This window comes from Diospyros lotus, chromosome 3 (genome assembly GCF_014633365.1).
Source record: "Diospyros lotus cultivar Yz01 chromosome 3, ASM1463336v1, whole genome shotgun sequence".
Taxonomy (NCBI): Eukaryota; Viridiplantae; Streptophyta; class Magnoliopsida; order Ericales; family Ebenaceae; genus Diospyros; species Diospyros lotus.
In genome coordinates, this window is record NC_068340.1 from 15,907,645 (window position 1) to 16,051,823 (window position 144,179).

The following is a 144,179-nucleotide window of genomic DNA, read 5'->3' on the forward strand; positions in this document are numbered from 1 at the left end:
AGATTAGTTAATCTTCTTCAAGCAACTCCTTCTCTTATTTATAGATTTCTTGCACTAAATGTTAGCTGTCATGGCAGATTTCAAAATGAATGTTCCATTTTGTCTCACAATTGTCACTTTTTGTTTCTAACAAATTCAAATAACATTTATTAATTTATATAAGAAAGCTCATGTAGTTTGATCAGCATTTAATGAACTCAAAAGTGTAAACTGTCAAACATTGAATGCGCCTAATGGCTATAAATTTCAAATTCAGATGACAATTATTCGACTGGATTAAAAAGATACTTTACTAATGAAAAATCTTCCAATCAATTGAATAAAGCAACTAATCGATTATGTAGAGTTCACTCAAGTATGACCAAGCATTACTTGATTAATTCATAAGCCACATAAAACACATATAAAATACTCAACTATTAGGCTAGATTTACTCAATTAATGGAAATGTATTCTCGAGCACAAATATACTATACTCAATTAATTTTGAAGCATTGAGACATAGCCATATTTAGTCAAAATCTTACTCAACTAACTCAAGAAAACACTTGACTGAGTTTAAAAGATACAGAGAGCATGCATAGCTCACTCGACTGATAGATCCTTAATAGTCGATTGAAATATATCTTTAGAGAGCATATATTATACTAACTTGAAAATCATATAGAAAAATACTTGAATGATTTTTCAAATAATAAAAACAATTGTGTAAAGCTTTTAACCAATAGATACTCGATTGATTCAAGTATATTAGTCGATTATAGTAACAACTTTACTTTATTCAATATATGCTCAAACTTTGATGCTCTTGTAAATATAAAGTTAATCTCAAGGCATACTCAAGTATAAGAATGATTTCCTTATGATTATATGAAGTACCACACTTGATTGAAACATTTAGAAGAGTATCTTGTCCGAAACACATACATATCACAATAACATCATGCATAGGTTGTAAATACCAAGCTGAGACTCTGATACCACTGAAGAGGAATGCCAACATTTGGTGTATCAAGTATCAATGCAAAGGTTTTATTTTTTTTAAATTTTTTTTGAAAACATACAATATATGCAGCAAAAATAAAAGCGAGATCACCTTACAAGACTCGGTATTATAGACCATATGCAATATGAAATGAAACCATTCTATAGGGTATTATAAATATACCTCACAAGAGAGTTTCGTTCTGATGTAGAGTTTGAAAATCCTTCTGTTGTGGTAGCAATGGTTGCTCACCAGACAGCCCCCGAATGACTCCTTGAATGACTGGCTTGGCCTTCGAAAGCACGAGGGCCTTAATTAGTCCACGTTCTGAATAGGGTTTGAGTTCTAAAAGCTAGCCTATGTTAACTTTCAAGTACCTCGTCAATCTCAGTGGCCACACGGGAAAGGACTTGATACACACCTTGGGGTGGTTATGCTATTGAGATCGGATCTTGTACACAATATCTACCTAGGAGTAATGATTGTAGGCATGACGTTAAACTGCTAAAATAAAAATATAGGTATCTCTATGGTTGTGGATGTAGCCATTATGCTGAATTGCCAAAACAAAAGCTCTTATTTCCATGATTGTGGATGTAAATGTCCTGCTGAACCACCGAAATAAAAACATTTATCTCTATGGTTGCAAATGTATGCATCCGGCCGAATTGCCAAAACAAAAACATTTATCTCTATGGTTGTAGATGTAGGCATTCTGCCGAACCTCTAAAACAAAAATAATTATCTCTATGATTGCAAATATAGGCTTTCTGTCGAACCGCTGAAACAAAAACACTACTATTATTATGGGCCATGGGTAGAGCCACCCAAAATAGAAGCATTTATCATTACAGATGTGGGCGATACGTTGAACCATTGAAGTAAAAGTATACATTCATTGATGTAGTTGTGGATGTAGATACTCTATTGAACTGTCATAACAAAAATATGGGTACTTTGATTGCTGACATAAGCACTATGTTGAACTGTTATAACAAAAATATTAGTATCCTGATTGCGGATTGTCGAACCACCATAACAAAAATATGGGTGTTTTTATTGTAGACATAGGCACTCTACCGAACCGCCATAACAAAAATATTAGTATTCTAATTGCAGATGTAGGCGCTCTGTCGAACTGCCATAACGAAAATATTAGTATTCTGACTGCAAATGTAGTCATTACACTAAACAGAGTCAGCTTAAGGCATAGGCCACTAAGGCCTATGCTTAGGGCCCTTAAAAAAGGAAGGGGGGTAGAAGCTTCATTGCTACTAGACGTTGCTGAGTTGCTGACCACCCAGCCAAAATGTAAGAAAAGATAGTAGACTATGAAATACATTGTGAAAATGGAAACGATGCAAACAACACAAACTCAAATTCAATCTAAAAGTGGAGAAATAAATTTAGATCCGAGATACAAACCTTGAAGCAGCGACAAAGACAATAGAAGAAAAGATAAGAGTAGGATATCCAAAATCCAAATCCTTGTTTTCTAGAGAGAAGAAGGGAGGGAGAGAGGATTCTGGTTCTGGAAGCAGAGGTTGGGCCCCCTAATCGTCAGTTTCAGAAGTAGGTTGGGTCTATTTGTTGGTGATGAGAAGTGAATTGATATGACCTAGACTAGGATAAGGAAATGCTGATCGACCAATGAAGATGAGAGGAAACCGCAGATGTCGACAGGATGTGATGTAATGGCCCGAATTTAGTTAAGTAATGTTGTGCCATGCCTTGTGGTTGAATTGGTTAGCTTTGATGTTTAATATATTATTTTTGGTGTTTATTAATTAAGTATTGCATATATGTTTGGAGTATCTGAATGAATTTAATTTGTATTTGAATAAGAGCTTGGAATATTCGAATGCAAGAACTCAGAATTAAATTTTAGCCAAGTGTTTGTGAGGATGATTCGAAGCCTACAATAGTTGATTCGAATGGCATAGTAAGTGATTCGAATCAAGGCTAAATTGGATGAAATTTTGTGAGTTTTGTGAGTATGATCCAAATTGGGAGAGAGTGATTCGAATTGGATGTGTGTGATTCTGATTGCCCATATTTCTAGTGTGTAGTTTTTTCATTGCAACTTGATTTTGACCATGATACGGCCCTAATCTCTCAAAACCCAAAACATGAAAGTTGTATATATTTCTCTTTTCTTTCCATGGAATCTTGAATCACCCCAATCGGAGCTCAAATGAGATATTTATGTCCAAATTACTAAGATGTGTTAGAGCTGTCTAAAAACTCGCAAAACGCTGCGTTTCAAATTACTTTCGGTGGATGACAATGGCGATTTGCTTTTCGAAAATTTTGCAAATTATGGCACGTGTCTAATCCCACTTCCTCTTGTATTTGGCCTATATAAACTAAGAGTGAGTGGAGGAATTAATTTCTCTAATGTTTGGCAATGAGTAGAAAAAGAAGAAGGGTTGCAACAGCTTTTGGGTCTTCTTCTTCAATCCTCAAGCAATCTTCTCTTCTCCTTTGCAAGCTTCTTTCCTCTTGAAAACTCATTTTCCTTGCAAGATCCATTCCTTCTTATTTTCTCAAGTTAGTTTCAGCTTCTTCCTCTCCATTTAAGATACATGTACATATACATACACCTCTATTAAAGCTACTGCAAGTTTTATTCCATGAGTCTTTTATGTATGGTTTAAACTCTTGATTGTGAGATTATGCTTTGTTGAGACATGGAGATTAAATGGGTGGGTAGAAGCTTGGAAATTGAAGCGATTGTGTATTATTTTAAAGAAAATCTTGTTGCTGAAAATTTGAAGAAGATGATGAATAGTAACTATTATTATTTTGCTTCTTTTAATCCTCAATAAATGTTGTTAAATTATTCCTGTCCTTGTACGGTTAAAACCACGATCGGTCGAGATAAGTTTTGATGTGAATAGTAATCGAGTCGTGAATAGTAATTGGGTCATGAATAGTAACTTGGCCTTGAATAGTAAATTGAGTTTTGTTCTTGTTTTAATGGAGAGTTAGTTTTCTCTCATATTCCTTTGTGGAATGAAGCTAAGGCTACATATGGGGTAGGTTTCAGCTTGTGGGTCCCACATTAGAGATTATTGGTTTTACACTATATTTAATATTTTAATGCTTGACGGGGCATGGGATAATACATTTGGGGGTACATGATTGTGTGCTTGGGCACTGGCATGCTAGATTGGTTTTCATATCTAGGATAGCTAGACAAAAGAACTGCATTGTATGTACTTTCCTATGTGGGCAAGCGAGACTTGATGCATGGCTTATGGGGGTTATGTATCACGTTTATGCTCGATATGTCGTTGCATTTTCTATGTGCATTGCATGGTACTTGGCACCGCTCTTGAGTCATAGCTATTCTCGGACAGTAATCCATGCCGAGGTTAATGAACACAGTAAAACGTGCCGGGTTATTATTTATTATCAGGGTGACGGTAGCGCCGACCCGGTGTTGGAGTTATTTTCTTTGTATTGCCTTTTCAGGGCAGTGGCAGGTTTGTAATGGATACTTGGGTGCTGTTGTTTCTTATGTGGGCCCTAAGGTCCGGTATGTGCATATTTACATTATGCAGTTATTTCTTTTTGCATATGATATGCGGTTCATGGACTTGGTAACGCGAGGTGCGGTGTATTTTTAGATTTCCATACTCTTGTCAGCCTTCCTTTCTTATAAGCTTGCTGAGTCTTGTGACTCACTCTTATCTCTCTTCATTCCAGGTGAGGGCAAGGCTAAGATCAAGGGTGAGTCTAGTGGTACTTGACCTGACAGGTAGTCGGTGTATAGGGCAATCCTATCAGATCCTGTTTTAGAGTGTATTTTATTTTTGTAATGCCATGGTTGTTACCTTCTCGGTTGTTGGCATTGGTTTGTATGTATAACCTATGTAACCCTATTGCGTCAGTTATCTTTATGAATGCCTAGAACTGGTGGTTGTGCTTCCGTTACTAGTTATGGTATTAAGGTATTTGTATGTGTTCCTAGTTATAGATGCATGGTAGGTTAAGGTGTTTTTTTTAGTTGTGTTTTCCTTTATTTATTTTTCATGAGTTCTGGCTCGGGCGCACTCGTATGGCCAGGGTGTCTAAGTGGGGGTCTCACACGTGATCATTGGTGGAAGAAAGGAAATGGCAGTGGGCGGCGGATGACGAAAGAGAAAGAAAGGGTTGCTTGTGCCACTGCCCTCTGCCAACACCGACTGTTGACCTCTGGTCGTCGGACTACCTAGGGCCCCACCAATCCTTGAGCTAGCCCTGTCACTAAACCGCTGAAACAAAATAAATTCATGGACGTAGGCACTAGGTTGAACCACTAAAACAAAATAGAGTGCCTTAGTGCACGCCCCGTGCCATTAAGTAGGGCATGTGTCCTCTTAACCCATAATTCTCTTTCATGTGGGCACAAGATATAGCCTGTGAGACAATTCCATTTGTCTTTGGAAGCAAAGACTAGGGTTGCTCCCGCTAATGACTATATCTCTTACCCTGCACAATCGTGCACCAATCAATGGAAGGAACGAGGTTTAGGAAACATTTTTGGCAGGTTCACTAGTACTTACGCCTTCCACTGCACTAGGGTGTCTCTATCATGCGTCTGCTCTCCACTACCAGATCTTTCCACAAAAGGACTATATGGGCTTCGATGTCCTTAATCCTATTTAGCCCTAGGAAATAATGGTGATGACCAGGTTGTGGGGACTCAGGCACATTCATTACCCCTGTAGATTCCAGATGCGGGATGATTTATTTATCTTATTCAGGATGTCTATTGGAATTCTATCTATATAGTTATCAAGGCCTTGTATTTCATAATGCCTTGGCAGTTACATCGTTACCCTTGAAGTCATTTCATTTTTTCCATAACTTTATATATATCCCTACTTCAGCTCCACAAGATGGGATAGGCTGGTACCCTTAGAACAGTTACAATAGGGAGTCGAGTATTTTTTGTGTGCCCATGTGTGTACAAAGGAACACATGTACCAACGAAGTGCGCAGTCCTTACTTAAGGTGAAGGCACGCCTCTAATGGTAACTGGGTACCGTTTTTCATGCTTAATCATTTTATATTCTTGCATCATTCCTATTTGTGTTACATGCATACACGAGATTCATACATATGCTAGGTCCATGCGTTTAGAAAATCAAATGTTTGTCCACAATGTCAATCCATCCTCTAAAAGAATGCATATTCTATTAATATTAATGTGTGTAAGTTTCAGAGTACAAAAAATAAGATAAGCTAAAAAATGTCAAAAGGGGTAAATGTAATGACCCGCTCCCACTTACGGGCGCCACCGGTAAATAATTGACCAGATTACTCACCTAACGAATCACAACTGAAGGGTTGGACTATGTTTCAACAGAAAACACCCTAGGTGGGAACTAGGCTTCGTCTTTCCCTTCGCTCCACTTAGGAATCGGTCCCAACTTAAACAAGAAAACACAGCGGACCGAGACTCGAAACCCAAGTGAGCTTCACCTCTCTTTAGCTCGCCTCATAGCCAGCCAAATGTGACCCAGGCACAAAGCTAGCATCACAAACACTTCGCTGAGTAATGGGGATTTATGAGAACATACCTCGCTGATCTTTACTCGGTCCGAACTTGGCTTCAACAACTAAAGCCACATATACAACACGCAGACTCACAATCATCTATCACACCATTATGATTAGAACAACTAGATACCTCTAGTGCTCAATATCGTTTACATTCAATTACATAAATACATATATGAAAATACCCAACAACACATCTCAAGCAACAATGCTAATTGCCACCACAACCTCCCCGCACCATCCTTGCTTATATCTGGACTCGCATCATCTACACATGAGGTGAAACCTCATGAGTCATAAAGACTCAGTAAGGGTGCAATGCATGTAAATATGAATATAACTATGTTTATGTATGCCAAATGAATGCAAATGAGGCTAGGCCCATTCATCCTCATAACCCACCAAGGTTTGAGGCATCAATATATAAGCCCCCACAACACTAGTCCTCCATATGGCCATAGGTCCACTAGATCTCACATCACGGAAGTGTTAACCACTCATGAAAATGCAACACAAAAACATTATCAAACATATTTACCAAGTTGCAAGGCCACCTCCACATGGGGCCATCCTTTACTTGGCTCGAAGTCTCATCATTGCCTTAGCATGAACTCTAACCCGAACTCTGAGCTCTTCTAGGATCACCGCCTCCTCGGTCGAACCTAGATGCAACCACACAAACCCTAACTCCATTAACATCGGACATTAAACCAATGCCTTTAACTACGCCGTATACCGCAAAACCACCCGACAACAACTCAACAAAAACAACCCCAATCATGGCATAAACCAACCAACTATTCACATTTCATTATCTCCCATAATGAATATAACTAGAAAATAATTAAATTAATTTGCCTCAATTAATCTAAGAGAGAAAATCGGTCAGACGCCTACACCTGCGTTGCCTTTTTCACTGCCATCAGGCACCCAAAACTCTGATGTCAAACCTCTAGCACGCTTCTCGAGTCCAAAAATAATTTCTAAACTTTTCTCCCATTTTTCTGGAATTCTCTAGCATTTTTTCTCCATTTTCCCCTTATTTTCCAGAATTTCTTTTATTTTTGTTTTTATTTTTCTTTTATTTTTTTTCTTTCTTCCTCATTTCTTCTTCACCTCTTGCGCGCCCCTGTTCTTCTTCTCCATGTGACCAGCACCTATGCGTAGCCATTGCTTCCAGCCACCGCTGCTTTGCCTCCACCGACTGACGTCGCTACGCGTGCCGCCTCTGCCGGTCGCCACCATCACGAGTACCAATGGCCGTGGCTATTGCTCCTAGCTCCGCCCGCTGCTGTCGCAGCCGCTATGGCTGCCAACGCCTCACAGCTCATCACGACCACTACCGGTCGCTTCCCACGCCGCTGCTGCTCCAATCAGCCTCCATAGCCGGCCAAGCTTGCTGCTTAACGCCGCTGCCGCTGGTTGCAAGTCGCTGGTCGGCCATTTGCTGGCCACCATCTCCCTCACTCGATCTCCCTCTCTCTCGATCACACGCCTAGCCCCGAGCTCCCTTTCACGATCTCTCACTCTCCTCTGCTCTCTCTCTGTTCGCTCCCCCTCTCTCTCGCTCTCTGTGTCTAATTTCAAAGAAGAAGGCACTGTTTAAAGCTTAGCCTTCAAGCCAATCACACGCGCACACACAAAATATCTATGCATCTTCCTAAATTTACACATTTACCCCTCATTAATCTCATTAATTGCACTTGAGAATTTCATTTAATCACACTTGGACCCTCCAAGCTTTAAGTTAACGCATCAAAGCCACATAGATTATTGATTTTCCCAAAAATTAATAATCGACACTTACTTAGGAATATCGATTTCGTCCATGCGCCTGCGCGGGACCTCTATTTGACCCGAAAATGCTTCAAGGTTGCCTTACTCGCAAAATCGGACCACCCTTAGTGTCCCCTCAGCTTCCCGGAGGTCCCCTACAACCATTCGGTACTGACACTCATTCGGGCTTATACATAATTTATTACAAAATTTATTCCTGATCGGACTGCTTCTAGCGTCATAAATCTCGCCTCGAGACACTCATCAATCTTTTGCCCTATTCCCTGGACATCCAACTCTTGGGGCACTCTCTACTGTCAATTCGATAATTTTATTAATTAATTACTCGAAACCGATTCTTGGGCTTCTCGGACCCCCCCGAGATCCTTTCAAAATAATCAAAAATTATTTATTTTGAATACCATGTAATACCGGGTATTACAGTAAAAGAAACATAGGTTAAAGTAATACCCTAGGAAAATCACCTTCCTAAGCAGATCTGATAGCCTCTTCTATAAAATCAAAGTACGTAAAGTCAATATTGACCAAAGCATCAATCGCTTTCATCTCTTTAGGGGTTGTAGGATTTGCTGGAGTAAGAGAATCCAAGTTTGGCTCTGGCACATATGGGCTCCATGAACTTGCAGGATTAGGTAAATGAAGGGAAACTCTAACTCTTGGTGTATTAATGTAAGGGTTTTATTGTTTTTAAAACTTTTTCAAAAACAAAAATAAGAACACAACTAAAATAATTTCAAGACCACCTTGCAAGACTTGGTTTCCCATAACCATATGCAAAACAAAATTAAACCATGCCATAGTGGATTTAACATATATACCTCACGGTGGTTTGTAGTCGGGTGTAGAGGTTGAAATCTTCTCCAAGATGGCAATGGTTGCACACCAACAGCTTCTAAACAAATAATTGGTTAGACTGAACCGTCCCTCGAAAGCACAAGGGACCTAGTTAGTCCAAGCTCCAAGTAGGGAATGAATTCTACAACTTAGCTTATGTGCTAGCCAAGTTAAGTGTAGGAGATGAAAGCTAAATAGATTCCAAAAAACTAATGCTCTCTATTAGGTTAGATTTGCTACACTAGCAACAATGGAATCAAGAGAAAAATGGGAATAATGATTAAGAGAATTCCAACTACAATGAGAAGGATAAGAGCTTATGGCCAAATGATTTCTCACACTTCCATTTCTCTCTATGATCACTTATTTATAAGAGGAGGATAGCCATATTATTTTCAATATAATATATCACATATATTATCTATAATAAAAGTGCATTTTTCTTTTCAATATAATATATCATATATATTATTTGAAGTGATCTTTCTATTTTAATAAAATATATTATATATTATATATAATGGAAGTACATTATTTCTTTTCAATAATATATCATATATATATTATTTGAAGTGCTCTTCCCATTTCAATAAAATATATTATATATTAAATATAATGGAAGTGCATATTTTCTTTTCAATAATATATCATATATATTACATAGAATGGAAATTCTCTTTTCATATCTATATAATATATTATATAGATGATATAGACAATGGAAATCATCTATATAATATATATGATATATTATATAGATAATGGAAATTCTCTTTTAATTTTCATATATTAATTCTCTCAATATAATATAATATATGTATAACTATTATACATAAAATATTATATAAGAATTAATTATCCAATGAGAACCATTCTCGTTATTAATATCCCGGTAAAAATGATTAACTGTTAATGAAGATTATAACTTTCATCACTTAATTAACCACTATACTTGGATATGCGTGTGACCTTCTAGGTTCACCACTAAGTAGCAATCAAGACACGTCAAACTCTTTGACGCCAATCAAACACTTTGATCTACAATGAAGATCTCTCCATTTTCCCTATGTAACTTGAAAGACCCTGAGTGACAACTAGCATTATGTCAAGGTGATCCTACCAGTAACGAAGTCATATTTCTTGAGAACCTATTTGGGCTTTCGATTCCCGTGTACTATAATCCTTCCATCGATTAACATCCCAATCGAGTGAGAGTCATGGATTGATCAAACTCACTAACTCGATAGCTATGCTTAGATCTAATGTGGTGTGATTAAGATGACACATCGAAACACCTTTTGACATTAGAAACACCTTTTCAATCATGTGTACCCTGGCTATGGATTTATACAATCACAACCACTACTGATCGCATAGGATGTTCATCTCATGCCGGAGGTTGACAGATCCCATTAGCAATCATCTGTCTCCATACGTCATTGCATAGGAACCACATAGTGCATCTCCCACCCAATAACTGAATGGTACTTAGCAATGGAAAATTCCTGACACCAACATACAAAACAACTGTGTTGCTTCTGGTTTAAGGACTAGTAACACGATTGAAGCCTGTGATAGATCATAGATCCTTCGAGCCATGTGATCTATCACTTGCGTCACATTCAGTAAGCGTTCCACTAACACCTACCCACATGTATACTATATCCATCTCATGGATTATAGCATGCGACTCGCCATCCTTTATCATTAGCATCTTATACTAATCAAAGGTAGTATCTATGTGCCAGTTCGTACTCGACTAATCATAGTCCTCATCTGAAAAGTCTAAGGACTAGGAATAACCATTAAGACATCTTTATTACAAAGGTCAATTGTCACATATTCTTAACATTTAAGAATAAGACATTCAACAAGAAATCTAAGGACTCATTCATATTAATGATTGGAGAGTTATAAATGAAGATATGGCCTTAAATATGAAAACATATTTTATTACATATTGCAAGGATTACATCATTAGTCCCTTAAATATAAATGTCAGATGCCATCTAAATCTAGCATTAGGGCACTAACATTAACAGTAAATCCCCCATTGTAGTGTCTAGGTAATCCTTTAACACATCCAAGTCTAGATCCCCATACTCTTACCAATCGTGGACACCTTTTTTAACCGTTTTAGCTAAAAAGATAAGATCCAAATAGTCATCCCCCAAGTGCGTTCTCTTTAGATACCCCTAAGTTAAGTAGAATCCATATTTTATAAAGCTCGTGGCGTACCTCTTCTTTTCCTCAAAACACGCCAGAGAGAGCCGATATTCCTTTATCGCTGTAGCTCAGGTGGCATCAGTGTTTGTCTCCTCGAATTGGCGAGCGATCTCCTTGGCTTGTCTCTTCGCCTCTTGGAGTTGAGTGTATAGATCATTCCTCTTCTCTAGGGTACACTAATGTTCCGCTATCACCAAGGTATTGGTTGCCTCGACTCCCCGCTGTTCTCTCAATCACCCTCAAGCCACTCAACCTCATTCTTTAGGGAATCTATTTCTCCCTTTAATCTCCTAACATCCTGCTCAAGTCTGTGGGTTCGGTCCTTGTAATCTTCAAGGTCCCTAACCTTATGCTCCAAATCCCTGTGCCTATCTTTGAGGCGCAAACAATCCTGGATGAATTTATCCTTGTTTGCCCCCACTTTGGCTAAGTCAACCCAAGCATTTGTCGTTAGCTGTGAAACCTCTCTAACTCAGCTTGTATCTCAGCTTCCTTCTCTGTCACCTTAACAGCCCTGGAAGCTTCCAAAGAAGACTGCGTTCTCGAGCTTAATGGTGATGGCAATGTTGGTATTTCTTAAGTCTTATAGACTATGGTCTCAAGGAGGTTTGGTCAAAAAGGTTTAGCCTAAAAGATCTCCAAAAAATGTTTGTTTTCCTTGGAATAGGCATGTAGTTATAGACACTTGGTGGGGACCATAGACGAAAGTCTATCAACTCTCTGGGGAAGATGCACCGGGTGAGGCTGGAGGGCTTGGAGGTATCTTCGAGGTAAAAATGCCCCGATAAGTATCCTTCGAGTGGGTCCGAAGACTCTTCAGGGCCATTAGGTGAGTTGGGCCCAGAAGACTCCGGGTAAGTCTTCGAGCTAAGCATGATGAGGCTTGATCACCCTAGAGACTTTTCGGAGGACTCTTATCTAGGAGACTTCTCGGGGTCATCTAGGTTTATGCAAAATACTTATCTGATTTTGGGATTTTTAGATTTTCTTAGGATATCCCACAACAATAGTTCCCCACTCTTGCCTTTGGCTGCAAGGCAAAGAGAAAAGTATAATATGAGTGCCCAATATTCGAGAACTAGGATACAGGCTAACCTAAATAGATGTTGGATATGAGTCACCGGGGGACTTTTGGTGACTTTTGGGCTTTTGAAGACTTGGACTATAAATAAGCGGTGGTCTTAGATGGGTTAACTGTACGCCTTTCTCCTTAAGAGTTAGAGTCATTTAGAGCACCCGGAGAGTCTTTTGATTCTCCCAGAGACATACGTTGCTTCTAGCCCCGAAGACTCTTAGTCTTCGGAAGACTTATGCTCTCAAAGACTACTTCATTCCAACCAAAAATTATACACTTTGAGGTAAAGACCCAAATGGCTTCTTCCCAACCTCCTACTGAAATTACCATTTCTCCATGGATGCAACCCTCGGTCCTAAAAGGTGAGATAGTTGATGGCTTTGCATAATCTTTTTGCATTCCACAATCATGGAAACTAAAGGGTCCTAAGGTAATAGAATATACGACCATTGTTGAGGGAGGTGGGATAGCAATTCATTTGGACAACTTAAGAGCGGGGCTTAGGTTTCCATTGCACTCGTTTGGGATGCAATTTTTAGAGGATGAGATGTTGGTGTCGACCCAACTACATCCAAATGGCTGGGCTGTGTTGACAGAATTTTTTACCCTGTGTAAGGAGTGCAGAGTAGAACCCACTACCTCCCTATTGCACTGCTTTTATTACGTCCAGACCACGAGAGTGAAGAAAGAGTTTGTGACGCTCCAAAAAATGCCTATCAAGGTTAGGTTGTTTAGGGGTGGACCTTAAAAGTTGGATGATTTTGAGACTAAGTGGTTAGTAGTTTAGTCGCCCCCAAGACTATTGGAGGTCATCACGATCATGGCATATCGAAGAAATAAGGAGCGTAAGGCATAAGTGGCTGGATGTAAATTCACTGGTGAATGAACATTAGGAAGATATCAATAAACTAGCTCAAGGGGGTTCAGTGGTCTTAGCCAACGAGAGTTTTTCCCTAGTGTGAGTTAAGCTAGATTCCTTAGTTTGTTACTGAGTTACTGCAAGATAAACAAAGGCACACATATAGACATATATAATACACGCCTGCTACAACTACTCTATCTTTTTTTATACAAATCTATTTTGTTTAAGTGGTTCGATACATGCATCTACATTTACGTATTACAATGAGTTAGCTTTCAGTTAGTATGGTCTTCACACGAGTGCTTTGCTTGTAGGCTAGTGCCTTCTGGCTAGCAATTTGGAGTATTTTGTGTCGAACTCTTCAAGTATGGTGTTTCTGAAGTGATCAACATAATGCTGCTAGTGGCTCCAACAGTTCTTTGCCTTTTGAAGCATTTATGGCAAAGGCATATGAGAAACTATCGTCGTCGCTGATTGCTTAGTCTCGCCTACGTAGGGCTTGAAAGGATTGGTGTTGAACGTCAAATATTTTTTGGCAAATGAGGCAGATGCAGTGACTGAGAGACAAGAATAGTTGTAGAATAAGCTATTGCAAAGAGTATTGATAATTAATCTCCTCTTGTCTGCACCTTGCACAGCTCACTAACTCCTGCTTCATCTATTTATGAACTAGTAGGCACCTCTTTGCTTCAGAGTATGCTCAGTCATGGATAGAGCATACTTGAGAAAATTGACAAGCCCGAGGCACTGTCCCTTTGATTCATAAAACCCTCTTGCAGACATACCTCCAAGGGGACTTTACCCAAGGAGGAGATTGCTTTAATTCCAAACTTTGAGGTAGTGCTCTTCCGTGGGAATCAGTAACGCTTGGGGAAATGGCCTTTATCCTCAAGTTTAAGCTTAGGAAGTGACAACCCCCTAAGCTTGGTCTTTAGAGAGTACAATAGGTGGCACATTCCCCTGACCTTCCCACTTTCCTTAACTAGTTCTTTATTTCGAAGAACAGTCATGACACAAGGTGGGGAGGAACGTTTTTTCCCCTAAAGGCCGACATAATAGTAGGGGCAAACCCTTGGAAGACTCATAATAGTAGGAGAAAGGCCTCGTGAAAGCTCCCTAGTGATTCACAGAAGGATTTGGAGACTAAGCCACGGGAAGGCGCTGCATGTCTAGGCATGAATATTGCTGAGGATTGCTAAACTGGAGCGACATGCTTGCTTGAGCAGTCTTCATAAATTTTCTTGAGGTGAATGACATTTCATCCATTTCCCACAGACAACGCCAAATTGTTATTGTCAAACTATAACAATTAAATTTATTTGTCTTGGAAACAACCAAAGTAGAGTACATACGAGAAAGCGAGGATCGAATACCACTGGAAGAGACGAGTAACAGGAGTCCTAACCAGTTGATTGGGAGAGCTGAGGGGTGAAGCATCATAGGAACAATAGGGTCTGCAAAATAGAAAACAATCAGGGGGCCCATGAGAATTGAGTTTACCTCGTTTTTTAGTTTTGAGTTTTTAATACAAATAAAATTCACATTAGGTTCAAGTAAAGTTGAGAATGTCGTAATAAAAAAAATAAAAATTAAAGAGTGAATATATACATTGACCTATATTTTATATGTATTTATGTTTATATATATGTTTGTTTGCATACAAATAGGTATATGTATTTTTGTGTTATGTATAACTAAATACAAGCATGCATATATTTATATGCTCATATACAATTGTTGTAAAAAATAACAAAAAGTTAAAAAAATGGATTTGGATCTAGTGTAGATCCAAGATCCAATTCAATTATAAATGAATGAATACTGGATCACATTCATCTATCGAGAGGCCTATCCACATGGAAACCCATCCTCAAAGAGCTATGTGGATTTTTAGATTATTTTTTATTTATAGTTAGATTTAAAATTAATTAACTTAATTAACATTGTTCTTGACAGAGAGTGCTTGAAGAAAAAAAAACCATAAAAATTTTTAAAAATATTTCTAAACTATCCAAAATCTAAAGGCAAATAATCAAAACCACAACATTTGATTTGAATTTATTTTATATATTTTAAAAATATATTAAAATGTGATTTGAATATTTTATTTATATTTAAATAAAAATAAAAAATAATATAATAATATTATATTATTTATATCTAATAACATAATATTTGTCCAAGAATGACAGAGGAGGAGTGACCGCACCGGTTTCATGCCAGTATTGGATAATCTCATGCGATTAAGAGAATAAATCTCTCTCTCTCTCTCTATATATATATAAATGGAAAATGGAAATGATCTTGATCGCCCTCCTCCTCTGCTCTCGTAACTGTATGTCTCTCTCGCCTTTCAGATTTCTTCTCTGAACTCTGTAAAACAGATATAGAGGGGAGAAGGAAAAAAAAAAAATTAGAAAAACGAATGACTTCTTCAGATTTATCCGGTAATATTTAGCTGTACTTGAATTTGTGCTTCAGAAATCAGATTAGGTACAGTGTATAGTTTTCATCTCCAATTTTTGTATATATATATATAGATATATGTATACACGCTTGGATTGCTCTCAAGATAGCTGTACAGACGGTCTCAATTAGAGTTTTCATCTTTTTTCGGGGGGTGTGTCTTTGTTGGGTATTTTTTTTCTTCATCAGCTCATGTCTGAAACTGTAGGTTCACTTCTGGAACTGTGGTCAGGAGATTAACGAGCTCTGATTTTGTGAGCTTGAGGTTGAATTTTGATTGAACGAATTTCTTGTGATTCTATTGAGAAGTTATATAATTAAGAGTGGTTAGAAGTGGGTAATTTAGGGATGGTTTCTGGGAATGACCCTGTGGAGCCCTTCTTTAATTCAATTAAACTTGTTAAGGATGCCCTTTTGCCGCTTGAATCTGGAATAAGGAAGGCAGCCAAAGAGATTGAGTTTTGTTGGCCTGGACGGGAGAATGGGACTGATAATAATAGCCTTGAAGTGTTTGCAAAACAGTCCACTTGCAGCGGTGCCGAGAATGGGAGTAAGGTTCAGATGTGTTCTGTGGAGAAAAAGAGTTATCACACTGTCGCTAGTGATGAGAAAAAAAAGGGTTTCGGTTTCCTGACAAGGGTTTCTATTAAGGCTCCCTTGGGAATTTTTTCACCAAATTGTGGAAGTAATGGGCAAAAGATTGACACACCCAACAGAGGGTTGAAAGAGGATGTTGGCAATGCAGATGGAACTTGCCCCAGTTGCTTGGAATTTGCAGTCTCATGGTTGTTGCTGTTTAATGGCTTTGTTCAGGCTTTTCCGAGTCCTTTCAGAGCTAGTAAAAAGCGGCTTCACGCAATTGGTGAAGAGGTCAAAGTTTTTTCTTGTTCATGTCCATACATGGCTGAACAGAGTATTTCATGTGAAGTAAAGCAGAAGGAATCAAAGGGGCAGCTTGTTGCTACATTACAGACTGAGGATTTAAAACATAAAAGACATAATTTGTCAATTCATTACTTTATTGGATTTGTGTTTGACCAATTGGCTCAAAATCTTCAGAAATTTGATTCGGGTAATAGGGAAAGTGAGTCTGGAAACAATGATCCATCTCCTTCTCCCCATTCTATCGATCAGGGCAATCATTTGAGGATACTCATGAGTGTTTTGGCAGGTCAAAAGGCTGATGTGAATGAATTTCTGGTAAATTTGAGGTTTGCCAAAGTGGGAGGTGTTCCATCAAATATGGTGGGAGTTACTCCTGTCAAAGAAGAGAGTGACGATAGTGTTAGTGCTAGTGAGAGAGAAGAAACTGGTAGTTCTCCTCAGAACCTGGCCAGTGGATTACTTAGTATTCCTTTGTCAAATATTGAGCGATTAAGATCCACACTATCAACTGTTTCATTGACAGAACTGATTGAACTTGTGCCGCAGTTAGGGCGATCTTCAACAGAGTATCCTGACAAGAAGAAGCTATTCTCTGTTCAGGATTTCTTCAGATACACAGAATCAGAAGGTATGCCTTTGAACTAGATTTATAACTGTTGATATATGATTCAAAATATATTGATACGTTATATGTGTTATTTGATTAATTCATGTAAGTGACATATGGTATATGGTATTATATTTTATGCTAAATAAAATTGACAAATATATAGTTCATGTGCATTTCATTTGCATTGCGTTTGGGTTTAATGTGGCTTATACATATATGTATAATGACCGGTTATATATGGGCCATTGATCATCACCTTAGAAACCCTTGATCCAAGGGCTGCCAGCTATTCTCACCTTTGTATATAAGCCCCCCTTGGCATTTCGATCGTCACTTTTACACACACTGTTTTTCGCACACCCAAACAGATCTGAGAACAGAGAACCCTAGAAGCAAGAACTGAAGAACTCAATGATCGGAAATACAAACAACGTGAGGTAAATCCAATGTTTACTCTCTGTAAGTGTGTATCACCTGTTTATTTGATTGGTAGGTGAGAGATTGGTGAGTTTGAGAGTGCTGGGAATAGCTCCGTGTTTTGTGAGCTTTGTACTCTATTTTGATTCGTCTTCTTGATTTGGTAAGACGGTTTTGTTTCATCTTGTATATCTTTGTAATCATTGTTATATATTTCTAATGGATTGACTAGGGTGAAGACCTACCGTGAATAGGATTCTTTCAAATCCGAACACATACATGCCTTGTCCATTTTCTGTTTTCGTTGAGTTGTGTGTGTGTGTTCGTATTTTTCGTTTCTTCATTTTTGTTCGGATATTCGTGAATCTTGGTATTGCCGTAGGTTTTGGTTGTGCGTGTTTATTTCACAGGTATTCTTAACAATAACTATTCTCACATTCTTCAAAATTTAATTGGCAAGCAAAGCGCCTTAATTTTGAGATGGAAATCCCTTTCCCATAATTTATTTTCTGCCGTCAACATTTCATGTGCAAGTTTCCTTTGTTAATCACAGCTTTACATTGTAACCTTGAAAGATGATCCCACTTTGCACTAGCTGTATTACAATCAAGTGTGAGGATAAGGTTTTTTTATTGGAATTAGACATGATTGATTGTTGTCTGATAAACAATTTTGTACACTTCAAGCATACATCTAACACATATAGTTATTTATGTTTTCAATAAGAGAAGAAAAAGAAATATTAAATAAGAGAAGACAAAGAAAAAGAAAAAGAAAAAGAAAATATTTACGTTTTCAATAAGATTGTTGTCTGGAATAATTTACACTATTAAATAATTGAAGAAAACAAAATGTCGTTATATAGTTATTTATGTTTTCAAGAGATATAACCTTTGTAAAGTTATGACCATTTACAAAGAAACATGTCTTTTGGTTTAAGTCAAGAGACATGTCTTTTGACGTTCTAGGGACACAACTTTTATAAAGTGACATGTCCTTTGATTTTGAAATCAATAGGTATATTGAAGAATAATATCTCTCATAATACCTTTGTTGGATTCAAGAACAATATATAGACAGAGGGAAGCAGAAATTAAGGAAACTATTGACTACACAATCTCTAAACTAGGAAATGATAGAAAAAAGGAATCAAACTATGAATGGAAATACTAAAAAAGGAAACATAGATAATCTTTCCGATCTAATTTTGGGTTTTCCAATCTTCTAGCACTCCTCATCAAGCTGGTGAATAAATATCTATTATTCCCAGCTTGCTAACGTTTGATTCAAAGTTTGTTTTCAGCGGGGCTTTTGAAAGAAGGTCAGTTTCCTGCAACTCTGTTGGCACATAGTGCAAGGTGAATGTCCCATTGTCCATTTTTGACTTGATGAATTTTCTGTCAATCCTCACATGTTTCATTCTATCGTGTTGATTAGGATTATGAACTATACTGATGGCAAATTTACTATCATTGTATAACTTCACAAGTTCTTCTATTGGAATAGATAGGTCTTGCAGTAACCTACTAATCTAGATTAATTCACACACTCCTAGAGCAATTGCCTTGTATTTACACTCAGCACTACTTCTTGCAACCACTGTCTGTTTCTTGCTTCTCTAGGTCACCACATTTCCCCATACTTTTGTGTAATACCCAATAGTGGATTTTTTTTCTTCAATTAAGCCTGACCAATCTACATTTGCATAGCACTCAACACCCTGTTGGTCAATTTTCCTGAATAGTAAACCCTTCTCGAGAGTAGTCTTTGGGTAGCGAAGAATCTGACTTGCTACTTACCACATTGACATTGTAAGCAATATTAGGTTTGGTGAGAGATAAGTAGATCAGTTTCCCCATTAGGTGTTGATATCTTTTTTTCAACTAGTGGATCTTCTTTGGTGATTTTGTGCTTCCAATTTCGGTCTAGGGGAGTCCCTGCAGGTTTGCATCCTAGTTTCCCTGCCTCCTTCAATAGATCAACGGTGTACTTCATTTGGGAGATAAAAATGCCCTTCTTACTCTTAGCAATTTCCATCCCAAGGAAGTATTGTTGGTGCTCAAGGTCTTTTACTTTAAATTATGTCTGCAATTGACCTTTAAGTTTGATAATTTCTTGTGTGTCATCCCTAGTAATCACCATATCATCTATATAGACTATAAGTATAGTCATTCTCTCATCCTTAGACTTTTTTACAAAGAAAGTATGGTCAGACTTTGAGCGTAACCGAACTGCTTCATAGTTGCATTGAATTGGGTAAACCACACTCTAGGGGATTGGTTTAGTCCATATAAGGATTTTCTCAATTTACACACCATGTCTGTTCTCTCCTTTTTGAACCCAGGAGGAAGTTTCATATATACCTCTTCTTCCAAGCTTCCATTTAGGAATGCATTCTTTACATCCATCTGGTGTAAATCCCAGTTCAGATTGGCAGCAAGAGAGATAAGGACTCTAATGGAATTCAACTTGGCAACATGAGCAAACATGTCCTTGTAGTCTATGCCATAAGTTTGAGTATACCCCTGAGTAATTAGTCTTGCCTTGTATCTATCTATATTTCCATCAACATTCAATTTTATGGTAAATATCTACTTACACCCACAACCTTCTTCCCTTCGAGAAAAGGAACAATATCCCAAGACTTGTTCTCATTAAATGCTGTCATTTCCTCCATTACAGCTACCCTCCAATTTTGTTCCTGGAGAGCTTCATACACATTATTAGGAATCTCCACATGGTCAAGTTTTGAGGTAAATGCCCTATACTTTGGAGAGAGCTTAGAGTAAGTAAGATAATTGGGTATGGGGTACTGGTGCAGAACCTTACTCATTTCCTCAAGGCAATATGTACATTAAGATCATCACCTGTATACTTACTTTTCCCAAACTGTGTGTCTTCCATTGGATTTGGCTCTATATTTGGTGGTTTGCTTTGCTGAGGAACGTGGTCTTCTAGAGTAAACCATAAGTTCCTCTTGAGATGTTTTAGCGTCTCCCCCTTGACCGATCACCAGTCTGGGTTCAGGTTCAAATTGTTGAATAAGGAGGTCTTGAGGTGTTGGGTTAGGAAGTGGAAAGGAGATTGGAAGGGAAATAGGTGGATTCCAATGATTTTCTTCGGTTGAGATCTCCCCCTGAAGAGAAGCATTGGGGAAAAGGGTTGATTTTCTAGAAAGGTGGTATCATAGGAAATGTAGAAGTGTTTGGAAGGAGGGTAGTAGCACTTGTACCCTTTTTGTGTAGGAGAGTAGCCAAGAAAGATGCATTTAGGGCTATGGCACTCGGCTTATGTGAATTTCTATGGCTACAAATTGTTCTAGAAGACCTAAAGAATGTTGTTAGTGAGCCAATAAGGTTATTTTGTGATAACCAATCAGTCATAAGCATTGCTCATAATTATGTGTAGCATGATAGGACTGAGCACATTGCAATTGACCAGCATTTTATAAAAGAAAAGCTTGAGAAAGGTATAATTCAAATACCCTATGTTCCATCTGAGAAACAAGTAGTTGATATTCTAACAAAAGGTTTGGCAACTAGAAGATTTGGAGACCTAGCATCCAAGCTGGGAATTATAGATATTCATTCACTAGATTGAGGGAGAGTGTTAACGTGAGAAAATTAAGAAGAAAAGGAAGGCATCTTTCAAGGAAAAAGGGAAAGGAAAGCAGCGTTCAAGAAGAAAAGGAAAGAATCCTTTCCCACGTCTGCTTCCATCATGCTGTTAGGAAGTTTCTAAAAAATCTTCTAAATCTTGTTCTTTTGGATAGTTTCCTAATCTCAAATTAGGATACTTTCCTAAATGTATTTTATGGTAATATTTTTTATGTAATATTTCCTAAAGCTGTAAATATTCTACCCTATAACTAGGGCTGTTTGTGAATAAGATTATTAAGATTTTTGTCCAAAGTTTACATGGTATCAGAGCCAAAATTCTGAAAGAATTTCGACCTTCATTGTCCTTCTAGTTCTTTGTGCTTCTTTCGGCCTTCATTGCCATTTTCCTCAAGTAATACCTACTATCCTGCCTTCACTGCACTACTCTACCCCTATTTTTCTCTTTAAAATCATGTTTGAGATTTCTGAGATTGCCCCATCAGTGAGCTTGGGAGAAACTAACACCTTTGATACTCCATCGGGAGGTCTACCTGCCGGGGATCTACTCGTGATGCACCCATCTTACCGGTTGGATGGATGGAACTATCTGCAGTGGGCTCAGTTGGTAAAAACCTTTCTAAAGGGAAGGGGAAAGCTTGATCGTCTAACTGCTCCAGGTCCCAGTGCATCGAATCCCGGATTTCCAGCATGGGATATAGAGGACTCTATGATCATGTTGTGGCTATGGAATGCTATGTAGTCAGAGGTTAGTAGAAATTATATGTTTTTATCCACTGCTAAGGATATATAGGAGTCAGTTAGACGTACCTACTCTAAAGCCCAAGATGCTTCAGTTATTTTTGAAATCAATTTGAAATTGAGTAGTACTAAGTAAGGGGCTCTAACTATTACCGAGTATTATAACAAAATGAATGGCTATTGGTTGGAACTTGATCACTACCAAAACATTAAAGTGGTATGTGGTAAAGATGCAACCACTCTCAATTCTATACTTGAAAGAGATAGGATTGTAGAGTTCTTGACTGAACTAAACACTGAATATGATTAAGTGAGGGTTCAAATTCCTGGAAGAGAAAAGCTTCCATCCTTCAATGAAGTGTTAGTTGTTGTCCGGAGTGAAGAGAATAGGAGAATAGCCATGTTAATCAGTTCCAAAGGATCTGCCATGTTAACTAATAGAAGAGAGGGATCAAAGTTCAGATTTCAACAAGGAAGGGCAGATGGGCAATCTAAATCACAAGGGAAGGAAGGCCTGTGGTGCTCCTATTGCAAGAAACCTAAGCATACTCGAGAAACTTGCTTCAAGTTGCATGGGAAGGAAACTGTGCTACAAAAGATAGGAGGGTTCAATAACATACCCTCTCAGAATCAAGCATATCTCTCCAACAGACAAGAAGAGGTTGCAGAAAAGACAGATGCAGTGGCTGAACAGGAGCTTAATGCTGAGGAAATCAGCAAACTAAAGGAGTTTTTGAAGACTATCCAAGATGGATCATGTTCCATTGCCCAATAAGGTAGTCCTTTAGGTAACAACTTTCAGTTTTGTTCTTTAATTGCCACAAAAACTACAAAGAATGATATTTGAATTCTAGACTCAGGGGCTACCGACCACATGTCCCATAATTCCCATTTTTTTTATACCTATACAGCTCTTGAAACCCCTAAACAAATCCTCATTGCCAATGGGACATCTATACCTATAAAAGGCTAAGGCAGGGTTACTCTTAGCCCTAATCTTTTTGTCCAACAGGTTTTGCATGTTCCAAACTTATCAACCAACTTAATTTCTGTCCATCAACTCACTAAAGACCTTAATTGTCATGTCATTTTCTCTCCTTACGCGTGAGTTTCAGGAAATGACACATGGAGGATGATTGGTGCTGCTGAGGAAAGAAATGGGATATATGTTCTAACGAGGAAGACTTTGCTGCCTAGTGGGACTGAGCCTAAGCTAGCCTGCACATCTCAGTTTCACCCAGCTCTCACTCAAGTTTGGCTTCATCACTATCGACCAGGACATCCACCTTTTCAACTCTTGAAATCTATGTTTCCTGAATTATTTAAGTACTTAGACTCTAGTTCTTTGCATTGTGATGTATGTGAAATCTCCAAGCATCATAGGGTTTCTTATCCTATTAGCAATAAACTGTCTTCACACCCTTTTGCCTTAATACATTCTGATATTTGGGGGCCATCTAGGATCCCCAATTGTTCTGGGGTTAGATGGTTCATCTCTTTTATCGATGATTGCACTGGAATAACCTGGGTATTTCTTATAAAGGACAAGATTGCTATCAATATAGTTTTGCCTCAGTTTTACTCAATGATTTTGATTCAATTTGGCACTCCCATTCAGAAAATTAGGACTGATAATGCGAGAGATTATTTCAATCAGTCTTTGCATAATTTTTTTCCAAGAAAAAAGGGTTATTCATGAGTCTTCTTGCATCAACACTCCACAACAAAATGGAGTGGCTGAGAGGAAGATGAGACACCTCTTAAATGTCACTAGATCTCTCCTACATCATCATCATGTCCCTGAGAATTTCTGGGGGGAGCAGTCCTTACAGCAGCCTATCTAATCAATAGAGTTCCTTCCAAAATTCTAGGTCATCTAAGTCCTTTGTAGTATCTTTCCTCACACTTTCTTGATCTCAATCAGCATACATCTCTTCCCCTTCGAGTCTTTGGTTGTGTAGCCTTTGTCTACATTCCTAAGCAAAACGGAGACAAGTTGGATCCTAGGGCCCTTAGATGTCTCTTCCTTTGCTGTTCTCCTACCCAAAAAAGCTACAAATGTTATCATCCTCCTACTAGAAGATTCCTTGTTTCGAAGGATGTTACATTTGTTGAATCTTAATCCTTCTTTGGCCCCTCAGTCCTTGGTCCCCAGGGGGAGACTCAATTGATAGGGGACCAAGGCTCATCACTCCCTAGGCTCATCCTCCTGAGACAACTGCACCTATTATTTCTATAGAAGCAGATCCTATTCTTGACCATTTTGATTAGAATTCTACCAATCAAAACAACCTTGATCAAGTAGGTAAAATTGAGATATAAATCCCCAATCAGGTTTAAAGGCTCTCCCTTTGTGTATCATAGAAGACAACAACCCATTTCTCAAACCTAGCAAGGATCAACATCTAATTCCCAGCCAGGTACTGAAGCTATTTGTCCCTTAATTCCTATTCCTTCTAATCCCGATCTTGTTTCTTCTAGCCTGGATGATTTGGACATGCCTATTGCTCTTAGAAAAGGGGTTAAACATTACACTCAACATCCTTTAGCCCATTATATATCCTATCACAGGCTGTCCCAACACACGTAAAAGCTTCCTAACTTCCTCTAGATACCATTGTCATCCTTATGTCACTAGATGAGGCCTTAAAGGATCAGAAATGGAAGCTGGCTATGCAGGAGGAAATGAAAGCATTGGAGAAAAATAACACATGGGATTTGGTGCCAAGACCAAAAGGGGTAGTTCCAGTGGGCTGTAATGGGTTTTCAACTTAGAATACAATGCAGATGGGACTTTGGAGAGGTACAAGGCTAGTTTAGTGGCTAAAGGCTACGCCCAGACGTATGGGATTAACTATTTGGAGACTTTTACTTAGGTAGTGTCTGCTTATTTTATCCCGCAAATGGAAGGATTGTGACAAGTAATATAGTGATGAATAGAGTATTGTTCCCACAAGGACTGGCTAATGATTCATACTTTAACCACTCTCAACTTCAACGAAACACACAGTGTTAATAATGTTATTAACAGTTGGCATTTAAATAACTAGAACTAAAACACTAATTGGAAAAACACAAAAACAACTCTTTTGGTTTTGGAACTCAGAAATCGAAGTCACTAGGGTTCATGAATCCACCGTTGTTCTTTATATGATTTAATCTTTCATTACTCGGATTTGCTAACTCTTGCGTTGGGTTGAAAATCAATGATCCTATGACAACCAAAAGCCTTTCTCGATGGTCATTCGATTCTATGCCTATATATGAGATTAATTATCTCTAATCATCCTGCGAATATATAAGCATGCATTCATCCTCATTGATCATCTTATACTATTTCACAAGACAAAATGGTATCTCTATCTATTATCGGACTTTATGTTGTTTATTACCATGTGCTAATTCATATTGAATCTCTTGAAAGCAATATAAATCACAAACACTCTTTAATGGTGGCCAAGCATCAAAACGGAATAAGAGTATAATAAACAATCAACCTAACAACAAAAATATAGCAAAAACCAATAACTTTGAATTAAACCAACAACGAACGAGGTTTCATCATTCACCCTAACTATAAAACACCTAGCCTAACATGCTTTCAATCAATGGAGGAACCATAAAAATGAAAGTCATGATGTAGGATAGAAGGAAGAACAAAAAAATAAAACCAAAACTTGAGTTCCCCATAAAACTTCTTCTTCCTTCTTCAAGCTTCACTTCGTCTCTGGCAAAAAAAACGTCCCCAAATCCTCTAAGAATCAGTCTTTAAATAGTCATTTTTAGGTTTTCAGAGTGCCCCTTGAAGGAGTCCATTCCCATTCGATTTGGAAGGAAACGAGCTCGGAATGGCCTTTCCGCAAAGCTTTGAGCCCTACCGTGGAATGCATTCCAAGGCAGGACTGTGAGCTTCAACAAAGATGTCCAACCGCGGTCCTACCAAAGAATGCATTCCGTGTTAGGATCAAGAGCTCCAGCAACTTCCTTCCATAGCGGTCCTATCGCGGAATGCATACTGCATTAGGACGGTGAGCTCCAACAACTTGGCCTCTTAACTCTTCAACTTCTATATTTTCATCTCACCGCTTTGTGACTTCCTCAACATCGACCCTGAATAGATGTCCATCCGTGCCTTCCATGCTGGGTTCATCTCCAATCATACACTAAAATAATCATTTTCGCTCCAAATATCTTCAAATGAGTTTATCACCTACATAACCACATATAGAACCAAATTAAGTCGAAATCATGCCCATTAAATGAATAAATGCTAAGTTTATAGGCCAAAATAAGTATATAAAAGACACTTATCAGGTAGCTAAGATGACCACTGTGAGGATTATCTTATCTCTAGTAGCTCAGTATGGATGAAGATCACAACAGCTAGATGTGAAGAATGCATTTCTTCATGGTGATCTAGAAGAAGAAGTGTTTATGGAATAGCCATCGAGATTCAAAGAAGGAAGAGTAGATGAAGTATGTAGACTTAAAAGGCCCTCTATGGCCTCAAACAATCACCGAGAGCCTGGTTTAATAGGTTCTCCAAAGCTATGAGGCTGATGGGTTACCAACAGAGTATGGGAGATCACACTCTCTTCTTTAAACACTTAATGAAATGAAAGGTGACTACACTTCTAGTATACGTGGATGACATCATTGTGATAGGAAATGACATTAAAGAATAGAGGGTGCTAAAAAATCAGCTGGCTTAGAATTTTGAGATTAAAGACTTGGGATCACTCAAATATTTTTTGTGAATAGAAGTTGCTACTCCAAAATAGGTATATTTCTATCCCAACGTATGTATATATTGGATCTCTTGAAGGAGACTAGTTTTCTAGGAGGAAAAGGAGTGGCTACTCCAGTGGAACCTAATATCAAGTTAGGAGAAGAAACCAACAACCTACTAGTAGACAAATGGAGGTATTAAAGGCTGGTAGACTTGCTGATTTACTTGTCACACACCCGGCCAGATATTGCCTATGCGGTGAGCTTGGTAAATCAATTTATGCATAGTCCTATTGAAAATCATATGTAGTGAGAAGGATATTATGCTACCTGAAAACTACTCCAGGCAAAGGATTTTTATTCAAAATAGGTGGTTTTTTGGATATACAAGGCTATACAGATGCTGGTTATGCAAGATCATTGGTGGATAGGAGGCCTACTACTGGGTATTGTGTGTTTTTAGGTGAAAACTTAGTCTCGTGGCAAAGTAATAAGCAGAGCATAGTGGCAAGATCAAGTGTGTAAGCTGAATTCAGGGCTATGACACTCAGCTTATGTGAATTGCTATGGCTATGAATTGTTCTAGAAGACCTAAAGATTGCTGTTAGTGAGCCAATAAGGTTATTTTGTGATAACCAATTAGCCATAAGCATTGCTCATAATTCTGTGCAACATGATAGGACTAACCACATTGCAATTGATCGGTATTTTATAAAGGAAAAGCTTGAGAGAGGTATAATTCAAATACCCTATGTTCCATCTGAGAAATAGGTAGTTGATATTCTAACAAAAGATTTGGCAACTAGAAGATTTGGAGACCTAGCATCCAAGCTGGGAATGATAGATATTCATTCCCTAGCTTGAGTGGGAGTGTTGACGTGAGAAAATCAAGAAGAAAATGAAGGCATCTTTCAAGGAAAATGGGAAAGGAAAGCAGCGTTCAAGAAGAAAAGGAAAGAATCCTTTCCCACGTCTGCTTCCATCATGCTGTTAGAAAGTTTCTAAAAAATCTTCTAAATCTTGTTCTTTTGGATAGTTTCCTAATCTCAAATTAGGATACTTTCCTAAATGTATTTTATGGTAATCTTCTCTGTTGTAAAATTTCCTAAAGCTGTAAATATTCTACCCTATAACTAGGACTGTTTGTGAATAAGATTATTAAACTTTTCGTCCAAAGTTTACACAACTATAAGAACTATTTAAAGTTAAAGAAGGGCTAATAGGGTACTAGAAGGGGTTAGGGTACTGAAATTAGGGTTTTGGATTGAAAAAGTTTAAAAGATATACTGCTGATAGTAGATATCACAGAAACTTGCAGAGGAGGAGTTTCTAAGAATATTAGGCTTCGTTGCGTTATGGAATGCTTCAAACTTTCGTTCTTAATTCCGTTGAGGGAATATTAAAATATAAATAATTATTGGCTGGTGGACATCAACAAATTCTTCTAGGATTTGGGATTTAAAAAATAAGAACTGATAATGTACTACTATGGTAATTTAAGATCATATTGAGGATCCAGTAGGCATCTGAACCAGAATAAGACTGATGGACTAGCAAGTTCATGTGTATGACACTTGGGTTTTGAAACAAAGAACACCATAAATGAAGTTGAACTAGTTGCTGATAAACCTTAGATAAATATTCAACCAATATTGGTAGATAAACTTGATGAAAGAAGGTCTTAAGCTAACTGCTGGTGAGATTAAAATATCTGCATCAGAAATTAAGATATACAGATGGGAAGATACATGATGACAGTGGGAGTAAGTAATCCTGCCACCGGTCTATTTCATTTAACATTCAACCAGTCATTTAATTTCAGAATATGTAAATAACTAAAACACCTGTTCAATTTTATTAGCACCAGGTTCAAGTCTATATTTCCCCATCAAACAATCCTTACAGCTGTTTGACATTTCTCTAAGCCAGTAATGTCACCATACTTAATGTAGATTTTTGTTGCCTTCCTATTGAAGTGCATCCCTCACTGGTCCAGTCACATGTAGCTACAGTTTGATGATAAAAAAAAAAAAATACATACCGGCATGCGTGTGCACGTGCACACACAAAAAGAAAGGCAGCAAATTGGTTTCCTATCTGTTGATAACTTGTTATCATTTCACTACGTTGTGTTTAACACTAGCCACTGTCCTACATTATTCATGTAACATTGTTGATTTTCACCTGTAAAATGGGAAAAGAGAAGTGGTAATGTGATCGGTTATAGGCCAATGAGATTTCAATTTTCTCATTTTCTATGAAGACTTCGTTCCTAAATAAAGCTTGCATACTTATAGGAAGGAGGTTCTTTGAGGAGCTGGATAGAGATGGCGATGGCCAAGTTACAATGGAGGATCTTGAAGTTGCTATGAGAAAAAGAAAACTGCCTTGGAGATATGCACGTGAATTTATGCACCGTACAAGAAGTAATTTATTTTCAAAATCTTTTGGTTGGAAACAATTCTTATCATTGATGGAACAAAAAGAACCAACGATTTTGCGGGCTTATATGACTCTCTGTTTGAGTAAGTCTGGAACACTACAAAGGAGTGAAATCTTGGCGTCATTGAATGATGCTGGGCTTCCAGCAAATGAGGACAATGCTGTTGCCATGATGAGGTTTCTAAATTCAGACACAGAAGAATCTATTTCTTATGGACATTTTCGGAATTTTATGCTTCTACTTCCATCTGATAGGCTTCAAGAAGATCCCCGGTGAGATATTCTTTCAATAGGATGATCTAGAGTTGTGGAACTGAAGCTCAGAAGTTACTTGCATTACCTTGTATTCATTTTGCGTAGAAATGAAATAATTCATAGCTAATTGGGCACATTTGAGTAAATCCTCAGAAGAGTGGGAGTTCAGAAGAAATTTGGTTTGACATGTTTTTACAGTGTCTAGTGCTCCTTTTCTGCAACAACCGTTCTCACATTTTGGTCATTGGTGCATTTGGGTCAGGACTGTAATCATCCTGTAAGATTAGGGAACCAGGGTGATTCTATTAGATCTGAATGGCTTTAAATATTTTGGAGCTTTATATATACCCTTGTTTGAACTTTAATATCATATCTGATTCCTTTTTGCATTGTGCCTATCAAACAAGTGCATGCAAAAAATGTTTTGATATGATATGATATGAAATGAATATTTATGATGCGTGATAATTTTATTTGTTATTGAGATATAGAATGTATATTCTATAACTGAAAACTAGTGTTGTTAAGTATGGAGAAGATCTTAAGATGTAATGCGTAGTTTAAGTACAATGTTAGGCTCCTTTGTCACTTCAAATTTAAGTCATTCTACGGCTGCAAGATCACATTGTGTTGTTAAGTGAGCTAAATATCTGAGCGGTAATCTGTAATTTGTATCTGAGGTTGTGCTTTATTTGCGTTTTACATTCTACTTAAATCTGTTTTGTTCTATGCCTGAGGTTGTGCTCCTCATTCATTGAAGAAAGCCTGGCATCACATGCCCAACATTGCAATGGGAGTTGGTTTAGAGGTTTTGTAGTTCTTCATAAATAACTTAGTAATAACTTCATTTATATAACATGCAGGAGCATCTGGTTTGAAGCTGCTACTGTTGTTGCTGTTGCACCACCTGTGGAATTACCTGCTAGCAGTGTTCTTAAATCTGCTTTGGCAGGGGGTCTGTCTTGTGCACTGTCTTGTTCTTTGATGCACCCTGTTGATACAATAAAGGTGAAGATTTCAGCTTGGTGCATTTGTCTTATCTTCCTCCCTTTCCTTGCCAAGGCCACTTATCCTATTTTCACTTGCTTCAATAAGTGATAAATCCATGAAAGGAAAGCTGTGATGGTTACATTAATTCATTGCCTACAATTCATGCCAGAATGTGCATTTTTTGACTTATCCAATTACAGAAACATTCTATATACAAGCTACAGATGATAATGATGATGCTCCCCATAGGCCAGACCTTCTATTGTGTCTACATTGAATTATGTAAGCGTTCGTAGTGAAGGTCTTGTCTGTTGGCGGCCAAAACTGGATGATACTTTGTCTTTGACATATTATTATAATCTTGCATTGCAAATATTGTCATGTTGAAACCAATTATCCAAAATGAGGAGGTAGGAGGACATACCTGGTGGGGTATCTGTATCTAGTGGCTTGATAACTTTCAGCATGAGAATTAAGAAATAAATATGTGCTATTTTTGGTGGACAGGGTCTTTTTGGTTGAAAATCTTCTAGTTCTAGGTCCATTATGAACATGCAAATAGTTCACCAGTTTATACAAGTACATACTGCCTATGACATTGGATACCAATTTGTCAACTTCACAGAGAAAAGGTTGTGGCTTCTCTAGAATTGTTCTTGCGTTATCTTTCATGGAGTGGAAGGATCTTTATTTTTTCTCCTCAACAGAAAAACAGGTCCATCTTCCTTGATTTCTGGCTTGTTTTCTGTCTAAATAGCATACTAGTGAGTGAACTTGAAATAAATGGAGAAATTGGCCTCAGGCAGATTTGGATATCCTAGTCAACAGATTTGGAAATAGATGATAATCATTAACCTTAGGCTGACCACTAACAAATTACTGATGTAATCCAGCTTTGTAGTTTTTATGATAATTACCATTCTTCCGCATAAGCTTGAGATACTTTGGTTTGTTGCAGGACAAGGACAAAGAAAAAAATAAAAAAAAAAGCAAAGAAAATAATATAACTCTAAACAATTGAAAGGATGTCCACAAAATTGGCCTTGGTATAGTGTTGTTTCTTTTCCAGTCCTTCATTTGTGACAGACAATTGTTTAGTTGTTTTCCAGACCCAAGTACAAGCATCAATGCTTACATTTCCTGACGTTATATCAAAGCTTCCACAAATTGGAATCCGAGGGTTATACAGAGGATCCATCCCTGCAATTCTTGGACAGTTTTCGAGGTTATATTGAATTTGCTCCCCCTTTCTTTGACTCTCTTAGTGATTGTCCTACTTTTCTGAGTAATCTGTTATTCTGCCATTGCAGCCATGGGTTGCGAACTGGAATATTTGAAGCAAGTAAGCTAGTTTTACTAAATGTTGCCCCAACACTTCCTGACTTACAGGTACTACCTATATTTATATTATTTGGTAGTTCTCATAGTTTTATTTTTATTTTTTTTTTCATTTTTCCTTCAACTCTGCTTTAGTTTATGTATACCATTTTGTATAATCTTTTAGGAAATACTTACTCTTTTGATCACTCTGATAGAATGGGAAGTTCTTTCTCTCTTAATCCCTCAACCCAAATGGTCGGCCTGGTAGTATGAATCTTATTTTATCATCACATTGTCTTTTGTTAAGCCTAAGATCTCTAGCTTTTATATGTCTCGTCTTCAAGTTCTTGCAGTTTTTTATTTTTCTAATGCGAGCATCTCAACTTCCTTCCTCAAGAGTTAGGTTAGGACATCTTAGTAACTCCGAAGGGGACGTGAGATATATATTTCATCGACGCATAAGTTCAAATGAAATAAGACAAGCATTAAAAAAGATGAAAAATCATAAGGCGGTGGGACCAGATAATATACCAATAGAAGCATGGAAATGGATGGGAGAAGAGGGCATCTCCTGGCTAACGAAATTATTTAACGCGATCCTTAAAACAAAAAAGATGCCAGATGAGTGGAGGAAGAGTACTTTGGTTCCTATATACAAGAACAAAGAAGATGTTCAAAACTGTGAAAACTACAGAGGAATTAAGTTAATGAGCCATATCATGAAATTTTGGGAGAGAGTAATAAAGCAGAGGCTCAGAAAAGAAACAGAGGTATCGGAAAATCAGTTTGGTTTCATGCCTGGTAGGTCAACAATGGAAGTTATATACCTACTAAGGCGCCTAATGGAAAGGTATCGAGATTATCAAAAGGACCTACATATGGTGTTTATAGATCTAGAAAAGGCCTATGATAGGGTCCCTAGAGAAGTATTATGGAGGGTTTTAGAAAAGAAAGGAGTCCAAATAGCCTATATACAAGCCCTTAAGAACATGTATCATGGTGCAGAGACAAGGGTCAGAACATGCGGAGGGGACACTGAACCGTTTAAAATTATAATAGGACTGCATCAAGGTTTTGCACTAAGTCCATACTTATTTGCTTTAGTAATGGATGAACTCATTAAAGATATCCAGACAGAGGTGCCATGGTGTATGCTATTTGCAGACGATATAGTGTTGGTGGATGGAACAAAAGAAGGAGTGAACACTAAACTTGAGTTGTGGAGAAACAATTTAGAATCTAAGGGATTTAAATTAAGTAGAAAGAAAACAAAATATATGGAATGTAAATTTAGTAAGAATGCAAGAGTGGATGATGTTATAATAAAATTGGAAGACCAAATCTTACAAAGAAAAGAACATTTTCGATATTTGGGATCAATGATTCAAAAAGATGGAGAAATTCACGAGGATGTCACACATAGAATTAAGGCAAGTTGGTTAAAATGGAGAAATGTATCGGGGGTGTTATGTGATGGTAAAATCCCATTAAAAATAAAAGAAAAATTCTATAGGATAGCTATAAGACCAGTCTTGTTATATGGCTCAGAATGTTGGGTAGTCAAATACCAGCATGAGCAAAAGACGAGCGTAGCGGAGATGAGGATGTTAAGATGGATGTGCGGCCATACAAGAAAAGATAAAATTAGAAATGAAGTTATTCGTAATAAGGTAGGAGTAGTGCCAATCGAGGAGAAAATGAGAAAGAATAGACTAAGATGGTTTGGTCATGTGAGAAGGAGACCAAGAGACGCTCTTGTGAGGAGAGTTGATGAAATGGAACAATTAGTCAAAAAAAGAGGTAAAGACAGACTCAAGAAGACTTTGGGAGAGACATTAAAATTTGATATGAAGTGTATGGATCTAAATGAAGATATGACAAAAGACAGAAATATATGGAAGTCTAGAATTCATGTAGCCAACCCCACATAGTGGGATAAAGGCTGGATATGTTGTTGTTTTATTTATAGAAAGGCAGTTTATTTATAAGAATAAAAGCTAACATGGATGATGGACCCTAGATTATTCTTGCGTATTTTTTGCTTCTGATGCTAGGTTTGCTTGTACATTCATCCTTTATTCTTCTTTGGTGAACCTAGATCATTCTTGTGCATTTGTTGCTTATGATTCAAGTTTAGTGTGTTCACCATTTTTGTAGTCTTTTTTATCCATTTTGTTGGAGGAAGCTAAGGATTCATAAGAGACTCGGGATTACAGTTTCATGTAATCTGGAAGTTCAAACAACAAGATAAGGATAGTTTAGTCATAAGTTATCCTAATAATTGTTGATCTAAATCTGTAAAGTAGATAGCAAAGTGTTGTAATTATTCCTATAAAATAGGAGAATAGTTAGGAGGATTTTTAGCAGGTTTTTCAGGACTTTTGTGTATATATATTTTTCAGATCAATGAAATTATCTAGTGTGGTTTTCCCTTAATTCTTTTACCTAGTTTCTTCATGGTATCAGAGGCAAGTTCTTGTGGCACCCAATAGCTAGTGTTCTATTTCAGATAGGACTCTTAAAGCTCTCACAATGGCTAAGATTCCAACAGCAAGTGAGACTTCAACCACTAATCCTCTTCCAATGAAGAACATTCAAGTCCCAATTACTCCAACAATTCTTGACAGTCATTCTCTCCAAATTACTCTACACAAGTTGAATGGAACCAACTTCTGAGAGTGGTCCTAATCAATTATGCTTGTAGTTAGAGGGAAAGGCAAAGTAGGCTATCTAGTAGGAGATATTGCAAAGCCAAGCTTTGAGTCAACAACTTATGGAGTATGGGAAGAAGAGAATGCTATTGTTATGGCCTGGTTAGTAAACTTTATGGCGCCTAAGATTGAAAGAACTTATTTATTCTACAAGATTGCTAGTGAGATTTGGAAGGCTGTCAAGGAGATTTACTCAGATCTTGGAAACACAATCCAAAGTTTTCAAGTCTGGTTTATCATCTGAACCACAAAGCAAGGTAATAACTCTATTACTGAGTATTATAACACCTTGGTTGAATTATGGCAGAAGATGGACATTTTCTATGAGATCACATGGGAGTGTCCTGCGGATGGAAGAAAGTATGATAAGATGGTGGAGAAATAAAGAGTTTTTGACTTCTTATATGGTCTAAACTCAGATTTTGATGAAGTAAGAGGCAGATTATTCGAGATTAAGCCCTTTCCATCTACGAGAGAGGTGTTTGCTGAAGTAAGAGAGGAGAGTAGGAAGAAAGTGATGCTGCCTAATTCTAGTCATTCAAACGACGAGGTATATACTCAGAATTCTGCCCTAAACATATCTCGAGGAAAGTTTCCTATCACAACCAAAGGTGAGATGCAAAAAGATAAGTAGTGGTGTGACCACTGCAATAAACCCTATCATACTAGGGAAACATGCTAGAAGCCACATGGAAAGCCAACAAATTGGAAACCCAGAAATCAGCGAAAGGGAGGTCAGTCCAGATGCATGGTCGAAGCTGAAAAAGGGAATTCAACTACGTTTTCTCTAACAATAGATCAATTGGAGGCCCTATAACAGTTACTAAGTCAAACTAAGGTGCATAAGGCGGTTGAAAGTACAGATAACAATCCAATAGTGTCCTTGGCAGAACAAGGTAATACAAGTCACTCTCTACTTTCTCAGAAGTTTTCTACAAACTTTTTGATAATAAACACTAGAGCATCAAACCACATGATAGGTTCCCTCAAAATTTTATCCAATTATAAACCTTGTGATCAAGGCATTACTGTGTTTATGGCTGATGGCACAACCTCCTCAGCCCAAGGGAGAGGAACAACTTACATAGCAGGCTTAACCCTAAGTTCAGTACTTTATGTTAGTGTTCTAAAATGTAGACTTAGATTTTCTTTATAATGTTTTTGGTATTTTTGATATTGATTTTTATTTTTCTTTTGAGGGGATTTTCTTTTGAATAACCAAATTGTTCATACCAATTTCCTATTTTTTGCTGATCTTGCAATCTTATAGGGAAGGTATTTTGGAGGAAAATTCCAACTATGTTTGGGATTGGTTTGGCTTCATGGTTTAATGTTGGCTGTTGATTTTGGTTGAAGGAGAGGATCTGATGGTTAAGTTGTGATGATAGCTTTTTAACCCATGGGCTATATAGAATTTCAGAGAGCATGTGGGTTAAGTTCTGGTATAGATTGGCTATGTTAGCCATTCTATTGAGGGATTGAAGCACCTGATATCCTTCTAAGCCATCATAGACCCAGTTAACATGAAAGTCTTCTGGAGCATGGTTTTGATAATCAAGGTTAATAACAACAAGGACAGGTCCATTGTAAAAAGTATTGATGGGTGTAGTGTATGATCTACTTATGGGGTTAAGTTGTAGTTGATCTAGAAATCTAGATTCTACTTCTCCTATTTCCTTTGATTCTTTTGATCTAACTTCTTCTGCAGAAGAGAGATCATTTTTAGTTTCTTCTGATTTCTGATGATTTTCTAGGATGTTAATCCTATTTTTTGATGTGTTAGCTTTCATGGATTCTTCCTTAGTGGATTGGGCTGATTCTTCTAAGGTTTTCATGCGATTTTTTAGAATACCGTTGTACATCCTTTGGTTTGATATCCAAGTGAAGAAAGGGATGTTTAATCTAAGAAGTCTCATGATTTGATACCACTGTTCTCTATGAACACAAATTTGTTCCTGAGTATGATGACTATCATAGTACTCTCGGAAGATCTTTTTCTTCTTTGAAGAAATCCTTCTTAAGATATGGAAAGTCTATTTCAAAGGGTTTCTCTAGATCAAGCTGATAAGGTGGAGTCTCTCTATCAAAGGCTGATTTGTGAGAGATCTGATGAGTTTCCATACTAGGAAGTCTTTGGTTACCTACCTCTTTGTTATCCCAATATTGTTTAGATTATCCTATAGTCTGTTTTGATTTAGAGTGCAAGGACTGAGGAGTAGACATCGGCTGGTTTAAGGATTGTGCCATGTGAATCTGTGATGAGTGTTTGAACAAGTCTTTGATCAGTGTTATGGTTTCCCTCCAGTATTACGCAAAAGATGACTAACAACAATCTCATTCAAAATGCCTAAAGCTGCGTACGCTTCGAGTCAAGAAACACGAACACTACCCTCGACTGGTCCCTAACAACTACATGCAACGATGCAGAATGCACACAACCTGCACAAACCATGCAATATCCCCTTGGCTCTGATACCAAGACCTCTCTATGATCAGAACTTATATATGAAAATACTGAAAATAATGTTTAAACGCGAAAGGAAGCAAACTAAAATACTTCTTTATATAAAAACTTACAGAGTTATACAAACATGCTTTGATTTACAGAGACTGTTGCAAGATGATAATAGACTCTGAAGCCAGAGCTGGACACAGTCATACAAATGAAAAGAGAAAGGGGGACTTAGATACTTTCTGATGCAGAGATTCCTTAGAAGAGGCAACTGCAGAGCATACTGGTGATCTAAGATTGAAGTATGGAAGAGAGAGTTGGGGTATCGACCGGTGTCTTCAAACAACCTAGACACTCTCCTTTTATAGACATAAGGGGTTACAAACGACAGAATATTGTACAGGACTCGAACAGTCACTCATTAAAGCTAATTTGTACAGTGATGTGAATAGTGACAATGAATAGTGTACAGTGAATAGTATACGATGAATAGTGAACAGTGCCAAATAGTGCATGAATAGTGATTGAACAGTACGCTACAATAGCGTTATAGTATCCATCAATAATAATGATTCCAATTTGGCACATAGTGGCGTGCATTCTTCCTAGGAAAAGCTGTAGACAAGGGAATTTCGTATGACTTTTCTCCTTGTGACAAAAGGATTTTGTCCTTGGTTCTGAAACATTTCCTTCATAATTGCATGCACTCAAGTCTTCTGGTAGAGGATAATTTCTTCAAGATAAAAGACTATTAATAACCTTTTTTAAAGTATGTCTTTAATGCTGCTAGGGCTTAATACTTTTGCAGGGGCTTCTGACAAGTGTTAAAATAATTTGAATTTGCATGCTTATCTTTTGCAACTTTGCGCGAAGCTATCTGATTGTGGATAAGATTTCTGAAGGATGCTGATAAAGCTGATTCTGATAAGGTTGACAGGATTCGTGCTTATTATCCTCGAGCCAAGAGGACAGATGTTCGTCGAATGTCTGGCAACTTTAGGTAATATTTTCTGATAATCTTGATATTTAGAAGGATTGTTGAATAAGGATGAAGATATATATATCATAAATGTTTTTTTTTTTTATAAGCAATCCTGCTCATTGGATCTGCTAACCAAGCTTTATTTTCTGTCTTTCAGAAGACGGATGACTATCTTCTGTTAAGATAGAAAACTGTTGGTTAATGATAGTGGCAAGCTCAGCTGGAGTAATAAGTCTTTCTGTAAGCTTGTGTTGAAGGCTTCTAAGATCTTGATCTTCTGCATGAGTATGTGTTTCCTGTATAGCTGATAATCTGATATCGGGAATTTTAATGGTATCCCACCATCTGATCTTGAGGAATCTGATAGACTGGTTGGAGGGGTCAGAGGTTGCTGGGAATGTGGTGATGGCATAAGATAATTTAGGTTCTTGGTAATAATAAAATATGGGATAAGATAATGTTGGACGAAAGGTTTTGGTCTGATGATACTGATAATCACCTTTTGATTCTATAGGAAAGGTGTTAGGTAAAGGACCAAGTTTTTCACACCAATCAAGCTGCCATTTGGAAAAAGATGACTGAAGGTTATTATCAAAGTAAAAGATCCATGGGACTTTCTGATATTTATTTTGTCTAAAGAGGATGTTAGTCCAAGCGGTCATGCATTCCCAATATGAGTAATCATAAGAACTGAACTTCTAGGCTAATAAAGTTAAATTTTGACAAATTTTAACTTTAATGAAGGTTATTTGGTGTGGGTGATTTGTGGAGATGGAAATAGATTGGGTATGAGATAGAATGGTTTCATAATAGGTATAGGAAGGATCATCCAGTGTTGAAGGACTTATCAAAGGATAATCAAGCTGATGGTTACTTTGAGGGTGAGGTAGAGAAGTTGATGGATCTGATGGGTTAAACTGATGTTTGTTTGGAGAAGGAAGGATCTTGTTCCTCATAAGGCCAGCACTCTGCTGCTGGTATGTTTCCTTCGTGCATGCCCGAATGGCTATATTGTTGATTACATCCACAGGGAGAGGAATTTTACCTGGAGTGAGTGTCCTGACAATCTAAAGTCTTCTTTCTTCATTTTTCTGATATGCTGATGGACTGATAGGAACTTGGATTTCCTTATACATGTAATAAGAACTCGGAGTACCATACTCAATTAAGAACTGATACCTGGATTCATCTGATAGTGGGCCAACTGTAAGGTTGCCCATTTGATATCTTTCCCGTAGGGATCTTGCGACCACCATTTTACGGGTTGATGGACTTTTTGGCAAAGTCTCCAGCCATATAAACGGATTTGATGGGTCTTTACCACGAGCCGTTTGTTGTGGACTAGCCAGATCATTACCCTGGATCTGATCAGGTTGATGGTCTTTTATGGACTTAGATGTAAAATCATTTGATAAAACCATGTTTTGTTTATAAAAATATTTTTTTAGTAAAAACTTTTGATTATATAAAATAAGTAGGGAAATAAGACGGGTTACCAAACCTTGCTGATGCTAATACTCTAATCTTGATGGAATATAATGTAAAAGGAAGACTGATGTATACTTATGAAAACTGATGTTGTGATGCTTGATGAAATATGCAAGGGTGAGAGTAGTTGGTTGTATAAATTCAACTCCTACCTTGATGGCTTTTATGGAGAAATGATTCAAGGGTTTTTCTAGTATATATGAGATAGATGGAAATGAACATATACCCTTATTACACATGTGACCTAATGGATGTTTATACCTGATGTTAATGTTATGATTGTTTGTTGCTGTTAAAGATTCTTTGGTTTTCACAAAATATTTTGTTGGTACCAAACCTTCTTGGATGCAGTTCATGTCTGCTCCTGAATCTAATAAGGCAACACTATTGATGATGTAGGAATGGATTTTGAAAGTGATATTGATATACCACTTCTGATAATATTTAAGAACAAGGAATGATCATGTTCCTGATCTTGATGTTCTGATGAAGATTCTATTGAAACAACGTGGATACTGGGCTCTAATTTTTCTCTGAGATTAGTGACCAGCATCTGCTGATCTATCATATGGGCTGATTTTGTTCTTTGCTTTATCTTGTTATGCAGTTGAAGGAGAAACTGATGGGTTAGACTAGTGTCTTCCACTTGGTTTATCATTCTAAGCATAACCTTAATCTGATTATCCTTAATAAGGTATAATTGATGGTTGTAACGATAGATTTCCTCGGATGGGGTAGCAGGAGGTACTCTATCCTTGTCTTCTCCATCGGAGCTATTGGACTCTGATTCTTCATCACATGAAGATTCTGATGAGTTATTTAAACAGCTAAGGATGACTTTTTTTATCTTTTTTAGTTAATTTTAATTGTTGTAATTTTTTATTTATTTTGCAAGTAGAGACAAAATGTCTTTTCTGTCCACACCTAAAGCAAGTAGGGTCTAATTTCCTATCTATTATTTTAGGTTGATGTTTAGATTTTTGAAAGTTATTGGGTTTTCTATTTAAGTTTTCCCTATAATATTTTTGGTATTGATTTTTATATTTTTTCTGAGGGGATTTTTCTTTTGGATAGCCAAATTGCTCACACCAATTTTCCATTTCTTACTGATTTGTTCGTACCTTCTTACTAAACCTTTGATGATTGCAAAACTGCAATCTTGTGGAGGTGATAATATTTATCAATTCTCCATAAGTCTAGTCTGCATAATTAATGGGTCCTCCTCCCGTAGGTCTTTTTTCCCGAACCATGTTAGCAAAGAGTATACGGAGACTATTGATAAAGATCTCTTTCCAGCAATTCAAACCGCAATCATTGCGTTCATACAGCCTGTTAAGGAAGGTATCTTTATACCACTTGAAGTCTTCCAGTTTTCTACAGTGTAACCGGGTTAATAATTCTTTGTTCTGGGCACCACGTTAGTATAGGTTCATAGGAAGTGTAGGGTCATATTCTGGAGTAGGGATTCTACTGAGTTTGGGATTGGTTTAGCTTCATGGTCTAATATTGGTTGTTGGTCTGGGCCAGCCTTAACAGAAGAGAGTATCTGATTTCTCTACTTTGATGATAGTTCTTTTACCCACCATCCTTGTAATATTCCGGTAAGCATATTAGTTAAGGTTTGGGTTGCCTCAAGCTCTGTTTGGCCATGTTGTTTATACAGATTAGTTACATTAGCCATTCTGTTGAGGGTTTGAAGCACTTGATACCTTTCTAGGCCATCTATATTCCATTCATAGACTCAATCAGGATGAAAGTCTATAGGAGCATGAGCTCGGTGATCAAGATTACTAATATCAACAAGGGCAGATCTATTGTAATAAGGACTGATGGGGTAGTGTATGATCTACTTATGGGGTTAAGTTGAAGCTGGTCTAGAAAACTAGATTCTACTTCTTCTATACCCATAGAAGAGAGATCATCTTCTGTCTCCTTTGATTCTTCTGCAGAAGAGAGATCATTTTTAGTTTCTTCTGATTTATGATGATTTTCTAGGATATTAATACTATTTTCTGATGTAGTGGCTTCCATGGATTCTTCCTCAACGGGTTGGGTTGATTCTTCTAAGGTTTTCATGTGAGTCTCTAAAATCTTGTTGTACATCCTTTGGTTTGGTATTAGAGCCAAGGGGATGTTATATGGTTTGTGCGGGTTGTGTGCGTGCTGCATCGTTGCATGTAGTTGTTAGGGGTCAGTCGAGGGTAGTGTTCGTGTTTCTTGACCCGAGGCGTACGTAGTTTTAGGCATTTTGAATGAGATTGTTGTTTGCCGTCTTTTGCGTAATACTGGAGGGAAACCATAACAGTGATCAAAGACTTGCTCAAACACTCATCATAGATTCACATGGCACAATCCTTAAACCAGCCAATGTCCACTCCTCGGTCCTTGCACTCTAAATCAAAACAGACTATAGGAAAATTTGAACAATATTGGGATAACAAAGAGGTAGGTAACCAAAGACTTCCTAGTATGGAAACTCATCAGATCTCTCACAAATCAGCCTTTGATAGAGACTCCACCTTATCAGCTCGATCTTGAGAAACCCTTTGAAATAGACTTTCCTTATCTCAAGAAGGATTTCTTCAAAGAAGAAAATAGGATCTTCCGAGAGTACTATGATAGTCATCATACTCGGGAACAAATTTGTGCTCATAGAGAACAGTGGTATCAGATCATGAGACTTCTTAGGTTGAACATCCCTTTCTTCACTGATACCAAGACCTCTCTAAAATCAGAACGTATATATGAAAATACTGAAAAATACAATTTAAATGCAGAAGTATGTAAACTAAAAACTTCTTTATATAAAAACTTACAGAGTTATACAAACATGCTTTGATTTATAGAGACTCTTGCAAGCTGATAACAGACTTTGAAGCCAGAGCTGGACACTATCATACAAAGGAAAAGAGAAAGGGGGGCTTAGATACTTTCTGATGTAGAGGTTCCTTAGAAGGGGCAACTGTAGAGCATACTAGTGATCTAAGAAGATCGAAGTATGGAAGAGAGAGTTGGGGTATCGATCGGTGTGTTACAATGACTCAGACACTCCCATTTTATAGACAAAAGGGGTTACAAACGACAGAATAATGAATAGGACTCAAATAGTAAAAAGTAATGTACAATGAAAAGTGTATAGTGCTTGAACAGTAACGCTATAATGGCGCTACAGTACCCAACAATTATAAGAGGTCTTCAACTTTGTCTTCTTGTGGCCTCAAAAGTCGTGCGAATGGATAGCTCCTTTTGACTTTTCTTGAAAAGCAAACAATAGCTTGTCCTTTGCATGCCATTTTTCCACAAAGATGATAAGGTTGTAGATAACGTGAAGGATTCCTTCTGCAAAAGTTGATTTCTTTGTCAAAATTGCCAAAGCATTTGATAAGGCTGATTGAGTTGATTTACATTGGATCTGATAAGGATTATTAGAAACCTGAGTTACTAAATCAAGTATTCGGATCATCCGAATCATAGTCTGGGGCTTGAGTTTCTTCTTCATCTGTATTAGATTTGGATGTTACGGATTTTGTCTGTTCCTGAATTTCTGATAGAATTCTGGCAAATTCATCTGGAGTCTTGGCTTGGGCCATGCGAGCCATTAACTGATGTTTAAGCATGTCAAGCTCCCGAGTAGTCTTTGATTTCTTTCCTTTGTTGCAGAACTTAGGATTGCAACGGAACCACTCTGAATTTGCTGATTTGCTAATTCTGGATGTATCAAAATTATCCCACCATTTTACTTTGATTTGGCGAGTTAGCCATTTCCTGGTGTTAATGATTGGAACATCTGATGCTGATGGTAATACTGATATGGTGAAGTCTAGTGCCATAATCCATGAAATATTAAATTGCCTGTTATAATACCCCATATTTTCGCGAAGTTGCCACGTATTTTAAGTGAGTTTAAAATACCGAAAAATATGCTTGAAATGGCAACAAGTGATCGAATCAGTCGTAGGGAGTACCCTAGAGCTTAGATACCTAAGGTTAAAGGTATATTTTTGACGAGCGTCTCGAGGCGAGATTTATGACGCTGAAAGAAATCAAATCAGAAATGGTTTTCGGTTAAGCTAAGTTGTAGCCTAAAAAGACCGAATGATGGTAAGGGGCTTCCGAAAAATCGTACATATTGAGTAATTTTGAGTTATTAATTTTGGAATTTTAAGTATCTCGATAAATTTGATGTTTGAGGGTGTAATTGTAATTAGAGAATTATTCAAACGAAATAAGGATAAAATTAAGAGCTTATGTGGTAAAATATTGAAGTTGAGGACTTGAAATAAGGGCCAAAGTGTTATTTGAAAGAAGTTTGGGGTTTTAGCTTGGATTTCAAAAGATCAATTCATTCTAGTTTTGGATTTCAAAAGCCACTCAATTATGGCTTTGAGTCTTTGGAGTCCATGGCTAAGATTTTGACAAGTGGCATAATGTGATTGGTTGGAGAAATCTATAAAAAGGCACCATGGGTTCTTCTCAAATCATTCCAACCAAGTTTGAGGAGTAAAACACTCTAAGAGGAGGAGCTTGCTCTAGAGAGAGAGAAGGGAGTTCGGTAAGAAGGTAGGAAAAAAATGGCGAAGAAGTGGCGGAGAACGAGCCTCGTCGGAGTTGAGAGCCTTCGCCGGAATTCGCCAAAATCAGTCAGCAAAAAAGCGAGGTAAGTCCGATTTTTTTTGATAATCCTGTAGAGGGAGAAGAGAGGGTCGCGTAGGTTCAAACAGGGGTCGAATCAGAGTTAAAACGAGGGAGATATGGCCGAAATACGAAAACGAGGCGTTGTTGTTCGGATTCTGGTGCCTGTGCGTGAGTTACACGCGCCGGAAAATGGCTGCGCGTGAAGGTGCGTGGCCGACCTTCTTGGGGCCCGTGAGGGGTCTATTTTCCTTCAAATTTTTCAGTTATACCCCTAATTTAATACCCTTAAATCCTATGTAAAAATATTTAAGGTTAGGTTTACCAAAACGCATGTTTTCTACAGAAACCTAGGCCGTTTGCTGTGAAATTATACCGTCTAAGAGATAAACCAACAAGGTGAGACTCCATACTCCAAATCCTATTTTTTATTCTCTTATGAGAGACTTCTATTGCATGAAACGTGTTTCGTGAAGTTCTTACACATAAACGCTTGTTATTCTCTTACGTGAAATCATGATGCATATATGAAATGTATTTTTCTGAAAATTATATGCTATTGGCTTTTTAACTGTTGCATTTATAAAATTCGTATGGCCATACTGTTGTACCTATTTGTTGTTGGCCAAGGGCAAAAGTCGGCTATCCCTCGAGAGGCGTTATGCGTGCGCTATCGAGAAAGCTTTCGTGGAGAAGACCGTGAGCCTAAGGAACAATGAATGTGGTGCTTGCATGAGTGCTATGAAGTCGGGCCAAAGTGACATGGTTAGGGACCTCCCGAGAGGCGCTATGCGTGCGCCATTGAGAAAGCTCTCGTTGGAGGAGGCTAACGTGTTCACGAGGCACTTCGGAGTAGTTCTCGTTGTCTTCTCATACATTTTATACTTGATCATGCATTGATATAAACTGTTTTTGGAGTTTCTCACTAGAAGATTCATCTTCTAATTGGATTATATTCCTGGAATATTCAAACGTTCCAGGTTCGACGAGCGGCTCTAAGGGAAAGGAGGTAGCTGAAGAATAAGTTTAATTTGTTGTCTATAGTATGTTTAGAATATTTTCATTTATATGCGAACCTATGTATGTCTTGGATATGTTTAAGACGTTCAGTTATATCTTGCGAGAGATGATGTCCATGTAATTCATTTTGTAAACATCTTGAACAATTTTATGATAAATAAAGTATTATGGTTGTGAACCATATCAGGTTCGATCTAGCTTCCGCATTTAAAATTTTAATGCCTGTCTTAGCTATTCAATAATTGGGTTTGTAAGCTGAGAATGTGAAAATTAGGGTTTTTGGGATGTTGTGTCATGTATGACAGCTATTGAGATATGAAAAATTTTATATTCCCGAAATCCTAAGTTATAACACGCTCAAGAAATTTGAGGTGTTACAGTAATAGCAAAATAATATTGGATAGTTAATCCATGGTGCAGGCAACAAGGCTTCATTCTGAAAGAACTGATAAGCTTCTTGGACATCTGATGGTAGAATATCTAATGTAGGTCCAAACTTTTCCTACCAATCAATCCACTAATTTGGAATAGGAGGATTAAAGGTTTTGTCAAAGTAAAAGAACCATGATAGATTCTGATTTTTATTTTGTCAGAACAAGAGATTAGTCCATGTAGTAACATAATCCCAATAGGCATATTCTGCTGAATCGAGATTATTGGAAAATCTCTTGGTTGCCGATGGGTTAATTCTCCAGTTTGATAAAGTTAACAACTTACGGATCTTAACCTTCATGAAGGCAACTTCACTAGGTTCATTTCTATCCATGACGATAGAGATGTCAATGGATTTGGTGTCTGTGAGGATTTCTTCATAAAACCGGTAGGAGGGCAAATTGGGTGAAGCTTGGTAATTGTTAGGGTTAATGATGGTTTTGGCCAATTTGATTGGATTATTCTGATATGTTTCTAATAGTAATTGGCCTTCCAATGGAATAACTGATATGAAGATGGGTTTAACCTGATAGGAGGACTTTTGGATGGAAATGGATTTTGGTTGTGGTGATGTGGTGGATGATGAAGGTCTGGTTGCTGATAGATAGGACGGAGTCCTTGGTTTCAATGGTGTGGTAGGATTCAAGGGTGGATATTCAAAGGGTATGTTTATTTGATGTGGTGAATCGTCGGGTTTGTTTAATTGATGAAGTAGAGGCTTGAGCTGATGGGATTGGTTTTCTGGCTTCTTTCTGTTTTGCAATATTCATAATGGTTGTCTTCTGATTCCTACAAGAATGACCATAAACCAAATTATCCATAAGACTAGGAAGGTGCTGATCTAATGATTTGACCAAGCAAACTCTGATAGCAATATTATTGATAATATCTGCTAGAAGACTGATATTGCTAGTGCAAAATTCCCGAATAATTCTGATTCTTCTTTTTTCCATCCATTCATATAGGAATGGAGAGATAGTATACTGGATCTCCTGATACAAGTAATATGGGTCAGGTTTCCCATATTCAACAAGGAACTGATATTTGGATTCGTCTGATAGGGGGCCAACTGTTGGATCACCCATCTTATACCTGTCCCGTAGGGATCGTGTGACCACCATTTTATGGGTTTTTGGCAAAGCCTCCAGCCATGCTAACGGATTTGGTAAGTCTTTACCACGAGCCGTTTGCCGTGGACTAGCCAGACCTTTACCCTGGGCCTGATTAGGTTGGTCGTCCTGGATGGACTTTGTGTTTTTGTGAGTTGATTCTGATGTCTGAGGGAATGTAAGAATAAACAGATTGTGTGAGGTTAGATCTGAATATAAAGACTGGGCTTTAGAAAGAGTCTGATCTGCTGATAAGAAAAGTTCTCTGCAGGAAAAGTTAGGGATAAAACATTTTCTAATAAAATTGAAAATAACTGATAATACTATTTTTATTGATTTATAATTTATTATTAAGAAATTCTGATTTGAAATATAAGATAAGAGATAAAATTTTAATAAAACTTTTAAAATTTCATCCTGATGTGCGTGAAACTGATGATGTTCTAATCCTGATTTAACCTCTAATGCAAATGATGGAGAAATGCGGCTCAAGTGCAATAGAGAAGGGTGCTGATATATGTCTGATTTGGGTCCTAAGGGGGGATTCTCTTCCTTAGTCTGATTACCACTTTCCTGATGAGCTGTGTTTTGAGACTGATTGTTGAGATTACCAATTTTTGATGGGTCAGTTAAGTTTTCTTTTGGGTTGATCAAGTCAAAGATTTTGAGGTTATTCCTTTTTGCGTATTTTTTAAGTTTTCTTTCTTATTTTTCTCCTGAGTCTTTTACCTTCTATGTCAGTTTTATTAATTCTTGTTTCACAGTTAGCTGATGCATGACCTAGTTGTCTACAGTAGAAACAAGTCATTTTGTTAAGTTTTTTAGGGTTTATTATCTTTTTGGTGTCTTGATTATTTTCTTGTAGGTTCGTTAGAGGTATCTCGCAGATTTGAGATCTCTCTTGGGTTTGGGTTTGCTCTTTGTGAGGTGGATCTAGGGGTTTTATTTGAAGAGTTTTATTTTGGTATTTTTTGTATGAGACCTTAAAATCTTTTTGTAAGGGTTTCTCTTTTGGATTTTGTTTTATGGTATTGAGGGTTTTGATTGGTACTCCCATCTCTGATAGTTGGATTTCTATCTTTGAGAGTAGGATTTGGTTTTTAATGCGACCTGTAATCCCATCCTCTTTATTATTGGAAGAGAGACATGTATATGGGTCTTGGAGGTTATTGACGGTCTTTTTTGATACTTTGAGTTTGGTTAGTTGTTCTTCTATTTGTTGGAGAATTTTCTTTGTTGAGGTTGTGGGTGGTTTACTAGGTAGGCTTTCTTCAGTTGTGAACCTGTAAGCACTGGTTATGGGGGTAGAGGATGATTCTCCTAGTTTAAGGGATTTTTCGGGTTTGTTCCCTAATAAAGTTATTTTGTTTGATTATTTTATCAACGTCATCCTTAAGTGCTACAGAATCCTTGTTATTTGGTGAGGATATTTGTTTAAAGGGTGAAGCTAATACTCTGGTATTGGCTCCTTGACCTTTAACCACATGTTCTACAAGAGGAGGTTGGGTTCATTCGACTGTTTCCCCTATAGGAAGCTTATAGGTGTCTGATTTTTTAAGAACTGACAGTTGATTTCTAAGGATTGCTAACTGATTTTCTATCATCTGAATATATTTCTCAGATTCTGCTAACCACCAAAAGAACGGGATATTAGTTTTGAGAAGTCTCATGGTCTGATGCCATTGATCCTTATGGGTTCTGATTTCCTTCTGGGTATAACACCTATCATAGTGTTCACGAAAGCTCCTATTTCCTGTACTAAAGAAATCTTTTTTAAGAGACTGAATGTCTATCTCAAAAGGTTTCTCTAACACATTCAGATGATAAGCATTCTGCATATCACTATGGGTTGGTGACATACTTTGGTTATCCTCATAGATTGGTTGTGCCAATCCTTGACTCCTATTGATGTTACTGATGTGAGTTCTAGTAGTATGGAAAGATCTCCTACTACTGGTTTCTCCTGGACAGTCATTCGAAGAATTTACTTCTTCCAGATAAGCTGTCTTAGATCTGGGTATACTCTTAGACCTGTTGAACCTGATGGTTACAGATCCAGAGGGATCTTGACTGATGAACCTGATATTTGAGTTTTGTGGAGGAGGAGCTGGTTCAGTGACTTGGTCAAAGTTCCAATTTTCAGGGAAGCTAATCTCCTCATGTCTGATGGTTTTTGGTGTAAACATGTTTACTCTCTGGTCTGCCTCATAACAGATGGTGTGTCATGGTATTGATGGGGACCTATAATAAGGGTTTAGTCCTGTGGTTAGAACTTTATAATGGATCCTATAGATGATAGAGTACGGAATTGATCCTGAAAGGAACTCATAGTTATGAGTTTGAATGTTAAGGGTTAGGACCTTTTCCACATCTTGATCCATTAGGGAGACGGTAAAATTTGGATGACAGTTGATATAGATCGGACCGTTATAAAGGCTGGTTTCTGCCATACTGATGATAGAGTTCTGATAGTTGGTATGTCTTGCATCTTTAAGGGCAACACATAAGGGGTTGTTAATTCCTCTTAGTGTTAAGGGCTTTAATCCTATTTGGACTAACCCTATGTGCAAGAACCTATAACCAAGATTATGGAATTTCCTTAGGTTTTTTCCAGACAGTAGGTGCACCGTCTGAAAGTGTTCTGAGCCTCTGATAGTAGTAGTAGAGAAAGGAATAACTTTTTCTACCATTCTGATAGCAAGAAGAGATCTGAAATCAAAAGCTGATTTGTGATAGATCTGGTTAGCTTCTATCTTAGGAGGTTTCCAATTTGCTAACCTTTTGTTATTCCAATATTGTTTACATTTTCCTATAGTCTGTTCTGATTTAGAGTGCAAGGACCGATGAGTGGACTTCGGCTGGTTTAAGGATTGTGCCATGTGAATCTGTGATGAGTGTTTAAGAAAGTCTTTGATTAGTGTTATGGTTTCCCTCTAGTATTACGCAAAAGACGACAAACTACAATCTCATTCAAAATGCCTAAAGTTGCGTACGCCTCAGGTCAAGAAACACGAACACTACCCTCAACTGGCCCCTAACAACTACATGCAACGATGCAGCACGCACACAACCCGCACAAACCATACGGTATCCCCTTGGCTCTGATACCAAGACCTCTCTAAAATCAGAATGTATATATGAAAACTGAAAATAATGTTTGAACGCGGAAGTAAGCAAACTAAATACTTCTTTATATAAAAACTTACAGAGTTACACAAATATGCTTTGATTTACGGGGACTCTTGCAAGCTGATAACAAACTTTGAAGCCAGAGCTGGACACGGTTATACAAATGAAAAGAGAAAGGGGAACTTAGATACTTTCTGATGCAAAGGTTCCTCAAAAGAGGCAATTGCAGAGCATACTAGTGATCTAAGAAGATCGAAGTATGGAAGAGATTGATCTTAGGAGCTGATACAACTAATCCATTTTTCCTAATGATATGGATGAAAGTTCTCAAATGCTTCAAATGCTGATAGATATTTTCACTGAAGACTAAGATATCGTCAATGTAAACGATTGTGAATAGGCTATATGGGGTGAAAATATCGTTCATGATGTTTTGAAATTCTGATGGGGCATTCTTAAGACCAAAGGGCATTACATTCCATTCGTACTGACCAAAGGGAACTGTGAATGCTATCTTATACATCTTTTTCTGATATCTAGATCTGCCAGAAACCTAATTTCATGTCAAACTTAGAGAATATTTTTGCCTGATGAAGTCTTTTTAATAAATTTGATTTGTTTGGAATGGGATATTTGATCCATTTCAAAGCCTGATTAAGGGGTTTATAATTGATGACTAATCTTGGGGTTCCTCATTCTTTCTCAGCATTGTTGTTGACATAAAAAGAAAAGCAAGACCAAGGGGATTTTGATTTCTAATAAGTTTTTTATCTAATAGATTACTGATTTTTTTTTTGGCAATATTCCACTAATTCGGGGGACATTTGGATGGGCCTAGCCTTAGTGGGAATATTTCTATCTGTGAAGCCTGATTCATAGGGTAATTCCACAGTATGTTTCTTCCTATCCCAAAAAGCGTTTGGAATGGTAGAGCAAACGTCCTTTTCTAATTCTTCTTGGAATTGTTTAACCCTATGGAGGAATTTTGGGCTGATTAGGGTATCCTCAATTTGCTTGAAAATGAGGTCCTGTTGGAGAGAGCTGATGTGCTTGCTAAGAAGCTGGATTTTCTGATGGACTGATACATTTTGGAGAAGTTGAATGTCACGATGCTTTATTGGATAGGCGAACTTGAATATTATAGGCTTTCCTAAATATTCAGTTTCTACTCCTGATTCTATAACTTTCATGGGGTAAAGAAGTTGAAGGGGATGTTAGCTTATAGAGAGGTCTTGGTATCAGAGCCAAAGGGATGTTATATGGTTTGTGCGGGTTGTGTGCGTGTTGTATCGTTGCATGTAGTTGTTAGGGGCCAGTCGAGGGTAGTGTTTGCGTTTCTTGACCTGAGGTGTACACAGCTTTAGGCATTTTGAATGAGATTGTTGTTTGCCATCTTTTGCGTAATACTGGAGAGAAACCATAACACTGATCAAAGACTTGCTCAGACACTCATCATAGATTCACATGGCACAATCCTTAAACCAACTGATGTCCACTCCTCGGTCCTTGCACTCTAAATTAGAACAGACTATAGGAAAATCTGAACAATATTGGGATAACTAAGAGGTAGGAAACCAAAGACTTCCTAGTATAGAAACTCATCAGATCTCTCACAAATCAGCTTTTGATAGTGAGACTCCAATTTATCAGCTTGATCTTGAGAAACCCTTTGAAATGGACTTTCCATATCTCAAGAAGGATTTCTTCAAAGAAGAAAACAGGATCTTCCGAGAGTACTATGATAGTCATCATACTCAAGAACAAATTTGTGCTCATAGAGAACAGTGGTATCAGATCATGAGATTTCTTAGGTTAAACATCCCTTTCTTCACTTGGATATCAAACTAAAGGATGTATAACAGGATTTTAGAGACTCACATGAAAGCCTTAGAAGAATCAACCCAACCCACTAAGGAAGAATCCATGGAAGTCACTAAATCAGAAAATAGGATTAATATCCTAGAAAATCATCAGAAATCAAAAGAAACTAAACATGATCTCTCTTTTGGAGAAGAAGTTAGATCAGAAGGATCAAAAGAGACAGAAGATGATATCTCTTCTGTGGGTATAGAGGAAGTAGAATCTAGAGTCCTAGACCAACTTCAGTTTAACCCCATAAGTAGATCATACACTACACCCATCAGTGCTTACTACAATAGACCTGCCCTTGTTGATATTAGTAATTTTGATCATCAAGCTCATGCTCCTATAGATTTTCATCCTGACTGGGTCTATGAATGGAACATAGATGGCCTAGAAAGATATCAAGTGCTTCAAACCTTCAACAGAATGGCTAACGTAGCCAATCTACATAAACAACATGGCCAAACAGGGCTTGAGGCAGCCCAAAACTTAACCAATATGCTTACCGGAATATTACAAGGATGGTGGGTAAAAGAACTATCATCAGAACAGAGAAATTAGATACTCTCTTCTGTTAAGGCTGACCCAGACTGACAACCAATATTAGACCATGAAGTTAAACCAATCCCAAACTCAGTAAAATCCTACTCCAGAATATTACCCTGCACTTCCTAGGAACCTATACTAACGTGGTTGCCCAGAACAAAGAATTATTAACCCGGTTGCGCTGTAGAAAATTGGAAGACTTTAAGTGGAATAAAGATACCTTCCTTAGCAGGTTATATGAACGCAATGATTGCGGTTTAGACTGCTGGAAAGAGATCTTTATCAATGGACTCCCAACTCTCTTTGCCAACATGGTTAAAGAAAACATGATTCGGGAAAAAAAACTTATGGGAGGAGGATCCATAAATTATGCAGACTGGACCTATGGAGAATTGATAAATATTATCACCTCCACAGGATTGTAGTTTTGCAATCATCAAAGGTTTAGTAAGCAGGTAAAAACAAATCAACAAGAAATGGGAAATTGGTGTGAGAAATTTGGTTATCCAAAAGAAAAACTCCCTCATAAAAAATATAAAAATCAATATAAAAAATACCAAAAATATTATAGGGAAAACCTAAATAGAAAACCCAATACCTTTCAAAAATCTAAAGATCAACCTAAAATAATAGATAGGAAATTAGACCTTACTTGCTTTAGGTGTGGAAAGAAAGGACATTTTGCCTTTACTTGCAAATTAAATAAAAAATTACAAAAAATAGAATTAACTAAAAAAGATAAAAAAGCCATCCTCAGCTATTTAAATAACTCATCAGAATCTTCATGTGATGAAGAATTAGATTCCAATAGCTCTGATGGCGAAGACAAGGATAGAGTAACTCTTGCTACCCCATCCAAGGAAATCTGTCGTTGCAACCATCAGTTATGTCTTATTAAGGATAATCAGTTAAGGTTATGCTTAGAATGATAAACCAAGTGGAAGACACCAGTCTAAACCATCAGTTTCTCCTTCAACTGCATAACAAGATAGAGTAAAGTACTAAATCATCCCATAAGATAGATCAACAGATACTGGTCACTAATTTCAGAGAAAAATTAGAGCCTGGTATCCAGGTTGTTTTCAACAGAGTCTTCATCAGAACATCAGGATTAGGAACATGATCATTCCTTGTTCTTAAAAACTATCAGAATCTCTTATCAGAAGTGGTATATCAATATCAGTATCAAAATCCATTCCTACATCATCAGTAGTATTGCCTTATTAGATTCAAGAGCAGACACGAACTGCATTCAAGAAGGCTGGGTATCGACAAAATATTTTGTGAAAACCAAAGAATCTTTAACAGCAACAAACAATCATAAAATTAACATCAGGTATAAACGTCCATTAGGTCACATGTAATAAGGGTATATGTTTCTTTCCATCTATCTCATATATACTAGAAAAACCCTTGAATCATTCTCTATAAAAGCCATCAAAGTAGGAGTTGAAGTTATACAACCAATTACTCTCACCCTTGCATACTCCATCAAACATCACAACATCAGTTGTTGTAAGCATACATCAGTCTTTCTTTCGTATTATTTTCCATCACGATCAGAGTTTCAGCATTAGCAAGGTTTGGTAACCTGTCTTATTTCCCTACTTATTTTATATAATCAAAAGTTTTTACTAAAACAGTATTTTTGTAAACAAAACATGGTTTTATTAAATGATTTTACATCTAAGTCCATAAAGGATCATTAACCTGATCAGATCCAGGGTAATGATTTGGCTAGTCCACAGCAAACGGCTCATGGTAAAGACCCATCAAATCCGTTTATATGGCGGAGACTTTGCCAAAAAGTCCATCAACCCGTAAAATGGGGGTCGCAAGATCCCTACGGGAAAGATATCAAATGGGTGACCCAACAGTTGGCCTGCTATCAGATGAATCCAGGTATCAGTTCTTAATTGAGTATGGTACTCCTGGTTCTTATTACATGTATAAGGAAATCCAAGTTCCTATCAGCCCATCAGCATATCAAGAAAATGAAGAAAGAAGACTTCAGATTGTCAGGACACTCACTCCAGGTAAAATTCCTCTCCCTGTGGATGTAATCAACAATATCGCTATTCGGGCATGCATAGAGGAAACATACCAACAACAAAGTGCTGGCCTTATGAGGAACAAGATCCTTCATTCTTCAAACAAACATCAGTTTAACCCATCAGATCCATCAACTTCTCTACCTCACCCTCAAAGAATGAAGGAAATGTCCACTATCAGATGAGTGCATGTAATTATGAAGGAAATGTCTAAGAACCAAGGACATAATCCTTTTGTTACAAGGAGAAAAGTCATAAGAAGTTTCCTCGTCTACAGCTTTTCCTGCGAAGAATGCACACCACTATGTGCCAAATTAGAATCCTTATTATTGATGGATACTGTAGCGCTACTATAGCATTATTGTTCAATCACTATTCATGTACTATTTGGCTCTATTCACTATTCACTGTATAATATTCACTATACACTATTCACCATATACTATTCACTGTCACTATTCACATCATTGTACAAATTAGCTTTAATGAGTGACTGTTCGAGTCCTGTACAATATTCTGTCATTTGTAACCCCTTCTGTCTATAAAATGGGAGTGTCTAGGTCGTTTGAAGACACCGGTCGATACCCCAACTCTCTTTTCCATACTTTGATCTTCTTAGATTACTAGTATGCTTTGCAGTTGCCTCTTCTGAGGAACTTCTGCATCAGAAAGTATCTATGCCCCCCCTTCTCTTTTCCTTTGTATGACCGTGTTCAGCTCTGACTTCAGAGTCTATTATCAACTTGCAAGAGTCTCTGTAAATCAAAATATGTTTGTATAACTCTGTAAGTTTTTATATAAAGAAGTTTTTAGTTTACATATTTCCGCGTTTAAACTTTATTTTTCAGTATTTTCATATATACGTTCTGATTATAGAGAGGTCTTGGTTTGAGGGTGAGGTAGAGAAGTTGATGGATCTGATGGGTTAAACTGATGTTTGTTTGGAGAAGGAAGGATCTTGTTCCTCGTAAGGCCTGCACTCTGCTGTTGGTATGTTTCCTTCATGGATGCCCGAATGGCTATATTGTTGATTACATCCACAGGGAGATGAATTTTACCTGGAGTGAGTGTCCTTACAATCTGAAATCTTCTTTCTTCATTTTCCTGATATGCTGATGGTCTGATAGGACCTTGGATTTCCTTATACATGTAATAAGAACCCGGAGTACCATACTCAATTAAGAATTGATACCTGGATTCATTTGATAGTGGGCCAACTGTTGGGTTGCCCATCTGACAGTGCACCGTTTGAAAGTGTTCTGAGTCTTTGATAGTAGTAGTTGAGAAAGGAATAACTTTTTCTACCATTTTGATAGCAAGAAGAGATCTGAAATAAAAAACTGATTTGTGATAGATCTGGTTAGCTTCTATCTTAGGAGGTTTCTAGTTTGCTAACTCTTTGTCATCCCAATATTGTTCAGATTTTCTTATAGTGTGTTCTGATTTAGAGTGCAAGGATCGAGGAGTGGACATCGGCTGGTTTAAGGATTGTGCCATATGAATCTGTGATGAGTGTTTGAGCAAGTATTTGATTAGTGTTATGGTTTCCCTCCAGTATTACTCAAAAGACGGAAAACAACAATCTCATTCAAAATGCCTAAAGTTGCGTACGCCTCGGGTCAAGAAACATGAACACTACCCTCGATTGGCCCCTAACAACTACATGCAACGATGATATCAAGACCTCTCTATAATTAGAACGTATATATTAAAACTGAAAATAATGTTTAAACGCAGAAGTATGTAAACTAAAAACTTCTTTATATAAAAACTTACATAGTTACACAAACATATTTTGATTTACAGAGACTTGCAAGTTGATAATAGACTCTGAAACTAGAGCTAGACACGGTCATACAAATGAAAAGAGAAAGGGGGACTTAGATACTTTCTGATGCAGAAGTTCCTCAGAAGAGGCAACTGCAGAACATACTAGTAATCTAAAAAGATCAAAGTATGGAAGAGAGAGTTGGGGTATCGACCGGTGTCTTCAAACGACCTAGACACTCCCATTTTATAGACAGAAGGGGTTACAAATGACAGAATATTGTACAGGACTCGAATAGTCACTCATTAAAGCTAATTTGTATAGTGATGTGAATAGTGAATATTATACAGTGAATAGTGAACAGTGCCAAATAGTGCATGAATAGTGATTGAACAGTAACGCTACAGTAGTGCTACAGTATCCATCAATAATAAGGATTCCAATTTGACACATAGTGGCGTGCATTCTTCCCAGGAAAAGTTGCAAACGAGGGAACTTTTTATGACTTTTCTCCTTGTGACAAAAGGGTTTTGTCCTTGGTTCTGAAACATTTCCTTCAAAATTGCATGCACTCAAGTCTTCTGGCAGAGGATAATTTCTTCAAGATAAAAGACTATTAATAGCCTTTTTTAAAGTACATCTTTAATGCTTATAGGCCTTAATACTTCTGCAGGGGGTTCTGACAAGTGTCAAAATAATTTGAATTTGCAGGCTTATCTTCTGCAACTTTGCTTGAAGCTATCTGATTGTGGATAAGATTTCTGAAGGATGCTGATAAAGCTGATTCTGATAAGGTTGACAGGATTCGTGCAGATTTTCCTCGAGCCAAGAGGACAGGTGTTTGCCAAATGTCTGACAACTTTAGGTAATATTTTCTGATAATCTTGATATTTAGAAGGATTGCTGAATAAGGATGAAGATATATATATATATATCATAAATGTTTTTTTTTTTATAAGCAATCCTACTCTTTGGATCTGCTAACCAAGCTTTATTTTCTGTCTTTCAGAAGACGGATGACTATCTTCTGTTAAGATAGAAAATTGTTGGTTAATGATAATGGCAAGTTTAGCTGGAGTAATAAGTCTTTCCGTAAGCTTATGTTTAAGGCTTCTTAGATCTTGATCTTCTGCATATGTATGTGTTTCCTGTATAGCTAATAATTTGATATCGGGAATTTTAACGGTATCCCACCATCTGATCTTGAGGAATCTGATAGACTGGTTGGAGGGGTCAGAGGTTGCTGGGAATGTGGTGATGGCATAAAATAATTTAGGGTCTCGGTTATAATAGAATATGGGATGAGATAATGTTGGACGAAAGGTTTTGATCTGATGAGATCGATAATCACCTTTTGATTCCGTAGGATAGGTGTTAGGTAAAGGACCAAGTTTTTCCCACCAATCAAGCCACCATTTGGGAAAAGATGACTGAAGGTTATTATCAAAGTAAAAGATCCATGGGACTTTCTGATATTTATTTTGTCTAAAGAGGATGTTAGTCCTGACAGTCATGTATTCCCAATATGAGTAACCATAAGGATTGAACTTTCAGGCTGATAAAGTTAAAACTTGACAAATTCTAACTTTAATGAAGGTTATTTGGTGTGGGTGATTTGTGGAGATGGAAATAGATTGGGTATGAGATAGAATGGCTTCATAATAAGTATAGGAAGGATCATCCAGTGTTGAAGGATTTATCAAAGGATAATCAAGCTGATGGTTACTTTGAGGGAGAGGTAGAGAAGTTGATGGATCTGATGGGTTAAACTGATGTTTGTTTGAAGAAGGAAGGATCTTGTTCCTCATAAGGCCAGCACTCTGCTGTTGGTATGTTTCTTGCGTGCATGCCCGAATGGCTATATTGTTGATTACATCCATAGGGAGAGGAATTTTACCTGGAGTGAGTGTCCTTACAATCTGAAGTCTTCTTTCTTCATTTTCCTGATATGCTGATGGACTGATAGGATCTTGGATTTCCTTATACATGTAGTAAGAACCTAGAGTACCATACTCAATTAAGAACTGATACCTGGATTCATCTGATAGTGGGCCAACTGTAAGGTTGCCCATTTGATATCTTTCCCGTAGGGATCTTGCGACCACCATTTTACGGGTTGATGGACTTTTTGGCAAAGTCTCCAGCCATATAAACGGATTTGATGGGTTTTTACCACGAGCTGTTTGCTGTGGATTAGCCAGATCATTACCCTGGATCTGATCAGGTTGATGGTCTTTTATGGACTTAGATGTAAAATCATTTGATAAAACCATGTTTTGTTTATAAAAATACTTTTAGTAAAAACTTTTGATTATATAAAATAAGTAGGGGAATAAGACGGGTTACCAAACCTTGCTGATGCTGATACTCTGATCTTGATGGAAAATAATGTAAAAGGAAGACTGATGTATACTTATGAAAACTGATGTTGTGATGCTTGATGAAATATCCAAGGGTGAGAGTAGTTGGTTGTATAAATTCAACTCCTACCTTGATTGTTTTTATAGAGAGATGATTTAGGGGTTTTTCTAGTATATATGAGATAGATGGAAAGAAATATATACCCTTATTACACATGTGACGTAATGGACGTTTATACCTGATGTTAATGTTGAAATATTCAAGATAAACCAAAGCTAACAACCAGCCGAGATCAAGATCAAGATAATCCTAAGTGATAGATTGTTTGATGATTGTTTGATTGTTTAGATTTGTTTAGATTATTTCAGTTTTACCTTTATATTTATCTTTGTGTTTTTTATCTTCTTGTTGTATTTAAATTAATGTAATCTAGTCCTAGATAGTAGGAATGTAATCTAGTCCTAAAATATAGGAGAATTCTTAGGAACCTCTTGTGTATAAATTTTATCATTGACATCAATAAAATAATAAGGAATACCGGTTCATTTTCTCAACATGGTATCAGAGCTTGCAAATCCAAGCTTGTTTTTCTAAGAAATCGGTGCCTTCATTGCACGATTTTGTTTTTTCAGTGCCTTCATCGCATTGTGCCCTAATAGCACCCGGTTTTCTTCTGCCGTTCCACACACTTTTTTTCATCCTTCTGTTCTTCCTTCAACATCAGCGAATCCATGTCAGAAACATTAGCAAACCCATTGTCTTCACCTACTATCATCACTGGAGAAAATACTGCAGTAGACCAACCTTCTCCTCTCACGGGCGAACTACCAAGTATTCATCAATCCTATTGGCTAGATGGTAGGAATTTTCTTCAATGGTCGCAGCTAATCAAAACCCTTCTTAAAGGCCGAGGAAAGAGTACCCACCTCATTGGGAATCCTCCACCAGAAACCGATCCAGGCTTTAGCGCATGGGATGTGGAAGACTCTCGCATCATGTCGTGGCTATGGAGCACCATACAACCGGACATCAGCAGGAACTTTATGTTCCTTAGTACTGCTCGAGCAGTTTGGGAGACCGTTTATCAGACTTACTCAAAGGCCAAGGACGCATCTGTGATCTTTGATGTCAAAACAAAGATCAATAGTTCAAAGCAAGGTCAACTAACAATCACCGAGTATTATAATCTGATGCTAGGCCTATGGTTAGAGCTTGATCAATACCAAGCTATAAAGATGGTGTGCCAAGCGGATACTACTACTCTCAATCAAATTCTTGAAAGAGACCGGATAGTAGAGTTCCTAGCTGGCTTAAATCTCGAGTTCGATCAGGTAAGGGTTCAAATTCTTGGTAAGGATAAATTACCTAGCCTAAATGAGGTGTTTGCTATTGTTAGAAGTGAAGAAAATAGGAGAGGAGCCATGCTTGGTGGATCCAATATGGAAGGATCAGCACTCCTCTCCAACAACAGATCATGGAAGCAATCAACCAATCGAAATAAATCCGGACGAGAGGGGCAGTGGTGTACCTTCTGTAATAAGCCGAGGCATACTAAGGAGACTTGCTTCAAGTTGCATGGAAAGGAAGCAGTCCTCAATAAACTTGGTGGATTCAAGAATATAAGGACTCAAGGTCCTCCGTAAAACTACCCTCAAAGCTCGCAAAACTACCCTCAAAGCTATCTTTCAAACAAAGAACAAGAGGGAGAAGTAGAAAAAGAAGAAAGGTCGAGTGTTGGAACTGGTATGGACTTCAGTCAGCTCAATAAAGAAGAAGTTTATAAGCTGAAGGAATTTCTAAAAACCATTCAAGATGGAGGGGGATCCTGCTCTATGGCTCAACAAGGTAAACAAATCAGTTTTACTCATTCTTTAGCCTCCAAAACTGGTAGGAATAACACTTGGATCTTGGATTCAGGAGCTACTAACCATATGACACCAAATTTCTAGTTTTTTGATACTTATGAGCCTTTTACATCATCCAAACAGATCACTATTGCCGATGGAACCACAATTCCCATTAAAGGAAAAGGAAAAGTTATCTTTGGTCCAAATTTGTCAATCAACCCAGTCCTTTATGTACCAGATTTAACTCTTAGCCTTATTTCTATAAAACAACTCACTCAAGACCTCAATTGCAATGCTGTTTTCTCTCCATATGTGTGTAAATTTCAGGACATGGACACGGGGAGGACGATTGGTGTGGCTAAAGAGCAACATGGGTTGTATATCTTCCAAGGGGGGAGCACTAAGCCTAAAGATCAGCTGCAGGCAGCCTACTCAACCCAGAAAACAGCCTCTGACCGAGCTGCCATTTGGCTTCATCATCTTCGACTAGGTCATCCTCCTTTTAGTTTAATGAAGGAAATGTTTCCTACTTTGTTTAAAACTCTTAGTCCTAGCAATTTTCAGTGTGATGTGTGTGTTATGGCCAAACATCATAGAACCTCTTATTCAATTAGCAATAAACTATCATCTAGACCTTTTGATTTGATTCATTCGGATGTTTGGGGTCCTTCAAGAATTTTAAATCAATCGGGGGCCAAATGGTTTATCTCATTCATAGATGATTGTACTAGGATGTATTGGGTTTTCCTTTTAAAAGATCAAGCTAGTATTGGGACTGTTCTCCCTTACTTTTGCAAAATGGTTCACACACAATTTGGAACTAAAATTAAAAAATTTAGGACAGATAATGCAAAGGATTATTTCAATGCTCATTTACATCTCTTCTTCCAAAACAAAGGAATTGTCCATGAATCTTCATGCATCAACACTCCACAACAAAATGGAGTGGCCAAGTGGAAGATGAGGCATCTTTTGAATGTCACTCGAGCCCTTCTTCATCATCATAATACTCCTAAATATCTATGGGGGGAGGCAGTCTTGACAGCCACTTATGTCATTAATAGAGTCCCATCCAAGATCCTTGACAATCAAAGTCCTTTCCAAAGTCTAACAGAATTTTTCCCAGACCTGAAACTGCACTCTCCATTGCCTCTTAAAGTTTTTGGATGTGTATGTTTTGTTCACATACCTAAAGTCCATAGAGACAAGTTTGATCCTAGAGCAAAAAGATGTGTTTTCATAGGGTATTCTCCAATCCAAAAAGGATACAAGTGTTATGATCCTATCTCCCGGAAAGTCTATATTTCTAAGGATGTCACCTTCATTGAGTCCCAATCCTTTTTTGATTCTCAGCCTAAGGGGGAGCATACTCAACTAGAAAATATGGATAATTTCTTTCCAGATTTTCTTCCAGAACTCCCTACTTCCACAAATGATTCTGTCCATCATTTCCCTAAGATTTTTCCACCAAATAACACTGATTCAAACCAGCAGCTGACAACCAACAGATACAAAGGCTCACCTTATGTGTATAAGAGAAGACAACCTAATGATGATCTTCAGTCCACACCAGTTGCAGCCCCTAATCCAAAACTAGAAGAGCACACATCTGACGAACAAAACATCAGCCAAACAGACTCAGAATTCCCTGATCTGGACCTGCCTATTGCCCTCCGAAAAGGGGTCCGAACATGCACCAAACATCCCGTTGCAAATTTTTTATCCTACCATCGCCTTTCTCCTACCTATAGAAGCTTCCTAACAACCATAGATGCTAGTGTTATTCCAAAATCAGTGGAAGAGGCACTAAAGGATCCAAATTGGAAAGAAGCCATGTTAGAAGAGATGAGGGCCTTGAAAAAGAATCAAACTTGGGAGGAGGTGACTCAACCCAAGGGAATTAAACCAGTGGGCTGCAAATGGGTCTTTAATTTGAAATACAAAGCTGATGGTACTCTTGAGAGATACAAGGCAAGGCTAGTAGCCAAGGGTTATACACAATCCTATGGGATTGATTATCTTGAGACTTTTGCCCCAGTAGCAAAAATGACAACAGTACGAGTCCTCATATCATTAGCAGCAAATTTGGGGTGGAAACTACAACAACTAGATGTTAAAAATGCATTCTTGCATGGGGATTAAGAAGAAGAAGTATTTATGGAATTACCCCTTGGATTTTCTCATAACAAAGAAGGGCAAGTGTGTAGATTGAAGAAAGCATTATATGGACTTAAACAGTCTCCACGAGCATGGTTTGGGCGATTTTCTACAGCAATGCATAAAATGGGATACCGGCAAAGCCGAGGGGACCACACCCTCTTCCTAAAACACACGAAAGATAAGGTAACTGCTCTATTAATTTATGTTGATGATATTGTTGTGACAGTAAATGATGAAGCTGAGCAAGAAGACCTAAAGACAAATCTAGCTAAGGAATTTGAGATTAAAGATCTTGGAAGGCTAAAGTATTTCATAGGCATTGAGGTGGCCTATTCTCAAAAAGGGATCTACCTATCTCAGCGTAAATACACTCTTGACTTATTGACTGAGACTGGATTGCTAGGAGGAAAGGGAGCTCAGATTCCAGTAGATCCAAACATCAAGCTACAAGAAAATTACTCGGGAGAAGCAATAGATAAAGGGCAGTTCCAAAAGTTGGTAGGAAAACTGATATATCTCTCACATACTAGGCCGGACATAGCATTTGGAGTAAGCCTAGTAAGTCAATTCATGCACAACCCCAATGAGGAACACATGAACGCAGTAAGGAAAATTCTTCATTATTTGAAAGCCACCAGACAAAGGCATTCTCTTTACACCAGGAGCTGGTCTAAAAATTCAAGGGTACACGGATGCAGATTATGGAGGTTCTTTGGTTGATAGACGTTCTACAACTGGGTACTGCATGTTCCTAAGAGGAAATTTGGTGTCTTGGAGGAGTAAGAAACAAGGAGTAGTAGCACGGTCAAGTGCTGAGGCAGAATTCAGAGCTATGGCTCTTGGTGTATGTGAACTCTTGTGGCTGAAGATTATCCTAGAGGATTTAAAGATTCAAATACCATATCCGCTTGAACTGCTATCCGACAACCAATCAGCAATCAATATTGCTCATAATCCGGTGCAACACGACCGAACCAAGCACATTGAGATTGACAAGCATTTCATTAAAGAAAAACTAGAATCCGGGCTGCTACAAATCTCCTATGTTTCAACTAATCAACAGGTGGCAGATCTTCTCACTAAAGGATTGCCTATTAGGAAATTTGAGGAACTAGTAAGCAAGTTGGGAATGGAAGATATCCACTCACCAGCTTGAGGGGGAATGTTGAAATATTCAAGATAAACCAAAGCTAACAACCAGCCGAGATCAAGATCAAGATAATCTTAAGTGATAGATTGTTTGATTGTTTAGATTTGTTTAGATTATTTCAGTTTTACCTTTATATTTATCTTTGTGTTTTTTATCTTCTTGTTGTATTTAAATTAATGTAATCTAGTCTTAGATAGTAGGAATGTAATCTAGTCCTAAAATATAGGAGAATTCTTAGGAACCTCTTGTGTATAAATTTTATCATTGACATCAATAAAATAATAAGGAATACCGGTTCCTTTTCTCAACAGTTAATGTTATGACTGTTTGTTGCTGTTAAAGATTCTTTGGTTTTCACAAAATATTTTGTTGGTACCAAACCTTCTTGGATGCAGTTCATGTCTACTCCTGAATCTAATAAGGTAACATTACTGATGATGTAGGAATGGATTCTGATAGTGATATTGATATACCATTTCTGATAAGAGATTCTGATAATATTTAAGAACAAGGAATGATTCTGTTCCTGATCCTGATGTTCTGATGAAGATTTTGTTGAAACAACGTGGATACTAGGCTCTAATTTTTCTTTGAGATTAGTGACCAGTATCTGCTGATCTATCTTATGGGCTGATTTAGTTCTTTACTCTATCTTGTTATGCAGTTGAAGGAGAAACTGATGGGTTAGACTGGTGTCTTCCACTTGGTTTATCATTCTAAGCATAACTTTAATCTGATTATCTTTAATAAGACATAACTGATGGTTGCAACGACAGATTTCCTTGGATGTGGTAGCAGGAGTTACTCTATCCTTGTCTTCTCCATCGCAGCTATTGGACTCTGATTCTTCATCACATGAAGATTTTGATGAGTTATTTAAACAGCTAAGGATGACTTTTTTTATATTTTTTAGTTAATTCTAATTGTTGTAATTTTTTATTTATTTTGCAAGTAGAGGCAAAATGTCCTTTCTGTCCACACCTAAAGCAAGTAGGGTCGAATTTCCTATCTATTATTTTAGGTTGATATTTAGATTTTTGAAAGGTATTGGGTTTTCTATTTAAGTTTTCTCTATAATATTTTTGGTATTGATTTTTATATTTTTTCTGAGGGGTTTTTTCTTTTGGATAGCCAAATTGCTCACACCAATTTCCCATTTCTTGCTGATTTGTTCGTACCTGCTTACTAAACCTCTGATGATTGCAAAACTGCAATCCTGTGGAGGTGATAATATTTATCAATTCTCCATAGGTCCAGTCTGCATAATTGATGGATCCTCCTCCCGTAAGTCTTTTTTCCCAAACCATGTTGGCAATGAGAGTACGGAGACCATTGATAAAGATCTCTTTCCAGTAGTCTAAACCACAATCATTGCGTTCATATAGCCTGCTAGGGAAGGTATCTTTATACCACTTGAAGTCTTCCAGTTTTCTATAGTGTAACCGAGTTAATAATTCTTTGTTCTGGCCAACCACGTTAGTATAGGTTCCTAGGAAGTGCAGGGTAATATTCTGGAGTAGGGATTTTACTGAGTTTTGGATTGGTTTAGCTTCATGGTCTAATATTGGTTGTCGGTCTGGGCCAACCTTAACAGAAGAGAGTATCTGATTTCTCTGCTCTGATGATAGTTCTTTTACCCATCATCCTTGTAATATTCCGGTAAGCATATTGGTTAAGGTTTGGGCTGCCTTAAACTCTGTTTGGCCATTCTGTTGAGGGTTTGAAGCACTTGATACCTTTCTAGGCCATCTAGATTCCATTCATAGACCCAATCAGGATGAAAGTTTATGGGAGCATGAGCTCGGTGATCAAGATTACTAATATCAACAGGGGCAGGTCTATTGTAATAAACACTGATGGTGTTAGTGTTCGATTTACTTATGGGGTTAAGTTGAAGCTAGTCTAGAAACCTAGATTCTACTTCTTCTATACCCACAAAAGAGAGATCATCTTCCGGCTCCTTTGATTCTTCTGCAGAAGAGAGATCATTTTTAGTTTCTTCTGATTTATGATGATTTTCTAGGATATTAATCATATTTTCTGATGTAGTGACTTTCATGGATTATTTCTCAGCGGATTGGGTTGATTCTTCTAAGATTTTCATGTGAGTCTCTAAAATCTTGTTGTACATCCTTTGGTTTGATATCCAAGTGAAGAAATGGATGTTTAACCTAAGAAGTCTCGTGATCTGATACCACTGTTCTCTATGAGCACAAATTTGTTCCTGAGTATGATGACTATCATAGTACTCTCGGAAGATCCTATTTTCTTCTTTGAAGAAATTCTTCTTGAGTATGACCTCTGTCCTCATACAATAGTCCTCTACCTGGGGCTCCATTAATATACCTGAGAATCCGGACTACCGCATCCAGTGGCTATCGCAAGGAGACTGTAAAAATTGACTGACAACACTGACTGAGAAAGAAATATCAGGTCTAGTGATAGTGAGATAATTAAGTTTTCCGACTAGCCTGCGATATCTCCCAGGATTTGGAAGATGCTCCCTCTGTCCTGGTAAAAGTTTTACATTAGGGTCCATAGGAGAATCTATAGATTTACAATCAAACATCCCAGTTTCTTCCAGAATGTCTAACACATACTTTCGCTGAGAGATAACAACACCAGAACTGGACTGAGCAACTTCAATGCCAAGAAAGTACTTAAGTAACCCCAAATCCTTAATCTGAAAATGATGGAAAAGATGTTTCTTCAACTGAACAATACCATCTTGATCATCACCTGTAATAACAATATCATCCGCATAGATAACTAAGTATATACACCTTCCATGTGATGTGTGTTTATAAAAAACTGAATGATCAAACTCACTATGAGTCATACCAAAGTCTTGAATGACAGCACTGAAGTGACCAAACCAGGCTTGAGGAGACTATTTTAACCCATATAATGAGCGACGGAGTTTACAAATCAGCCCAGACTCCTTCTGAGTTACAAACTCAGGAGGTTGCTCTATATAAATCTCCTCCTGAAGCTCACCGTGTAAGAAGATATTTTTAATGTCTAGCTGATACAACGACCAATAGCGCATAGTTGATATAGAGAGAAACAAACTCATAGAGGATATCTTAGCAACATGGGAAAAAGTGTCACCATAGTCAAGACCATAAACCTGAGTATACCCCTTGGCAACCAAACGGGCCTTAAGGCGATCAACCTACCCATTAGGACCCACCTTGACAGTATAGATCCATCGACATCCAACAAGAGATTTCCCGGGGGGTAAAGGAACCAAATCCCAAGTACCATTGGAATGCAAAGTAGTCATCTCATCGACCATTGCTTGTCGCCACCCTGGATCAGAAAGTGCTTCACGAACAGTCTTAGGGATAGAAACAGAGGATAAGGAAGACACAAAAGCACAAAAAGGAGATGAGAGATGGTGACAGCTAAGAAAATTGTAAATGGGGTGAGGATTGTGAGAAGAACGGATACTTTTTCGAAGGGTAATAGGGAGCGGATCCTCAGAAGATAGGGCCACAACAGGTGGAGAGATTGGAGCAGGATGTGAGGCAGCAGGTGTAACACCCCAGATTTTCAAAATAAAAAATGAGGTAATACCTGAGATTGTTAGGTTCTAATACTTAAGGAAATAGGCCATTTCAAGGAATTGAGGAAGCCTTGAGGGAAAAATTCAGTTTCTGAACCAGTGGCAAAATCGTAAATATTGAAGTCGGGTAAAAGTGTAATTTACCTAAAATATTGGGGTGCTAAGTGTAATTTATCCATTCTCTGGGGACCAAAAAGTGCAATTAAAAATGACCCGGGGACCAAGTTGCAAGGGCCTAAGTGCAAATTATCTAAAAAGTTCGGGCTAATGTGTAGTTCTTGAAACCTTAAAAATATCATCCATGGGCAAATCATGAATGACCAAGTGTCCCCCCTAGGTGTCACAATTGGATTGGTTGAAATGTTATAATTATGGGTGTAATGATGAGCATAGTGTGAACACTCAAAACAAATGAGCTTTGGATTCTAAACTCTATTAAATTCAATTAAGAGACGAGATGTGCATTTGGGTTGGATGCACATGGGAGAAATGATGAAGCCTTATCTTCAATGGCACATGGCAATCAACCATTGGGTTACTTGGAAGTTAGGATAAGGTCACATGATGGCTCATAATGACACTTTGAGGTGGCATTGCATGATTGGTTAGGAAAAAAACTTACTTATCTTCCAAGTTTGCAAAAGTCTCCAAACATTATCTCTAAGGACATGTGGCAAGCATTCATTGGCCATTTGAAGATAGGATTTGAAGTGTAATGATGAGAAATGTGGAAAATGCAATTAACCATGTGGGATGTAGTTATTAATTAAATGTGTAATGATGGGAAATGTAGAAAATGAATTAAACCATGTGGGATGTAATGATGGGAATATTGGAAAATCAAATTAAACATGTGAAGGTTCAAAATATCAGGGACACATGGCACACTTCAGTTGGATGCACATGGTTGGAATGATGACGCGACACGTGGCACGATTTGGTTCGCCGAAGTTTCCTATAAATAAGGGCTTTGGGGTTATTCATTTTGGCACCAAGAAAAGAGGAAAAGGAAGGGAGTTTGAGAGAGGAAATACTACCAAAAGAAGGGAGAAAGTCGATGGAGAATAAGCCTTGACAGAATTTTTGGGTCTTTCTCGAAGTTCGTGCCAAGCAGTAAGAAAAACTACGAGAAAACCCATTCGCTCGTTGTAAACCGTGCTTCCTAAGGTAACCGATCAAGGTGAGTGATTCCTGCATGTTTTGTGGCATTTTGAGCATTTGTTGCTTCACTTGTGTGTTGGCTTGCACATCATGCCTTTGAGGCTTACATGTCATATTTTCCCTTGTTTATGCATATTCCTTCTGCTTTGTCATATATCATGTTCATATTGGTGACTGTGGCTAGTTGTTGGGACATCATGGAAGACCTCGTGCTCTGGTGTTGAGCCAGGAGTGACTATGATGACCGCGGAGGTGATTGCAACACCTTGGCATTGCTACCACAGGGGTGGATTTCATAATGGCATTATTGCATTTGCACGCATGTACTCTCATTCTCTGAGTCACTCACTTAGATGTCATATCTAACTTGGGTTGATGCCCCTGGGACATTCTATGTCCCAGGTATATTAGCATGACAGGTACCCTGAAAACAAGCAGGAGAAAAGGCTACGAGGAGGCCGATGTTTAGTTTAACTTCATGTACTATGGATCCTATGTAACCTTTGGTTTTGTTTGAGCATTATGTACTACAATTGTATAAACAGGGCTTATGTAAGGCTTGGATTTACCTTTTATGCTGTTAAGGGTGTAAGTCAGGGATTACTATGTACTATGAACATGATAAGGGTTGTTTGTTGGATTTCGAAAGTCTTCGAATGTTGCATTGTGAATAGCAGCTAGGATGCTCAAGGTTGTAAAGGGTGTGTGTGGGTATTCTACAATTGTACCTGCTATGATGTGTTGTGTTATGTTTTATGGAGTATTGAAGGTCGTATGCATTTCTTGCACATATAAAGGAAAATCTAGTGGAAACCCATTTTATTTAGCTTTGGATAAGCTTTCAGGTTCGATCCAACGCTTCCGTTGGTAAGGGTTTCCATAACGCCCATAGGTGATGTCTGCTTATATTCCATATTGTTGAGTATTTGGAAAAGTGGGGCGTTACAGCAGGAGTCGCTGAAGTAGTAGGAGACATTGGGGAAGGCTCAGTAACAACATCGCCACCGGAATGAGATCGAGGCTGATGACGCTGATGATAAACCTGCAATGGGGTAGAAGAAGGAACAAGGAGAATAGGAGCACGAGGACTCGAGGGAAGAGAGATTGCCTCAGAAATGGGTTGATGCTCGGAATGAGGTGAAGAAGGTAACAATTGAAGGTAACATCAACCGAAAGAAAATAGCGGCAGGTGTCAGGAGAAAAACGTCGATAACCCTTCTTAAGGTGAGAGTAACCAAGAAAAATGCACTTGATGGACCGAGCATACAATTTATCCTGACCAGGAGACAGGTTATGGAAAAATCAGGTGCAACCAAAGACACGGGGAGGAAGAAGATATAATGGTTGATCAGGAAACAAGAGAGAGAGAGGAATTTGGTGCTGAAAAATCGAGGAGGTCATCCTGTTAATGAGATAGCAAGCAGCGATGACAACATCAGCCCAAAAGTGAAAGGGGACATGATGATGTAGAAGAAGAGTGCGAGTAGTTTCGATCAAATGTCTATTTTTACGCTTAACAACCCTATTCTGTTGTGGTGTATAGGCACAAGACAACTGATGCAAGATCCCTTGAGAAAACATAAAGCTAGTAAAGGGAATAGAAAAATACTCAGGGGCATTGTTACTGCGCAATACTTGAACAGTGGTATGAAATTGCGTTTTGATTTCAGCACAAAAGGATTCAAAAATTGAAAGTAACTCAAAACGATTTTTCATTAAATATAACCATGTGCAACGAGAATAATCGTCAATGAACATTACAAAATATTGAATACCCAAAACAGACACAACACGACTAGGACCCCAAATATCGGAATGAACTAAAGCAAGCAGGGATACAACTCGATTATTGACACACTTTGAAAAAGAAGTGCAAGATTGTTTCCCAAGTTGACAAGACTCACAATGAAAGACGACAAACTAGACAAATGGGGGACCATCTTCTAAAACTTAGCCAAACTAGGATGTCCCAAACGATTGTGGAGAAGAGCAGGAGACTCAGTCAACGAGCAAGCAACAGGAGCTGTAGGAAGGTTGAGATGATAGAGACCCTGCGACTCACATCTGACGCCAATCATCTGTCCCGTACCGCAATCCTAGATACTACATAATGGTCATCAAAGGTGATAGAACAATTTAAGGCACGCGTAAGTTTACTAGCAAAGACAAGATTAAAGGGACAACGAGGAAGATAAAGAACAGAATCTAAAAGGTAAGGGTTTGGCAGTGCCAACTGCTTTAGCAACTACTTTGGACCCATTAGCTAATGTTACAGAAGGTAAAGAAATAGAATTAGTCAAATGAGAGAACAAATGGGGATTACCAGAGATATGGTTAGAAGCACCTAAGTCCAAGACCCACGGTCCTAAAGAGGATGACCGAGCGAAATAGGCAGTGGAATCACCAGAGTAGGCGATAGAAGCAATTGTGGATGAGGATTGCTGGGATGTCTTATACTTGAGATACTCATCATAGTTAGCCCCAGTGAGAAGGACAGATTGCGATGGATGACCATCAAATGACTTAGATCGAGAACCATCAACATAAGCAACATTAACACGAGGAGGGCGGCTATGCAACTTGAAACACTATTCCTTAGTATGCCCCCACTTGTGACAGTAGTTACATTTGGGGCATTTGCCCTGATTACCACGATCTCCTCCTTATTCGCCACTACTCTGAACTTGTGAAGCCATAATAGAATGATCACCTGCGGAAGAGGGAGGCACTGTACTGTAGGAATAGATGAAACCCGAAGAAGACGAGAATACACTTCATCCATGGTAGGTATAGTAGGACTAGCAAGAATCTGATCACTAACAGGAACAAGCTCAGGACCAATGGTAGCAAGAGTACACACCATGAAGAACTTATCCCGTTGAGCGTGACCCTTTATAGCGGTCTTACCAGCAAGTAACAAGAAGTTAAATTCAACTTTAATAGAGGCCATCCGATCAAGAAAATCAGGAAGAGTTAGACTCTACTGTCGTAAACTAAGCAAATTAGACATCACTGAATATAGATGTTGAATGTCATTTGTATATAGCACCTTGGCCTGAGCCCACAATTCACAACACGTGGTATGGTTAGTATAGATCGGATGAAGAGAAGGATCAATTGATTGCCACATGAGACTGCACAACAAAGCATCAGCTCTCTGCCACTCAGTTTTTTCTGTGGTCACATTCTTAGCCTTGGTAGTCAGATGATCCTGTAAACCTTGACCCATACACCATAGTTCAATTGCCTTGGACTAGGAAATATAATTGGAACTGCCCATCAGCTTCTTAGTAGCAATGGCTGGAGAGGGAGACAGAATACCAGAGGAGGAGCTAGATTTACTTGTACCAGCCATGTTGGATGAAAGAGAGCCCTACAAGATCAACAGATTTGAAGCAAAAGGGGGTAAATGAGCCAAAAAAAAGAAAGGCTGGATGATCCATCATAAAGAATGACGTAGTGTAGGCGCGTTGGAGCGACGGCGGACGATGGAGGTCGGCAACCGGCGGCGGCAGATGGCAGTGAAATCGCTGGGACTAGGATGGAATGAAGGAGGCAAGTCCAACGATGAAGACGATATTGCAATCAGAGCACTGGAGAGAGAGATCAGAGCAAAAAAGTCTCCGTGAATAGTGCAAGAGAGGCGGGGCATGGTGGCGGCAACAACGATGGGGCCTTAGGGGGTCGATAGATCGGAGGGTGGCGAACACAACTACGGCGGCTGTGCGCGTGATCGGTGGCTGGACGATGGAGAACCGCTGCAGACTATTAGTGGGAACATGATGGGCGACGACAACGGTGACACGATAGGTTGTGGCGACGCGACCAACGGTGGTCGTCGGTGATGTGGGCAGCGGCGACGGCGGCTAGGGTTTGTATTTTGGCTTTGATACCATGTGAAGTTTAGAGAGAAAGAAAATCCTAGCTTTAGGTATGTATATTCAATTAATTAAACTCATAGACTATACACCTATATGTATACAAAATACTAAACAGGCCATGGGCCACGGGCTCTAACATAAGATTAACCCTAGGTGTACTATATGCACATAACCATACAACTCAACATGGGTGTTCATTATAAAGTACAAATATGATGGGGGTATTGACAAGTACAAGGCAAGGCTTGTAGCTCAAGGATTCACTCAAACTCAATGCTTGGACTACGAGGAAACATTTGTTCCAGTGGCTAAACTAAATTTCATATGGGTTCTATTGTCATTGGTAGTAAATCTAGACTGGAGATTACATCAATTGGATGTCAAAAATGCTTTATTGAATGGAGAGCTGGAAAAGGAGATCTATACGAAAATACCACCAGGTTTTAAGGGAAATGACACGAGGAAAGGTATGGAAGCTAAAGAAATCACTATATGGTCTCAAACAATCTCTCTTAGAGCTTGCTTTAAGAGGTTTAGTGACACCCTACACAAGCTTGTATACAAGCAAGGACAAGCTGTCACACTCTTTTTACTAAGATTGAAGAGGATGGAAGGAGAACAATCTTGATAGTTTATGTGGATAATATCATCATCACAGAAGACGACAGCCATGAGATTGAGAAATTAAAGCATCAACTGAGACAAGCATTCGAGGTAAAAGAGTTGGGGGAATTAAGATACTTCCTTGGATTGGAAGTTGTTGGAATTTTAGAGACATTGGTAGCTATCAAGTTAACGAACAAAAGCTGAAAAAAAACATGAATGTGAAAGGTTGTAATCTCATTTTATTTATTCATATCATCATGCCTTTAAATAGGCAATACATGTCAATTGAATAACAAGAAAATAAGATTTATTGTTGGATTTAAATTTAAAAAACGAAATTATCTAAACCCACTAAATCAGTAAACAGAATTTTGACCCAATCAATCCACTAAATCAGTAAACAGATTTTTGACCCAATCAACCCACTAAATCAGCAATTTTGAATCAATATTCAACATTCCTCCTTGATTCAAAGTTGCAAAACTTCAACTTTGTATGGAGCACTTCTCTCCAAATTTCTTCCCAATTGTAAAGCACTTCTCTTCACTTCTTGATGCACTTCTCATCACAATCAATACTTTGATGCACTTCTCATCACAATCAATACTTCCTTCAAATGTTAAAAAAAAAAAAATAATAATAATTCAATTTCTTGGAGCACTTCTCTCCAAAAAATTCTTCTTGGTGCACTTCTTACCAACTAAAAGAGCGTTTCCTCTTCAATTGCCCCTTCAATCGCCTTCACTGTACTTGCTTGTTCTTTCAAGTTAAATCTGCAATCTTTTTTCAAATGCCCAAATCTTTTACACTGGAAGCATTGAGGCTTCCCCTTGTGCCAACAATCTTTCTCTTCATGACCAAGTTTTTTGCAATGGTCACATTCTGGAATTTTTCCTTTCTTCTTTGACGATGAACTCTTGGCAAGATAAGCTCCTTCCACCGTCTTTTCACTTTCTTCATTTCTCATAATCCTTCTTTGCTCCTGAGCTTGCAAGGCTCCGATTAATTCTGCCAATGTAATTTGGCTAATATCCCTTGAATCTTCAAGGGAGGAGATTTTTGCCTCAAACCTCTCAGGTAGACTTATCAAGACTTTCTCTACGATCCTGCTGTCAGGTAGCTCTTCTCCCATAAGTCTGATTTTATTTACCACCGTCATTAGTTTTTCAGAGAACTCTTGGATTGTATCCTTTTCATTCATTCTAAGGATCTCAAAATTTCTTTTGAGATTCAACACTTGTATTCTCTTCGTTCTAGCATTCCCTTGATATAGCTCTTTCAATATATCCCATGCTTCCTTAGCCGTTTCACACGCCATGATTCTTGAGAAAATTGATTCGGAGACAGCAGCGTGTATTTGAGATAAAGCCCTCGGTGCTTTAGCTTCTGCTTCTTCATGAGCTCTGATTTGATTGAGCGTAGGATTGTTGCCAAGTGGAGGTATCTCCCTTTCACTTTCGACCCACTGCCATAAACTAAGACCTCTCAAATGAGCTTTCATTTTGACAGCCCATACTTGATAATTTTCTCCATCAAAAACTGGTGGTGAAAGAGATGACGTGTTGGTGGAAGCCATAGAAATAAGAAGGCGTTGATGGGTTCTCTCTCACAGACCCCTTAAGATCATTGAATGCTCTGATACCACTGTTGGAATTTTAGAGACATTGGTAGCTATCAAGTTAACGAACAAAAGCTGAAAAAAAACATGAATGTGAAAGGTTGTAATCTCATTTTATTTATTCATATCATCATGCCTTTAAATAGGCAATACATGTCAATTGAATAACAAGAAAATAAGATTTATTGTTGGATTTAAATTTAAAAAACGAAATTATCTAAACCCACTAAATCAGTAAACAGAATTTTGACCCAATCAATCCACTAAATCAGTAAACAGATTTTTGACCCAATCAACCCACTAAATCAGCAATTTTGAATCAATATTCAACAGAAGTGGCAAAAAGTGTAATGACTCGGTATTTTGGAAAAAAAAGAATAATGAAAGGGAATAAGTTAATTGCTTCTATGTGGGCTTAATTGTGGCTCACTAGCTGTTTGTGGGCTTGGAGGAGGATTGCATGTGGAGTTTGAGGATTTAAGTAGCTAAACTTGATGTTGGAAGTTCAAAATTTAAGGTGGAAAGAAATATAGAAAAGCTAAGCAAAAGGGGGTTATAAAGGAGTGGGATGTGGAGTAATCGAAGGCAAAGGAGGAAGCAAAGATGTTGAATATCAAGGGGTCCAAGTTAGAGGGATTGGAAGGTAGGTTGCTAAGGATGTTGGAGGAAATTGGGATCAGTCGGTCGACAGATGGAGGGAAGGCTGTCGATAGATTGGTAGGAATTCTGTCTGTCAATAGATGGGAGAGATTTGTTGACTGATTGTAGGGAAAAGAAGGAATTTGTTTACTGATGGGAGTGGATTTGTCGACAGATTGGAAATGATGGATTTTGACAGTCAACAGAGGTCTTCGAAACTGTCAACTGATTGTGGCTAGGCATGATTTTCTAGGCCATTTGGCTTATAAATTCAAGAGGGGTGAGGGAGAGAAGTCGATGGAAGCTTGTAGAAGGAGGGAGATGGCCGAGAGGTGGTGGGTATCCTTCTTCTTCTCCTTCTCTTCTTCTTTCTTTCTCCTTGTTCTTTCCTTCTTCTTGGTGTATTTTCTGATTTTGGAGTCTTTAGGTGAGGGAAAGCAAGTCTAACAGGTAGCTTCTTCTTTTGGTTCGGCCATCCGAGGAAGAAAGTAAGGCAAGTTCTTCTTCCTCTTTTCCTTTTAAGAGACAAGATCTAATCTTTTTTTGAGCTCCCAACTCTTGAATCAAAGATTCTATGTGGCTTAATCACTAAAAGCTCCTATTTTTGGGGAAGAGTTCTTGAAAAGTATCTATGTAGGAAGGATTGTAAATCTCTCTCGATCTTTGTTTATTCTTGTTTTGGAACTCAAAAATAGGGTTTGTTCTACCCTATAATCCTTTGGGAATGGTGTGGTTTTTGTTAGGGTGTAGATTATGCAAGCATTTTTGGAGAAACTTGCATGTTGGAGTGAAATCTTGGGTGGTAGGGCATTCTCTCGGTCGATAGATGCCTAGGAATTGTCGACCGATTAGCCAAAAATATTGAAACTGTCGATCGATTATGGGAGGTCGTTGATCGATTTTGTTATTCCTCTTCTATAAAAGTCAAGTTGTTTTCTAAGTGTTATTCTCTTGAATTCACCTCTTGGATAGATGTCTTTGGGGAATAAATGTGTACTTAGGCATATCATCGGGTTAATATTAGGGTCGTTAGTAGTTGTGAAGTGGAATGCATTTAATGTGCATGTTTTCATTTGATACGTTTTACATGCTATGTCACATATATGCTATGGTGTTGGGATTGCATTCACTGGGAGAAACATATATTTTGAGTGCTTGGACACGGGCATCTTAGGTTGGCTAGGGTGTGGTCAAACACTAGCATTGCATTGGGTGTGATTTCCTATATGGACAGAGCATGGCCTGATGCCTGGTTTTATGGGGACCTTGTATCACGTTTATGCTCATATTGCCATGCATTTTTCTATGTGTTGCATTGCATGGTTATTGATGCACGCGATGGATTTATCCACAGGGGCTCACTATGTTATGATGATATTATACGAGCATTAGCTTGAGATTGGGTTGAGAGCTTCAACTCGTGCTTCTGTTATGGTGTTGTGGGGGTTGTGGTGGTTTTGATATGAGAGCTTCGACTTCTGCTTTTGATGTGCTAGCCAGTTTATGGTTGCTGCAAGTTTGTATGCAGGACCTTGGGTGCCATTGGATGCATACCTTATGTGGGCCCCAATGACCATATGTGTGCATTTTTGCATTTATATAATTGATTTGACATTGTGGTTCATTTTATAACATGATGCATTGAGCATGACCTGAATTGGATAAGGTTTAGTTCTTGAGTAAGCTAGCTTCCAGCTCTATTATTCTTTTCTTCTACATATACTTGTTGGGCCTTGTGGCTCATATTTGCTTCTCACCATTCCAGGTACCAGTAAGGGTAAGGATGGGGATGGCCCGTAAGGGGTTTGCTTGTTGGGGTAGTAGTGTACAGAGCTCACCAAAAAAAAAGACCTTGGGGTGTCCTCTTGTTCTTTTTGAAGAGGCTAGTTGATCTTTTGTGGCCTAGGCTGATTATACTCTCTGTTTGGAGCCTAGTGTGTTGTAAAGAATGTCATGTATTTTATTTTGAATGTCAAAGATAACATATGGAGGAAAAATGGTTGTGGATTTCTAATGTGTAGTATTATAGAGTTGAATGTCCTTAATAGAGTTCTTATTTTTGTTCCCATTCTTTTAGCGCTCCTTCCTGAATTCCTCGCTTATGGGGTCTCCAGGAATGGGGTCACTACAAGAAGCAAGCAAGGAATATTGATATCTTAAAGGAAATACATCCTAGATTTGCTACGGGAAACCTGCAAACTAGGGTGTAAACCAGCAGTACTCCCCTAGAGCCTAATTGGAAGAATAAGGAAGAAAAAGAAGAATATTAGGTGGACAAAGGAAGATATCAACGCTTAATAGGAAAGCTTATCTATTTATCTCACATAAGGCCGGATATTGCCTATGTTGTAAGTATCATCAGTCAATTCATGCATTTACCAACTAAAAGACACGTTGAAGCAGCTTACCACATTCTCAGGTATCTCAATAGAATACCTGGAAAATGGCTATTGTTCAAGAACAATCAAGATAGAGGAATTACTGGCTATGTCGATTTAGATTGGGCAAGTTCCATTAAAGATAGTAGGTCCACATTAGGGTATTGTACCAAGCTGTAGGGCACTTAGTGACTTGGAGGAGTAAGAAAAAAGTAGTTGTTGCTCATAATAGTGCGGAAGAAGAGTATCGAGCCATTGCTCAAGGGATTTGTGAGATAGTATGGATAGAAAGACTGATGAAAGATTTTTTTATGCCTATATCATCTTCTAAATTACTCTATAGTGATAGCAAATCAACTATGAGCATTGTAAACAATCTGGTTCAACATGACTGAATGAAGCATGTTAGAATTGACAGGCGTTTCGTCAAGCAAGAGATGAAAGAAGGATACATAAGACTCACTTATGTTCCTACTGTATGCTAGGAAGCAAACATCCTAATTAAAGCCATGCAAAAACAAGATTTTGAAACACTTAAGAGGCAAGTTGGGAATAATTGACATCTATTACTCAACTTGAGGGGGAGTGTTGGAGGAAACTAAGGATTCATAAGAGACTTGGGATTACAATTTCATGTAATTCGGAAGTTTAAATAGCAAGATAAGGATAGTTTAGTCATAAGCTATCCTAATTATTGTTGGTCTAAATTTGTAAAGTAGATAGCAAAGTGTTGTAATCTATTCTTATAAAATAGGAGAATAGTTAGGAGGATTTTTAGCCGATTTTTCAAGATTTTTGTGTATATATATTTTTCAGATCAATGAAATTATTTAGTGTGGTTTTCCCTTAATTCTTCTACCTAGTTTCTTCACATTCATTATCCTAAAAAACAAAATATGCAAAAAGAAACTACCGCTGTTTCCATTGCTTGAGATCTCGTGCGAACCATTTTGAAGACAACTCCAATTGTTGTCGCTTGAACACAAACTTCCCACTGGAACGAGCAAAACAGAATGCTTGCTTAATATTAAGCTGAGAGGGATAGGAAATATATATAGGATACAACTCTATCTCTTCCCTATAGAGTAGGAAAGGATTTGGAATAATCTAATCCTAAAAAGTAGGAAAGCTTATCTCCTAAACTTTAGGAGATAAAACAGATAAAAACAAACTTAAACTAATTTAAATACAATTGTATAACAACCAGATAATCTACAAGGATAATTCTCCTATCCTTTAATCTATTTGAATCTTCTCCCCTCAAGTTGAGGAATAGATGCAAATCATTCCCAGCTTACTAATCAAGGATTCAAATCTTGGTTTAACCATGACTTTTGTGAGCACATCTGCTAATTGATCAATAGTTGGAATATAGGATAGAATTATCCCTCCTTCATCAATTTCTCATTTTATAAAATTCCTGTCTATCCTTACATGCTTCATGTGATCATGTTGGATTGGATTCCTTATAATGTTGATTGCAGATTTACTATCACTGTATACCCTTGTAGGTTGAGTCAAGGATATTCTTAGGTCTTCCATTAGTTTTTCTAACCAAATAACCTCACAAATTCCTTGGGCTATGGCCCGAAATTCGGCCTCGGCACTGCTGCGAGCCACCACTGATTGCTTTTTACTTCTCCATGTTACTACATTTCCCCATACTTTAGTGCAATAGCTAGTTGTGGACCTGCTGTCCTCTAAAGAACCTGCCCAATCTACATAAAAAAAACTTTCAATTCCTCAGTCCTTGGTCTTTTTAAACATCAAACCTTTCCCGGGTGTCCCTTTAAGGTATCTTAATACATGAAAAACAACATTCATATGTCTCTTTGTAGGAGAATGCATATATTGACTAATTAAACTTATTGCATAGGCTATGTCTGGCCTAGTAAGAGATAAATAGATTAATCTTCCTACTAGCCTTTGATATCTTTCTTTTTCCACTGGGATGTCATCATCCTTCTCCTCATATTTCTAGCCTTTATCTAATGGTGTTCTAGCTGGTTTGCATGCCATCATCTCGGTATCTTTGAGTAAGTTCATAATATATTTCCTTTGAGAGATAAACAGGCCTGCTTTACTCCTTGCCACCTCCATTCCTAGGAAGCATCACATATATCCTAGGTCTTTAACCTCAAATTTAGCCCTCAGTTGTATCTTTAATTCCTCAATTCCCTACATATCATCCCCTGTCACAATTATATCATCAACATAGACAATTAATATAGACTTCCTTCCATCTTTAGTGGATTTAATAAACAAAGTATGCTCGGATTTCCCTTGTTCATATCCTAGCCGGATTAAGGACATGCTGAATTTTTGGAACCAAGCTCTAGGAGATTGTTTTAACCCATATAGAGATTTCTTGAGTCTACAAACCTTTCCATTGTTCACCTCATTTTCAAAATTGGGTGGAATCTTCATGTACATCTCTTCATCTAGATCCCCATTGAGGAATACATTTTTAATATCAAACTGAAACAAGGGCCAATCAAGATTAACAGCTATAGAAAGACTATAGAAAGAAGTACCTGAATAGAGTTGAGTTTAGCTACAGGAGCAAAAGTCTCCTCATAGTTTACCCCATAGGTTTGAATAAACCCTTGGGCCACTAATCGAGCCTTATACCTTTCAATACTCCCATCGGAATTGTGTTTGATAGTAAAAACCGACTTACATCCAACTGTTTTCTTACTTGGGGCAGCTTAACCATCTCCCAAGTATGATTCCCAATTAAGGCCTTCATTTCTTCCATAATTGCATCTTTTTACTTAGCTACATTCAAAGCTCCTTGGATATTTTTTGGAATTTCTGTACTATCAAGTCTAGCTTATTAGCCTCTGAATTTGGGAGACAATTTTGCATAAGACAGATGATTTGACATACGGTATTTAACACATGACCTTACCCCTTTTCTTAGAGCTATAAGAACTGCTTAATCGAGACCATCTCCTTGAGGCACATGATTGTTCGAGCTATTTCTAGTGCTATTGTTTTCAGTTTCCTCCCTGCCTCCGCTGTTATTTTCAGTTTCCTCCCTACCTCCATTGTTATCTCTTGCTGATGCATCCCCTGAAGAACTGTCACCTTCCGTTGGACTAGCTTCAATGGATGATGATTGACCATGCTGAGTCTGTGGAAGTTCTTTAGGTCTCCTGGAATATACAAACAGTGGGAGATTTTGATTTTTTTGCTTAGGAGTTAATTCTGCTAGTACATTGTCAGAGATAGATACTTCTCCCCCTTGACAAGATGCTGGCAGAGAAGTAGGAAGAGGCAAAGGGAGAGGCACAAGGTCATGGAAGTTGGCAGAAGAAGCTGTTCCTGAATAATAAGAGAGGTTATCATAGAATGTGACATTGGTAGAAGCATAAAATCGACGAGTAACAGGACAATAACACTTGTATCCCTTTTGAATAGGAGAATACCCAACAAAGACACACTTGAGGGCTTTGGATCTAATTTTGTGTGGGATACATTGTAGTTATGAACATACACCACACAACCAAAGATTTTAGGATCAAGAGATTGTAGAAACGGTGCATGAGGATAGATGTCACAAAGAGTCTCAAGTAAGTGGTTGTAAGAACAGCCTCTCCCCAATATGAATGAGGAACATGGGAGGCAAACATCATAGCCCGAGCCACCTCTAATAGATGTCTATTTTTTCTTTCGGCCACACCATTTTGTTGTGGTGTGTAGGGGTAAGAACTTTGATGCAAAATACCATGTTCATTCAAATAATTAGTCAAGTCATGGGAAAAATATTCTTGACCATTATCGATACGCAAAGTCTGAATATGAGCTTGAAACATATTCAAAACAAATTTGTGGAAACGTTTGAATAGGCAGCTAGCTTCAGATTTATCCTTCATAAGATACACCCAACATGCCCTAGAATGATCATTAATGAAGGTAATGAACCATCTAGAACCAGATATATTAGGGTGTTTAGAGGGTCCCTAAATATCACTATGGATGAAATGAAATGGTGTTGAGGGCTTGTAAGGGTGAATAGAATGATGAGTTTTGAACTATTTTGCAAGAGTACATTGCTCACAAGAAAAACTTTGGTCTTTATTGATAAAAATGTGAGGATACAAGAATCTAAGATAAGGAAAACTTGGATGTCCCAACTGTTTATGCCATAACATGGCTTTGGCATTGGTTGTAACAGTTAGAACAGATTTATTCAAAGAGAAAGAAGCTGAAATGTTTCCAGTCAACCAGTAAAGTCCATCCTTAGCTTCAGCACTGCCAATCATCATCCCCGATGCTTGGTCCTGAAATAAATAGTAGGAAGGGAAGAATATCACTCTACAGTTCATGTCATTAGTGAGCTGGCTAACTGACAATAGATTGTAACTCAATCCAGGGACATATAATACTAATTTAAGTTGTAGTTTCGAAAGACAAATAGTTCCACATCCTAGGGCAGGAGAGGTTGTTCCATCAGCCATTTTAACCTCAATTAATGTATCACACGGCTTGTATTCAGTCATATGCCTTTTGGAACTGGACATATGATCAGATGCACCCATGTCTATTATCCAAACTTCCTTAGAAAGTTGTTGTGATAGCAGAGAAAAATTAGAGGTACCTTTCTAGACTGTTGATGCAGTGGGTTGATGAGTAGGACTGGCAGGGGTAATACCTTGGTTTATCAGCCTGTAAAGGACCTGTATCTGTTCTTCTGTTAGATTCAGATCAGTTTTGCTTTCAATCTCTCCAGTTGTTTCAGCTACATATACTGTTCGGGTGTTTTCTTTCTTGTTTTTAGGTTTCCAATTGGCAGGTTTGCCATGGATCTTCCAACAGGTGTCTTTTGTATGGTAAGGTCTGTTACAGTGGTCACACCACTGCTTCTCCTTTCCTACCCCTTTTGAAAAATTGTCCCCCCTGTTTAACAGTTGCAAGAGCAGAATTCTGAATCTATCCTTTAATCTACAAGGATAATTCTCCTATCCTTTAATCTATTTGAATCTTCTTTTCTCATCCAACGCCCACCATTTCAGAAAACCTTGGATTCCAGACCGCTAGGGGCACCCTTTCGCATCTTAACCAGGTGAAAATTCAGAAAGATAGATCCTTTGGACTTGCCACATCAAAATTGTCAAAATAGGCGGAGATCTAATCATGGCTTCCAGATAGCAACTTGTTCCGTTCAGCTTTGCAACTTAGCATTAAGAGAACCAAATTTCCTCCAAGCAGAAGTGTGCAAACCAAATTTCCTCAACCCACCTTGCTTATCTATCTGGTCCTTCTGCATCTCAATTCTTCAAACTCCTTAATTACACTAGTCCCAAGTAGTTTATGTCTAATCTTAATAATGTTTTCTGAAGTCTGTCAACATCCAAGTCTCCTTGACACTTGTTCAATACTGCAGCCTATGGCAACCCAGATTTAGTCCCAGGGCATGTGTTTGCATTCCAATCTTGTCTCATAAGCTTTTGTTACAAGCTTTTTGTACCACTAATTAATTAGGATGCTTTTTGATCTGTCCTGCATGCAATGACAATTTTTGTGACATACATTCTATATGTTTGAGTAATGGGCGCGTTATTATTTCCAGAGCATCTCCTATTCCAGTTAAAAGTAGAAGAATCGTGTTTGTTGCTAAGTAAAATGAACTCAAGCAGTGACTTTCCACCCTCACAAAACTACTTGTCACTGACCTTATAAGTGGTGTTGTACACTTGTACTATATTAACTTGTAGATTGTAAATGTGAGGAGAAGGGACTTTTTTACGGCACATGCCAAATCACATTTCCCAGGTGTAACTTTGCACAGGGATGTGTATGAGTCTTTGAAATAGATAAAAATTTAGACTAATGATTTAATTAGTTTGTAATTTCTGTTACATAGGTGCAATCTGTGGCATCATTCTGTAGCACTTTCCTGGGAACAGCAGTGCGGATACCATGTGAGGTACTGAAACAAAGACTGCAGGCTGGCATTTTTGACAATGTTGGGGAAGCAATTGTTTGTACTTGGAATCAAGATGGTCTCAAGGGTTTTTTTCGTGGGACTGGTGCCACACTATTCCGTGAGGTTCCCTTCTATGTTGCTGGCATGGGGCTTTATGCTGAATCCAAAAAGGTATGGTCTAATTAGATAATAAAAATGCTTTCACTGTTATTTTTAACTTCCCAGCATTTCACTTTTAGTTCTCATTTTTCTATAATTTGTTTATGGTTATTGTTACTCTCTGCACTCAAAATTATTGTTACTATGCACAGTCAATTTATCATTGACAAAGCACACACAAATAATTAAACATTTTTTCTCTTTAATGTGCACATTCAAATCAACAATGTTCTGAGAAAATATTTAAGTATTTTTACTGCTTTTTTAATTAAGTATATAACCACTTAATTGATGGAACTTGTAGAGTCCAGTTTGAAATGCAAATATGCTGTGCTGGTAATCGTACTTTTGTTTGTCCTGCCCTCTTTCTTGCAATTATAAATGAATAGTAATTTATAAAGCAATAGGTAAATTAAGGTGTTCTTATGCTGCAAGTTTAATAGAAATGGAATAGATGAAATATAATTTCAATAAAAGTAGATGCACCGATGATGTTATGGTGATTTGAAGATCAAGTCAATATAAGAAAATATTTGTTCAGATATTTCAAATCAATTTTTCAAAAAAACAGGGAGATTATTGAGGATTTTATCACCAAATCAAGGCATGATGTTTATAGTGAAGTACTTTTAGCATTTTTCTGTGATGATAAGATCTCTTCAAAGTTAAAATGGAAAATTTTATTGACAGATAAGACCAACTTTATTGTGTCGCTCAAAATGTTAGGTAATTAAGCACTAATGTTTTAGTAAATGGGCATTTATATTGTGCTTGGGAATTGTAAATGTTGCTTTAGGAGGATCTTTCATTCAAGAAAGGTCTAAGGAAAGCAAGCAGGAAGATTGGCAGTCGGTAGAATAGTCGACTGTCATGTTAGTTGAATGCCTAGTCAATAGTAGGGAATGATTGTCAAGTCCCAATAAGCCAATGAGTTGATTAGTTAAGAGAACAATCGACTATTGGGATGAACATACCAAGTTTGAGATTTGAGTGGTTGGAAAATGACACTGGAGAGATGAGTAAGGCCCCATTTGGCTTTGAGTTTGGACCTGTGTTGAGTTGAGTCCATGGCCAAACACAGTAAATAAGGTGTTTGGTAACTTCCATTCAACTTATTTCAACTCATATTAGGTGTGTTAGAGGTACCAAACTCAACTTGAGTATTTTGGTGCGTTAAATGAGTTCAAAGTGTTTTACCAAACAATTATAATTGAAATTCAACTCAACTTGCCAATTTACCAAACAGTTTAATATACTCAAACTCACCTAACTCACCTTGATCCCAAAACATCGCCCAAATGATCTCACAATTGACGAACACGAATTCTGTGTGCATTGATGAGTCCAATGGTGTGATTTGCATTGAAATGGGACATGGTTAGCCAATATTACTATTATGACTGAAGGGTACAAAAATGTGATGCATCTTCTTGCTGTGTTGGGTATCACGCATACTGTTTTAGGCCGCCCAGCATCTTTTAGAACGGGATCTGGAGCCCTGGGAGACTATTGCTGTTGGGGCGTTGTCCGGTGGGCTAGCTGCCGTTGTGACAACACCTTTCGATGTCATGAAGACTAGAATGATGACCGCTCCAGGGGGACGCCATGTGTCGATGTCATTTGTGGCTTTATCCATTCTCCGCCATGAAGGGGCTCTTGGATTGTTCAAAGGAGCCGTACCCAGGTTCTTCTGGATTGCTCCGCTTGGAGCCATGAATTTTGCTGGTTATGAACTTGCTAAGAAAGCCATGGTGAGGAAGGAAGACCAAACTGCTGACTAAAAGTAGGCCACTTCCCACCTGGGTAATCATCAAATGTTGCCAATTTTTCCAAAAGTTCTGTTGGATGCTCTGCATATTCGCTATAAGATTCATTTGTTGACATCTCTCATATCTGGTCACTTTTTCTTTTACATGTTTTGATCTGTGAATTGCCTGTGATGGCATGCATACAAGTTCTTTTGTTCCTTCTTTTCTTTTTCGGTGTAATTTTGTATGTTGATGTAACAGTTAAGAAATTTATATTTTTCCTTTTCATGGCATGAACATTCTATTTCCTTCTTGACTCGATTGAAGTTACTTGTTGTATTATGTGTTAAATTCGCTGAATTGAATATCAAAATTACATTTGGACCATTCATGATTACAATGAGATTTGCAATAGTTTCCTTATAGCATTATTGTATGTGGGATAAAAAAAATTGGTGTAATCGACTACTTGTGGTAGTTAGGAGTGTGCAATCCATCTAAATCGAATTGGACCAAGATTGAAATTTTTTTAATTTAAAGATTGGACCGATTACTTAGCGGACTAGATCGGATTGGACAGACGTAGATTGGACTTGGTCCAAATTAGTCTAATTAGTTAGTTTAATATGAATTAAAAATAAATATATACACATTAATAGGTAAATAAATGTGATCAAAATTAACAATAATTTAACCTTCGATTTTTTATTCAACAAACCAAAATTGTTATTTTCTAGATAGAAGACTAGACTAAGATCATTTGGTCTTGGACTACATCGATGTTTTAGGTTCAATTTAATTCAATTTTTTGATCCAAACCAAAATTGATACGCCTATAATCATAATTGATATTTTTGATCAATTATTTTTAATTTTATATCTAATCTTCTATAAGATTATTATAATTGATGTTACTTTACATGACTTCACCAAATATATATATATATTTTTTCATCTTCCTCTATTTTTGTTGTTACAATTTTTTTCATTCTAAATGACCTTGAAGAGAAGAGTATTATATTGGTGTTTTCCTTAATCAACAAAATTATTTTACTTATGTTTTATGTATTTTATCCTGTTCTTATTGAAATAATATTGTTTTAATTTTCCTTTTTATATAATTAATACTAATTGTAACATTTTCATTTTAGTTACACTTATTTGTTTCTATTGTTATTATTATTTCCTAATATTCATATCATGTAACAAAACTGAATTTATAATGGTTTAATAATTTTTTTAACCATTAATGGTGTTGTGTTATAAACAAAAGTCCATTAAAAAATAAAAAAAAGTATAAAGTCTAAGATAATTTTTTGGATTAAAATGTGTAATTTTCCCCAATTAAGGGGTTCGGCATAACATGAAAATTGAATAACTTGAACATTTGAAAATCCCTTTGAGAGTTATAAGAAAACGATAAGACATTATTCATAAAGAAATTTATTTTTGATAAAGGCTCAAAATATCAGGATAATTGTTATTTATAAGAATATAGTTGCAATCAAATTGAACCGAACTGAATTTCGTTGAACTTAGACTCAGTGTAATGGCCTGCCTCCCAGAGCCCCCGCGCACAAAGAGGATCCGTGAAAAAGTCATTATTTGAATGATATCGAACAATAACACAACTAAAACTCATACACAACCCTTATAGACACCTTAACCATTTATGACGTAACATTTCATAATCATTCTTACATAAGCGTTCACACCGTGAGCCCATTTGGCTAACATAATACACATACATCTCAAACATATAAAATGTTGTTTTAACACAAGCACAATGACACCAAGGACTTAGTCTCGGGAGGACTCTACACTGGCTATCGCCTGGATCCAAACCTTGCTGAACGAATTTGACAACTCAGACAAATCGTTGACCTGTAATGATGAAAAGCAAACGTGAGTCACAAGACTCAGCAAGCTCTACAAAGGAAGGCTGTAGGTTAAAGACATAACTTTTCTTATAACATCCTATGCAATTCATGGCAATGCAACATCATATCATGCCATGTCTAATACCTGCCTTATCTCTAGATGCATAAACATATAGTAAACTTCACATAATGGTCCTTAGGGCCCACATCAAACACACACTAGCGCCCAAGTCCAACATACAAACCTGTTAGTAACCCACAATAGGCTACCATAACAACGATCATAACTTGCTATTACCCTCTCATTCATCCATTAGCTCTCCCTGTCATACCATGCCTTTTCCTGTCACTCATCATAACATAACATCATAACCTGCTGTGGTTGTGGGTCACTTCCACGGCATACGTTCCGTGATGGGCCACACTAACCCGTGGGCCACTTCCATAACATACGTTCCATGGTGGGTGCCACCCATCACCCATACTCATCACTTAAAACTGCACATCCTCACCATGCAATGCAACAAATAGGAAATGCAATGGCTTTTGCAGCATAAACGTGATGACAAGACCCCCATAAATCAAGTATCAGGCTATGCTACGCCCACATAGGAATTCACACATGTGATATGCTCTAAATGCATTGGCTCACCTAGAGTACCCAAGTTAGCTCTTAGACCAACCGGGGCATGTAAATGCTCACACATCCCATCACACATAAAGCATGTCCCCCAAATGAATACAACTCAATCCCTATGCAACACACACATCATGATATGCACAAACCAATGCGAGAATTTGGTAGTACCAGTTCTTCTAGCCTGTCTAATGTTTATCGTAATAACCGATGACTAGCGCCAATACATCCAGCTATCAATTGCCACGACCCATGGTCGACAGTCAGTGGCTTTGTACCCCATATCCTTAAGACACACATAGTTATCGTTAAGCTCAGCATTTCATAAACTTCTCTCATGACTCATCATGCACTTGCGACACAATCATCAATATACCACTCTTCATCCCATCTCTTATTATGCTAATGAACCATTCACTTTTTTCATTAAACCCTTTAACATAATCCCATAAACCATATCGACTCTTCTAAGAACCTAGCCCATCAGGTTCGGCATCATTCCCAAGGAAAGCGGAGCGATACAAGGCCCCGTGATAGATGTAATGAAAGATACCAAGGCATCACTGCTTAACTGATTCCATTAACAATAAACCCATTAATAAAATATAAGTCATAGGGTGGTTGCCACGCAGATCATTATTATTAATACGTGGAACCGAGTCACGGTGAGGGAAGGAATAAAATACGAGAAACCATAGAAACTTTCATGGGAAATAAAGAACACGAGGAGAGGGTTAGGAGCTTGCCTTTATTTAGCCTATTCTTGACCTTTTCGCACTCCCGCTGTGAAGTAAAACATTTTCTAGTAATTAATACGACTGTGACTTAAATTAATTAATTCTAACCGCGTAAACTGTATAATCCAAACGTATAAAATCAATAATTTAGGTATATAACACTGAATACTAATTTTATCCACTTACATGAGTATTTTAAACACCGATTAATCCCCAAATCTCCTTGATTCTCCACACTTTTCTTTCTATTACTACTGTTGGCTGCCCGATCTTCTTCTCTCCCATTTCTCCCCGCTTATAGCCCTTAGAATGGCCTTGAAATGGCCAAAATTTGGCAAAAAATGGCCTTAAATAACACCAAGCAACGAAGCTTGGCGGCCAAGGCGGAGGGAGTGACTGAGGGAGTGCCACGTGGCACGGCCAGTGGCTGCCGCGCAACCACCCCGTTCTCCCCGGAAACAACGTCATTTCGGGGGCTCCTTACGCTGGAAAAATTCCAGTGAATTTCCTCCCGCGCGCTTACTTCCACCAAGCCTCGAACTTGCGTCCCTCACTCGGCCAACCTCGCGTGCGAACACTCGTGCTACAACCATCTTCAACATATATACTCTCCCAATCAATTTTAAACTAACCCTCAACCTACTTTCTGAAATTACACCAGTGTCCCAGAATTTTCAAAACTCAGCACATACACCCCTATAACCCATTTTTCCCTTATTTCACTTACACCCTGAAATTTTCAAAAAATCCACTAATTTAGTTTATTTTATTCTTTCATTATTTCCATAAATACCCCAAATAAAATTATTAATTGCCTTAATTTTCTATTTCCTCAAAACAACATAAATGAATATTCTCTCTTAAATCTTCAAATATTCAATAATGACATTAGACACCGAAATTAATATTTATTATGTATCTCCAAATTTTGGGATGCTACACGCAAGTTAATATTTAGGCTTGAGCTCGATTCAAGCTCTTCTTGTCAACCTTTGAACTCAAGTGTTTGTTGATGCAGCAATGGGAGGTGGTGCGCGAGTGATAGTGTCGATGGAGAATGTAGGCAGTTGGAGAAGGTGAATGGTTGTAGGTGGATGCAGCTCGCGAAGAGGGCGAATGGTTGTAGGCATAATTTCAATTGAAAAAGGCAAATGTTCGCAGCCTTAAGTGGTCTCCCTCATCGGAGACGGTTGTAGGCACAGAGTTGCACATAATCGTCAGAGAAGGTGGACGGTTGCAACTGTCTTGCCTATTCTATCCCGCAAGTGGATGGATCGTGACAAATAATACAGTGATAAATAGAGTGTCGTACCCACGATGACTAACGTTTGACGTTTACTCTAACTGATTTAACCTTAACCTAACATACACATTAACAAAGACTTCAACTGTAATGAAAACTAATTTACTAATAAAAGTTGCAAACAAAAGAATTTATTTGATTCAAAAACTCTCAAAGTTAAGGAACTAGGGTTTGTGAATCCACCGTCGGCCTTCTATGATTCAATTATTCATTACTCGGGTCTTGCTATTCCTTATCTTAGGTTGAAAATTGATGATCCAATTACAATCAAAAGCCTCTCTCGATGGTCATTTAGTTCTACGTATATATATGAGATTAACTATCTCTAGTCAACCTTCGAATATATAAACATGCATTCAGTCACGGAGATCATCAAAAAATGATTTCATATGGCATAACGGTATCTCTACCTATTATAGGACCCTACGTTGTTTTCTACCATGTCTAATCCATATTGAATCTCTCGAAAGCAATACAAATCACAAATATGTTTCAATGGTGATCAAGCATCAAAACGACATTATGAACATAACAAACAATCAACCCGAATGGATAAGAAAATAGCAAACCGAATAACTTTAAATCAAACCATTAGAAGTCGAGGTTTCATCATTCACCCTAGCTATAAACACTTAGTAATGCATTCTTGCAATTAAAAGAAAAAGAAAAGAGTTGGAATCCATAGCAAAGAATTGAGGAAGAAAAGAAAAATACAACCCAATAGTGTAGTCTTCAATATTCCATCTGCTTCTCTTCCATCCCAAAATTTCCAAATCCCTTAAGAATAAGTCATTATATAGTGCTTTTTAGGTTATCAAAGTCCTACACCTTGAAGGAGTCTATCCCTCTTTGATTTGGATTGAAATGGGCTTAAAATGGCCTTTTCACGAAGCTTTGAACCCTACTACAGTCCTATCGCGGTATGCTTGTTGCTGCAGACCCGTGAGCTTGATAGCAATTCCTAAAGCGGTCTTACAGCGGTATGCATTCCGTTGTAAGACCGTGAGCTCCAGATAGCAATTCCTAAAGCTGTAAGACTGTGAGCTCCATAAACTAACTCTTATAGCGGTCCTACAGCGAAATGCATATCGCTGTAAACCGCTAGCCCTTTTCTTTTGCTTCTTGCTTTATCATCTTCCACTTTTTGCTCTCAATACTCTTTTTCTTTCTTTTGAATCGATACCCAACCGTGCCTCCATGCTTTATTTCAACTCCCATTATGCACCAAAATCACTCTTTTTGCTCCATGTCTGCTTTACATGTAATGTGTACCTATATTGACAATATTAAGCCCAAAATGAGTAGGAATCATGTTCATTGAATAATTAAATGCTAAGCTTGAACCACTAAATAAGAGTGCAAAATATGCTTATCAAATACCCCCAAACTTAGCCTCTTGGTCGTTCCGAACAAGATTATCACTCACGCACACATTGGATAGCCTTCTCATTAGTCTCAAATTTTGGTATCTTTTAAAATTCACAATGAGTTATCAAGTAATGCTCCACCACAATTGTGGACTCATTCCATGCTTGACGTGTGTGTGTGCATAGTTAGATTCCTTATCATGCATTAGGTTGTTGCTACCCAACCCTTCAATGGTCCTGTTTTCCTTTCCTTCTTATGACTTGTACTCCACCCCCAAACTTAATATTTTTATTCAATCCCTAGGTATCCTATGGTTACTCTCAGGCTTTTTTTTTTTTTTTTTTTGAGTCTAGTTAGGTTTAGCTAGAGGTGATGCTACCTTGGTCTGTGAAGGTTCTCTTTAATTTTGAGTGCTTCGACATTCCAACCTCTACCAAGCAGTCAAACCCACTAGTTTTCTTCATCCCCCACAATATAAGTGTCAGCACAATCATCCTTTACTCATTTTTTTTTTTTTTTTTTTTAACAAAGCCTCTCCCCATCAAGCTTTCTAGAAGAACCTTGTAGCGAGCTTTCAGCCGATGACTCCCAAGTTAGATGACCTTAGGGCACCAGGTGTTGAGACACCCCTATAGACTTAATCACTCGATTCAACTAGGCTACAAAGAGAGGTGCATAATATATACAAGATGATTGATACAGTGTGCATGATATAACAATAGAGGGATAAGATTTCTAGCCTTTGGTCATTGCTTAGCTTCCGTTAGTTTGTCTACACATTCCACACAAATTTTAAACATGCACGAAATCAACACATTCCTCAGTAGACACTACCACAGCTTGACCTTCTCCAAACTTTTTTTTTTTTTTGAATAAGTTACAATACTAAGTCGAATGGGATAGTCCGCTAGCCATCTAGGTAAGTGTATTCAACCTATGCAATGTGTAACCCGACACATGTGCTCAATAGAAGTCATCACATGGACATATGAGTAATTCAAACAATGTGAGGGGTATCACTATCAACTACTCTGTGAGCCATAAAAATACAATGTAGTGTTCATCATTGTTGGTAGAGCTATCCAACATTTTATTTTTATTTCTGAATAAGTGGCTACAACCATGTGGCTAACATATCATGCATGATTGGAACAACCAAAGACTCCCCCAAACTTAAAATGAGCCATTGTCCCAAGGGCTCAAAGAGAAAGATAAAAAAAGAAAAGAAAGAGTGTACCTAGTACGCAATGAAGGTGTGATGGAAAATAGATCAACGGCGCCAAAAACTTGTCCTGCCTATTCTATCCCGCAAGTGGACGGATTGTGACAAATAATACAGTGATAAATAGAGTGTCGTACCCACGAGGACTAACGTTTGACGTTTACTCTAACTGATTTAACCTTAACCTAACACACACATTAACAAAGACTTTAACTGTAATGAAAACTAATTTACTAATAAAAGATGCAAACAAAACAATTTATTTAATTCAAAAACTCTCAAAGTTAAGGAACTAGGGTTTGTGAATCCACCGTCGGCTTTCTATGATTCAATTATTCATTACTCGGGTCTTGCTATTCCTTATCTTAGGTTGAAAATCGATGATCCAATTATAACCAAAAGCCTCTCTCAATGGTCATTCAGTTCTATGTATATATATGAGATTAACTATCTCTAGTCAACATTCAAATATATAAACATGCATTCAGTCACGGAGATCATCAAAAAATGATTTCATATGGCATAACGGTATCTCTACCTATTATAGGACCCTACGTTGTTTTCTACTATGTCTAATCCATATTGAATCTCTCGAAAGCAATACAAATCACAAATATGTTTCAATGGTGATCAAGCTCAAAACGACATTATGAACATAACAAACAATCAACCCGAATGGATAAGAAAATAGCAAACCGAATAACTTTAAATCAAACCATTAGAAGTCGAGGTTTCATCATTCACCCTAACTATAAACACTTAGCAGTGCATTTTTGCAATTAAAAGAAAAAGAAAAGAGTTGGAATCCATAGCAAAAAGTTGAGGAAGAAAAGAAAAATACAACCCAATAGTGTAGTCTTCAATCTTCCATCTGCTTCTCTTCCATCCCCAAAACTCCCAAATCCCTCAAGAATAAGTCATTATATAGTGCTTTTTAGGTTATCAAAGTCCTATACCTTGAAGGAGTCTATCCCTCTTTGATTTGGATTGAAACGGGCTTAAAACGGCCTTTTCACGAAGTTTTGAACCCTACCGTGGTCCTACCGCGGTATGCTTGTTGTTGCAGACCCGTGAGCTCTAGATAGCAATTCCTAAAGCGGTCTTACAGCGGTATGCATTCCGCTATAAGATCGTGAGCTCCAGATAGCAATTACTAAAGCGGTCTTACAGTGGTATGCATTCCGCTGTAAGACCGTGAGCTCCAGAAACTAACTCTTATAGTGGTCCTACAGTGAAATGCATACCGCTGTAAGACCGTGAGCTCCAGAAACTAACTCTTATAGCGGTCCTACAGCGAAATACATATCGCTGTAAACTGTTAGCCTTTTTCTTTTGCTTTTTGCTTTATCATCTTCCATTTTTTGCTCTCAATACTCTTTTTCTTTCTTTTGAATCGATACCCAACTGTGCCTCCACGCTTTATTTCAACTCCTATTATGTACCAAAATCACTTTTTTTGCTCCATGTCTGCTTTACATGTAATGTGTACCTATATTGACAATATTAAGCCCAAAATGAGTAGCAATTATGTTCATTGAATAATTAAATGCTAAGCTTAAACCACTAAATAAGAGTACAAAATATGCTGATCAGCAACCATCACTAGCTTCTCCTTTTAACATTGGCAGGGGGCGGGAGTCAATTGGCTAGCGATTTAGGTGATAGGAAGAGAGGAACAGGCGAAGGCGATTGTTACTTGGAGAGGAAGAGGAGACGCAGGTGAAAGGTAGAGAAGAACAGATGAAGGCCGTTGCTAGGGTTTGCTTGGGTCTCCCCTAACCCTACTAAATCTCATACAAGCATGATACCTTAATATGTATTCATGTGAAATAATATATTTATAAAATATATCTAATATATACATATATTATCTAATTATAAAATAATATATTTATAAATTTATGAATAAATTTATTAATATATTATAAACAAGACTATTAACAAGTTATTCGTGAACTTATAATCGAGTTTGCTCGTGAGCTAACGAGTTGAGTTTATTGAGTTCAATTTCGACTCGTTTACAAATTGAGTTTCAAAGTTAAGCTCAACCTCAACCTATTTACCTTAATAAATAAAGTTGAATAAGTTTTTATCGAATGGAATACCAAGTCGTTGATGAACGGCTTGGGTTATTTGCAACCTTACAAAAAAATCCTAATACATTACAAAAAAAAAAAAAAAAAAAAAAATCTAATCCCAATGAATTCCAGAATGTCAAAGACATATATTGTCCATAAAAATTCTAATTCTAGGGGATTTAGAAAAGTTTCACATTCATATATAAATAAACATGCTCTTATTCCAAAAAAGAGCGTTTCTGATACTAGTTTCAATACGTTATTCAAGAGTTCAGTGTTTGACTTAAGTATTTGATTATTTTTGTGAGAATTTTCCTATATCCTCTAATTATTCTCTTTCTTGCGAGGTCTAAGTGGTTTGACGATGACATTTTTATTTTATAAATTCATTGTTGTGTTTGAGCGAAAATAAATAAAATTTTAAAATCATATAAAAAGGAAGAAGCACTTCTTTATTTTAACTATATAACCTTAATTAATTTATGAATAAAATCGTTACCATTCTCCCTGATGCTTTGAGCCATTGTTTAAGGTATCTTAATAGATTTTTTATTTTTTTACAAATATCTTACTTGTAAAAAATATTTTTCATTTTTTAATTAATAAACAAGTCACCTATTAAAAAATAAAAAACTTAGTTGTTTAATTTTTAAATTTTATAATATGAATTAAAAAATATTATTTATGATATTTGTTTTCTAATTTTATGATTTGTAGAAATATATAATATTAAGATATCTTTAATTATAAAATTAGACTTAAAACCAAAAAAAATATTTTCTCAAACTTGATGGGATCTTAAAATTTTAAATCCTACCATAGCATTTTCACTTTTATTTATTCTATTATATAAACAAACACTTTGGTCTGGTGTTTATTTCTATGAATAAAATGACCTTTTAAGGGCTCATTTAACTGTAATTTTGTTTTTAATTTTTTTTCGTTTTAAACTTTTATATACAATTTTTGTTTATAAAATTTTGAAAAAGAAAAAAAATATTGAAAATAAAATTGCAATCAAATGAGCCCTAAAATACTTTAATATAAGAAAAACTAAAATTAACTCTATAATAAACGAGATTTGCACTTTCAACTTCTAAAAAGTAATTTTAACATTACAATAAATTAATGCCATCTTTAATTTATACAATTTTGTCAATAAAAAAGAAAGACTAAATACAATAAAAAATTCTATTATAGAGATGGTAGGATTTAATAATTTGTTATTATGAAAATATCCATTAATCTTATTAACAATTACACATTAAAAAAGAAAATATCCATCAAAATAATTTGTTATTATGAAAATAATTAAGATGGCTGGTAATTATTTCAATGAAATTTTTGTATAATTAATTAAGAGCACAACTCAGTGAACATGTCATGATGGACATGGACATGGACATGGACTGGCTCTTCAAGCACCGAAATGGTGCGAGCTTAGTGTCCCGAATGACTTTTGATGACATTAAGTTAGCCTTCGGTAACCTTATTATGACCCTAGAGACAATCCCTCAAACCCCCCAACAGACCCTCACGTAACGTAAGAACAGCAAGTTGAATAACGAACGCTTCTATTAATCCCCAAATTCTTACACTCGAGCTTCTCTAAAGCTCAAGTCTCAAAACACTACTCCATAAATAAGTCCGTTGCATCAAATGAGAAGGGCCTTGGCCTATTATATATTTATTATAGGCCTAGCCCATGGATCTAATTAAGTGGAAAAATCTCAAGAAATTAAGTTGACAGAATATATTATTGGTTGGAGCCACCCGCAGACGCGTTAATTAGCGAGCCTTTGCATGCGCTCTAGATGTGTCTGGAAGCTTCCACGCAGACCTCCCTTGTCCGGCCTTTCTAAGCTTCTAGCTAGCTAGCCATGCCTTAATTACCACCTTGGCCGACATCCTCACCACCCTGACTCCCGGCCATGTTGCCTCGTGCAACCCAAGTCCTCTATGCTGCCTTGTGCTTATTCCTCGTGCACATTTTCCCTCGTAGCGTGACTTGTCTTGACTTGCCTTCCCGACTAAAAGCCTATCATGTAGCCTTGATATGTTGCCTCCTCATTTGTGTACGTTTCTCGATCGCTTCACTTGTGCCCTGTGACAAACACCAAATGTGAGTAATTAACAAACAAGCACAAATCACAAATGCGACGCATCAACATGCATGCATGAAGCTAACTACATTGATGGGTTGATTTCTTGTCTTTTGTAGTGTAGAACACATATATGCATGTCCCTGTCATCATCACAAATTTTAATCCCACTGAATAAAGTCACCAACTTTGGATTCATAGATCAAAGTAATTCTCTGTTAATTAAGTATGCCATGATTCATGAAGGTAAACCGTAAACCCCCATACCCATCAGCTTGCTTTCAAGATCGTGATGCGCCAACAATATATATATATATATCTGATGATGTGGTGGTCGATCACCCTCTTCTGCCTCTGCTGGAGCACCTACAATGGAGGCGGGGACTTGCTCCCCCGCTCCACCTCCGACATTCAAGTTAGATTACTAGATCAAGAAAAACTTCAGCAAAATATCCTGATTTCCCCTGTTTCTAGAATCAAAGAGTTCGATTCCTTACCTCCTTCTACCCCATTTCTTTTATCCTCGTGCTGAGATAAGGATTCTTGGGAGATCCTTGGGATCTCTATCCCATTTTTCTTGGAATCTTATCGATAGGAATTCCATAATCGTAACCGCCCCCGAAGAGTTCGGGGCAGCTTCTACCTCCGTAATCTTCGGTAGGACAGTTGGTCCCAAGAAGCTCGGAGAATCCTTGCCGAGTAACGGGCCAGCCAGCGTGGTGATATGTGTTCGCCATGTGTCCCTTTTGGATTCAGGCAGGATGACGTTAGCGGGTTATCTCCTTTTGAACACGGGGCATGAAGCTAATGGTTGCCTTTTCTGGGGTATTATAGTAATTAAGTATTCGAGGTGATGGTTATTCCCCTCATCACTTGCCCCCTGCTCCTCGAGCCCTTTAGCTTAAATGGCTCTAGGAATGTTGAAATTTTCCAGGGTTCATGCTCCTTTGCATCCCGGGGGTCGATGTCTGTGGGGCCCGAAAAGCCCAGGTGTCTTCTTCTCTTGCACGTGTCTAGAGGGCACATGTATCGTTTTGCTCTGATGACAATATCCCTTCCCCAGGCATTGTCCAAACCTTTTCGCCTTTTGAGCCGCCCAAACGTTAGGTAGTTAATGCTTATCATTATCTGCCCTTTGATCTTCTACCTCTATGGTTTAAATGAGTGTTTCTTATTCTTCTGTCTGCTTCTTCTTCCGACTCTTCTCCGCTTTAGACTATTGTTGTGCTATCGAGCATCCCCCTTTTCTTGTCTTCTCCTTAACCTTTTGTGATGGCGATTACCGGCTCTGGAAGTTTTAACTCGGCTGGCATTGAGCTCGTTGAGTGGGATAAACACCCTGCTGCCTCCATTCCTTGTTAATGGATGAGTGAAACGGAGTGTCAACAATTTCGGGAGAAATACACGATTCCCGACGAGTGGGAGGTCAAGTTCAACACCCATCTTCGAGCGTGCCATCCCGTCGTTAGCCGACTTTGTATCTACAAGTGCGCCTTTGACCGGGGTTTTTGGCTACCTCCTTGTGGGAGGGTCATGTCGCTTCTCCAACATTGTAATACCCTTGATAAGTTATGATAAAATTATCAATTAAGAGAATATTGGTATATGAAAATTTTCATAATTTCTCTCGAATTAAAGAAAAGACACATAATATATAGGATGCCTTAAGAGGGGCAAAATAGTAATTTGGAGTTCCGTCCCTTAAAAGGGTAAATTATTTTTGGAGAAATTATTTATATTGGAGAATTTATTTTGGGAGAATTTAATTCTTGTTTAAATGCATGGATAATTAGAAATTTAAAATGGAAGCCAAGTAGGTTAGATTGGTGACACTTGGCAAAATCTCATGGAATGAGATTTAATTAAATTTGGGAATAAGAAATTATTTGATTAAGTGTAATTGGTGACACTTGGCATGATCTTGTGAAGCAAGAGTGAGATTTAAAGAAATTCAAAAAGAAAAGAAAATTAGTCTCTCAAGCATTAAATGAGAGTCATTATGGAGAGATTAAAAGAAATTCCATATCAAATGGAAATTAGTCATGCATTTATGTGGGAAATTGGTGGATTAAATTAAATGTCAAAGAAAAGGGAATTATGTCTTTCAAGAGCAATTTAAATTAAATCAAAAAGAAAATATATTAGTCTCCATTAATTGCTTGAAAAGTTATGGGATTTAAATTAAATGGAAAATGGAGAAAATGGTCAATCTTGAAATTAGTTATTATTTATTAATTTTAAAAAATTAGAGAATTATGAGAAATGTAGCCTTGATCCAATGGTGGTGATTGGATCTTGAAATTTAAAGAAATCCAATGGTTGGGATTTAAGCCTACCAATGGCATGGATTGCCACATGGGTAGGATAATTTCAAGAAGAAAGACAAAGAAGGGTGAGGATTTAATCTCCAAAGAAAATCAAGGGATGAGATTTAAAGAGACTAAGTCTCTTGGATTGTGTTTCTCTAGAGATTAGAGATGAGTTCTCTTAAAATCAAAGGCTAAGATTGATTTTGGGAGAAGCACAAGGATTGTGCTTGTATTTGAGGGTTGAGATTGAGTCTCTTGAATTAAAGAAAAACCAATGGCTAAGATGTAATCTTGAGTTTTGGCATGGATTGAGTAGAAAATCTCTATAAATAGGGAGTTGAGAATTTAGTTCAAGGTTTTTCCACATGTGAAGAGAAAGAAAGTAAGAAAAAGATCAGGAGAAGGAAGAAGAAAGGCAAGCAAGAGGTAAGCCTTCTTTCCTTCTCATGAAGTAGCTTTTAATTTTTGTGTATAAGAGCTAAGGTTGTATTCTTTCTTCTAAGGTGGCTTGAAGCCAAAAAGAGAGTCTTGGCAAGTGAGGGCTTAAAGCTTCAAGGATAAAGAGGTAAGGGATAACCCCAAGTGGTAGAGTTTGCTTGCATTTGTACATGTTTTAAATGAGTTGCATGTAATGGTCTTATTGCATGTTTTGTGTTCTAGTGGACCTATGGCCATATGGAGGACTAGTGATGAGGGAGGGGTTGGTTGGTGCCTTAACCTAAGTGGTTATGAGGGCATGGAGAACTACCCATAATATGCATTGCATTTGCATTACATGTTTATATTCTCATGTTACATTTACATTTGCATAGCACCCTTACTGAGTATTGGCTTATAAGGTCCTTTGACCTCTATGTAGGTGGAGAATCATCTAAAGGAAAAAGAGTTTTGGAAGGTTGAAGGTAATGAAGCAAGGGAAATGCATGTGAAGTTGTATGTATTTTGTGGATTTAGTGGATGATGTTGTATTTATTTTAGTTAAATGTGTATGAATGCTTAATGTGGTTGATTAGTGGCAAACTTGGATGTTTTGGAAGCCATTTGAGGTGTAAAAGCATTTTGAAAATTTTGGTTTTAAAAGAAAAAAAATATATAATTTTTAAAATTTTTTTTTGGTGGCAGGTCGGGCTGGAGAGGCTGGGTACAGCTGGGGCGCGCATGGGGTGCGCCTGGCGCACGGCTGGGGGCTGCCGCACGCCCCTACTGCTGTTTGAGACTTTTCTTTTTTATTTTTTTTATTTTCTATTTATTTAAATATAATATGCTATTTTGAAAATTTTTGAAATAAATTATGTTTAAATAAATAAATAAATGAGTATTTAAGCCTCCAAATTAATTATTAAATTAATATAAATTTGAGGCAATTGTGGGAAAAATTTCTATATTTTGAGAAATTAAATAATAGAGTATTTTCCTTATATTTTGAAAATGGATGAGGATGCTTGGTGTTTGTATTTCAAAATTTATTTCCTAAGGGTTGGAAACTTGAGGTATTTTAAAATAATTAACAAGAAAAATCAATGGAGAAATTTGATAAGGAAAATTTTATTTAAATTTTTCCAAAGAAATATTAACCCAAATATTTTCTAAAGGAAATGAAGGTGAGATAAATGGGTTAATAGTTAGGGCAAATAAAAATTATTTTCTTATAATTAAGGCTTTATCCATAATTTATATGAAGCGAGTGAGTTAGCTTATTTTATCGAATCCTGGGAAGTCATCCTTAGCTCTTCATTAAGAGTTTGAGAAGGGGTGACACTTTGCGAGGTTTTAGGTTTTATTGTCGCGGGGTTTGGCTGCACTCCTCACCCTACAATTTAAATAGCGTTAATCAGTTTTGGATGTTCAGTGTTGAAATGGTGAGGAGGTTTAAACTCACCAGTGTGTGAGTGTAGTTGTAGCACAAATATAAATTCCGGACAAGTCCGGGTCGATTCACTGGGAGGTTTATTTAACAAAAGAATGTTTCATTCGGGTTGATTTATCCAAAGAGAGCTAAGTTTTCCTGATTGTGAAAAGGTTTTTTTTTTTTTTGAATATTAAAAAGGTCTTGGGTTGAGGCGAGTTCAGAACCAATGCCTTATAAATCTCTTATAGTAATTTAAATAGCAATATTAATCTGAAATAAACAGAGGATCGTTTCGTAGTTATAATTCAAGATACGAATGATTCTTAGCTAAGCAACCCTCATACATGATATGATGGTTCTGGGTTAAGATATCACTGTAAATTTTATTATACTAGAGACTATAATTTGATCGTCTGAGCTTGGGTATATCTCATCTCCAATTCTAGCAACTTTCATACATGGCATGAGAGTTCTAAGTTAGGATGATGACCCAATCCAAACTCACAAAATCATTTATACACTCAACTCGAGTTTAACTCAGATAAATCTTGCATTCATCGAGGTTTGGCTTATCTTGAGATTCAAGAACATTGGACACTGTCCTCGCCTTAACCCAAGATTAGATTTAGCTACTCATTTCCATTTTTAAAATAAATTGGCAGGAATTTAAATGATGAGAATTAAAAGACAGTATTTAAAAGACTATTTTTTAACCGACCATATAGGCGGTATATAATTTAAAGACAATAATTGAGAGACTATTTTGACCGACCATATAGGCGGTATATAATTGAAAGATAATAATTGAAATTGCAAGAATTTAAAGACAGAAATTAACCGACCATTTAGGTGATGGATAATAAAGTAACAATAAATGACATAAGAATTTAAATAAGAAAAAGAAGAAGTAAGATTTGCAAGAGAAAATAAAAAAGAACAAGAGCAATTAAAACAACTAAAATTTCATTCAAGAATAATCATCCCTTACAAGTGCACCTAAGTGCTCTATTTATAGGCTAAAAGATGTAATGGAAACCACTTAATTATATAATTTAATAATACAAAATATCTAATTGATGATGTAAGCAATGATGTCATTTTAACCATGATGTAAGCAATGATGTCATCTTATCCCATGATGTAAGCGATGATGTCATCCTATCCCATGATGTAAGCGATGATGTCATCATATCCCATGATGTAAGCGATGATGTCATCCTATTTGTGGGACTTGGGCTTTTCATGTTTTTGGGCTTTGGGCCTTCTTTGTGTTGGGCTTGAGCTTGGGCTTGGGCTTGGGCCTTCCTTGTGTTGGGCTTGAGCTTGGGTTTGGGCTTGTCTTATGTTGGATTCTATTTGATTGTTGGGCCAAGTGCACATGAAACATCCTCTAGACTCCATAGTTGGCCCATGATTTTGAGTAACAATAATGGGTAATCCAACGTCTTCGATTTATGCCCCTAATTAATTGTAGAAGACAGCTTTCTTGCTTCATCCTGTAATAATATATAATGCAAATAATTATTTATTTTAAGCATAATTATAAAGCTAAAATAGGGATATAATTCATTAGGATATAGGAAATATTGACCCTTATCACACCCCCCAACTTGAATATTGCTAGTCCCTTAGCAATTAGATTATACACCAGCCATGATCTAATCGCAATACTTGCATGAATATAAAAATTTCAAATTCAAAACCAAAATGCGTAGAGTAGAACATTCAAAATAAGTCGAACATTCAAAATTAGATTTATGGTTAAAGGTCATACAATCTTAGGAATGGCAATCAGGATGATCAATACACAGATTTACTCCCTCGAAGTTTTGACTTTAAACCTTACTATGGATTTTCCCTCTAATAAAACGATTCCTCAGGTGTACACACAAGGGGGTGCACCGTTATAAGAGTAAATGTATAACAAGTTCAAACTCGGTGTCATCCCAAATATAAAGAACGTATTTTCATGAAAGAACAGGGAAATTAACATAGCTTCATGACTGGAATAATGCCATAGATAAATAACTTCTGAATTTAAACAGAATTCCCTACTCCGAACTTGAATCTTGAGATCACATGATTTATAGCATCAAGAGAGACCAAACTAGGTTGTAATGGGGCTATGAGGTTAATACGAGTTGTCAAAGAAAAGGGTAAAGTGTGCAAATGGTGTGTCAGAATTTTTTTTTTTTTTTTTTTTTGGCACTAATCTCAAATTAGACATATTTTTTTTTCTTCAGCATTTATTTTGAAACACTCATGCTGAAAAGCTAAGAGAACTTCCTTTTTTTTTTCTCTCTTTTTTTTTTATATGAAAATACCGAGATAGACTGATTCCTAGAAACACACCAGGTTGGACAAACTTCATATGGTTACAGGTTTAGACGAAGGTAAGGAAAGAAATTATGCTAAGAACAGCTCAAATGGGCTAGTAATGGAGGTTAATGTAAAGAAAGAAAAAGGTTAATAGGCCCAAATTGAAAGAAATTGCTCCCCCTATCATACTTCTATAAAACAATGTTACTCGGTCAACTAATTCAGAGTTTGAAACCAGCCAAATTCATCCGCTATCATACTAGACATTCAAAGCTAATTGATGCTTTGAAGCTATTGAAAAGATGAGATAAACAATAAAGCATATTTAGAGTAAGTGTTATTTCACTCAGAAGTAACGATTATCAGGCTCAAACACTCACTCGGGTAATAGTCTCTACTTCTATTGAGGGATCATGCAGTGTGCTAATCAGCTAATTACCATTACCTTTGACTTTATGACAGATAAACCAATTTCTAATTATTGAACACCCGATGCATGCAAATCATCTATTCTAATTCCATACATATACGTTTTCAAATAAGAAATTAATGCATTCATGATTCATATTGCAAATTCAACTGGCTATCAGTGTACAATTCCAAAGCTTTAGGGATAGCATTATTTAAAGCACACACATTTTTTTTTTTTTAATTCACACAAAACTACAAGCATGCAATTGCAAATTCACAGTTAAACATAGACCAGATAATTCATAAATATACGTTACTCCCCCCAACTTGAATTGCAGTAATAAAATAGGGTTGTTAGGAATACCTGTAACTCCATAAGTCCATAGATTTACTGTGAACTGCTAAAACTCAAACAAACAAATGAGCATACCATATATATATATTTTTATATTTTCACACCAAAATAAAAATTTCATACAAGTCATAAGATAAACAGAATGCGTCTCAAGAGTACAAAGTACTCCTTACTCAGCCATCTTATCATAGACTCGCCTAACAACATTCCACAGTTTTTTTTATTTTTTTTTTTATTTTTTTTTATTTTTAAGAACACAAGAAAAGAAATTTTGTACAAGTCATAGGAGATGCGTCTCAAGAGTACAAAAAGTACTCCTTACTCAGCCATCTTATCATAGACTTGCCTTACAGGGATAATTCTAAATTAATCGAACCTTTTTGCCGCTTGTTTTTGATTGCCTTAGACCAATCTATCCGAGGCTCATAAGGATCGTGTTGTGGAACATAAGTATGTAATTTCTCTAGCAGCTCCTCGACGGTGGATGCAGAAATAAGAATCTTTCTTGCTGAAGGAGAAATGAACTGTTGGTCCACAGCCTGATCAATAAAAGAGAGCAACCCATCGAAAAAATGGTTAACATTTAAAAGTCCAATGGGTTTGGTATGCAGATTGCTCTTGGCCCAAGAGATTATACAGAAGATTTCTTCAAGTGTACCAAAACCTCCTGGTAAAGCGATGAAAGCGTCTGACTAATAAATCTTACAAGCCATGCGCTCAGACATAGAAGTCGTTTCTACAAGTTGACCGCGTGTAATCCCAGAAATACGTGGTTCAGCCAAAGGGATTGGCATTACACCTACCACATATGATTTTCCAAAAAGTGCAGCTTGTGAAACATAACCATTCAACCCACGACTTCCCCCTCCATATACCAAATTAATCTTTTTCTCTCCTAATTTTTGGCCTAGTTCGCTTGCTGCAAGTGCGTAACAAATATCACTCCCAAGTTGAGAGCCACAAAGTACACATATGGTTTTGATTCGACGAACTAACTGGCCTTCCATGTTTGTTTCTTTTGTATGCCCTGGAAAGAGGTTTGGCGATCAAAAGTAGCTATACAACAATTCAACAAGAAATAAATACAAACAAAAATCATGCGTATGTACAAGTAGTTGTGATTGTGGCTCACATCTTCCTCTGGTTTTACGTCCAGAAACGGCTTAAACACTTTCTATGAAGCGAGGATAAGCTTCCCATCCAATTTTCTTATAGATTGGCAAACAGGGTCGTTTTTAGTCAGATTCCCAAGATTATAGCGTTGGTGGTCACTTATGAACTGGGTCCATAAAGCAAGAAGTTCTCTTTGCACTATTCCACATGGATGCGTCTCAAGAGTCAATCGAATATCATCCAATGACTCCTTACTCAGTCCATCCTTTATGAAACTAATTTTATCTTCTCGATTTACGGACGTAAACCCCATAGATTTGCATCGAGTGTTACAGGTCCAACGAGCACACTTGTGACAACCATTCACTCTTTTAGCTCTTCGTTTCTTTGCAAAACTACTCTTCCCTAAGCCCGGGAAGTGCTTAAAACTAGGTGAAGTTTCGCCAGCTAATCGAACTTTTGCTTCGATCAGCCAACGAATATCTTCAGGGATGTTATTACGCATCAATATCCTAAGTCTTTCACACCTACCAATATAAATTTGTTTCAAATCATTCATTAGGAGAGATGGATAGTACTTGCGGATTTTTGATAGTTGAAGATCCATTTTTTTTTTTTTTTTAAATCAAAAGACAACTATAATAAGAGAAAAGTAGAAACTATAAATCTTACAAAATGAACGAAAATACCTGATCGAAGAACAACACGAAGGAGAGGAAACTGAGCTTGCTTGCAGAAGTGTGGTTTGGCTCATACAGATATGGAGTCTCTTATAGAGCAATGGGTGTCACTATTCTATACTTGGCTCGAGGCACGCCATAATTGTAGGGTCAGGTGCGTCTATTTTTTTCAATGCTCGGTGCCTCATTTTTCAACATTTGGCAGTGCGCCTCTTCCTTTATAGGACAGTGTGATTGCACTGCCCGAGAAAATGGCCGCCACCAGCGCCAATTTTGTCTCTCTCAATTCAATTTTTATATATATATATATATATATATATATTTTCTTTTTTTTTGTTTTTTTGGTTTTTTTTTGAAATATATATATATTTTTTTAGTTTTTATTTTTATTTATTTTTTTATTTTTTTAATTTTTGGGGTTAGTTAAATTTTTTTTTTTTAGGTGCTTAATAAAATCATATATACCACACAAAGCATTATTATCGAGTCAAACAAAATTACTTGCACAATAGATTAAATTCAAACACCAATAAATTCCTAAGTACACCTTACCCCCCAACTTGAATTGCGCATTGTCCTCAATCGGTAATAAAAGGATAGAGGATAGGCATACCTGGCGATCTTCAATGCATGAACTCGTATGCAAAAATTTTTATTTAGACTGCACACAGAGAAACACTATTTAAGTAATGCAGAAAAGAAACAAATTTTTATATACTTTTTTTTTTTCAAATCTAGAAACATCCATTTAACCTAAATGGAAAGGTGGTCTTTTAACGTCAGATTCCCAGACGAATGTGTTCCTAAAGGTCACTCAACCATTGATGGTGGATCACCCAACTCCACCATTTCTTCATTTCCTTCAACAAGTTCTTTCTCAGCTATGCCTAGATATGGTTTCAGCCTTTGACCATTCACTTTAAAACATTGTCCAGACTCTTTGATTTCAATTTCTATTGCCCCATATTCTGATATGGTCTTGATTGTATAGGGTCCTGTCCATTTTGATCTCAACTTCCCTGGGAACAAATGAAGCCTTGAGTTGTAGAGAAGCACCTGCTGACCAACATGAAATTTTTTTCTGTTGATGTGTTGGTCATGCAACTTTTTCATATGCAACTTAGACAATTTGGCATTTTCAAATGCCTCATCCCTAAGTTCTTCAAGTTCATTAAGTTGTAATTTCCTATTAAGGCTCACTTCTGTTGATTCCTCATTAATCTTCCTAATGGCCCAGTAGGTTTTGTGCTCTATTTCAACTGGTAAATGACATGGCTTGCCATATACCAACCTGTAGGGAGACATGCCTAGAATGGTCTTGTAAGCAGTTCTATAGGCCCAAAGTGCATCAATCAACCTCAAGGACCAATCCTTGCGATTAGAATTGACTGTTTTCTCTAAAATCCTTTTTATCTCCCTATTGGCCAATTCAGCTTGGCCATTGGTTTGAGGGTGATATGGGGTTGCAACCTTGTGGACTACTCCATATTTTCTCATTAATTCAGCCACTGGTTTGTTGCAGAAATGAGAACCTCCATCACTTATGATGGCCCTAGGCATTCCAAACCTACTAAAAATATTTTCTTTCAAAAACTTCATTACAACCCGATGATCGTTTGTTCTTGTTGGGATTGCTTCTATCCACTTGGACACGTAGTCAACAGCTAACAAGATGTACTCGTGTCCACCTGAATTAACAAATGGTCCCATGAAGTCTATTCCCCAACAATCAAAAATTTCTAACACCTGAATGGGTTGCAAGGGCATCATATTCCTCTTGGTTAGGCTTCCTAGCCTTTGGCATCTATCACATGAACTACAGAACTGATGCACATCTCTAAACATGGTAGGCCAAAAGAATCCACTTTGTAAGATCTTAGCCAATGTTTTTCTTGTGGAGAAATGACCTCCACAAGCAAGAGTATGACAAAAATTCAAAACACTCTGTTGCTCATGCTCGGGGATGCACCTTCTTAAAATTTGGTCAGCACAATACTTAAACAAGTAAGGGTCATCCCAGAAATAAGTCCTAACCTTCCTAAAGAATTTTTGTTTATCTAGCTTGGTCCAATGATTTGGAATTAGACCGGTGGCTAGATAGTTGGCCAGATCTGCATACCATGGTGTAACAGAGGTTGAGGTATCATTGATAAGGAAGAGTTGTTCATCTGGAAAGGTGTCCCTGATTGGTTCCTTGTCTAGATTAAGGTCTTGGCATGGAAGTCTAGACAAATGGTCTGCCACCACATTTTCTACTCCCTTTTTATCTTTGATTTCTATGTTGAATTCTTGGAGTAACAAAATCCACCTAATAAGACGCGGTTTGGCGTCTTGTTTGGTGAGAAAGTATTTCAAAGCAGCATGGTCAGTGAAAACAATGACCAATGACCCCACCAGATATGATCTGAACTTCTCTAATGCAAACACTACTGCCAATAATTCCTTCTCAATTGTTGTGTAATTCTTTTGCGCTTCATTGAGGGTTTTACTGGCATAGTAGATGACATAAGGTTTTTTATCTTTTCTTTGCCCTAGGACTGCTCCTACAGCATAATCACTTGCATCACACATGAGTTCAAAGGGCAATGACCAATCTGGTGGTTGAATAATAGGGGCTGAGATGAGAGCATTTCTTAACCTCTCAAAAGAGGTTTGACAAGATGATGTCCACTCAAATGGAACATCTTGGGAGAGCAAATTACACAGAGGCCGGGCTATGCTGCTAAAAGATGCTATGAATCTCCTATAGAACCCAGCATGCCCAAGGAAAGACCTGATGTCCTTAACACTCTTAGGGACTGGTAATTTTTGGATGGCTTCAACTTTGGCTTTGTCCACCTCCATTCCCTTAGCAGAGACAATATGCCCTAGGACTATACCTTGTTTGACCATGAAATGACATTTTTCCCAGTTAAGCACAAGGTGGGTTTCTTCACAACGAGCTAGAACTCTCTCTAAATTCTCTAAACATGCCTCAAAACTAGCTCCATAGACAGAGAAATCATCCATAAAAACCTCCACAATGTGTTCTGTCATCTCACTAAAAATACTCATCACACACCTTTGGAAGGTGGCAGGGGCATTGCATAGTCCAAAAGGCATACGTCTATAGGCAAATGTCCCAAATGGACATGTGAAAATGGTCTTTTCCTGGTCCTCTAGGGCAATGTCAATCTGGTTATATCCTGAATAACCATCAAGGAAACAATAGAATGCTTGTCCAGCTATTCTTTCAAGGACTTGGTCCAAGAACGGCAATGGAAAATGGTCTTTTCTAGTCATTGCATTGAGTTTTCTGTAATCAATGCACACTCTCCATCCGGTTTGGATGCGAGTAGGGATCAACTCATTCTTTTCATTTCTCACCACTGTGACTCCAGACCTTTTTGGGACCACTTGAGTGGGGCTGACCCACTTTGAATCAGAGATGGGGTATATAATACCCGCATCCAGCAACTTTAGCACTTCTTTCCTAACCACCTCTTTCATGTTAGGATTGAGTCTCCTCTGCATTTGCCTAACAGGTTTAGCATCCTCCTCTAAAAATATCCTATGAGTGCAAGTCAAAGGACTAATTCCATGCAAGTCTGAGATGGTCCAACCTAAGGCTTTTTTATGAGCTCTCAGAATGTTTATCAGCTGAATTTCCTGTTGGGATGTCAAACTTGAAGAGATGACTACGGGGAGTGTGTTCTCATCACCTAGAAATGCATATTTTAACTCACTTGGCAAAGGTTTCATTTCAGGTGTGGGTGAGGTATTATCAGATTGTGACTCCTCATTGTTCAGAGAACCCAATGGTTCTGATTTGGGAATCCATTGAGCCACAGGCATTGCTTCTTCCTCCCTAGTGTTCTCTAATTCTTTTAACTTTCTCTCTTCTTGATCTTCTTCCATAGATTTGTTCAAAATTTCTTTTGCAAAATAGTCCTCAGCTAATGTTTGAACCAAATCTACTTCCTCCACCTCATTCTCAGCTATGTGTTGTTTGGAAACTCTAAAGATATTCATCTCTACAGTCATGTTTCCAAATGATAACTTAAGTATTCCATTCCTACAATTAATTATGGCATTTGAAGTTGCTAGGAATGGTCTACCAAGAATGACTGGAACAGGGGGTTGAGGGCCTTGATGGGGTTGTGTGTCCAAGACTATAAAATCAACAGGGAAGTAAAATTTGTCCACCTGCACTAATACATCCTCCACTATCCCCCTAGGGACTTTGATTGACCTATCAGCAAGCTGTAGGGTAACTCTTGTTGGCTTGAGTTCTCCTAAGCCCAGTTGCTGATATACACTATAAGGAAGCAAATTGACACTTGCTCCTAGATCTAAGAGTGCTTGGTCCACCCTCTGGCTTCCAATTATGCACGAAATGGTTGGGCTACCAGGGTCTTTGTACTTAGGAGGTGTTTTAAGTTGCAGGATGGAACTCACCTGTTCGGTTAAGAATGCTTTCTCCTTGATGTTGATCTTTCTTTTAACAGTACACAAGTCTTTTAAGAATTTTGCATAAGATGGTGTCTGTTTGATTGCATAAAGTAGAGGAATGTTAATCCTCACCTGCTTGAACACTTCATAAATATCAGCATTTTGTTTTTCCCTCTTTGTTTGAGTAAGTCTTTGAGGGAATGGTGGTGCAGGGTTGCTCTTGAATTCTTTCACCTTATTTTTTTCTTTATCTTCCTTTTTTTTGTTTTCAAGTTTTTCCTCCAAAGCTGGAGCATTGTCATTTTTTATATTTTCATTTTGTTCTTCTTCTTGTGCATTAGGTTGGTTTGTCCTAGGGTCATCTGGTTTGTCAATTATTTTTCCATTCCTAAGGACAGTGACTGCTTGCACCTGCTCATGATTATAGTTCCCACTATTTGATGATTCCACTTGATTTGTTTGCCTCACGGGGTTGGGATTTGGTTGAGAAGGGAATTTCCCAGGTTCTCTCACAGTCAAAGTTTGAGTTAGCTTGGTTAGCTGACTCCTCATGTCCTCAATTGCCCTATTTGTTTGCTCTTGGAATTTTGCTACCTGAGCATTGTTCCCCATCTGCCCTTGCATAAATTGTTGTAGAGTATCCTCTAGGGATCTCTTATGCGGTGGCTGATATGAGCCAGATGGTCCTTGGTTAGGCTGGTAGAGCTGTGGCTGAGGTTGTGGCTGTGGTTGTGAGGGAAATGGTTGGTGTGGCTGAGGTGCTGAGTCATTTCTCCAAGAGAAATTTGGGTGGTTCCTAGAATTTGGATGGTAGGTGTTTGAGTTTGGGTTGTACCCTTGATAATTTCCACCCTGGTTCTGGTTTTGGTATATCCTACCCTCTGTTTGCCTTGGTTGTGAGTTTGAAGTTTGGCCATACAACACTTCTTTGAAAGCAGGGAGAGTTGGACACTCCTCTGTTCTATGGCTATTGGCTTCACACACTACACAATGCACCTCTACCTCATTGATAGCCTTCATTTTTTTCATCTCCAATTCTTCCATTTTCTTTGTCAACAGAGCTAATCTAGCACTGATGTCATCAGTTTCATTTAATTGGAGTTTTCCCTTTGGTTGTGGATTGTATTGGTCTCTCAAATCTCCCATGGTTAATGGCCCAACTTCCCAATTTCTAGAGTTTTCAGCTACATGGTCAAAGTATGCAACAGCCTCTTCAGGAGTTTTTTCATAAAAGTCACCATTACACATGGTGGACACCAGCATTTTCAAATTAGGAGTTAAGGCATTAAAGAAGAAACTAACTACCCGCCATTGTTCAAAGGCATGGTGTGGGCAAGAATGCAAGAGGTCCTTGAAACGTTCCCAAGTTTGAGCAAATGTTTCATTTGGTTTACAGACGAAATTCATCATTTTCCTTTGGAGTGATGCTGTTATATTAGCTGGGAAGTATTTTTTTAGAAATTTTGTTTGCATCTCCCTCCAAGTTCCTATTGATCTAGGCTCTAGAGTCCCTAACCACATTTTTGCTTTATCCTTGAGTGAGAACGGGAAGAGTTTTAGTCTAACAGTGTCCTCATGAATATTTTGATCCCCACAGGTACCACATACCTCTTCAAAATCCCTCATGTGTGTATATGGATTTTCAGAATCCATACCATGAAATGTGGGGAGCATTTGTATGGTACCTGGTTTAAGGACAAATCGATGATGGTTTATTGGTAGGATTATGCAAGAGGGAGTGGTTTGCCTTGGAGGGTTCAAATAATCCCTGAGAGGTTTAATCTCATCAACATCATGTTCTCCATGATCACTCCCGTGAGCAGATAGATTTTCATTTTGTTGAGACATTATGGATTGTAAAAGTGATATTTCAGTCTCTGATAAAGAATCTATAGAATGGTTTAACTGATGGCTTAAGATTCTACCAGATCTAAGTCTCATACAATTTGAATAATATGCAAACAGTTAAGAAAAATTTTTTTTATTAAGAACAAAGTTACCCGTGGAGTGAATTTTTTTCTTCTGTTGTACCTCCCCGGCAACGACGCCAAAATTTGGCTGCACTCCTCACCCTACAATTTAAATAGCGTTAATCAGTTTTGGATGTTCAGTGTTGAAATGGTGAGGAGGTTTAAACTCACCAGTGTGTGAGTGTAGTTGTAGCACAAATATAAATTCCGGACAAGTCCGGGTCGATTCACTGGGAGGTTTATTTAACAAAAGAATGGTTCATTCGGGTTGATTTATCCAAAGAGAGCTAAGTTTTCCTGATTGTGAAAAGGTTTTTTTTTTTTTTTTGAATATTAAAAAGGTCTTGGGTTGAGGCGAGTTCAGAACCAATGCCTTATAAATCTCTTATAGTAATTTAAACAGCAATATTAATCTGAAATAAACAGAGGATCGTTTCGTAGTTATAATTCAAGATACGAATGATTCTTAGCTAAGCAACCCTCATACATGATATGATGGTTCTGGGTTAAGATATCACTGTAAATTTTATTATACTAGAGACTATGATTTGATAGTCTGAGCTTGGGTATATCTCATCTCCAATTCTAGCAACTTTCATACATGGCATGAGAGTTCTAAGTTAGGATGATGACCCAATCCAAACTCACAAAATCATTTATACACTCAACTCGAGTTTAACTCAGATAAATCTTGCATTCATCGAGGTTTGGCTTATCTTGAGATTCAAGAACATTGGACACTGTCCTCGCCTTAACCCAAGATTAGATTTAGCTACTCATTTCCATTTTTAAAATAAATTGGTAGGAATTTAAATGATGAGAATTAAAAGACAGTATTTAAAAGACTATTTTTTAACCGACCATATAGGCGGTATATAATTTAAAGACAATAATTGAGAGACTATTTTGACCGACCATATAGGCGGTATATAATTGAAAGATAATAATTGAAATTGCAAGAATTTAAAGACAGAAATTAACCGACCATTTAGGTGATGGATAATAAAGTAACAATAAATGACATAAGAATTTAAATAAGAAAAAGAAGAAGTAAGATTTGCAAGAGAAAATAAAAAAGAACAAGAGCAATTAAAACAACTAAAATTTCATTCAAGAATAATCATCCCTTACAAGTGCACCTAAGTGCTCTATTTATAGGCTAAAAGATGTAATGGAAACCACTTAATTATATAATTTAATAATACAAAATATCTAATTGATGATGTAAGCAATGATGTCATTTTAACCATGATGTAAGCAATGATGTCATCTTATCCCATGATGTAAGCGATGATGTCATCCTATCCCATGATGTAAGCGATGATGTCATCATATCCCATGATGTAAGCGATGATGTCATCCTATTTGTGGGACTTGGGCTTTTCATGTTTTTGGGCTTTGGGCCTTCTTTGTGTTGGGCTTGAGCTTGGGCTTGGGTTTGGGCCTTCCTTGTGTTGGGCTTGAGCTTGGGCTTGGGCTTGTCTTATGTTGGATTCTATTTGATTGTTGGGCCAAGTGCACATGAAACATCCTCTAGACTCCATAGTTGGCCCATGATTTTGAGTAACAATAATGGGTAATCCAACGTCTTCGATTTATGCCCCTAATTAATTGTAGAAGACAGCTTTCTTGCTTCATCCTGTAATAATATATAATGCAAATAATTATTTATTTTAAGCATAATTATAAAGCTAAAATAGGGATATAATTCATTAGGATATAGGAAATATTGACCCTTATCAGGGTTGTTTCGATATTTCCCGGATCCTTGAGTGGAGCGAAGGGAGGGCAAAGCTTAGTTCCCACCTAGGTCGTTTCTCATTGAAACGTAGCCGTCTCTTCATATTTTCCATAGCGTGTGAATAGTAAGTTGGCTATTCGTGAGTAACACCTGTATGTGGGAGCGGGGCGTTACAAACATTTTACCATCGTCCCTGCCCAACTTTCTCCCTTTGGGTGGAGATATCTAATGGGTTTCATTGTCATCTGCCATGCGGCCAAGGTGGAACCTATGGGAGAACTCTTTGATTATTTTTTCACCACCAACCGCGACCCTGGTGGTTGGATTTCTATCTTGCCCCGAGTTGTGAAAGAAGGCTTCCTTCTTAGGGATAAGGAATGCCCTGACCCGGATATCCCTGTTACCTCGCTCATGTTCTCTGGGGGGTCCAAGGATTCAGATGACTGGAAGAAGCGCTTCGTCTTCATCCTCCCCAAAGCGTCCAACTTCGCCCAAGAGGTTTGGTTGGTGTGCAACGGGTGGACCTTAGATACCAAACATAAACACCCGAACGTTGAAGCTATCAAAGAACCAGCCACCCGGATCATGGGCCCTAGCCGGGACTGGAAAGAAAATTGGCTCTCCAACCCAATGCTCAGTCAAGCGGGTTTGAATGGTGACAACTGTGAGTGCTAACCTTCGCCCTTTCTCCTGTCGTTCTTCCATCCCTCATTTTCCTTTTTTCAATATTGACCTTCTTTATTTTTCTTTGGGCAGTTGAAAATCTTTGGGATATGACTTACTCTCCTATTACCAAGGGGATAGTCTTGGACTTCTCCGAGAGTAAGGGTTCCTTAGGTCCCTCCGGAGGTAAGAAAACATCTGAGAAGGCTCCCAAACCTTCTCAAGGCTAAGGGCTCTTCGCATCGCCTAAGCGAGCTCCGAAGAGCACTAAGGGTAAGAAGTCCTCAGCCTCTTCGCGATCAAGAAAAACAGCGGAGGGAGACCCCCAAAACTTTCGAGAGGCTCTGAAGAACAGCATCGAGACGTGCTTAAAGGGCCCTTCCATGGGGTCCCAAACCTCTAAGAGCAAGGACCTCCTCTTTTCGCAACCACCGGCCACAACAGCTTCTGCCCCTACGCTAGACCCCTCCGTAGGCGATACGGAGACCATCTCTCAGGCACTTGAAGTGGCTTGGATGGAGGCACAAGGAAACCTACCTCTAGCAGGTACGGAGCCCATTATAACGTCTCCCAGTGTTCCTATCCCTTATGTCTTTAAGCGAATATTAACATCTCTGGCACCAGAGGAGCGCCCAGGAATGGTAGGGGAGGCTTCTTTGGAGGAGGCTTCCGCAATGTCTATGAAGGAAATATTGGAGCGCCGGACGAAGCGACAAAGGGTAGATGCTACCCCTTCTGCCTCTACGATCCCCGTAACTCTAGCTCCTGAAGCAACTGAGGTCCCTACTAAGACCTTGGTCCTTTCCAGTATTCCACCAGCCGCGGGCGAACCAGATTACTATGCCGAGATTCTAAGGGTATGATCATATTGTCTTTTCCCTTTGAATTCCTTTTATTCCAATAGGCCTCGATCCTCACTTTGTTTCTGTTCCCTAGAACCTTACGGGCTTCCAAGATTCAATCTCCCAACGAGAATCCAAACTCCACGCCCGGATTGCTTCTCTGGAATCTGAGGTTGAGAGGCTTTGAGGGCTTGAATCTCTTTCTTCCCAGCTGTCGAACCTCGAGTGCCGTGTACATATACTCACCAAGTCTGTCAAGCTGGTGTAAGAAGAAACAAAACTTACTACTGAAGCCGAAGCTCAGGCTCACGAGGACCTGGAGCTGGCTCAGAAGAATATGCTGGAGGTTAACTAGGCTAACTCCAGGCTCAGGGAGGAACTGGATGCTGTGAAAGGCGACAATGACCTACTCCGAGAAAATGTGAAGAAACTTACATTGGAGCTTAAAGAGGCCAAGAAAGGGCAAGTTGAGGCGATGGAGTCTTATTCTCTATGCAGGGAAGATTTTCATATAGCTCATGCCTAGCTTCAATCCGCCCTTAAAGATGCCTGCGTGGCCTTTCAAAATGGTCGCGAAGATTTTTGAGGCTCCGAAGCTTACGCAGCGGAGTTAGAGGAAGTCCTTCGGGGTGGATTTGATCACATGAAGAGACTTACAAAGGAGCGTTTCCCAAACCTAGACGTGGACTCCATTCCTTTTGACGTCTCGACAACTTTATCTTCCTTAAAATAACTACCTTTGTACTTAAATTCGATACTCCAATAAAATTTGTTTTTTTATCTCCAGGAAATTTTCTTTACTTAAATGTTAATTTCCTTTGCTTTTTGCCAGAGACTAAAAAAAATCCCTTGGAGATTAGATCTGATCCTTTTATTTTCATTAAGGGTTCGGGCCCTTTTATTTTTGTCGAGGGGATCTGATCCCTTTATTTTCGTCAAGGGTTTGGGCCCTTTTATTTTTGTAGAGGGTTTGGGCCCCCCGAGGATCACATCTGATCCCTTTATTTTTGTCAAGGGTTCGGGCCCCTTGAGGATCACATTTGATCCCTTTATTTTTGTCGAGAGTTTGGGCCCCCCAAGGATCACATCTGATTGCTTTATTTTTGTCGAGGTTTCGAGCCCTCCCGAGGATCACATCTAATCTCTTTATTTTTGTCGAGGGTTTGGGCCCCCCGAGGATCACATTTGATCCCTTTATTTTTGTCGAGGGTTCGAGCCCTCTCGAGGATCAAATCTGATCCCTTTATTTTTTGTCGAGGGTTCGAGCCCCCCGAGGATCACATTTGATCCCTTTATTTTTGTCGAGGGTTTGGGCCCCACGAGGATCACATCTGATCCCTTTATTTTTGTCGAGGGTTCGAGCCCCCCGAGGATCACATCCGATCCCTTTATTTTTGTCGAGGGTTTGGGCTCTCTGAGGATCACATTTGATCCCTTTATTTTTGTCAAGGGTTCGAGCCCCTCGAGGATCACATCTAATCCCTTTAATTTTGATCGAGGTGTTCTGTAGTGGGGAGCTTTAACTGATGGGAGAGTGAAATAAATTTATTTCAGAAAATCGTAATTAATAAAGAACATTATTGGTAAAACTTCCTCAAGTTTTGCACATTCCAAGTGTTTTTAACGGGTACCCCGTCGGTGGTCCGGAGTTTGTAAGCACTAGGACTGAGAGCTTCCACCACTTTGAAAGGACCTTTCCAATTTGGTGTTAGCTTGTTTGCTTCTCAGGCCCCCCAAACATTCGCTCGCCATAATACCCAATCTCCAGGAAGAAAATTCCAAGCCTTTATCTTCGATTGTAGTATCTTTCGATGCGTCGGTTATAGGTAGCCTGCCGAATCTTCACTTGATCACGAAGTTCATCAAGGAGGTCTAAGTTATCCCTTAGATTCTGCTCGTTGGATTCTGGGCTAAAGTGCTCAACCCTTAGTGTAGGCACTCCTATCTCAACTAGGATTAATGCTTCCGAACTGTAACATAAGCTAAAAGGAGTTTCGCCCGTAGATACATTTACAGTGGTCTGGTAAGACCATAGAATTTTTGGTAATTCTTCCACCCAGCTGCCATCTGCCTTATGCACTCATGCTTTTAGACCATGCAGCAAAGTTCTGTTAGCGAGTTCAATTTGTCCGTTGGCCTGTGGATGGGCTACTGAAGTGAACTGCTGCCTTATTCCTAACTCATGGCACCATTCTTGGACAGATTGGTCAGTGAACTGAGTGCTGTTATCAGATATTAGTACCCAAGGAATCCCAAAGCGACAGATCACATGCTTCCACAGGAATTGTTTTACACGTCGAGCAGTGATGGAAGCCACTGGTTCAGCTTCAACACATTTCGTGAAATAATCAATGGCCGCTATGATGTACTTAACCTGCCCAGCCGCTGGGGAAAAAGGCCCCAAGATGTCGATACCCCACTGAGCAAAGGGGCAAGGCGTAGCCAAATGAGCTAGGGTGACAGCTGGTACATGAACCACGTTGGAGGTTGGCTGGCATCTGTCGCAGGTGTTGACCAGTTGCTCTGAGTCCTTCACCATCGTCGGCCAATAGTACCCCTGCCGAAGAGCTTTTTGGCTAAGGGTTCGAGCTCTGATATGGCTTCCGCATATGCCTTCATGAATTTCCCTCAGGATATAGTTTGCTTCGCGAGGCCTGATGCACTTGAGCAACGGTTGTGAGAATGATCTCCTATAAAGCTCCCCATTAATTAGCATGAAGCTTCGGGCTTTCCTTCTAACTTCTCGAGCTTCCGAACCACCATCGGGGAGTTTCTCCTCCCTCAAGTATAACAACAAAGGATCCACCCAACTAGGCTCGTCCTTCACACATAGTTGATCAGTGACCTCTTCGATACTCTTCTGTGGCAGGGACTCAATCCGAATTTCTTGGGAGCTTATAGGAAAAGAAGAAGAAGCAATCCGAGATAATAGATCTGCTTTTGTATTCATGGCCCGAGGACATACTCCACCTTTACATACTAAAAAAGCGTGATTAATTGTCTGACCATGGCTAGGTATCTTGCCATGTGACCTTCCCGAGCCTCATACTCCCCATTCACTTGCTGCACTGCCAAGTTAGAGTCCGAACTCACCTCGACACACCGAGCTTCCAACTGTTCGACTAATCTCAATTGTAACGCCCCGCTTTCCCAGGCGCGTTATATCTTGGGACAATTTCGGGACAATAAATTTTTTCTTTCAAGCACTAAACCTAAATCACATCATTCCTCGAATCCGTCCTAGAATTCTCATACATTAATCTCGAAAGAGAATCACTTACACATCAAATGCGGAAGCAATGATCGAAACCTGATATCTTAACATTAATCATAAATAAATTCTTACATCTTTAACATTCCTCAAAACGTTCAAAATCTAAAGTAACAGAACTTAAATACAGGGGCTACGTTACATACATTTCATTTCTCATGCACTCTCTTAAGTGTCATTTTATGCCTCATTTATCCTCGTATCTGCTACAATCTCCACCTGGAACGTTTGAATATTCCAGGGGCAAAACCCAAGTTAGATGATGAATCATCTAAGTAAGGGTACATAAAACATATTTCATGCATGAATGCAATGTCTTTCATCGTAGGTGTCAACTGCACCCCTCATGCTACCTACCATTTTTGCGGCCCCCTCTTTCGAAGCCGAGGTGTTGGTGTGCGATTGTCGAACCGCTCCAGAATTAGAGATCTATGAATCTCTTCTCTAGTTTGCAGCAAAGTGCACCCTAGGTCATCTCTCACAAGGAGCCTCACCTTCTTCTACCAACAAGGAGAACCAATACAAATAACAGTTTGTTTGGGGGGGGGGGTTTTGACAGAAAACTAATTAACAAAACAGAAAGATAAAGATGATGAAAAATCAGTAAAAGATATGCAACCGGCTGTGTATTTGTCTCCTATGTGGAATCTTCCTTGTCCAACCTATATGTCTTGGCTTGCTAGATGTTTTGATCTCCGGAAAACAAACTCAAAGCATCCCCAACAACCGTCCAAGGATTAGAATGATTGGAAATAACAAAATGAATGCAGAAATCTCTTGCAAACAAAATGCAACCATTCACTCTCTATTCAACCTATCCGGACCTATGCAAGAACAACCGTTCAAGCACACAATATTCATTTTCGAGATGTTATACCAACCGGCTATAACATTCTGTTCTCTTAAGCATTTAACAGAAAGTGAAACCATGCAAGTTCACACAAACCTGCCATGAACTCCATGCATTCACAAATCTGCTCAAACTAAACCAAATAGAAATGTATAAGAAACAAACAACAAACCAGATTCTTGTAGCTCATCCGGGACTCAAATTCCACATGGATTCAAGACACACAACCGGTTACAAAATGTTCTAGCCTATCATTACAGCAAGGAAAACAGAATGGAACAAAAGATGTAGAAAACAGAAAAATGCTACAATAACAAAAACGGGCAGAATCCTCTCTATTTTCTCCTCTCTTTCTATCTCCTCCTCTGAAAATTAATGCTAAGAGGCCTTAAATACATGGCTAAGAAAGGAAAGCTAGGAAGGCTAGGGTTGGGCCTGGCCCAACAGAAAACAAGTAAGCCCAAAAACAGCATAATTTGAGTAGCCCAAGTTTGCTCCTTGAAAGTAAGCCCAAGCTCCTTTAGTGAGCCACTTCTCTAGCCCATCCAATATTCCCTAAAGCCTGGATCCATAGAGGTAAGATAGAAAATAGTGTAAGGACAATTTGAAGCATAATAAAATAGAAACAATGAAATATCAGCAAAAATTACTTCAAATGGCCTAATAAGAATGAAGTGAAATGCCAAAATATGGTATAAATATGCATGCTATCAGGTGTATGGGTGCACCCTTGGTAAAGTAGCAGTGCCAGTTCGTACTCCCTACAGCCTCAAATGTGAGTGATCAATGATATTAATGTGTATTCATGCATTTCATAGTCATGTCATGTATGCAGTCTACGTGATGGATACATATCAGAGCATGTCAATATGATGAAAACATTTTCGAGGAACATAAACCAAGCATTTTTCATAAAACTAACTTTAATTGGGGAGTCAGATTAAATATTTCTAAAATATCTTCTCAAATATTTTACTACGAAAATTCATAAAATAATATTCCTGAATTTTTGGAAATTTCTGAGGAATTTTACTTACCTTGACTTAGCATCTCTGGCTTCCTCGGTTTGCGTGCCATATCCTCAAAACGTGTGCCCTAACAATTTTCCTTGCCCAAAATTTTTAGAATATTAGTAAATATCTAAATCCTATTTTTTTGGAATTTTTCTAACATTTCCCTATTTTTTCTTTCATTTTCCTTTTTCTTTCTTTTTTTTTTCTTTTTCCTTTCTTTTTCTTTTCTTTCTCTTCTTCCTCCCTCCTCCTTCTTCTTCCTCCCCTGCCTCCTGCTGCGTGAGCTGCCATGCGCGCGCATGGCTGAGCTCCACCGACCTTCCTTCCAACGCCCGTCGACCGCTGCGATCGTCCTCGCCGGCCTCCTCGGACTCGTCGGACCTCGGCGTTGCACGCGCCAGCCACTGGCCGCTGCGACTGGTTGTTGGTTTGGCCCAACCGCCTGCGGCCATGGCTGCACCAGCTCCCTCCGGCCACCTCCGAGCCTCTACTAGCATGCCTCATGTGCGTCTGTCCCCAGCTTGCAGCTCCGCCTTGCACTCAAGCTGCCATGGCAGCCCCTGCTCTGCTCGAACTTGCAGCCATGGTCGCTTGAAGCTTGCGGCTATGGCCGCTTGTTGCTTTGGGGTAGCCACCGATCGGCCTCCCTCTCACTTGCAACTCTCTCTCTCGGCTCTCCTCTTGGTGCTTCTCAATCAGCCAAATCCCCTGTCTATTTATAGGCAGCCATTGCTTGCTCTCCAATGGCGTGTATGTATATATATATATACATCACATTAATTGCAAAATCTCATGAATTCGACTGCTATATCCCTTAAATCCAGCTGCAACTATCCTCCGCAAATCCGGCTGCCATTATCTTTCAATTTGCAGCCCAAAATCGCGGCCATTAAAGCTTCACAAAAGCTGGCCATCACGCGCACTACTATGCCACTTATATATACAACTATAATTATATACTACATATATATAGAAAATTGCATATTAATCCTTAATTTTCTCATAATATCACTAGAGAAATTATTTTATTACAATTATGCCCTTAAACCTCAAATTAATTTGCATTACAATACTAAAAATCCACAATTAATAATTTAAATTTTACTCGATATAGACGATTTTTGCCTTTGCGTCCTCACCGGGCTATCGATTGATCCCAAAACCACTGAAGGGTTGATCCTTATGCAAAATCGGAGCCCCCCTAGGGTTCCGTTGATTTTTTGAGAGCCTCCTACAACGATTTGGTTTTTCAACCTAAATGGCAGCTGTATTTTAGCTGTACCAAAAACTATTCCCGATTCGATTTCTTTCGATTCCATAAATCTTATCTCAGAACGCTCGTCGAGACCATGTCATTTTCCTTAGACAAATCCACTCCGAGGTATTCCCTGCAGTTGATTCGGTACTTATAACTGCTATCAAACCAATTTTTCGGTATTCTAAACTCATCGAAAGTACGTGTCAACCTCATATGAACATGGGGTATTACATCAATCCTGCCAACAAAGCCTCATACTCAGCTTCATTGTTAGATGTTTGGAACTCAAAATGCAAAGTATAGGGTTATGTCTTCCCATCGAGACTTTTGAACATTAACCCTGCTCCACCACCACTCGAGGTTGAGCTCCTATCTACGGCCAATATCCATGGCTTCTGATCCTCTTCCGAAGCTTCTGAGGACCTTATCCCTTCAGCGATGAAGTCTGCTAACGTTGAGCCTTGATAGTCAGCCGGGGCCTGTACTCAATATCAAAAGCTGTAAGCTCCATTGCCCATTTCAACATTCTCCCGGAGAGTTCTAGTTTGCTAAGAACCTGCCTCAAAGGTTGGTTAGTAAGCACAATAATCGTATGAGCTTGAAAATAAGGCCGAAGTTTCCTTACCGAGACTATTAAGGCAAAAGCTAGCTTCTCCATGGGAGGATACCGGACCTCCGGTCTTGTCAACCGCTTACTAGCATAGTAGACGGGCCTCTGCCTCTTATCTTCTTGAACCAGCACCAAACTCATGACTTCCTCGGCTATCGCCAAATAGATATACAACGGTTCTCCTAGCTGTGGCTTAGTGAGAATCGGAGGCGTGGCTAGATGCTCCTTCAGCTTGTCAAAAGCTTATTGACATTCAGCATCCCATACAAAATTCTTCGCCTTGATAGGACCTTATAGAAAGGAAGGCCCTTTTCCGCCAACTGAGAGAGGAATCTCCCTAAGGTCGTCATTCTTCCCGTAAGGCTCTGTACTTCCTTGATATTCCTTGGGGCCGGCATATCTATAATGGCTTTAACCTTCGCTGGGTTTACCTCAATCCCTCGGTGGTGAACTATATAACCCAAGAACTTTCCTGCAAAGATGCCAAAAGCACATTTGACAAGATTAAGTTTTACATGAAACTTACGAAGGGTTTTGAAGCACTCCTCCAAATCTTTTGGATGATGCTTAGCAGCAAGGCTCTTCACCAACATGTCATCTACGTAAGCCTCCATATTTCGCCCAAGTTGGTGTTGAAAAAGCTTATTCACCAGGCACTGGTAAGTGGCTCCTGCATTCTTCAAACCGAAGGGCATTACTGTGTAACAGTAGGTTACCTTATTGGTGATGAATGCCGTCTTCTCCTGATCTTCCGGGTGCAATGGAATTTGGTGATACCCTTGAAAGGCATCCAGGAAACTTATAAGCAAACAACCAACAGTCCCATCAATCAGGGCATCTATTCGTAGAAGAGGATAACTATCATTCGAGCAAGCTTTGTTAAGATTAGTGAAATCAATGCAAAGCCTCCACTTACTCTCTCCTTTGTGCACCAACACTCCATTCGCCAACCATTCCGGATAATCAACCTCTTGAATATATTGTGCCTCCATTAACTTTGCAACTTTTGCCTCAATTGCTTGAGCTCTATCAGGGGCGAAGCTCCGCTTCTTCTATTTAACAGGTCAAAAACCCAATCGTATTCCCAACTTATGCGTCATGACTTCCGGATCTACTCTTGGCATGTCTTGAGCAGTCCATGCGAAGATATCTACATACTCCCGAAGGAGAGCTAATATCCGACCCCTCAACGGGTCTTTTAACTCAGCACTCATCCTTATACAATGATCTGGGTAATCTTCCTTCAAGGGTACTTCTTCCAATTTGTCTACTGGCTCTACTGTTTTTGGATCTTCCGACCCTTCTAGCAGAAAGCTGACCTCTTGCGGGGGATTCTCCCCCTTCTTTCTTGTGACGTTGTTTTTTTTGCCTCTGCATCCCTTGCTATGCCTATGGAGGCCATATAACACTTGTGGGCTGAGTGCAAATCTCCTCGCACCTCGCCTATCCCGTTGACTGTGGGGAACTTTATCATCATATGATATGTGCTTGGAATAGCCTGAAGGGCGTTGAAGCCCGATCTTCCAAGGATCATGTTATAAGCTGCGGGTACATCTGCTACCAGGATATCCAGCATGACTTGGGAGGTTCGGGAGCCTTTCCCCAAAGTTAACGGAAGCTGAATGATCCCTTCCGAATACACAGCCTCCTTGTCAAATCCCACCAAAGGGACCTTCGCTGGCTTCAATTGTTCCATTTCGTACCCCATGCCCAGGAAGGCTTGTCGATACAAATTTTTTGAAGAACTACCCGGATTCACAAGGATCCGTCAAAGCTCCCACCTTCCGAGCCCGACTGTTATTACCAGCGGATCATTTCGATTCGGGTACCCGGGGAGGTCGCTATCTGAAAAAGAGATTGGCTCAACACGCATCGACCTTTTCAGCCTCCAGGCTCAGCTACTTGCACCTTCTTCACCCTTCGCTATTGGGACTTCCCCTATGGCAAGCGTATGGAGTACTGGAGGCTAGGGATGATCCCCTTCCACCCGTAGCGGTCTCTCCCTCCGAGGCGAATGTCGAGCATGGTCTCGGTCATCCGTGTAACGCCCCGCTCCCACTTACGGGTGTTACTCACGAATAGCCAGCTTACTATTCACACGCTAGGGCAAAGATGAAGAGACGGCTACGTTTCAAAGAGAAATGACCTAGATGGGAACTGGGCTTTGCCTTCCCTTCACTCTACTCAAGGATCCGGGAAATATCGAAATGACCCCGCGACAATAAAACCCGAAACCTCGCAAAGAGTCACCCCTTCTCAAGCTCTTAATGAAGAGCTAAGGATGACTTCCCAGGATCGACAAAATAAACTAACTCACTCGCTTTATATAAATTATGGCATAAGGCCTTAATTATAAGAAAATAAATTTTCTTTGCCCCAACTATTAACCCATTTATCTCACTTCCAATTTCTTTAGAAAAGATTTGGATTAGTATTTCTTTGAAAAGATTTATTAAAATTTTCCTTATCAAATCTCCATTAATTTTTCTTTTTAATTATTTCAAAATACCTCAAATTCCCAACCCTTAGGAAATAAATTTTTAAAATACAAACCTCAAACATCCTCATCCGTTTTTCAAAATTTAAGGAAAATACTCCCTTATTTATTTTCTCAAAATATAGGAATTTTTCCCACAACTGCCTCAAAATTTATATTAATTTAATAATTAATTTGGAGGCTTAAATACTCCTTTATTTATTTATTTAAGCATAATTTTATTTCAAAAATTCCCCAAATATCATATATAATTAACTAAACAGAACATAAAAAAAATAAAAAAAGAAATATCAAAACAGCAGTACGGGGTGGGCAGCAGCAGCCATGCCCCCAGCGCGTGGGCTACGCGCGTGCGCGCGTGCTGCACGTGGCCGCTCCTGGCCGTGCCCAGCGCCCAGCACACTGCCTCGAACTCTTTTTAATTAAAAAAAATTATTTTTTTATTTTTTATTTTTTATTTTTAAATCAAACTTTCCAGAATGCTTAAATATATTAAATACCTTCCAAAACAACCAAGTTTGCCACTATTCATCCACATTAAGCATTCATACATATTTAGCAAAATAAATACATCATACACAAACCATACACCAACACATACATTCTTCTTACTTTATTACCTTCAACTTTCCAAAACTCCCTTTCCTTTAGAAGATTCCCCACCTACATAGAGGTCAAAGGACTTTATGAGCCAATGCTCAGTAAGGGTGCTATGCAAATATAAATGTAACATGAGAAATAAACATGTAATGCAAATGCAATGCATATAATGGGTAGTCCTCCATGCCCCCATAACCACTTAGGTTAAGGCACCAACCAACCCCTCCCTCATCACTAGTCCTCCATATGGCCATAGGTCCACTAGAACACAAAACATGCAATATGACTATTACATGTAACTCATTCAAAACATGTACAAATACAAGCAAACCCCATCACTTGGGGTTATCCCTTACCTCTTTTTCCTTGAAGCTTCAATCCCTCACTTGCCAAGACTTTCTCTTTGGTTCAAGCCACCTTAGAAGAAAGAATGCAACCTTAGCTCACATACAAAATCAAAAGCTACTTCATGAGAGGGAAAGAAGGCTTACCTCTTGCTTGCCTTTTTTCTCCCTTCTCCTAATCTTCTTCTTACTTTCTTTCTCTTAACATGTGGGAAAACCTTGAACTAAAATCTCAACTCCCTATTTATAGAGATTTCCTACTCAATCCATGCCAAAACTCAAGATTACATCTTAGCCATTGGTTTTTCTTTAATTCAAGAGACTCAATCTCAACCCTCAAATACAAGCACAATCCTTGTGCTTCTCCTAAACTCAATCTTAGCCTTTGATTTTAAGGGAACCCATCTCTACTCTCTAGAGAAACACAATCCAAGAGACCTAGTCTCTTTAAATCTCATCCCTTGATTTTCTTTGGAGGTTAAATCCTCACCCTCCTTTATCTTTCTTCTTGAAATTATCCTACCCATGTGGCAATCCATGCCATTGGTAGGCTTAAATCCCAACCATTGGATTTCTTCAAAATTCAAGACTCAATCACCACCATAGGATCAAGGCTACATTTCCCATAATTCTCCAATTTTTAAAATTAAGAAATAATGACTAATTTCAAGATTGACTATTTTCTCCATTTTTCATTTAATTTAAATCCCATAAATTTTCAAGCATTTAATGGAGACTAATATATTTTCTTTTTGATTTAATTTAAATTGCTTTTGAAAGACATAATTCCTTTTTATTTGGCATTTACTAAATCCACCATTTTCCCACATAAATGCATGACTAATTTTTATTTAATACAAAATTTCTTTAATTCTCTCCACAATGACTCTCATTTAATGCTTGAGAGACTAATTTCCTTTTCTTTTTGAATTTCTTTAAATCCCAATCTTGCTTCACAAGATCATGCCAAGTGTCACCAATTACACTTAATCAACTAATTTATTATTCCCAAATTAAATTAAATCCCATTCCATGAGATCTTGCCAAGTGTCACCAATCTAACCTACTTGGCTTCCATTTTAATTTCTAATTATCCATGCATTTAAGAAAGAACTAAATTCTCCAAAAATCAATTCTCCAATATAAATAATTTCTCCAAAAATAATTTATCCTTTTATGGGACAGAACTCCAAATTACCGTTTTGCCCCTCCTAAGGCATCCTATATATTATGTGCCTTCTCTTTGATTCAAGGGCAATTATGGAAATTTCCATATACCAATTTTCTCTTAATTGACAATTTTATCATAACTCATCAAGGGTATTACAATCTGCCCGGTCCCTCCTAGGGGGACTCCGTGACCGCGACCGCTGGTCTTTCCTCCTTCGAAAATCCACTTTCTTGGCTACATAATTCCCCAAGAAATCTCAGTTGATTAGCTCTTGGATCTCTTCCTTTAATTAGTGACATTCCTCCATATCGTGGCTATGATCCGATGGAAGCGGTAGTACTTATTCCGGTTCCTTTTATCAGACGATGCTTTCATCGGCCAAGGCTTCTTCAGATAATCCTTGCCTTCAATAGTGGCGAGGATCTCCACTCTCGAGGCATTCAGGGGGGGTAAAACCAATCGAGTCCCACCAAGGACGATGCTTCTCCTTTCGTTCCTCCCTTTGGTCCTCGTTCTTCCTCTATTCGAGGTGTTTCTTTTTCTCCTTCTTCTCAGTGTGCTCTGCCCTCTTTGCTTGCATAATCTCTTCGGCATTTATATACTTTGTAGCACGGCCTAGGATATTCGTGAACGTGATCAAGGGCGTTTTGGCTAGTGACTGGGCAAAAGGATCGGGCTTTAAGGCATTCTGGAATGCCACCATAGCAACACTATGATCAACGTTCTCAATGCTCAAAGCTTCCATATTGAAACATAAAATGAAGTCTTTCAAAGATTCTCCCTAGTTCTGCTTCAAATTGACGAGGGTTATTGTGGATCTTCGATGCCTCCGAAGAGGTGCGAAGTGTGCCAGGAAACTACCTCGAAGCTGCGTAAAACTGGCCATCGAGTGGTGAGCCAGGTTTGAATACCAGGAACGCCCGTGCCTTTCCAGCGTTGCCAAGAAGACTCTACACGACATTGCGTCAGAGGCATCCTGCACTATCATATGGGAGGTAAGAATATCGAGGTGGTCTATCGGGTCGGTAGTCCCCGCATAGGGCTTGATGGTCGGAATGCGAAGATGCTCTGGAGGTATGGCGGCCATGATCTTCGAACTAAGGGGGTGATTCACCATCGTCCCCTGAGCCTCCCCCAACTTTGGCTTTAGGGCTGCAATCTCCTCTTCCAACTAGCGTAGTCTTCTCTCCTGCTACTGCTGCGCATATGACATGCCAGAGGACTCTGCTGCTTCCTCGTGCCCATCATCTTGACCGTGCCTCTGAGGGTCCGCCTCACGTGGGTAGGATTCCTCCTCCCTCGGGGGTTCCTGCCTCTCCTTTGCTCGAGAATGCTGAGCTTGCTGGTGCTGGCCATCCAAGAAGCCAGTGAGCAACTCTGTCAATCACTGAACCTGATTTTCCAAGAGCGCGATCCGATTAGGCGGGGGAGGAGGGCCCTCTGGACTACGGTCCCTTCCCGATGGGCTCATTGGAGGGTTATGTTGGCTCAACTTTGGAATGGGGTTACCCCCGACAGCTTGAGATTGTTTCCTCCTCGTTGCCATCGAAACAAAGAAGATCACTAGAAACGTCACAACAAGTTGTGCTAGAGAGACAGAAAAGAAAATGCCTTGGCCCCATGGTGGGCGCCAATTGATGATGCGGCGGCCGATCACCCTCTTCTACCTCTGCTGGAGCACCTGCAATGGAGGCAGGGACTTGCTACCTCGGTTCACCTCCGACGTTCAAGTCAGATTACCAGATTAAGAAAACTTCAGCAAAATATCCTGATTTCCCCTGTTTCTAAAATTAAAGAGTTCAATTCCTTACCTCATTCTGCCCCCTTTCTTTTACTCTCGTGTTGAGATAAGGATTCTTGGGAGATCCTCAGGATCTCTATCTCATTTTTCTTGGAATCTTATTAATAGGAATTCCATAATCGTAACCACCCCCGAAGAGTTCGGGGTAGCTCCTACCTCCGTAATCTTCGACAGGACAGTCGGTCCCAAGAAGCTTGGAGAATCATTGCCGAGTAACAGGCCAGCTAGCATGGTGATGTGTGTCCGCCACGTGTCCCTTTTGGATTAGAGCAGGATGACGTCAGCGGGTTATCTCCTTTTGGACACGAGGCACGGAGCCAATGGTTGCCTTTTCTGGGGTATTATAGTAATTAAGTATCCGAGGTGATGGTTATTCCCCTCATCAATATCGATCTATGTTGCAGGGAGATATATATGTGGAATACTTAAATAATTGGATTGTATAAATTTAAATATATAGAGTTAAGGTGGAGATTTGTGATAATTATGACTCAAAATCATAATTCATCTATGATTGAGTTTTTTAATTTGATCGTAATTAGAACTTCAGATTTGATTGCGATTGAGATGTTATCAAATTCGATTTTGAGTGAGATTTATCTAATCTGAAGAAATATCCTCATGAATCATTTTTTGACTTGGATATGATTTTCTTTGTATATTCATAGATGATTTTAACTGTATAAATAGGTGCACAGGTAATTGAAATTAGTGTACCAATATCACTTTTATTGTAACAATATTTGCTTAGTGATATTTTGTTCTTTCTGCCTGTGATTTTTTTTTGATTTGGGTTTTTCACATAAAATTCTGTGTTCGTGTGTGTGATTGATAGTTTGATCGTGGTTTGTTTTTGATTGAATTTTGCAACAAACTATGATAGTCATAAATATGGATCTCAAATCAAAATTGATCTTAGATGACAAGATTTTCCTCCCACTACTTCTTAGACAGACAATCGTTCAATGGGATAAGCATACAATACGTAGGGCGTCGAAAACCCCAGACCAATATTATTATTTAAAGTAGTGGAGAGGGGACTTAGCTGCAAATAAAATATTTATCTAATAACCCTTCTATTATGGGTTAATTAGATGATGGCCTACACTCTACCTTAAACCACACTTAAGTTCAAAAAATCGATGTGCACATCTTAGTAACAATTTAGTTAGACCGCTATCAATAATGTAAATGTCTTGCACATCTCATAGAAAATAATTAACCATATTATCGGTTCAATTTTAACAAAATAAAATCATTACCAATTAATGGTAGGCTAAAAAATATTTCCAACATTCTCCTGCTTGGGTAACATTAATTGCAACAGTTTGATTTTAAAAAACATTTTATTATAAAATAACTCAGCAAGAGAAACTACAACATGGCCATGATTTAATAAAAACAATATGGTTGAAAAGACAACATCAAATATGACCCCTGTAATACCCCATATTTTCATGAAGTTGCCACGTATTTTAAGTGAGATTAAAATACCAAAAAATATGCTTGAAATGGCAACAAGTGACCGAATCAACTGCAGGGAGTGCCCTAGAGCTTAGATACCTAAGGACAAAGGTGTATTTTTGATGAACGTCTCAAGACGAGATTTATGACGCTGAAAGAAATCAAAACAGAGACGGTTTTTCGGTTAAGCTAAGTTGTAGCCTAAAAAGGTTGAATGATGGTAAGGGGCTTTCGAGAAATTGTACATATCGAGTAATTTTGAGATTTTAAGTATCTCGATAAATTTGATGTTTGAGGGTGTAATTGTAATTAGAGAATTATCCACACGAAATAAGGATGAAATTAGGAGCTCATGTGGTAAAACATTAAAGTTGAGAACTTGAAATAAGGGCCAAAATGTCATTTGAAAGAAGTTTGGGGTATTAGCTTGGATTTCAAAAATTAAATCAATTCTAGCTTTGGATTTGAAAAGCCATTCAATTATATCTTTGAGTCTTTGGAGTCCATGGTTTAGCTTGTGACAAGTGGCATAATGTGATTGGTTCAAGCAATCTATAAATAGAGGTCATGAGTTGATCTCAAATCATTCCAAGAAAGTTTGAGAGTTGAGGCATTCTAATTAGAGGATCTTTCTCTAGAGAGAGGGGAGGAAGTTCTACAAGAAGGCGGGAAGAAATCGAAGGAGAAACGGGGGAGAACGAGCCTCGCTGGAGTTGCGGGTCTTCACCAGAGTTTGCCAAAATAAGTTAGAAAAAAAGCGAGGTAAGTTTGAGTTTTTTGATAATCTTGTAGAGGGGGAAGAGAGGGTCGCGTAGGTTCAAACAGGGGTCGAATTGGAGTTAAAACGAGGGAGATATGGCAGAAAAACCAAACCGAGGCGAAGCTGTCCGAATCTGGTAGGCAGCGCGTGAGATACACGTGCCGGGAAGTGGTGTGCGTGAAGGTGCGTGGCCCACCTTCCTAGGGCGCGTGAAGGGCCCATTTTTCTTTAACTTTTCCAATTTTTTCCCTAATTTAATACCCCTCAACTCTATGTAAAAATATTTGAGGTTAGGTTTACCGGAACGCCTGTTTTCTGCAGAAACCTAGGCCGTTTGCTGTGAAATTGTACCGTCTAAGAGATAAACCAACAATGTGAGACTCATATACTCCAAATCCTATTTTGTATTCTCTTATGAGAGACTTCTATTGCATGAAACGTGTTTTGTGAAGTTGTTATACATAAACTCTAGTTATTCTCTTACGTGAAATCATATTACATATATGAAATGTATTTTTCTGGAAAATATATGCTGTTGGCTTTTTAACTGTTGCATTTATAAAATTCGTGTGGCCATACTTTTGTACCTATTTGTTGTTAGCTGAGGGCAAAAGTCGGATATCCCCCGAGAGGCGCTATGCGTGCGCCATTGAGAAAGCTCTCGTGGGGAAGACCGTGAGCCTAAGGAACAACGGATGTGATGCTTGCATGAGTGCTATAAAGTCGGGCCAAAGTGACATGGTTAGGGACCTCTCGAGAGGCGCTATATGTGCGCCATTGAGAAAGCTCTCGTTGGAGGAGGCTGACGTGTTCACGAGGCACTTTGGAGTAGTTCTCCTTGTCTTCTCATACATTTTATACTTAATCATGCATCGATATAAACTATTTTTGGAGTTTCTCACTAGAAGATTCATCTTCTAATTGGACTATGTCCCTGGAATATTCAAACGTTCCAGGTTTGACGAGCGGCTCTAAGGGAAAGGAGGTAGCTGAAGAATAAGCTTAATTTACTGTTGTTGTATGTTTAGCATATTCTTGCTTATGTGCGAACCTATGTAATTTTGGATATGTCTAAGATGTTCAGTTATCATTTGTGAGAGATGATGTAATACATTTTGTAGATGTCTTGAAAAATTTTATGATAAAGCATTATGGTTGTGAACCATATCAGGTTCGATGTAGCTTCCGCATTTGAAATTTTAACGCCTGTCTTAGCTATTCAATTATTGAGTTTATTAAGCTGAGAAGGTAAAAATTAGGGTTCTTGGGGATATTTTGTGATATGTGACAACTATTGTGATATGAAAACTTTTTATATTCCCAAAATCCTAAGTTATAACACGCTCAAGAAAATTGGTGTGTTATAGTTGGTATCAAAGCGAACCTAGGGAAAAGTTCGCATGTGGCTAGATGGCAAAGCCACCGTAAGTTTTGGGAATTAGGATTTTTGAAATATTTAGTGGTATACTCTTGTTGCTTATTCAAGTTGAATTGTGCCATGCCATGATTTAATAGATCGCCCCGTCTTCTTACCAGATGGTGAATACAAGAAGGAACAAGCGCGAGAGAGGTAATAGCGAAGAAAGCAACACCAACCTGCACCCAGGAGGTGGTGTGGAAAGTCAAAGAGATGCACGAGCCAACCTCGGTGAAGGCCGAATCGAGAGAATCCTATAAGGCATGGTTGAGCGAATTTTGGAGTTGCAGCCAGAGCAAAGAAGAGTAGATGCCTTGGAAAGGTATCTACGACACAATCTGCCAGTGTTTCAAGGAAAACCGATAGATGACCCCGCAATCAGTGAATACTGGTTGGACCAGACTGAGAAGATCCAACAAAGATTGAGAATCTTGAATGAGGACAAGGTCAAGTGTGCGACCTATATGCTGGAAGAGGAAGCTGCCCAATGGTGGAGGTTTATGTAGCGAGCGATACCTAACCGAACAGGATCTCAGGGGTCAACAATAGATGTAGAATTGGGGGAGGCACCCCAGATGTCGTGGGAACGGTTTAAGGAACTGTTCAATGGGAAATTCTTTCCCACTTGCTGGAAGCTGGTGTTAGTGTAGGTGCTCTAGACCCAATCAGATTGGGCATGTTGTACACTGACAATTGTAATCATGTTATTATTTGAATAAGGAGTTATTCAAATTCACAAGAAGTCATTCTATTAGTTTCTTGTTATTATTGTAATAACCGAATGAAACTAGATAGAAGTCCATATGATGTATACTGTGAATAATCTATAAAGATGTGAGATGATGCATCACAGTTTATAGACATCATTAAACGTCCCAAGTCGTAGCAATGTCAAGAATGGACATTGACAATTGCGGTAAGACTTGTATGTGCTATATTTTTGCTATGTGATAGCAATGGGGGTCTCACACCCATAGGCATGGGGATGCCTAGACAAGTACATAGGTGACCAATGTTGGAGAACGTGTCACTGGACATGACTCGCCACGAGAATCCATTTTGGTTATATGTTGATGGAATTCTCATACGAGATGGGTGTAACTAATCCTTGGACCTGAGATTGTCACGGTCATCTCATAAGAAGACCGGTATGCTTTGACATCGTTTCGATGGGCCTAGACAAAGGCTGCACGTGGGCGATCGTTGGGTATATCATGAGGCTTATGGAGATGGGTGCATAGCCAAGATGGGACTCGTCTATCCCTTGATAGAGGATGATGTATCTAAGGCACATTCGGTGGATATTCACTTTAAATCCATGGCCATGGTGAAAGAGATCAATAAGGAGTTATTGATTCACTTTCTATTAAGTGAAGATATCCGAAAGACCGAAGAAAACTCATGTGATCGTTATCAAGCAACACATCGCCATACTTGAGATCGCATAAGGTACATTGACGAGAGGATCGTATTACACGGTAACCATGCTCGTGAAAGGTTATTTGCGGATTATGAATCCTTCTGAATAATTGGGTAGGCATGACGCCTTGCTAGAGGCCAATCTTGTCTTATGTGTTCGTACCGACACATTGCCAACATATTCGGAAGCCTAATGAGTCATACGCAATAGGCACGGTCCCTGGCTTAAACTAGGAGAGTGGACGTATGGTTAAGTGGGACACTTCGGCAAGAAGTTGTGCCGTCGTAGGTTCTCACGGGAAAAGAACAAATAGACGTAATGACGTCGATATGACGAGGAGTCGTCATAATGGAAAGAGTTTCCTAAAAATGGCATTTGATTAAATTAGGAAGGAGTTTCTAATTTAATGATTTTCTATTTGTTGGAGTGGCAAATAGGAAATAAAATATTTTTGGGCTTAAGTTAATATTTGGACTAAATTAGATTTGGGCCAAATATTAAATTAAATATTATATTTGGACTAAATTGGATTTGGGCCAAATATTAAAATAAATATTATATTTGGACTAAATTAGATTTGGGCTAAATATTAAATATTATATTTGGACCAAATTAGATTTGGGCCAAATATTAAATAAAATATATTTGGGCTTGAATTAGATTTGGGCCATAATATTTTATTTAACCTATAAAAGGATTGGGCCATTTAATTATATTTCTAGTTGGACTAGAATAAGCCCACTTATGATTCTAATTAAATTAGAATTAATGGGCTAGCCCAATCCATTAGGGTTTTAGAAACCCTAGGATATTTCATTATAAATATCCTTTTATAGGTTGCCCATTACTGTGGTGATTTTTGGTGTCGTTTTTTAAGAGTTGAAAAACGCATTGCCGTTCACTCTTCCCCGTTTCTTTTGGTATCGATTTGAAACGTGGGTGTTCTTTTACCGTCCATACACAAGCCGCGCAAAGGAGAAGGAGCTAGCACTCCTATTCCGCTCTCCTTGCCAACGGACGCGTGCCGCGTATCACGAGTTAGAGGCCGGACGCTTGGACGGCTCGAATCCGCGAACGACTCGATAATCTAAAGGTTAGATTTATTTATTTGTTTGTGAATGATTTGATTTCGACGTTGATCCAATCGCCGGGATCGGGGTAAGGTTCAAAATTTTTGAACTACGCTGCTTGCCCCGTAGCGATCTTGCTTTACTTTCAGCTGGCTAGAGCTCGAGAGTTTATGAACTTACGCCAAGGGTCAAATATGTCTGTGGCCCAATACGAGGCTGAATTTTTGCGATTAATCAAGTATATGCCGCTGTACAGGATGGATGATGTGGAGAAGGGACGAAAATTCTTGCAAGGCTTGCGAATAGAATTTCAACAGCTGATGAGCCTGGTCCATGTGGAGTCTTATGCGGATATAGTTTTCAAAGCTATGACGACCGAGGAGAATATGACGCGGGTGGCAGAACTAAAGGCCACAATTGTTCAAACTGGAGGACAATTAGAGAAATCCCACTCGACTATGGGACCTCGGGATGGGAAGATCATGAAAAAGGGTAAGGCGTGTTTTAAATGCAAGAAGAGGCACCCGGGCAAGAGGTGCGATGGCCAAAGCATTGTATGTTACACCTGTGGACAACTCGGGCATACTTCCAGAAATTGCTCGAAGGGAATGGTCCAAGAAGGTAAAGCTATAGCAGCAACACCAGTAAGCATGATCTGCTACAATTGCAACCATCATGGGCACATCTCGAGGAATTGCCTGAAGAAGGTGGCCCACGCGCCTGGACATGCAACCAGCAATGACACATGTACTGCACATGCCGATGTCTTCTTTGGCGATGGTGAAGCTTTTAAAACTTTGGCGAGGCTCATTTCTCCTTCGTTTCTCCACCTTTCTCACTTATTCTTTTTCCAGAATCTCCCCCTCACTATGAAGAATAGATTCCTCACCTTACAACCTCTCAACTCAACCCAAAACTCACTTGAATGGCTTTTGGAAACCTTGGTCCTATTTATAGAACTTTTCGGTCAATCCTGTGTGGCCACATGTCGTCCTTATCCCCTTAATATGTGTGCCTCATGATTACCTCTAACCTTCGGTTCATCCAGTTTGTTTCTCCAGTGACCTTGTTATGGGTTTTCAATAATTACACTTTGGCCCAAAGTTTTATATATTTGCACTTTGACCCCTAAATATTTTAGGAATTTGGCTTTCATGAGGTTCCTTATTTCGATCCCAAATGACCTTAGGAAGGGGTTTCTTGCATCTTTTATCGACCCTTAAACAACTTTTTAATATTTTTAAGAAATTACATTTTTCCTGAACCTCTATGAAATTATACTTTTATCCTTGAATTCTCGTGATTTCTTGGACACATCCCACTAGCTTAAACGCACGAGTTTCATAAAGATATCTGGTATTACAAGGTGCATGCTCCTACAATACTCCCATAGTAGAAACTATAACATTCCGCTCCCACCTATGGGTGTCACTAGTGAATAATTAATCAGATTGTTCACCCATCAACAAGATTCAGAAGGGTTGGACTATGTTTCAACAAGAAACACCCTAAGTGGGTACTAGGCTTTGTCCTTCCCTTCGCTCCACTTGAGGAGTCGGTTATGAGATTTTGAAAAACATTACAGTAGAAGGAACTTGAAACCTCAAGTGAGCGTCATCTTTCTTCGGCTTGACTGACTTGAGCCTTGGGTGATATCTTAGGTTGTATTGCTTAGCTCGACTTTTACTCTTGAGCGAAATTAAAATTTTATTTTATTTGCTCAAAATTCTTTAGTTTGCATACTTTTTGAGAAAACTCATTATTCATTTTCTCTTCAGAAAATATCTAAGATTTTTCAGGTTTCCAGAATATTGGGTTATTTTCCCACGCCTAAGGAAAATTCCTCACATATCTATATTTTTCCCAAAAAATAGAATTTTTCACCGAATTTGCCCAAAATTTATTTCAAAATGGCCAAAAAACCTCCATGATTTCAAAATTTTAAGAAAAATTTGCCAACGGGGCTTGCTGGTGCCCTCAAAGCCCACACGGGGCCAGCAGTGCGCAGGCAACACATGCTAGTCGCGAGTCGCCCATGCCAGCCACGTGCCTGCGCACTGGCCACACTGCTACGCATGGCCACCTGACCAGGTGCCCAAGCCTACGCGCCTGGCCTATGGGCTAGGTCGCGCTACCCTACCGGATGCCCAAGCCCGCGCACCTACTGTAACCCTTGGCTGCTGCTTGTTGCCTTCCTTCACCTTTTTTTCCCTTTTTTTCCTTTGGGCTTCTTAGCCTAATTTTTTTTCAAAATTAATGCTTAATAAATATACATAAAAAATCTCCATTTTTCCACAAAAATACACGAAAATTTAATGCTTCCAAAGCCTCAATATAAATTTAACACAAAAATTACAACAAAATCATTTTGATGCTTCCAAAGCCTCAAGCTTCCAAAATCCCCTTTCTCTTGGCACATGAGAGACCTACAAGGTGAGGTAAAAACCTCATGAGCTACAATGCTCAGTAAGGGTGCAATGCAATGTAAAAATGAGCATAAAAATATTCATGTAATGCAAGTGATGCATATGTGGTTGGTCTTCTTGCGCTCACACCCACCTTGGTTGAGGCAATAACCTACCCTCTTTACCCATACTCTAGTCCTCCTTATGGCCAAAGGTCCACTAGTACTCAAATGCACGTATGCTTGCAAACACATGAAATCTCATATCACATACTTATAAAGCTTGCATGGCCACACACGCATGGGGCTGTCCCTTACCTTTTGGAGCTCTTTGGACTTGAAGCAGTCCTTTTAGCCTCCAATCCCCTTGCTTCTAACTTTTTTACTCAAAGGAAATCTTAAGAAAACAAAGTGGCCAAGTCACCACTCAAAGAGAAACCAAAAGAAAGAGAAACCATAACATGGAAGAATGCTTACCTTTTCTTCCTCTCTCTTTCTTCTTCTCTTTTCTTTACTTTATTCTCTTTTCCTTTCTAATTCTCTTTTCTTTCCTTCTTGTTGGAAGACTTCTTCCAATTCCTCTCTTGAAATTTCCTTTTTATATCTCTCAATTCCAAGATCTAATCCTAACCATTGGATCTACTTTTTGAGATTAAATCTCATCCACACAAACAAACACAATCCATGCCATTTTATCTTCTTAAATCTCAACCCTTGGATCACTTTTCCTTTTCCAAGACTCAATCTCCACCACATAAAATGCCCATCTCCTAGGGAACCATTGTTCCCATATATCCATTTCTTCTTCAAGGGCACTTTTGGAAGTTTCAACCATCCTTCCTTATTTTATAGGAAAATTCTATTTGCAACCATAAGTTTTTCTCTTTGCACCATCGCTACAACCACTTTACTCACCATATCTGAACACCTTTACTCACCCACACCGCGCAACCATTATTATTCAACATCCAACATTACACAACAACTATTATTCAAAATGAAAGATTGCTAAGCACACTTCTACTTGTCATAGGCAAGTTAAGCATGAAAGATTATTATAGACAAATGTTTACGGAGTTTTACAAAGAAGATAATAAATATTCCTGTTCTGATGAGAAAGAAGATGATGAAATCCATGAGGTATTTGAAAATTTGTTGTATTTCTAAATTTGTTTATCATCAACAGACAAGAACCAGGAGTTGGGACACTCCAACCAGAGAAGGATCCCCTGAATTTTTGGATTCGGGGGAGTTGATACCTCCCGAATCGAAGGATTCGGGGACTCCTTGAGTATCCAAACCGAAGGATTCGGGAACTTGAGGATGCCCCAAATCCTTCAGTTCGGGGGAGTTAAGTAGCCCCGAATCCAATGATTCGGGATATTTCATTACTTTAAATTATTTATATAATTTTTTTGTCCATTTCAACAGTCAGCTGTTGAATTGTTTACTAACAATTAGGTATCATACATTATTAAACTTTCATTTAATTATTATTTGAACAATGTTTTCAAATTGTTTATGTTTTTTACTTACATAATTTTTTTTTTTCATTTCAACAGTCATTTGATGCTATTGAACCGTTTACTACCAATGAGGTATCATACAATTTTTATTAAACTTTTATTTCATTATTATTTGAACAATATTTGAATTCTATTTTTTATCAACTGTTTAGTAGTAAAGAAGAACTTATTGGATGGGTTAGACAAGTTGGAAAAGAAAATGGAATTGTTATCGTGATAAAGGGTTCTAAATGTGGGGTCCCGGAAGGCCATTTAGAGTTCGCTTTGCTTGTGAAAGGGGTGGAAAATATAGACCATAAAAAAAAAGAGAAGAATTAGGGGAAGAATTAAAACGTAAGTGTATGGGTTCAAATAAATGTGATTGTCCATTTTAATTAGTTGGCGTGAAAGTTTTAAACGAACAATGGAAGTTGAAGATTACATGTGGATTTCACAATCATGCACCATCAACTCAACTTGAGGGTCATTCATATGCAGGGTGGCTTTCAGAGAAAGAGAAAGAAATATTGAATACAATGTCTAATAATCTTGTGAAGCTTAGAAATATTTTGATGGCTATAAAGGCATAGGGTGATAGAAACGTCACTACTATCAAAACTATATATAATGCACGTCAAAGATATAGACTTATAGAGAAAGATGATCAATCACAAATGCAACAGTTGATGAAGAAATTAGGAGAATGTAATTATGTGGAGTGGCATAGATGTGAGAGATCAACAGATTGTATTACAGATTTATTTTGGGCTCATCCGATGGCTATAGGGTTATTAAAGGTCCTCCCCCATGTTTTAATAATGGACTGTACATACAAAACTAATAGGTATAGATATCCACTGCTTCAGATTGTTGGTGTAACATCCACTGAATTGACTTTTCCTATTGCATTTGCATTCATGGATCATGAATACGAGGATAAGTACACATGGGCAATGGAAAGATTAAAGAGTTTAATGGGATCTAATATATTTCTAGGAGTAGTTGTTACGGATAGAGAATTAACATTGATAAATGCAATACATAAAGTGTTTCCAAATACTACCACCTTATTATGCATGTGGCATATATAAAAAAATGTACTCGCTAATTGTAAGAAGTTCTTTGATAGAAATGAGACATGGGAGAAGTTTATATTAGGTTGACAACTTGTTATGTTTGCCTCAACTAAGAATGAATATGAACATTAGCTTCATGACTTAACAGTTGAGTATCATGTATATGACAATGCACTTGATTATGTGAGAAATGTATGGTTGAATAATTATAAGTGTTGTGCAATGAAAAATAAGTTGAGAAAAAATGAGAATTTTTAAAGAAAAAAATAAAAAGGCTCGAGGCAGTGTGCCACAAGCCCACTTGCGGTAGTATGCCATGAGCCTCCCTTGTGGCAGAACCTTGTGGCAAGAGCTGGTGGCTAAGCCTTGTGGTAAAAACCTTATGGCGAGAGTTAGTGGCAAAGCCTTGTGGCGAAAGAGCTAGTGGCGAAGCCTCATGGCGAAGCCTTGTGGCAAAGTCTTGTGGCGGAAGAGCTAATAGCAAAGCCTTGTGGCGAAAGAGCTAATAGCAAAGCCTTGTGGCGAAAGAGCTAGTGGTGAAGCCTTGTGGAAAAACCTTGTGGAGAGAGCTAATGGCGAAGCCTTATGGCGAAAGAGCTTGTGGCGAAGCCTTGTGGCGAAAGAGCTAGTGGAGAAACCTTATGCCGAAAGAGCTAATGGCGAAACCTTGTAGCGAAAGAGCGAAGGTGAAACCTTGTGGAAAAATCTTGCGGTGAGACCTTGTGGCAAAGGAAAATCCTTACGGCTAGACCTAACGGCGAAACCTTGTGGCAAAAAGCTTGTGGCGAAAGAGCCTTGTGGCGAAGTTGTTTGTGGTAAAAAAAGCTTATGGCAAGGCCTTGCGGCAAGCCTTGTGGCATGGCCTTGTGGTAGTGTGCCGTAAGGCCTTGCGACAAAGACTTGATTACAGCCACACACCTTAAACATGGTTCATTCAACAAGTGACACGTGTCAGTACCAAGCATCCTTGAGAATTGTGCCTTATAAATACCCAACTACAGGACATTGAAAATGACTATCAATTTTGATAAAATCTAAACACTTTGAATGCACATTTACTATTTTCGTGAATAGTCATTGAGATTCGAAACTGACTTTGGCATCGGAGGGTCTTCGCGGGGGAAGATTCCTGCGAGCCTTCTAACCTATTTTTGAGCATCAATAGGGTTAAATCCTTGCGGTGAAGCTAGCGGCAAAGCCGAATCATTGCAGCAAAGCTAGCAATGAAAGTAAAGCCTTGTGGTAAGAGTTAGTGGTGAAGCCTTGTGGCAAGAGCTAATGGCGAAGCCTTGTGACGAGAGCTAGTGGCAAAGCCTTGTGGCTAGAGCTAGTGGTGAAGCCTTGTGGCAAGAGCTAGTGGCGAAGGCTTGTGGTAAAAACCTTGTGGCGAGAGCCAGTGGCGAAATCCTTGCGGCGAGCATCATAGCGGCAAACTCCCTTGAGGCGACCTCTCTTATGGTAACCTAACTTCACTCGACATCGAGCTCGAGTGGACCCCATATCACAAATTTTAATTATTGTATTTTAACAACAACAATTTGGTGCCGTCTGTGGGAAATGCAATAAAAAGCCAATTTTAGCACAAGATGTCGAGAAGGACAAGATGAACCGGTTGGGAGAACTAGCCTAACCCCACCCGAAGGAGCACTCGTACCAAGAAGAGAGCCACGAAAGGCCCCTATCAGGTGCACTCTACAGTACTAGAATTTTTAGTAGATCACCCTAACAACGAAGTGCGTTCTGGGAACTTTCCTGTGCTCGAATGCAACCATACCATCAGATTGGGGGGCATGGAGCGTTCAGAGCAAGGAGAAGCACACGTAGCTAGATTGAGAAGATATGCGATAGGGCGAGAAGAGCAAGTCCCATATGCAGCGCCTGCTAGTCCGAAACAACACTCATTTGGGAGTCTTCAATTCCAAATGGAAACCTTATGGGAACTTCAAGAATAGCTCTACCCACGGTCTTACTCTCAGATTATGAACTATTGTGAAAGAATTTTGAGGAGTTGAAACAATAGAATGATGAACTCAGGATGAACAATGAGGAGAATATGAGAAGACTACAGGAAGTCACTGCTTTGTTACATGAACTAATGCTGGACATTCACATTCCCCACATGGGACAAATCGATACGAGGGAAGAATATCGGAGATCCCAAGACAACCCTCGAAGGGCCCGTCGGTTGGGGATAAGAATCAGAACTCCAGGGCTGAATAGCCAAGTCCCAGAAGTAATAGACTCGAGAAGGAAAAATAGCAGGAGGGCAAGTAAAGCTCCCACGTATAGAGAGACAGCAGAAAACACCTACTTAGGAGAACTTTATGACCCATCTCTTTGCCAAAATGAAGCGAAATAGAAAACACTCAACATGTTTGACATCAAACGCCTCATAGAAGAGGTGTTAGAGTAGAAATAGGTGATGATGGTGCCAAAGGTAACTCCCTTGAAAGGGTTCCCTCTATCAGAGGAACTCTAAAGGCAACTAGTGCAACCAGGGTTCGAATTGCCATAGCTTTCGGTATACTCTGGAAGGGAGGACCCCGAAAAGTACTTACAACGTTTTGTCGCAGTAGCCGTGTTACATGGATGGAATGAGGTCACTCGGTGTAAGGCTTCCTCGCTCTCCCTGGCAGGACAAGCGTAGCAGTGGTTTGAAAGTAAAGCAAGATCGCTACGGGGCAAGCAGCGTAGTTCAAAATTTTGAACCTTACCCCGATCCCGGCTATTGGATCAACGTCGAAATTAAATCATTCACAAACAAATAAAGAAATCTAACCTTTAGATTATCGAGTCATTCGCGGATTCGAGCCGTCCAAGCGTCCGGCCTCTAACTCGTGATACGCGGCACGCGTCCATTGGCAATGAGAGCGGAATAGGAGTGCTAGCTCCTTCTCCTTTGCGCGGCTTGTGTATGGACGGTAAAAGAATCGATTTTCAACTCTTGAAAACCAACAAAATAAAAGTGGCTTCATTTGGGCATCCCATAAAGGGCTATATATAGGGAGGCAACCTCCTAGGGTTTTCCAAACCCTAATGGACATGGATTGGGCTAGCCCATTAATCCTAGTCCAATTAGAGATTAAAGTGGCCCAAATCCATTTATAAAATATTTGGCCCAAATCTAATTTAAGCCCAAATATTTAATATTTAATATTTGGCCCAAATCTAATTTAGCTCAAATATAATATTTATTATTTAATATTTGACCCAAATCTAATTTAGCCCAAATATTTAATTTAATTTAATATTTGGCCCAAATACTTTATTTAGCCCAAGTATTAAATTAAGCCCAAATTATTAAATTAGAAACTTCTTTTCTAATTTAATCATTAAGTTAAAAACTACTTTCTAATTTAATCAATTGCTATTTTTAGGAAACTCTTTCCATTATGACGACTCCTCGTCATGTCGACGTCATTACGTCTATTTGTTCTTTTTCCGTGAGAACCTACGACGGTAAAACTTCTTGCCGAAGTGTCCCACTTAACCATACGTCCACTCTCCTGGTTTAAGCCAGGAACCGTGCCTACTGTGTATGACTCATTAGGCTTTCGAATATGTTGGCAATGTGTCAGTACAAACACATAAGACAAGATTGGCCTCTAGCAAGGCATCATGCCTACCCAATTATTCAGAAGGATTCATAATCCGCAAATAACCTTTCACGAGCATGGTTACTGTGTAATACGATCCTCTCGTCAATGTATCTTATGTGATCTCAAGTATGGCGATGTGTTGCTTGATAACGATCACATGAGTTTTCTTCGGTCTTCTGGATATCTTCACTTAATTAGAAAGTAAATCAATAACTCCTTATTGATCTCCTTCACCATGGCCATGGATTTAAAGTGAATATCCACCGAAGGCGCCTTAGATACATCATCCTCTATCAAGGGATAGACGAGTCCCATCTTGGTTATACACCCATCTCCATAAGCCTCACGATATACCCAACGATCGGCCACATGCAGCCTTTGTCTAGGCCCATCGAAACGATGTCAAAGCATACCGATCTTCTTATGAGATGACCGTGACAACCTCAGGTCCAAGGATTAGTTACACCCATCTAGTATGAGAATTCCATCAACATATAACCAAAATGGATTCTCATGGCGAGTCATGTCTAGTGACACGTTCTCCAACATTGGTCACCTATGTACTTGTCTAGGCATCCCCATGCCTATGGGTGTGAGACCCCCATTGCTATCACATAGCAAAAACATAGCACATACAAGTCTTACCGCAATTGTCAATGTCCATTCTTGACATTGCTACGACTTGGGACGTTTAATGATGTCTAAAAACTGTGATGCATCATCTCACATCTTTATAGATTAATCACAGTATACATCATATGGACTTCTATCTAGTTTCATTCGGTTATTACAATAATAACAAGAAACTAATAGAATGACTTCTTGTGAATTTGAACAACTCCTTATTC

At 38.4% G+C, this 144,179-nt stretch overlaps 1 protein-coding gene across 3 annotated transcripts; it reads left to right on the forward strand.

Moving 5' to 3' along the window:
* The first annotated feature begins 15,579 nt into the window (after positions 1 to 15,579).
* Positions 15,580 to 85,504, forward strand: LOC127797024 (uncharacterized). Of its 3 annotated transcripts, XM_052329478.1 has the most exons (8): positions 15,580 to 15,664; positions 16,004 to 17,308; positions 29,091 to 29,508; positions 30,354 to 30,498; positions 31,590 to 31,705; positions 31,791 to 31,869; positions 83,222 to 83,455; positions 84,907 to 85,504. In XM_052329478.1, the coding sequence occupies exons 2-8, from the start codon at positions 16,144 to 16,146 to the stop codon at positions 85,222 to 85,224; spliced, it is 2,475 nt and encodes an 824-aa protein (XP_052185438.1). In that variant the 5' UTR covers positions 15,580 to 15,664; positions 16,004 to 16,143; the 3' UTR covers positions 85,225 to 85,504. The 3 variants fall into 3 exon arrangements, with proteins under 3 accessions (XP_052185438.1, XP_052185439.1, XP_052185437.1); XM_052329477.1 differs by having other exon boundaries at positions 15,615 to 17,308; XM_052329479.1 differs by lacking the exons at positions 31,590 to 31,705; positions 31,791 to 31,869 and having other exon boundaries at positions 15,612 to 17,308.
* The last annotated feature ends 58,675 nt before the right edge of the window (positions 85,505 to 144,179 follow it).

Bases quoted from the DNA above. Each gene is read 5' to 3' on its own strand.
- LOC127797024 (XM_052329478.1), top strand. From the start codon at position 16,144: ATGGTTTCTGGGAATGACCCTGTGGAGCCCTTCTTTAATTCAATTAAA. The intron at 29,509-30,353 runs GTGAGATATTCT...TATAACATGCAG, and splicing joins AGGCTTCAAGAAGATCCCCG to GAGCATCTGGTTTGAAGCTG. The intron at 31,870-83,221 runs GTACTACCTATA...TCTGTTACATAG, and splicing joins CAACACTTCCTGACTTACAG to GTGCAATCTGTGGCATCATT.